Source organism: Musca vetustissima, unplaced genomic scaffold (assembly GCF_032173495.1).
Source record: "Musca vetustissima isolate MV318-11 ecotype Yass unplaced genomic scaffold, APGP_CSIRO_Mvet_v1 utg11182, whole genome shotgun sequence".
Lineage (NCBI taxonomy): Eukaryota > Metazoa > Arthropoda > Insecta > Diptera > Muscidae > Musca > Musca vetustissima.
Window position 1 is genome coordinate 242440 of NW_026882665.1, and position 144179 is coordinate 386618.

At 34.9% G+C, this 144179-nt stretch overlaps 1 protein-coding gene across 1 annotated transcript; it reads left to right on the forward strand.

The window, feature by feature from the left end:
- The first annotated feature begins 29774 nt into the window (after positions 1 to 29774).
- Positions 29775 to 93802, forward strand: LOC133329275 (homeobox protein araucan). Its single transcript, XM_061537765.1, has 8 exons — positions 29775 to 29825; positions 53387 to 53911; positions 70161 to 70276; positions 83626 to 83984; positions 84726 to 85857; positions 89940 to 90481; positions 91322 to 91525; positions 93753 to 93802. Exons 1-8 carry the CDS (start codon positions 29775 to 29777, stop codon positions 93800 to 93802), a joined length of 2979 nt encoding a protein of 992 aa, XP_061393749.1.
- Positions 93803 to 144179: the final 50377 nt, after the last annotated feature.

Sequence of the window (144179 nt, forward strand, 5' to 3'; positions counted from 1 at the left end):
TTCTCAATTCCTTTATGAGTTTGACCAGCTAGACGAACATGACGAAAACCCGAAACAAAACGACAACAAAAGATCACAACATGAAGTGGCGCCTGATATAGGAGCAAACCGATGCAGCAGCCTGGCTGCAATTTCCATTGCAATGTCTGCATCCCCTTGACCACAATTGAAGACATCAATTGTGTGGTACAATCACACACACACAGCTCATATTCACTCGCTTCGCTACAAGCTCTCCATTCACGAGGAGGAATGTCTTAAAATGGCGTTGTTGGCACTCGTTTTGATGCGCGCGATCAAATGATTTATTTTTGCAATTGCTCCATGTCTCCACGGCAATTGCCAGTTGCTGGCATGTTGTTGCATGTCGTCCGCTTGGCCGCTGCGACCGACCGATCGACCGACCAATAACAGTAACAACAGCATGTAGACTCCAACTCGCTTGATGTGGTTGTTGAAGTTGCTGCTGTTGATGATGAGATCGATGGTGAGAAATGGCAATTGTCCATGTCGCGCCCCGTAAGAAATGAACAGCATTTTTCGTCTGGCTTTCCATCAGTTAATGGGAGTTATTTTGTATCTGCCTTATTTTGTTGATTTGTAGCAACGTCCCGCCGTTCCGTTGTCGTATCAGCCAAAAGGGAGGTGTGCAAACACTTTTGCAATCACTCACTCACTCATTGGCGTGTCTGAAATGTGTTTCCTTCTGTTCCCGGTGTTCTTTCTTACCATCGGGTTATATCGCTGGAGAGTTGCATTCAGCAAATGGGAGTGAATGTGAAGTGATCGACGTCGTCGATGTTGTTGTTGCTGCTGATGTTTTTAAAAGGCGTCAATTATGTTATCTTTAACACCATATTAAGGACATGTTCGATGGTATGTTCGTGTTGAAGATCGTTCTATTCGATTGTTTTTTCTATTTAATTTTTTAAATAAAAAAATTGTATATGTATATAAAAAAGTTATTAATCGAAATAAACACATTTTGAAACTTATTATGACATAGATTTGAAAATTTAAGAACAAAACGTTAAGTTTGGTGGCCCGAACATTGGATACTCTTCCGTACGTGATTAATTAAAGCCCCAATCCCACGTGGAACTATAACGCAGCGGGTGACCTTGAGGAAGTTTGGTAAAACCTATGATGTAATAAAATGTTTTCCAAATTAAAATTACCGCCATTTCTGGTATTGACATTTTTTGCAATAAAGTTTCAAACCACACGAGGAACTCCTATACCATATGGCTTACAATGAAGGAAACTACAAACCTATTTTATATCTAGCGCCGCATTTGGAATGCTAGGCGAACATTTAAACAAAGTAGTACTTATACAGACATTCTTAAAACTGTACATGTCTTAAAAAATTAAAAAAAAAAACAGGCCTATAAGAAATTCCTTCCTTTGTGATCTAATTTTTTGCATATCTTGAGAAGCCTACACATATTATGAAATGTGTTTTGGAATTCTATAGTGGAGTCTTATGATAGAGCTTGTACCAATATCTGAAATTGCCAATTCTATGAAGAAATAGTAATGGCCAAAATGTCAAGAAAGTAAATGAAAAACAATCTTTTAATTGCACCAAATTGCCAGCCACGAGGAAGTATATTACATCGTCCGGAATTCAGATGCAATGAATAATGGGCGGGATCGTAATGTATGGGATACATTTATAGACAAATTATTTCCAAACGAATGTTGAAAACCTCAATGCACAAGAAATACTATATATCAGCAATCTCAAAACGTTGTTCGATATTGATATCGAATGGTTGGGAGGAGCACATGTCTATAATTCTCAAAATACCCCAAGTCTATATATAATGGGCGATAATTATTGATTACCTTAGGTATGAATATTTGGAAGTAAAAATGGGATATGATACCCTACACATCTACCACGGAATTTTCTGAATCTCGTTTTCTCCAGGTGAACATTTACGGCTTAGCATCCAAATTTTGTAATTTTACATAGAAAGGTCTTGGTTGATTTGACCGGCTGAATATTGGCCCATCATTATCAAAACAGCCCTTCCAATTAATTAGCCAAAATTGGATGTGATGTTCGGCTTATAATTGTGGCCTCTAGAGCTATTACAAAACAAGACAAAAATACCAAATATCATCCAATCACTACCAAAAAGTATAGCTGTCGTGCTTGACCACAACTGTAACTGCATGTAAAATTTCATAGCGATCAGCACGATATATACGCTCTCTAGTGTGGTAATGGGAATACTAAACAATATCAGATACGAAGATCCCCCTAAATATTTGCATACAACTATCCTATCCGAGTACATGCAGTCATATAATTGGTATAAATTTAAAGGTCAACCACTCCTCTTGGATATACTGTCAACCAGAATGTAAATTTGGCAATTTTCACATAAAAGCCGGGGTATATTTGACCCACAAAATATTGACCAATATTTATCCTTCTCCATGTAAAATTTTTTGATGTTCGGATCATAATTGTAGACTATAGAGCGATCAGAAACCTGAAAGAAATAATGTTTTTTGGTACACTTCATCACAATAGGGTTCTTCTTTGGCTAGAACCGATCCTATATTAAAAAAATTGACCTGCGTTTAGAATTTATAATAGACAGACCGACGGATGGGCGGACACGCGTGTCCACATCGACTCAGCTAGTCGAGTTATGACGATTGACATACTAAAATGTGGATCTAGGACAAACTCTTGGGGCCACACAAATCCCTGACAACATAGATGTGTAAGGTATAAAAAGGGAATAATATTAATAATTTTTGGTAGGGAGATTTGCTACCAAATAAGAATCCAAAATACCAAATTAAAGGCCCATCGGTTGGAAACCGTGGCAAAACTCCCCAAAATACCGAAATATTAGATATACCGTTATATAACAAAAACTATTGTATCTTTAGTGGGGAAATTTAGAACAAAATTAGAACCCAAAATATCAAATTACCGTAAATCCGTTTGAAACCCGTATTCAAAATGCTCAAAATACCGAAAATGGGATAGTACCGGAAAACGTATCAAAACTTTCCAAAATACCGAAATTTTGGGAGTTGGGCTAACCGAAAAAGTCGACAAATATTGTTAATATTTAGTAAGAAGATTTGGTACTCAATGACAATACAAAATACCATATTACAATTAATTCGGCAAAAAAAAAACAGTCTAATATCCCGCAAATTTGAGGGTGCCGTTATATTGGGACTACCCCAAAGTTTGAACCAATATAACCCATCTCCGAACTTGACCTGCCTGCAGACAAAAATTAAACAAAATTCCAGCTCTTAACTCCTTCGTAAGATAGCGTGATTAAAACAGACCGAAGGACATAGGTAAGTTCAGGTATAACAGTGTCATCAGTTGTTAAATCCACATCGAGCAAGCTCATTTGCTGCCTCATTTCCTTTATAACAGTGTCATCAGTTGTTAAATCCACATCGAGCAAGCTCATTTGCTGCCTCATTTCCTTTAATATCACTAAGACCTGGTACCAACTAAGTCTAACAAAATTTCGTAAATCCCGCAGATCTAATTTTCAATCATGAACTATTCTAGAGGTTATGGCCAAGGACATGATTGCTTTAAGAGCCGCTTGACTATCGACAAATATTGTCACCGATACTGAGTAACTAGTACATAGTTTATTGATTAACTTCGCTGCTTTCAAGATTGCTAAAATACCAGCTTGAAAAAAAAACGCTACGATTATTATTTATTATATTTTATTATAAGGGGTTATCATGTGCATTCTTTCATTTTTCAACCGACCCTATATATTGAAAGACAGTTAATAGGAGGAAGCTCACCCGCCCACAACTCCCTGTTTGGTATTGCTATTTAAAATTCCTCAATTGAGGGGAAATATAGTCACTTGAGTTTCTATTGTGACATTTGCGTGCCCTAAATTTCGCCAAGTGCCTATATTTTTGATCATAAATGCGCTCATGGTTGGCTGAAAACGAGTTAATAAATCAATTGGCTAAAAATTATCGCATTCAGAAGATTGCTTCTCCGGATAAAAGGATTGCTGCCGATCTTTGCACACTACTTATTTTGGACAGCAGTTTCGTTCTCAGTGCACCCCACCAAACAAGACATCCATAAGTAAGAATGGGAAGTACGATGAGCGGTGACAGTCCCCAGCTCTATTGAGTATATGTAAAAATACTTTGCTATTAGAACTTTCTTTGTACGCTCTTCTACGTTCCTTTTCTACGATAAATATTGGTCCAGGATGGTGCCAAAAAGAGTTCCGGAGCTACCCCATCTATTTTAGGTTGAGAGAACGTTGGAATTGTGCGCATTTTTGTGAATATTACCAATTCGGTTTTCGTGGAGTTGACTCCAAAGCCATTTCGTAGCACCTACCCTGACAATCTTAATAGTTCACCCTGCATAATGTCTGAGAGCTAAGTGAATAGATTCCAGTTTCACATTGTTGAAAACCCACTCGATATCCAGGAATGCCTTCAACGTGAAGTTGGAATTCTCCAAATTTCTCCCAATATGCCCAACTATTTCATGTAAAGCAGTGTCTACAGACTTATCTTTGATGTGACATAGGGCAGTTAGTTTTCATATAGCCCCATATAAAGAGCCCGTTCCATATGGGGCGTTTTAGCCTATATTTCCACCAAAGAGGCTGTAATTTGACATTCTGTGATCTACAAGTTTTAAAAAATATCTTCTATGGATCCTTGTTTGAAGGTTTAACACACATTTTCCCACCGAAGTGAATGTAATTTTATATTCCGAGGCTGATATACGTCTATGCAGATAAATATAGGTCAAAGTTTGGACATAGCTCTCATATAACGGGAGTTTTAGTCGGTATTTTAATTATACCCTGCACCATAACTACACCTTATAGCAAGTTTCCGTAGTAATAATTTTTAATATGTGGGGTTCCATAATATGGTATCCCATAATATGGGAATTTTTGACTTAATTTGTGTTTTCACAACGGTACCACCACATTTCCGCACTAAAAAATTTTTGATATTTATCGAAGTCTGTATTTTGGGAATTTTGGAAATATTTTCAATCAAATTGGCTGTAATTTGGATTCTCATTGTCTGCCAAATTTCACTACCAACAATTTTCAATATTGATATCCGTTTTATTATAGCCTCATATATCGCCAGCAAACTATTAGATATTTTGAGAATTTTAATAATCTTTTCTCACGTATTTTTCTGTATCTTAATTTCAGATATTTTGATTGCCATCCTCATGGTGGAGGGTATAAAAAGTTCGGCAGGGCTGATCTTAATCGTTTTTACTTTTTTCCGAGTTTCCGAGTTTATTAAGGGCAAAACATTTTTTTGCGAAAAGAGAGCCATGTTTTGACTGAGGCCATTTTCAAACTTAATGAGTCAAGAATTTTCCCATCGAAGTGACTTTAATTTGGAATTCTGGGTTCCTGGTGTATACAATTTTCAATACAGGTCCATACAAATGTCTGTCATTATTTTCGGTTTATTGAAGTAATTTGATATTCATTTTTTCTAATCTTGTCTATAAGCAGACTATTTCTTCCGACGACGTTTTCCCTACATAAAAGTCTCGGCCAATTTCAGGTCCTTTGGATTTTTCAGCTTGTTGTGGCTGCGTTCTTACTTGGTCTATATTCCATTTTTAATTTAGATTTGTGTAAAAATAGTACTTTTTATTGACCCCTGTTGTAATCTTCAATTATTAGTTAAAATGTATGCGCTACGGTGTAGTGCAACCTTGGGTTAGCGCTTTTGACGTTTTAACTAATAATTATTTGCCACTTGCTTTTGCCGCCTCCTTTAAGCATCAAGGACTACCATACTGTCAGTCGGACAGACAACTTCGCATATCGTTGCGCACCGACATATCGTTGCCAAAAGGTAATATCGTTTACCACCAAATAAACCATTGAATTACTTACTAAGAAAACTATTGTGTTTTTCTTTTATTTCTTTTACTTTCACGGTACACAGTTTACGTACCCCCCTACGGTCCACTGCTCCACGCATTCGGCGTTCTGACTCCCATCGGCGGAGCCCCTCTGAGCTAAACATTCCATTTGGTTTTCTATTAAAAACGTTGGAATAGTCCAACAGACGTTTAGTCTGTGGGGCACCATACCAACAAATGAAGTTATATATGGGTTCTGTGTATATGGTGATATCTATCGGGTTTTTTGAGTAAAAATTACAAACTTTTAATTTTGGAAGTCGTATACATTTCCTCACACATGAAAAATGATAAATTTTCTTTAAATTGTTATTAGATATGCGGGATTATTGCAAATAGTTAGCGGCGGAAATATGAGACAATTTCTAATTTGATTCCCCATGCAACTATAGTCGTTTCCTTGATACATTATTTCATACCTAAGTCGGAGGAAATGTAATTAAATAAATATTATAATAAATCTAAAACCGCGTTATAAAAACTCTATAAATAGAAAAAAGTAAGTAACTTTTTTTATTAAACTCTTAAGACACATTAAAGACTCGCATTAAAAATCATGCTGCTAAACATATTAAATTCATGGGTAAACAGAAAAACTATTATAACCTATAATGTATCTGCGTCATTTGCCCCCCTCCCATCTAGGCAATGGAAAATGTCAAGTTTCCACATATGTCAGAGGGCATTGGGCGCAGACCAATCCACCCACCGAACTAGACGCTGCTTCTTTTCTACCGGCAGTTTTTATGAGATCCGTAATAAAAACGAATTAACCTATAAAAAAGCAACAAAAAGAAAAAAAACAAACACCATTGCAACTCACCATCATCATCACCATGCGTAAAGGTGACAATGAGAATGATGACTATGGCGATAAACGCAGGAAAAAAACAAAAATAATAAAAAATGCTGATACACCATCAGGTCTAAACAGGCGGACCATTAGAAACAACCTCCGCAAAAAATAACATAAAACAACTGATATAGCCATGGCCAGAGTAGAAGAAGAAGAAAAAAAATACCCCAACTACTTATGGGGTGAGAATTTATGTGTTACATTGTGTGTGTGAGTGTGTTTGTGAAACCGGAACTTGTATATGTTGTTGTTATTGCTGCTTTCAATGTTTTATTTCGTTTTTTTTTCTTCACTGCAAATGCGAAAACATGTTTAACAAAATAAATAACAAAATTTTCAACAAAACCACAAAATGGCACATTCACCAAAGCCGCCGCCACAATACATACAAATTGGTATATATGTATGTGTGTAAGCAGTTTTTTACATACACATAGCCATTTACACATATATACAGATGTAATATGTACAGACTGTAAGTGTAAAACATGCTACAAATGACCACAACAACAAAAAATGAAAACAAAAACGAATTATGCCGTCTATCCGCAAGGACATTTCCCAGCCAGGTCTGAGTGTTTTTTTTTACATTTTAATTAAATCGAGTTAAAGGGTACTGTGGTGTTTGAAATAAATTAAATATGAAATGAAAAGAATGCTGATAAGATATTCTAGGATCCACGGATTTCAAAACTTTATCTATAGCAAAATTATAAGCAACCTTATTCGCGGCAACGCAACCATTTGAACTATACCTTTTGAATTTTTTAGCCATGCGGAAATGACTATAATATAAGATTCCGTGTTCTTAGATGGTAAATAACATACAAGCAGACCATTTTTATACCCTTCACCACACTGTGGCACAGGGTATTATGTCTTTGGGCATATGTTTGTAACAGGCAAAAATAATCAAGATAGACCCATGATTCCTTTTGAGAATATGTATAGAATCACTTTCTAAGTCGATTTACGCATGTCTGTCCGTCCGTCTGTCCATGTTAAATTGTAAACAAAGTACAGGTCGCATTTATTATCCGAATTGGATGAAATTTGGCATAGGTCACTTATTTGGCCCAAGGACGAACCCTATTGAAATTGAGAAAAATCGGTTCAGATTTAGATATAGCTCCCATATATATATTTAACCGATTTAATGTAAACGGTCCCTATATATCTTTCGATTTGCACGAAAATTGGTACAGCCTAACCATTTAGGTCTAGAATGATGTCTGCAAGATTTAGATATAGCTCCCATATATATTTTCGTCCGATTTAAGGTAAATGGTGCTCCAAAGTCCCTAAATATCTTTCGATTTGCACGAAATTTGACACAGCGTACTGAATAAAGCCTAGAATGGTGTGTGCTAAGTTTCGTGAAAATCGGTTTAGATTTAGATATAGCTCCCATATATATTTTCGTCCGATTTAAGGTAAATGGTGCACCAAAGTTCCTAAATATCTTTCGATTTGCACGAAATTTGGCACAGCGTACTGAATAAAGCCTAGAATGATGTGTGCTAAGTTTCGTAAAAATCTGTTTAGATTCAGATATAGCTCCCGTATATATTTTTGTCCGATTTAAGGTAAATGATGCACCAAAGTCCCTAAATACATTTCTATTTGCACGAAATTTCGCACAGTGTATTGAGTTAGGCCTAGAATGATGTGTGCTAAGTTTCGTGAAAATCGGTTCAGATTAAGATATAGCTCTTATATATAGTTTCGTCCGATTTTATGTAAATGGTGCACCGAAGTCTGTATATATCTTTTGATTACTGAACTGAGTCTTGAATGACGCGTGTTAAGTTTCGAGTAAATCGGTTCAGATTTAAATATAGCTCTATATATAGTTTCGTCCGATTTTATGTAAATGGCACAGCGTTATGAATTCGGTGGTATATGTTTCGTGAAATCGTTGAAATCGGTTCAGATTTAGATATAGCTTCTATTTAGTATAGGTTGCAGAATGACATGTTTATGGATCCAATTTCATTTTAATAGTGACGTCTGTTAGGTTTCATCTGTTGAATATACCCTAAGTGGTGAAGGGTATCATATAATCGGCTTAGACCGACTTTACTACTTTCCTTACTGGTTATACATAAACCAGAGGCGAAGATCCCGCCATATTTTCGGTATTTTATTTTTTGTGTTTTTGGCATTCTGGATCTTCTACCTCCATGGTCCATGCTTTTAAATAGCCCCCATAAGAATATCATGGCTAATTTTCGGCATTTTGAAGTCCCATGCCCAGTTCTGAATCCGATTATAGGTAATTTGATATTTTAATTTTCTCAGAGCAATAAAAACCTATTATCATTATTTCTATAAAAGAAATCTCAGTAGATGAGCATTTTTGACTGTCGGAAAAATCACTGATCACTAACTGTGGCCTGGCTCTTGATTAGAAACTACAATGGACAGACGATGGCTAGATTGATGCAACTGACTTTAGTTATACTGCAAGGTGGTTCAAGGGCCAATATTTCATTTTCTTTCAAACACTTAAGGTCATACAACTTATCGTTCACGGATATAATCAGCGGTAATGTTGCTGCTGCGTTCGGAGCAGGAATTTTTTTTTGACTCACACATTGCGTTCATCATAGATAATTTGAAAATAATATAACTTATAACTATATCGGTCTAAATTTTCCGATCAATTGGATTTGAAGGCCTAGAATGGAGTATTATCAAGGTACTAACACAGACAAAAATAATTTGTATATTATATGAATAGTTCTGCATTTTATGAATGCAATTCATAAAAATTTAAATACCGGTTTCTTGTGTATGTATGAGAGAGAGAGCGAAAAATAACTTTGGGGTTGCGTTTGGTGGTGGTGACGGGTTTTCTATGGCACTGAAGCTAATTCAGTTTTGATTTTATGTTTTCTTTCTATTCTGATTTAATGTTTTCTTCTTTGTTTTGTCTTGTCGCGATTCTTTTACTAACATACATGTTTTTTTTCTTCGTCATTATAAATTTTGGTTGAGCTTGTTGCTCGTATCAATACTTATTTTTATACCCTACACAACTATGTTGTCAGGGTATTATAGCTTTGTGCAGCCCAAGAGTTTGTAACGCCGCGAAATATTGGTCCCAGACCCACCTTTAAATATACCGATCGTCATATCTCGACTAGCTGAGCCGATCCAGACATGTGTGTCATTATAATTTGTAAACACGATACAGGCCACAGTTATGGACCAATCTTCACGAAATTTTGCATGTATGATGGGTTCTGGCCAAATAAGACCCCTATTGTTTTTGGGAAAGATCGGTTAATATTTAGGGGATGAAATGGACCAAATACTAAATTTTTGTCGGTTTTTCTGGTCGCTCCAGAGGCCGCAATAATGACCCGAACATCGTGAAATTTTGAATGGAGAAGGGGATCGGGCCAAAGAATAAGCATGCCTGTTTTGATAAAGATCGGTCAATATTTAGCGGGTCAAATGGACCCTGACTTTTGTGTGAAAAATTACAAAATTTGTATTCTATAGCGTATATATTTACCCCTGAAGGACATAGACCCGAAAATATTTACAGGTATCTCCGTATTCGTTTATTATTTAGTAACCCATTATCACTCTAGAGAGCGGAACTATAGCGCTGATCGCTTTGAAATGTTGCATGAGGTACCAGTAATGGTCAAGGACAACGCCTATAATTTTCGGTGATGATCAGATAATAATTATGGAATGAAGTGGACCTAAAACTTAATTTTTTGTGTTATTTTCGAGTCGATCGATAGACTACAAATGAAAGCCAAACATCACAACACAACCCACGGTGAAAGGAATCTGGACAATAGCTGTACTGAATACTCGTAATATTCGGAAAATATGTCAGTGTGAGGAAGAGGTGCTGTTTACCTCTAATCGGGCAAGAGGGTGCAAATATCACGAAATATTGCCCAGGCCCGGAATAAACATCCGCAGAAAATTTGAGTTTCGTGGTAGTTGTGAAGGGTATCATATGGTCGGCCCCGTCCGACTATACTGCTCCGCTCACTGGTTTATAATGTATTTTGCATTTATATCGAAATAATGTGGAAAATACATATCCATCTTGAAACTGCCTGTTTATAAAGACAGATAAGTCGATCGGCTAGGAATCTCAGTTGAGAATAACTATATTAAAATTCTCGATTGCTGTGCCATCCGAAGCATCATATGGTGATGGCCGAACCACACCCGCGATGCATCCGGCAGTATCAAATACGTCATATAAGTAGTAGTGGCATATAAATAGTGTGAAGTTGCTAACAAATTCGGAAAGTTTTTTTTCGGAAAAAAACGGAAGGAACATTCGAGTTTCTTTACGAATTAAAAAAAAAACTCTGGTGAAAAAGGAACTTTTTGGAGGTATTTTCGATTTTCTGCAGATTTTCGGCAAAAATCGAAAAAAAAACGTTAGAGAATCTCGGAAAAAAAATCTGATATTAGAGCCCTCTGCAAAAATTGTTAGCTGGGTAGGCCCAGCTCACATAAAGGAACCGGATTGTTTTTTGGTTTTAGCAGAATTTTTCCGCAGAATTTTTGAAATGGAATCCTATGTTGACATAGGATCCATATAAAGGTTCCCGTATTTTGAAGATTACCCAAATTTTCCACTTAATGAAAGAGTCCGCATTCGCATTTTTATATCCCCAGCATTAGTTATAATGAGGGTGTATAAATTTTGAAACGACACAAATGTGCCTCATCGAAATATTGATTTTAGACCCCATGTGTCTTTGGACCAATTCGGTTTCAGACAATTTGGAATAACGGACCTATATTCTGGTACCTTCCCCGCATAGTGTCAACATTTAAAAAAATTGTTAATCCAATATCAAGATAATGGAATGTCTGACTTTATCCAAAGTTTGAAAATCGTACTATTTTTACAAACCTATATTAAATTCTATGATGAGGTCCATAGGGCAACCTCATCTGGTGTGTCGATAACACTGACTAGCATTTTCAGCATTTTTAGGTTCTAAAGGAATTTTCTTGTCGATTTTTTTTCTATAATATGGCATATCGGATTCTAGAAATTATTCAATATAGATTAATGTTTTAAGATAGATCCCACGTTGAATTTCCGTAATGTTGAAGTCCTAACTTAGTTTTCTAACACGACTCTCTGTAATTAAGAAAGAACATAATGTTTTTAGAGCATGAACAACCTACTACCCAATAATAAAATAATATAGACTCCATAAAAAGCTTTCGGCTGATTCAATTTATTTTGAATGGTTGAGGGTTTTAAAAGTTCGGCGCGGATATCTTGGCGTGTTTATGTAATTCAAATTTACATTAATTCTAGTATTTACTACCTATATACCCTGATTGTCACATGCGAAAGGAAATAATCATCTATTGAGTCCATTTAAGCATGTCCGCCCATCCGCCCATCTGTCCGTCTGTCTGTTTCTGTACAGGTCGCATTTATGATCCGAATGAGAGGGCACAGCCCAAGGACGAAAGCTATTAAAATTGGTGACTTTTATATAACTCTTACATATCCGATTCCAAGATGGTGAATCAAAGACCACCTCCTTAAATCCGATTGACACAAATTTTTTACAAAATGCGTAGCAAACTGAACCCATAATCAATCGCTTTCTGAATTGAGTTATGCAATTCTGTCGGCCTCTCTCTCTGTGAATGGTGCACCAAAAACTCAAATAATGTCCGATTGAAATGAAATTGCATAGGGTATCGAATTAAATCTGGAATGGCTTGTGTTATGTTTTGTTCAAATCGGTTCCAATTTAGATTTAGTCCTATATAAATTGTGTTAAGGTTGGTTCAAATCGACTCGACAAGTTGTTCAAATCGATTCCCATTTATAATTAAGTCCCATATATATTGCGTTAAGGTTTGTTTAAATCGCCTCTATAAGTTATAAGACGACTTATAGTCAACCATTTATAAATACCCAAAGTGGTTCAGATTATCATCGAGCGGCCCGATCGACTTAGATCCTTTCCCCACTTGTTTTTATAGCTATATTTTAATTAAATTCAATTGACTTTAGATCCACTACAAATTTGGTCATTGCTAACTACAGTAACTAATAAATAAATAAAAAATAAGATTAAACTAGATGTCCTCACCCCGTTTTAGCAGCGCCCATCACACACATACACACATGAGAGACCACCTCAAGCTGTGAAGTTCAAGTGTTGGCTTTGTTATGATTTTATGGAGTTTTATTTTTTTCTCTCCTTGTGTCATGACCCTGGCGTTAGAATTGGCGTAATAGAAATGGAAAAATATTTAACGTAGCAATGGCAACGATGATGATGTTGACGATGATAATTCTATTTTGTTTGGTTTTTTCGCTTCCTCTTAGTATTTTGTTGCCCGTTTGTAGTATGAAATGAAAACATTTTTGTGGTCTGTTGCCATTGATATCCTGGTGGGATGTTGTAATGATTGTGTGGAAAAAACTAGGAACACAATGGGGTGGTAAAGGTTTTTTTGCATTCACTTTTTTTGCTGTTTTACTAACATATGGCTGATTAGTTGACTTAACATTAAACAAACGTTTTTATTTTTGTTTTTTGCTTGATGACGGCGGCAAAGTGTGTGGTGGCCGCCTTAACTAATTCAATATGAAAACATTAATCACAGCTAAATGTATGTATGGTAAAATGTATTGGGGCCACCTATTGGGCGCTGAATTTGCGTTGAAGTGATGAAGTGTGATATATGTATGGATGTATGTATGTATGAGTGTGCAGCTTTTTTTTTTTTGTATTATTGAAGTGAAAGTAGAAGAGGGGCAATAAAATGGTCAGAAATGAAATATTAAGAATATTCTAATATTTTGAAAAGAAAACTAAACTGAACTACAACGGCGGTCATATTTATACCCTTCACCACACTGTGGTACAGGGTATTATGTCTTTGTGCATATGTTTGTAACAGGCAAAAGGAAACGAGATAGGACCCATGGTTCCTTTTGAGAATATGTGTACGTTCTCGGGAGTAGGCCAAATAAGTGGACTGTATATTTACTCGAGAATTGCGGTTGTAACTCCGTTGAAAGTAAATCTTTGTTTTTGGTTAGAATGAAAGACGGTATGCTTTTGTATTAGAATGTTTTAAATGAACAGCTAAGGTTTTATTCGTTCTTATTTCAGTTACTGTTGAAAACCAAGTGAGTTCAAAATGGCTATGCATATTTCTCTCGCAGACATTTTCTTCATAAAGATGTAGGAACAATTGGTATTAAAAAACCTTTCCTCCGTTGAGTGGAAACTCAATGGATTTAAGGTTGCCATATTTGTAAGTTAATATCAGTTAATAAATTCAAATGTAAATTATGAAATAAGAAAAATTCAGTTTGTAGGTAATTCATTATGTTCTTAACTCTAAGTTGTTGAACGCGGTTCAACAATATGCATAGAATCACTTTTTAAGTCGATTTAAGCATGTCCGTCCGTGCATCCGTCTGTCCGTCTGTCTGTCCATGTATTTTTGTGAGCAAAGTACAGATCGCATTTATGATTCGAATTGGATGAAATTTGGCACAGCTCATTTGTTTGGCTCAAGCACGAACCCCATTGAAATTGGGAAAAATCGGTTCAGATTTAGATATAGCTCCCAATGGAGCTATATGGAATGGAGTACCAAAGTCCCTATATATTTCGATTTGCACGAAATTTGGTATAACGTACTGAATTGGGCCTAGAGTGATGTCTGCCAAGTTTCGTGAAAATCGGTCCAGATTTAGATATAGCTCCCATATATAGTTTCGTCCGATGTCATGTAAATTGAGCACCAAAGTCCCTATATATATTTCGATTTGCATGATAATAGTCCTTTTTAATATACCCATAGTGGTGAAGGGTATCATATAGTCGGCCCCGTCCGACTTTACTACTTTCCTTACTGGTTTTAATTCAATTTATGGTAGTGGGAAAATAAATAAGAATGGTTAACCAACATTAAGGAATATTTACTATAGATTAAAACAAAATTAGAGAGGGTCAGAATTAAATTATTAAATACGGTTTCCTTAAAAAGAGTTCGACGCTAGTTTGCAGTAATAAGATTTTGTAAAAACTTAGTTTTATACCCTCCACCCAGTGGAGTGCATTTAAAACTCCTTAAATCGGTCGGGACATTTATATGGAGACTATGTTATTACATTATGTGCTAGTAGATTTTTGTGATCTGAAAAAAAAAAATAAATGGAAATAAAAACTTGTTTACCCTCCAATATTTCGGAATGCCAAATTACCGTCACTACAATCTGAAACTGTGGCTAAAACCTTCAAAATACCGCCAATGGAGCTCTGTGGACTCAATGTGAAAATATGGACCTAGATTTATTATTTTCTGTACACTTTATTTTAAATTATGCCCAGATCGGTGGGAAAATGCAGCTAAAGCCTTCAAAATATCAGAAATTGGTACCGTTATATGGGAGCTACACCAATACCTACACCGATATTGGTTTTTTTTGGTAGCAAGATTTCATTTCATTATATGGAGGCTACTCACATGCTTTGGGTGATATGGACAATTTTGGGTATGGATATTTTCTGCTCAATAAAAATGCTAAATAAAAACCAGTGAGCGGATCAGTATAGTCGGACGGGGCTGACCATGTGATACCTCTACACAACTTCCACGAAAATTTAAAAATTCTATATTCTGAGCTTGGGCTTTATTTCGCGATATTTGCAGCCTCTTGGCCGACTAGAGGTCAACAAATATTACTAATATTCAGTACAACCCTTCTAATCAGATTCTCTTTACCGTGGGTTGTATTGTTATGTTCGGCTTTCAATTGTGGGCTATACATCGACTCCAGAAACACAACAAATTAAGTTTCCGGTCTACTTCATCCCAAAATTATTATTTGATCATCACCGAATATCATAGGCGTTGTCTCTGACCATACCTGGATCCTCATGGAAAATTTTAAAGCGATCAGCGCTATATTTCCGACCTCTTGCGTAGTAATAGTTTACTAAATAATATATGAATACGTAAGCACCTGTAAATATGTAAGTGTAACTCCCACATCCGAGTACATACGACAATTGGTATCAATTTAAAGGTCACCCACTCCTCTTGGATATACTATCAACTTCTCGGGTCTATGTCTTTCGGGGGTAAATATATACGGTATAGAATACAATTTTTTTTTTTTGTCATTTTTCACACAAAAGTCAGGGTACATTTGACCCGCCAAATTTTGACCGATTTTTATCAAAACATACATGCTTATTTTTTGGCTTGATCCCCTTCTCCATGTAAAAATTTGAGATGCTTGGGCCATAATTGCGGCCTCTGTAGCCGCGAAGACAAGAAAAAGTTGTTGGTCCATTTCAGCCCCTAAATATTAACCGATCTTTACCAAAAACAATCGGGGTTTTCATGAGCCAGAACCCATCCTACATGCAAAATTTCGTGAAGATTTAAGATCGTGTTTAAAAATTATAATGTACAGACGGACGGACACACATGTTTAGATCTATTAAGCTAGTCGAGATATGACGATCGGTATACTTAATGGTGAGTCTTGGGTCAATATTTCAGGCGTTACAAACTCATGGACTGTACAAAGCTATAATACCCTGACAACATAGTTGTGTAGGGTATAATTGCAGTCAATCTGAACGAAACACGTGTCCAAACTCCTCAACTAAAAAGTGGACCATTATTGATAATGTTTATACCCTCAGCCTGATGAGGGCATATACACTTTGACTACACAAAAGTGTGCCTCATCGAAATATTGGTTTTAGACTCCATGTTTCTTTGGATCAAATCAGTTTCAGGTAATTTGGAGTAGATTTACAAATGTACGTGTGTCTGTCTGTCGGTCTGGCCGGCGGGTTTCGAATGGAGTAACCGATTTCATCCAAACTTTGGACATCGTCATATTTCTTCCAAACTTAAACCAATTTCGAAGATGGTCAACATTTTGCTGAAAATTAGTTTTATAATATCATGCAAACGGAATATCCGATTCGAACCAAACTTAGTACAACCCAAATAGTTTAACAATGCTTGTATAATGTTCTAAGATGGTTTCCCAACTTATCGGTCCACTGCTCCTAGTACCCCCACAAAGGGTCAACGTTTTGAAAATGTGTTAATCCAATGGAATGTTCGATTTCGATCTTATCCGAAGATGGGAATATGTCGAAATTTTGAACATTCTCGAATTGATCCAAACATTGCAAATCACAATCCTTTTACCATACCTAGATCATGTCCGAAGATGGGACCCATCGTACCTCTCCTACAACAAAAGGGTAAAAATCTTAATATAAATAAAATATGAAGCGGATAGGATGCCGCTTTGATCCAAACTTTGCACATTATAACATTTATTTTTATCTTGGCTATATTATATCCGAAGTTTGAAACCGTCGGTCCACTCCACTTCTTGATTGATGATTTCCCATGAAATTCTGAATCATGTTTATGCCTTTGAAAGACCCAATCAGTAAAGACACGACGTTGTTGATGATAGGCCGGCCGGCTTGGATTCTGGTCTTAACTGAACTTTATATACCTTAAGACCCATGTCATTTTGCAGAATACGGAGTTAGGACGTTTGTGAAAGACGTCGACATGGAAGGGACAAACGTGGATTTTCTTCAGTACTTGGGCTCGAGTTTTATTCCTCATGTCACCAACCTGTCCCAACTGCTCAAATTTTCCCGCTGTGAACTGTGACAACGAGGTTTTCATCATTTTTCTTGAGAATTTTGACGGGACGTCTAATCACTTTTCTAATCACCAAGAATCCTGACTGCCAACTTACAGCATTGGATAGGACCAGCAAAATATCTGAAATAGGACGGGCCCTCAATAAGGTGTCATCTTAAAATATGAGCCTGTATTGAACAATTTTCAGCAATTTTTTTTTATCCAACCAAGAATCCGAAGTGCAAAGTTAAGGTAACTTTGGTTGGAAACGAAGCTAAAATAACCAAATACTCAAAATGGTGCAGAACCCTCAAATATTATACGAAGGCCAAAAAGTGGACCAATTTATCCTATGTCACATAAAAATCTGCATATATTTGCAAAGATCGCCCACAACAAATTAGCTATGTGTATGTGACATTTTATTTCTCTTCACTCATTTTTTTCTATTCTCAAAATATTTATCAAGCTAATAAAGAGACCATAACAACATTACAACAACAAAATTGTAACAATAATAATAACTATTTTGACAATTATGTCATGTGTCACTACAAGGAGAATACCACTTTCCCTTTTTCGAAATCATAACATACACACACACACTACTTTCAAATATGTAATATGGGGTGACATGATTTCAAAAATAAAACAAAAATGCACATCAACAGAAGATTGACATCCTTTTAAATAGATGAATATAAGCATTATCCTTAGCATTAGAATATTTCATATATTATAAGCGTGAAATAAATGTTGTCATTCGTCCTTCGCCTAGCCTACCATAACGCAAAAATACAATTACACACACACTAACACATACATCAATTGAAGCGAGTGCTAAATGCATTTGTTTCCAAACAATAGTTTGGTTACAACAGCAGTGATCATTTTTTTGGCCGCCAAGAAAAGTGTCAAAATATGAATGACATTTGCTGCTGGATCAACCCTCTTTTAGTCGGGCAAAAAGTAAAAGCCGAGATTTTTCACTGCTCTTAATTGATTCGTATACCGCATTGTGGATGGACGGACAGACAGGCAGTCAGACAGCCAGCCAGCCATCCAGTCACGGAGAAAATGGTTAGATGTGCGTTTGGGAATTGAGTCATTTTTATTCGCTTTTAATTGCAACATCTGTCACTGTGGTTTTCGTTACAATCTTCGTAAAATTACCTTTTAAATGAAATGTGATTTTTTTTTGGGTTTGGTTCGCCACGGATTTTCGTATCGGGAACAAAAAGAGCAAAAAGGGAGATGGAGCGAAAGAGAGTGAAAAAACAAATCCATGCCGTAATAAATAACAACATTTTTATAATATCCAATTGTTGCCTTGTCAAAATATAGCATTTAAATTATTTCCTTTTAGGGGATGCCTGCATTGAAATGTGAAGTGTCCCATTTTAATTTTTTTGTACAGGGATTTAAGGATTTATTAGCAATTATCAAAAGGTTTCAGTCATAACAATTGAGATGTAATTGACTTTTTGCATAAGTAAATAAAATAATAATATTTTTTTTTATGATCGCAATAGAAGAAAACATTTTTATTTATATATTAGAGCGAAATGCATATAGGTATGTTCCAATGAATGTTGGAATCATACCAACTAAATAAATAAATGATAAGTTTTAAATTTGACGTATTTATTACGTATGGTGTCTGAATTACAGATGCTTTTCATAAAAGGAATAGGTCAAAGAATATGTCATCAAAGCGTAATTAAGGGGACCTCCCCCATTATCGCGGTCAAATTTTTTTTGATTTAATTCGAATCTACACTAATTCAAGAATGTCCTTACAAAATTTCAAGAGAAAATCTCAAGAACTCTTGAAGATATAGCCGATTTATTGTGTCAGCATCAAGTGACGGCTAAAGGGCTTCTCAAACTTAAAACGCGTTTTTCTCTTTTGTGAATGGCGGGCACGATAACTCAAAAACTAATAACCCAATCGATTCCAAATTTTTACACGTTTCTCTGTGAGTGTATATCTATTGTATGAACTAGGATAAAGCCAATCGAATTTTTTGTAAATTATTTTTCTTCTCTGGTAAATCAAGCATTGGTATTGATTTACCAGCCCAATGAAAATCTTGACAAATTAAAATCGAGAATGGGGGGTGGTTCCCTTAAATAATAAATTAGTAATAAATTAGGAGTTTCTGACTCTTCATCTGCGGTACAAAAAAATCTCAGGGGGATGAAAGCCGAGTGTGGAGTATATTAAGAACCTAGAAGAATCCAACTTCGTCATAGGTCATGTTTTTATACCCTTCACCACACTGTGGTACAGGGTATTATGTCTTTCTGCATATGTTTGTATCAGACAAAAGGAATCGAGATAGACCTATGCATGACATCACTTTCTGAGTCGATTTACCAACCGTCTGTCTGTTGGTGTTTAAAACAAAGTACAGGTCGCATTTATAATCCGATTTGGATAAAATATGGCACAGTTCATTTGTTTGGCCCATGGACGAAGCCTATTGAAATTGGGGAAAATCGGTTCAGATTTAAATATAGCCCCATATATATTTTCGTCCGATTTTATGTAAATGAAGCACCAAAGTCCCTATATATCTTTCGATTTGCACGAAATTTGGCACAGCTCACTTAATTGAGTCTAGAATGATCTGTGCTAAATTTCGTAAAAATCGGTTCAGATTAGAGATAACTCCCATAAATATTTTCGTCCGATTTTATGTAAATAGTGTACGAAAGCCCCTACATTTCCTTCGATTTGCACTAAATTTGGCATAGCGCACTTTATTGAGTCGAGAATGATGTGTGCTAGGTTTCGTAAAAATCGGTTCAGATTAGATATATATATATATATATATGTTCGTCCGATTTTATGTAAATAATTCACCGAAGCCCCTATATATTTCCGATTGGCACGAAATTCGGCATAACGTACTGAATTAAGTCCAGAGTTAAGTTTTGAAAAATCAGTTCAGATTTAGATGTAGCTTCCACATACATTTTTTGTCAGATTTTATGTTAATGGTGCACCAAAGCCCCAATATTTCTTTTGATTTGCACGAAGTTGGATATAGCGTACTGAATTGAGTCTAGATGGATACGTGTTAAATTTCGTGAAAATAGGTTTAGATATAGATATATCTCTCATATATATTTTCGTCTTATTTTACGTTCTCCGAGGACGGCGCAGAAGCATGCCGAATATGCCAACGTTGCTTAACACTTTCAGTGAAAAAAAAAAAATTGTCGGAATAAAAATCTAAAATTTTGTATTTAAAATCGTATAAAGGCACAGAGTTAAAAAAAAGCAATTTTTAATTTAACCCTCGGACACCAAAGAATCCAATATGGGGTTTTGTAATAGGTTCAAACATCTAGGTTAATCAACATTTACTTTCGCCCGATTCCATTTCCAAGGTCCTGTAAAGATGGTATTTCTGTTCTATCTACAGGATATTGTATGTATTGGCGCATCTTGTATGTACTCATAGTGGTGAAGGGTATCATATAGTCGGCTCCGTCCGACTTTTGAACTTTCCTTACTGGTTTTATTTATATATTTCTTTGTTTGCTCCTATTGCAGGTAATTTTTGAGAACACGTGTTTTAAGTCTAAACATATCGTCCTTATATCTGGAGTCCATGTGGGCATTTTTCGTCCTGGTATCACAATTTTCTTGTTTGATTTTTGAGTTAATGATTTCGAACAAGTTCCGATTGAGTTTATATCAGGGAATTGGACAGTGGTGTAGCTTTGGTCATAAGGCAGAATCCCTTTTTTAAAATAGCACGACACAGGAAACAATCCACAATTCTATAAATATTAGAAATTGGACCAATCCCTTGCCACGAGAAAAAAACCCGAACATCATGTTGTCCATTTGGTCTACAAACTCGCCATATGTTATCTAAATCCTTTAAATTAGTCTTTGATTCGTCAGTCCCCATATTGGGATAGTCCACTTGAGATGGACTTTGGCGAATTGAATGATGTTTTAAATATATACGGTTTCGAATTTACTATAGGATGCAGTAGAATCATTTTTAATTGGCTATTTAATTTAAAACTACTCACTACTCACTGAGGGCAGTTCCAAGTCCCAAAATTACTTCTGTTGCACACAAGAAACGGAATACCACAAAGACGCTATAATGAGGATGCAGGAGAATGAAAGATGTTTCAAAACATATGGAACATGTTACGGACAAACAAACTTCCGATGTATGGAAAGAATAAAAGTATAAAGTAAAAGTGGTCATTGAGACAATTTTATTGTCTCGATGACCGGAGGCCGGAATCGTGTCGTTAGATGAATTATGAAGGACATTTGAAAGCGCTGTTGCGATATACTCGTAGAGCGGATAGGAATGAATAATTAGAAAACATTTGGAGAGTACATCAAATATGCAACATACCTCAGTCCCAGAATACAGAATGAGTTAATATAAATAATTGGAAAATACTTCTTTTCGATTTTAGCGAATGAAACTACGGATATTTCCGGCAACTATCATATGGTCTGTTACCATACTACAAAAATCTACAAATTTTCCTTTATAATATTCAAAGAAAATAATAAAATGTAGTAGATTCTTGAAGTACGGAAACAGACCAAATATGTATTAGATTTTTCGACAAGATATCTAAAAAGTCAAAAAATGTTTCCTTTGCTACTTGGAATTAGAAGTACTAACAGCAAAATAACTATCGACCGTCGTAATAAACACAATAAACCGTTTGGGTTTGGATCCAAAATTTTGATGAGGTCAAGGATATGACGGCACGTCTATCATGTCTTGCAATTATAATGAAGTGCAGGCCATTATTAAATCAAAATTTCTCTCACATTTTGAATTTTACTTTAAATGCAGCTTTGAAGATTCGAGAAATTCAAAGTATATTTTCTACAATTTCAAAAATTTCCTCTTTCCTCCGAAAATCTTCAAAAATGTCGACTGCTTTATGTAGAATACTTCGAGAAGCAAATAACTCTTTCAAACTACTACATTCATATTGTGAAACACGATGGGTTGAGCAGCATGATTGCATACAAATTTTTCATGAATATATAGAATAAATAATATAACCGTTAAAAGAAATAGGGGAAATTTTAAAATTAAATTTGGATTTATATCTACTAAATAATGCATGTTATATCAAACACTTATTATTAAATACAGCTGTAGTATTAATCGTATCTCAACACTTATACAAATATTAGGTATTTTTGGAATCAATATTAAAATTATATATAAAAATTCTATATACAACATTAAAGACGCCGTTGAAATGAAAAGAAAAATTAAAGATATAAATATTGACGAAGACGAAGTTCTACTATCATTTGACGTTATCTCGCTATTTCCTAGTATACCTATAAATTTAGCATTGAGGACAATCACGGAAAAATGGGACATAATTAAGGAATACACAAAAATACCACAGGACCTCTTCATCGAAATATTGACTCTTTGTATAAAAGACCCAAGATATTTCATATATGAGGACAAGGTATACGAACAGCGAAAAGGACTTCCAATGGGCTCTCCAGCGTCACCGATTTTTGCAGATATAGTATTGGAGGAGTTATTGGACGCTTCAATGGAGAAATTGACAAATAAACCAATATTAGTCAAGAAGTACATACTTTGCATAGTGAAAAGAACAATACATTAAATACCCTGAACTCCTTTGACAAACATGTGCAATTTACGCACGAATTGGAAGAAAACCAAAAATTACATTATTTTGACGCAATAATAATCCGACAAGGCCAAACACTAACAATAGATTGGTACCAAAAGCCCACCGCATCTGGATGATTAATAAACTTTTACTCTAAGCATCCTAGACGAATAAAAATAAATACGGCCACAAACTTCATCAACAGAGTACTTGATATTAGCGACCAAAAGAACAAAGAAAGGATACGCAATATACTGAGGAAAAATGATTTCTCACAGAGAACTATTGACGAATTACTAAAAACATCCAATCACAAGAACGAAAAGAAGAAAGAAGAGGAAAAAGCATACAAAAGATTGTCTTATATACCTGGACTGTCCAACGTATGACAAAACTAACAAAACTAAACTTAAGACTGGACATAAGTCAGATCAAAACGCAGACAAACCTTTAGAGCAATAAACGGCGCTTGCTGCACATTGCACAAAAACTGGACATACCCGAATTTTAAAGACGTGGACATATTGACACAAGAAAATAATTATAAACGACAATTCACCCTAGAAATATTAAACATATTTAATGTACCTAACGATAAGAGAATGAATTATAAGACTGACACGGACCACTGTTCACATATTTACAGAAACATAGTTCATAAGCACAGACGAGAACCAGTGAGCGGAGCAGTATAGTCGGACACACGATAAGATAATGAATTATAAGACTGACACGGACCACTGTTCACATATTTACAGAAACATAGTTCATAAGCACAGACGAGAACCAGTGAGCGAAGCAGTATAGTCGGACGGGGCGGCCATATGATACCCTACACAACTACCACGGAACTCTAACTTTTGCGTATGTTTATATCGAGCCTGGTCAATATTTCGGGATATTCGCACCCTCTTGACCGATTAGATATCAACAGCACATCTTCCTTACACTGACATTTTTTCCGAATATCCCAATATTCAGTACAGCCCTTCCTTCTAATTGTTGTGATTTTTGGCTTGTGGCCTATATATTGACTCGAAAAAAACACACACAAAAAATAGTTTTCGGTCCTCTTCATCCCAAATTTTTAATCTGATCATTACCGAAAATTATAGGCGTTGTCCTTGACCATACCTGGATCCTCAAGGAAAATTTCAGTGTAACTTCCACTCACTCAGTCGGATTCCAATCAATATGAGCATTTGCGAAAGGCATTATGGTTTTCCGATTCTTTTCAGAAATAATTGAACTTTCTGGATAGTTTCCTGTTCCTGAGGTTATATCCAACAATTCCGTTGAACCCATCAATGGATAACATTTACTGCTATGACAATTTGTTGATCAATAGGAACTGATGTTATTTTTTAGCCTGCCTTCTTCTTATATAATTGAATAAAATCAACTTATAATTCCAGATATCATTTATTTATTTATGGAATACTAGCAGGACCCGTGGCGCTTCGCTGCCCCTGAATCTTGAATTTTTATATGCTCGTATTAACAATACAGAAATGTGTGAAATATCTATGCGTTCTCTTGAATTCCTATTGGTAACTGACATATATTTGTATAGAAGTTATTGAATTTTTCGCTGTTTTCTGTAATGGTGGTAATTCTTGTTTCCTTTGAAACTAAGAAAAAGATATTTTTCATATACTAAAAAAATTCAAAATTGGTACCTTTTATAAATTTTACACAAATTTTATTTCGTTATAAGTATGTATGTATGTGCATGAAAATGAAGAGAAGAGGGTTAGTATAATTAATGAACTGGTCGTTATTGTCAGTACAGATAAGTACACTTAATAGGGTAAATAACTATTTTGCACATCTTAATATTCCTCTATCCGGGCCGCCCCCTTGCGTACGTCCCTGATCTTCAACTTTCCAAAATCTTCGGATGATGCGCAATTGCAGTGGTTCTTAAGTCCACAAACAATATGCTTTCGATTTCGATATGTATAGATAGAAATGCAATGAGGAGTGCATTTTCCCTTGGCAGCCCGCGATCCTGTTAAATGGATTATGCGTACTTACGCCCACGTTACTCAGACATATTTTGAAGTCGGTATATGTAACCTTTCTTAAGATATACACATATTACATGTTCATAATTTCTGAGGCATGAGTACGTTCGATGCTATAACTCCGCATACACGCCGAATCTTAGAGGTTTATATAACCTATGTTATTACCAGGACATGTCATGACGTTCTGTGAAAGTCTCAGTAAAATCTGTCCAGCGATTTTCGAGTCTACAAACGAAATGTTTTCTGTTTTCAATATTCAGATTTTGAAAATGCAGCAGAAATTGTATTTTCCATTGATCGTACCAAGCTCGTTTTTGTATGGATGGTGTGTATTTACACCTACGTTATTCACACAAATTTTGAAGACGGTATCTGTAACCGTTCTTAAGATATACGCATATTACATGTTCAGAAATTTTGAGGTATGTTTACTATTGATGCTATAACTCCGCATCCACGCGGAATTTTAGAAGTTTAGCTAGCCTATGTTACTTTCAGGGCATGTCATGACATACAGGGTAAATATCATTAACATCTGTTCAAACAAACAATTTTTTTTCTATTTTATATACATATGTATATAGATTTTTCCGAAATCAATGGTACTTACAGGTAATTAGTAAAATATCTAGTTCATCACCAGTTACTCGAACTACTGGGTTCTGTGATAAATTATTTTCTAGCCATTTTTATATCAAGGTGTATACACCTTGTTTTATAATTTTTTTTGACAGTAAGTCAAAATTAAAATCCAGAAACGCCTTCTTGTAATGAAATCCGTTTAAAAATTTTATAAAAGAATTGAAATAGGTGTAGAAGCCAAAACGTACTAACTATATCGGTAAAAATAACTACATGTATTTATTTCATAATGAATTTTGCATAAATGCAACCGCGGGCCCTAAAATGCTAATTTTTTTTTTTGAATAAATGAAATTTGCCACAGAGTAAAAACTCTAATAGTCGATGTTCACAATCCTCTTTAGATACCAATTTTTTATCATTAAAGAGATTTTGCAATGCAAAAAAATATGATAATCGCTTGGTGCCAAGTCTGGACTGTATGGCGGATGTATTAAAACTGGCCGTTTCTGGTCAGCTGTAAATGGCTTAAAACAGTTTGATGGTCGATTTTTTGCTCCTGGACGATTTTACGACTGTAGAGATCAGAATTTAGCGTTTGGCCATATGGAAGCAACTCATAATAAATAATCCCCTTCCAGTTCCACCAAATGCATAGCAGAACCTTCCTGGCCGTTAGTTCTGGTTTGGCCAACGTTTTAGGTGCTTCGCCGCTCTTTGATGCACAGGGTTATCGTATATGTTCCATTTCTCATCTCCAATCACATACGTTTAAGTCACCATATCGTCGACCGGCCTAATGGATTTCTTTAACCCCAACCTTATATATACTGTACACTAGTCTTTGCTAAAAAAAGGAAAATTCAAAAATTGTTATCATAATTTACAATTCAATTGTTACAGATTTATTTCATATTTTATTCGATTCTATACTGATATACTTCTATACTATACTCAAGTTTGTGTCTTAAATCTTTCATTCAATGATAAATTACAACTTTAATTGAACCAAATACATACATGAGATGATATCTATCAAATACTTGTTATATTTAATATAATAATAATTATTTTATGATAATTTTTGTTGTTGTCGTTTGTTAACAATAAAAAATATTTCCATTATACAAACATTCATCAAAACAAACAAAAAAGCCACATATACCCACCTACCTACCTATATTTGGCTGACACAAAAAGTAAACACCCACAATGATTCGTGCATCATCACAATCAATTAATCATTTGCTCATTACAACGGTGGCCAACAGCCATGTGTGGAAAATGAGGACACAGCGCACAAAAAAAAAAAAAAAAAAACGAACAAACGAATAATGAAAATTTGCAAAACAAATATATTCATTTGTTTTTAAATGAATATGAAATTGTTGAATTTTTTCACATACATATTGGGAAAATTAGTTGGCAAAAAAAAAAACGCACAGAATAAATAACCACAAAATAAATTAACAAAACCGCCAACAAAAAGTGGGATGTCATGCATCTGGTATACATAGGCGGAAAATAGCCAGACAAATGAACAAATCCCCCATAGTATGACCAGCAAAAAGGGCTATAGGAAAAAAACTTTACAAAATGAATTAAACCAACGTTTTGATAAAACAAAACTTTTATGATCGTTGAAAATGAGAATGAAAAAGCTGAAAAATAAAATTTCATTCAAAATGCTCAAATAGGGGTAACACACACAAAAAAGAAAACCAACAGTCATGGAAGGCGTGTCCACGAAAAGTTAAATAAACAACAATAAAGTTTAAAAAAAAGAAACAGCCACAAATAGGCACACTCGATGATTAACCCTTCTTTAAATGTGGTTAAGGCCTCCCAAAACTCACATGCATACACACGTATAAGAAAAAGAAACACAAACCCCCCAAAAGAAAATTAATGGTTGCCGTCATTGCTGGAAAAGGTGAATACCAACAACAACAATATACAACAAAACCATTCGCAAGTAGCAACAAAAATAGTAAACAACACCTGTATGTAGTTCTCATACAGTCTTTTTCATAGTGGACGAGCACAGAACTACCCAACCCAACCAAACAACAACACAATAAAAAACAAAATAGCAACGGTGAAATAAACCATTCTCATTGGCTGAGAAATATGACAAACAAAAACAAGTCCACAAATGAAAAAAAACAAACCCAAGCAAGAAAACTAAAGAAAAACAACTTTGTTATTCCAGTCCTCAAGAGAGGGGAAATATACAGTCTATCATACCACACAATAAGTGTAAATGAGACAGAGTGAGAGAGTGTAATATGATGGCCAAAGAGAACATGCGAGAGCAATAAGCTGCAATTCGTTATTTTTTGAAAGCAACGAGTAGTATTTTACTCTCATTTGTTCCACTGGGGGGAGGAGCTACGTTAGTAGACAAAAGAGAGCAGAAATGAATTCTTATAAGAATTTCATCTCAACAATAATGCCAATTCATTTGCCCCTCCATGGTTGGATTGGAAAAATAAAAGAGATAGCTTTATTGTGGCTTTATAAGATGTTGTTGCGCCAATTTTCTTTTTGTTTAGGTTGTTGTTTTTGTTACGTACACGAAACGTCATCTTTTTGGGGAATTGTTGGCCATCAAGCAGTGGCTGGGGCCATGCAACCAGTTCAGGTTGGACAGTCTATTGATAAACATCGTTAGTGCGCAGAAGCTGTCCTATGAAAGTTTTAAACGACACAAAATTGCGTGTACAAAAGTAAAACGTGAGTGTGTGTGTGGTTGTGTGTCTTAAGGAATGTTTTGCCCTTCCAAACGTCTTTGGGGGAATTTGAGAGACTTAACTACGTGAAACGTAAAATTCTTGACACGAAGTTGGTTTGTGTGTGTGTATGCGTGCGTGCGTGAACGTGTCCGTGGCCAAGGCAACGAGTACGGACATTTAATTTAGCTACAAAAACAAAAGCCACCCACCCGTCCGTCCAACCATACACCCACCCATCCACAACAACAAATGTTTGTTATGAAATTGACCTACCAACTTTCAAACATATTGTGTTCGTTCGATGTCAAACCATGGTTGTTGTAAGCTAGCACACGATGCGATTGTGTGGCCGATGATTGCATGTTTGACCTGTTAGCAATGAGCACTGGCAAATCTTAACGGATAATATCCCATCGCATTTACCTCATCGGCAACGTGCATCAGTTACGTAGAGATACAACGACTACTTGAAGTTCCAGCTGTCGGCAACTGTTTTGTGTGTTGTATTGTGTTGCATGAACTTAATATTTGTGTTGTTGTTTTTTTTTTGTGACAAACAGTATTTCTTTACGTTTTTGTTTTTTGTTATTAAAATGAGCATTGCGGCCAGTGAATAAACAACAAAAACCAACATGGTCTATTTTTTTGTGGCAACTTCCAAATAAAATACTGTCTCATTGGCTCTCTTTCTCTTATGTAAAGGCCACTGAATGTGAGTGTTAAAAATATAAAACAAAAACAAAAAACTCTCTCATTTGCATAACAATGCCATGCAATTGAGTATTTTTTGTAATGTTTTGCTCGGTTAAAAAAACAAATTCCAATTCCAAGTTAAGCTAATCTCCAACTCACCTCTTGTGTCTATGATTTGTTTTCGTGAATTCAGCAGATGCCAAACAAAAGGATTAAATTACACATTTGTTATGTTGACATTATGGATCAGTTACCATCGCCAACAACAACAGCAACAACCACACATCTAATGTGAACAACAATAAACGAAAACTACCTATCAATGCAAAAATAAATTGTAACAAATGTCGTTACACACTGAACACGACATTTCAACAAGTTTGTGACAATTTGTCTTATTTTGTTTTGTTTTCGAAGAGAAAAATACAATACAAAAAAATAAATTAAATAAAACACTAAAAAGCAAAAATAAAAAAAAGAATTATTAAAGAAACAAAAAAATATCAAGTGCAATACAAACCGAACAAATTAAAAAAAAAAATTTATTTGTAAATTAATTACTAAAAAATATATAGGCAATGGCTGCTTATACACAATTTGGATATGGCGGTTATCCGTCGGCATCACAGGTGAGTGTTGTGTGGAAATTTAATTTGTTTTATATACATAGTTATTGTAAATGGATTTATCATCATTAATAACAAGATATGTATACTCATAAGCTAGATAGTGTACCAGAAGTCGGCATATTGAAGATTTTTTTTTTTTTTGCAATTGCATTGCAATCCCAATTTCAAAAAATAGATATTTTGTTTTATTACTTAAATCGAACAAATTTGAACACATGAAGATTTAGCTGATTTGAGATGTCAGCAACAGGCGGCGCCAATCGATTCCAATGAACTGGATGAAATCCAATCTGAGAAAAAATTTCATTTATAATTACACTAATGATAAATTCAGATGAGCAAGGCTATGGGATTCAATCCTATTTTCCGAGAGCAACACAAATGTTGCCAGACCTCTTCACGTTCTAACCAATTAAGAAAATTTTGAAGGCTGCACAAAAAGTGCGAATACCGTGGAAGGAAACAAAATCCTTTGAAAATAACTGCGTTTGAAGTGATGGCAAATGTCGGACCTTGATATGTTCGAAATAGATAGCAAATCTTCTTGAAAATATTATCACTGGTACCGAATTTGAGTTTGAGTCCCCGCCTGTCTCGTATGGTTGTGTCGATATTACTCTTCCCCAATGTTTCTTCAACTCCGATCCATTTACGGCCATGGACTGGGTGCTTGTAGCGATACCCTTTTTAAAGTTTTATACTATATATATATATGTCTACCCTATTCTCCTTTCAATTCGCTTCCAATGGTTCCGTGAATGATTATGCATATCATACCATACAATTGGTTACAGAGACCGACTTTGTCTTGGTGAAAAAAACTATATCACTATGTCATTAAAGAGTTCCCTGAAAATTTTTAACATACTTCCAAATTAAGAATAGTATTGCAATGGAATATACCATAACATTTTTAATAGCTTGCGTATTTTCTTCAGTTTGTGTTCTCCAAAAAATTATGAAGAAACCCACTCAATAGATTTGAAGATGACTACCGAAAATACAAAAAAGAAGTGAAAACCAATATTTTACGACAACATGTGGTCGTAGGACTGATGAAACCAATGTAAGCTGTGGTTGCGGCAAATTAATAATTCATGAAAGTCTGCAACTGACTACAAGAATATTGTGAATGTAATTAGGACTACACTGTATAAAAGAATAGAAAACTAATAAAAAAACGTCAAAGGAATGCACACATTTCCTTATAAACAGGAATGCATATTGTATATAAGGCGTAAAATTAAAAAAAAAGTAAAAGTACTTAAATAACTTTTTTCTAAAATAAATAATTCATCATTAAAGGAAATAAACCCATTGAATGTCCAATTTGAGAAGGAATTATATATAAGATAAAAAAAAACTAATAACTAGCCGTTAACCCTCCACTACGAGATGTACATTTAAAATACCTAAACATAACTGGTCTTTCAGGAGGAAATTAAATGCACTCAGATTAGGATAGTACCTTGAACATTCCAAAATTGACGCGTGATGTTTTAAAAAGATTTTAACATTCCTCAAAATAACGAATAGTGGGGTTTCTTTTATATGTGGGCTACCTCTCGAAGAGGTGATCATTTCCATCACGATCCATAGTCGATTTAACGCCTCAGGTATATAATTCAAGGAACTGTAGAGGACTTATTCTCTTATTCGTCACTTTGCGATTGTTGCATACCTTTCTTTTTATTGTGAAATAAACAGCCGACCATATATCCCAATAAATGAAAGAACTCTTATTGGGAACCTTCTAATATACACAACTGATGATGTATTCGTATCTTTGTAAAGATCACACATTTCACATTCATATTCTGTACCCTTTAGAATAAAGAATCGCAATATCATGGTTGACATTCAAAATATCTAAAATTAATTGGGCTCCTAGGAAAAAATCTCATATTATGATTGAATCTTGAAAATACTGAATAGTTGAGCTACTGTTATATGTGGCTATACCAAAACGGGGATCTATATTGATAATTTTTGGCAGTGAGATTTTACACCCAATGTTTTCTCCATAGTTCCATATATAACATCGGGATCTAGGGAATTGGCACAAAGAAATAATCAATGATTTTTATTTCTGGCATATTTAGGCTAGGTATGTTAACAATACTAAGCGCCTTCATTCAGAAAAAAGAACCGTGAAAGCCAACTACCCAATTATTATCTAGTGCCGGCAATTTGTTCTCCGTAATGCTGACATGTATTTTCCCAGATAATCTTAGCATTTAATGTCAATTGATTAACCCTTTCAGTGTTTTTGTCGAATATATTCGACATTTAAAATTACTCTCCTCCTTTGCAGTTTTTCGGTTATCCTATGTACCGTTACAGTTGATGTCTTTATTTTTGCTGAAAGATAGACAAAACTGTCCGAGGGTTAAAATAAGAATTGATTTTTTTCTTAACTCTGGGCCTTCATATGATTTTAAGTACAACATTTTAGATTTTTATTCCGACAAAAAATTCTTTGACACTGAAAGGGTTAAATATCAATTGAGAGATGATATATCCTCTAATGCTAGGAAAAAGGCAGTGAGAATTGACAAGTTTATTACAAATTATTGAGAGTTAGAATCATTTGGTATTGTGGCTATGTAAAAACATATTTTACGAAAATGTTTTGTGGAATGCTAAACTGGGCAACTGCGACTAAAACTAACTAAAACTATTGGTCGATTAGCTTCATGAAATATATATAAATTATCCGAAACTACATCGAAAAATTATCATGACGTAGTTTTGGTTGGATTGATTATCCAGCGATAGACTGTGTCAACATTTTCCTTGAACGGATTGCGCTACCTAGAAATGATTAATGATGTTTTATGGTCAAGTATGGTTGATATTGATCTGAGGAATTCTTACTTCAACAAGATGTTGATATGTGTCGCTAATGCAAAAAAACTATATTTTTTTAATTCCCATGGCATAATTACACAAGGTAGTCTAATGCAGACATATGAATCCATAATTTTACTTCTGACAATATTCAGCGAAATGTACGCACAACATCTGTTTAGTGGCAATAATTACAAAATGGGTATTATCTTGAAGTTCTCAGCCTCTATAATCTATAAATATGTTTTGTAACATCTATAATTATAGCAATACTAGCGGGCCCGGCAAACGTTGTCTTGCCTAGCAATATAGTTGATGTATAATTTTCGATATTTTAGGTTGGTTTTTATACCCTCCACAGATTTTTGTAATTCCTTGGTATTTGTCCGAACACACAGAAAATAACATTACAGTACTGAATATCTAAAATTTTATGTTTACGAGCTATTTGCTATTTTTGTCTTCTAAAGTTTCGTTGATAAATAATTGAATTCGTGGAAAATAAATTTAAATTAAAAACATTTAAATGCACATACAAGTTTGACTTCCGCATTTAATTACATTTTCCCCAATATATTTATTAGACTTCCATATAACGGTAGCGTAATATTAAATTAGCTTTTTATACCCTCCACGATTTAATATAGAACTTTGAAATTTGATACATTATATACATACATTTCTACTACTCATAAGATATTTGGTATTGAAAATTTTAAATTTTCGTTCACTTTTTATGGTAGCCCCCAATATTCAACAGAATTACTTCTAATTTAATAATAGAAGTAATACTGCCTAATGATCAATATTGGTCCAAGAATTCGAATATCCCCCATATAACGAATATCCCCCATATACCTTAAATTCGTCATTTGGCTGTAATTTTATATTAGCCCAAGCTTCCAAATATCGCCTATATAATAGTACCCCACATTTTCGATGCTATGGTGGATTTGGGCACGTTTTTAAATATAATCGGCTGTAATTTGGCATATATCCATTCTCATTGTATTCTATTTAGTACCAAGATTTCGTATTGTAAAGACGTTGACCGAATTGGGTTGGTCTAACGTATTAAAAAGGTGCCATAAATATAAATTTATTAATTATCGGTATGTCTGTAATTTTGAACATTATTTTTTCAGAGCATGGACAACTTACTACCACATAATGCTGAAACACTGTCCCTACCGATTGAGGTAATCTACATAGTGCGAAGTGTTTTGTATATAAGTTCAAAGACATTATCCAACGATTAGGAGAAGATTTTATATTTCTCGTGACATTGCAACATTTTAGGTACTATAAGGATAACATGTCCCTATTATTATTATTATTTTCAAGAAAATAATCCAGGGCATGAATCTTAGAATCAGAACACAAAATTAACGTGGATTTTATTGAAAACCGTGTACATTCAATGATATACTTCTCAATTATTTTTTGTATTCTCACAAAAAAGTTTAAATACAATGTCAATCCAATTGAAATTGAAAATTTTCAATAATTGACAAATCAAGGCTTATAGGATTGGTCGCTACAAATTCTAGCCCAAAATATCTCAAAAGCAACTACGACGTGGTGCATTCAAATAGCTTGATACAAAATTCGTGGAAATGCAAATATGCTTCATAATATTTATTTGCAAATTTTCCGCGGTTTTCAAGACTTAGATCAGATAATTTTTGGTGTAATTTGACCTAATTCGTGGATAATTCATATATCTCCTTTGCAGATATTGTATTGACATTATTGTATTGACTTTAGATAATTGGATAATATTTTGTTTTCTACTTCGACTCTTTTTGCGGGATACAGATCCGGATCTCTAAATTTGTGTACCTTAAGCATTTTCAACGGGCATCCTAAACTCTTATAAGTTATATGTAATGACTAATCCAACCCAAGACTTTTATGTTTACTATACTTCTATTAAGATTTTCATCAGATCTGAGAGTCAAAAATTACAGGGAATATTCCTTGTATGAATCACATGCTTCTATGAGGTATGGCCTATCCGTTTGACCCAATTTTACCCGCACCAATTAATATATGAATTGCTCAAGGTCGTTTTAGATAATGTCCAACACCATTATACATTTGTGACGTACCAATTAAATTTAATTGACATTTTTAAATAATTTATCATTTATTCGTTTCGAAATTTATTTACTCAATAGCATTTTCCATCCCTGTATACCACACATAAATTCTAAAAATATGTCATACCTGATTTTTGTTTGTTTGTGTGTGTGTGTTTTTTTTAATGGTGGCGCTGTCAACTTAACGCTTATGAATTTTATGATTTATGATATTTTCATTCTTGTTTTTTTCACGACTGTCTCGAACTTATCTGATTGTAGATGTATATTTTTTGTTATGGTTTTTATTTATTGGTATGTTGTATTCCGATCAAAGTATGATATTGATGGTGATTGGAACTTCGAGAAGAATATATATATATATATATTTTTTTTTTTAATTTAACGTTATATATATATATATTCTCTGTCAATTCTATTTTTGTCAATTAGAAAAATTAAATTTGTATTAATTATACATACATATATGCATATTATTAACGATGACTCACATATGTATGTTAAAAATAAAATGAATTATTTGTGTGGAGTATAAAGTGTATCACGGCTGGGTATTACGTACTTATATTCAAAAAGTTAACTGACGATTGGTTATCCCATTTAAACAAATCTGTAGAAAGAGGTTTCCAATATAAACTGCGTATTCAAAATTTAATACTTGGCAAAAAAAAAAAACTTTAATTTACCGAATAAAGGGCGGGACTTGTATATGCAGGATATGCCAATACAATTACCTATATATATACGATACAATTAGCTACATATACAATTGGTCTGGAATGTCAAATTGTTCGGTACCAAGAAAATAGAATTGGGTAGTTCCGGAACGAAATAGTTCATCAATTTATTATTGTGTAAGTCCTGATTTATATTAGGCGAGTTTACTTGCGGCAATTATTATCGTTCCCTTTTGAACTTACTCCATGCGTCTATACAAGGCAATTCGGTTTCGAAAATATTTCTTTTTTCATTTGATGTCAATAGTTTTTTCACATTTAAATAAATATAAAATGTCAACAAATACGAAATACGCAAAACGAATTGCCAGAAAATTGTCGGTACGAGCAATTTTTTTCCATTTCTATTCCCCTTGCCCCTCTCTCCTACAGTCAAAGACTTGCCGCAAGTAAACTCGCCTAATATAAATTGGGACTAAAGAGTTTAATTTTATTTATATTTCTATTAACTTAAAAACAAATAATTTATGCTTATCTTCTGCAATTTCAGAAATTTATTTAAAATTTATTTATAATGGATAATTATACCCTCAGCATTATGGCTAATGAGGGTGTATACACTTTAACACGGTGAACATGTGGCCCATGTTTTTTTTATTGGACCAAATCCGTTTCAGAAAATTTAGATTTCATCCAAACTTTGCCCATCTTATTATTTCTGGGGAAAATCGGTCCACTCCTTCTGGAACCTCCACACAGAGACTAGGTCTAAATGCGGCTATAGTTCATTATGGAACCTTACACTCTAATTTTTTATCTCGCTATCCTCCGCAGGTGAAATGATTACAACAGAATCTTAGAACCAAACTCAAAACGAGGAACAAATCAGATAACTATTTTAATATAAAAAAAGGGGGTTATATGGGGACTACCCCAAAAAGGGGGCGAATATTAAAAATTTTTGGTATGGAGATTTGTTACCATATACGACTACAAAATACCAAATAGCTGCAAATTCGATTGAAAAACGCGCTCAAGAATCCCAAAATACCGAAAATTGGGGGTACCCTTATATGGGGGCTATCCGAAAAATGGACCTATATTTATAATTTTTTGTGGAGATATTTGCTACGCAATAAGAACTCAAAGAACCAAATTTCAGCGAATTCGGTTGAAAAACGCGCTCAAGAACCCCAAAATAATGAAAATCGGGTGTACCCTTATATGAGGGCTGCCCGAAAAAATGGACCTATATTTATAATTTTTTGTGGAGAGATTTGTACTAAATTAAGCCAATTCGGTGAAAAAATGCGGTCAAAACCCCCCCAAAACTGAAAATTGGGAGGTACCGTTACCGAAAATCGGGGGTATATGAGGGCTGCCCGAAAAAATGGACCTATATTTATAATTTTTTGTGGAGAGATTTGATACCCAATAAGAACTCAATGTACTAAATTACAGCCAATTCGGTGAAAAAATGCGGTCAAAACCCCCCCAAAACTGAAAATTGGGAGGTACCGTTATATGGGGGCTACCAGAAAAAGTGGACCTAAAGTTATAATTTTTAGTTGAGAAATTTGGTATGCAAAATGAGCCCATTTTACCAAATTTCAGCGAATTTGGTTGAAAAACACGCTCAAGAGCGTTTTATCTCAATTCGTTTAGACGCTAGAGTGATTACAACAGACAAACGGACAGACGGACATGCTTAGATCGTCATAGAATTTTACGCTGATCAAGAATATATATATACTTTATAGGGTCGGAAATGATTATTTCGATGAGTTACAAACGGAAAAACAAAATTAATATACCCTCCATACTATGGTGGAGGGTATAAAAAGCAACGGAACTTTATGGAGTAAAGGATCTATATGGAGCAATGTAACTACATTAAGGGGATCCCCCATTCCCGGGGATGATTTAATTCGATTCTACACTAATTCAAGAATGTTCCTCAAAAATTTCAAGTGAAAATCTCAAGAATTCTTGAAGATATGGATATATATAGATTTATTGTGTCAGCATCAAGTGAAGGCTGTAGGGCTTCTCAAACTTTAAACGCGTGTTTCTCTTTTGGGAATGGCGCTCAACGTTTATCTGTAAGTGTATAGCTATCGTAAGAACTAGGATAAAGCCAATCGGTGAAGATCTTCCTTATTTTTTAACTTGGGTTTTGGTCAAAAATCGGCGATTTTCCAAAAATATATTTTCAAAGGTCCGCCATTTTGTTATTTTTTAGAGCGAAGTCAATAATCCTAGTTCATACGAGAGCCAGACATGTACTCTTGTTAACACCGTTGGCATTTTCAGATTCTGATGTTCCAGCGAGGAGTTATCATGCCCGCAAACAAAAATAAGGACTTCTCTTTAATTACAAAAAACAACAACAAAATAATTACATAATTTTTTTGTAAATTATTTTTCTTCTCTGTTAAATCTTCAAATATATATGTGCAAAGTTATAAACCTTAACAAGCATTGATATTGATTTACCAGCCCATTGAAAATCTTGAAAAATCCCTTAAGGAACTAGTTCCTTTTTAAAAAGGGAACGAGAAATATCGATCCGCTAAGTGAACTAGCATCCCCAACTCTACAAGAAAATACCTAAATTGCGGTGGACATTTTATAATGAGTCTAGATCGGAACATAAACTTCCATTGACTTTTTTTGAAAATTACATTTTACCCTTCAAAACCTCAAATTTAAATTATATACTTCATATCGTTTTGAAAATGAGGTTAGAACCATTAAAACAGGCATCTTTATGTGGAGGCTATGTGACAATCGGGATTAATTGAAAATTGTTTACGAAGATTTAGAGATTTACTCTCCAAGAACTCGGAATGTCAAATTACAGTCCATTCGGCTGGAAAATACCCATAAGGTCAAAAAATATCGAAACTTTTCCAGGATATCAAAACAAGAACTTATATTGACAATTTTTGCGCCTAAAAACTGAACAATTTCGAAAATGGAAAAATGGACCGATATTTATAATTTTTAGTGTAGCACCGCAACTCAATAAAAACTCGAAGTACTAAATAACAGTCAATTCGGTCGAAAAATGCGATAAAACCCAAAATTAATTGATTTTTGATGGAGAAATTTGGTATCCAATAAGAACGCAATGAACCGAATTTCAGCAAATTAGGTTGAAAAACGCGCTCAAGAACCCCAGCCGATATAGCCCATCTTCGAACTGCAAGCAGACAAAAGAAGACTCTGTGCAAAAATTCGTTTAGACGCTAGAGTGATTACAACAGACGGACGGACATGCCTATATATAGGGTCAGAACTGATTATTTCGGTGAGTTACAAATGGAAAGCATAATTAATATAAGCTCCATACTATGGTAGAGGGTATAAAACAATGGATTTATTTTTCCCCAACCTAATATGTGGACTTAAGGGGACTATCTAAAAATGTTGTCCGATATATCCTTTTTCAAATCTATGCCACATCGACAAGAAAGGCAATAAAACCTTAAATATTGAAGACCATGTAAAAAAAGAACCTGTGTTTATAATTATCCGCCAAAAAAAAAAAACTATTTCTTATCTTCTAAGAATTCGGAATTCGAAATTATGACTCCTTCGGTTGGAAAATGAAGCTAAAGTCTTCAAAGTACATAAAGTTGGGCGTAACATTTTATATGTAACATGGACCTATATCGAAATTTTGTTTCAGTATAGAATAATAAACTTTTTGGGCTCGGTTCCTTTATATGGTGGATTATATATGGGATATATGTGGTCCGATGTATCCTCTGTACAAAATTGTTCCACTTCGGTTAGAAAATGTGTCTAAACCATTAATATTTCGAAAATAGTGCGGATCCATTATTCTGGGGGTATTTCAAGTCCTACATTTATAATTTTTATTAATATGTATTTCAAATTATCATCCATTCGTTTACAAAATGCAGCTACAACCTTTAGAATATTAAAGATGGAGTAAATTTTCTGGAAAGATATTTTTCATCCTGTATGAACCAGGAATGTTAAATTACAGTTTCATTCGTTTTGAAAATTCGGTATCCTTTTTCAGTACTAAATTCATTTTTAATACCTTACCTTTTAGCAGTATCTACCAATGTATGTGGAAAGTTTAAAAGCTCTATCTATCATGATTTCAACAAAGATATGTTCAGGTACGTCTCGACATAGAATTTTATTTTTATTATACCCTACACAACTATGTTGTCAGGGTATTATAGCCTTGTGCAGCCCCAAGAGTTTGTAACGCCGCGAAATATTGGTCCTAGACCCACCTTTAAGTATACCGATTTTCATATCTCGACTAGCTGAGTCGATCTAGACATGTGTGTCCGTCCGTCCGTCTGTCCATTATAATTTGTAAACTCGATACAGGCCACAGTTATGGACCAATCTTCACGAAATTTTGCATGTAGGATGGGTTCATCCCAATGATGACCCCTATTGTTTTTGGTAAAGATCGCTTAATGTTTAGGGGATGAAATGGTCCAAATACTAAATTTTTGTCGGGTTTTCTGGTCGCTCTAGAGGCCGCAATTATGACCCAAACATAGAGAAGGGGATCGGGCCAAAGAATAAGCATGCCTCTTTTGATAAGGATCCGTCAATATTTAGCGGGTCAAATGGACCCTGACTTTTGTGTGAAAAATTACAAAATGTGTGTTCTTTAGCGTATAGATTTACCCCTGAAGGACATAGATCCGAAAAGTTGTTGGTATATCCAAAGACAGTGGTTGACCTTTAAATTGATACCAATTATAAGGTTATATGTACTCAGATGTGGGAGTTACACTCAAATATTTACATGTGCTTATGTATTCAGTCGTTATTTATAACCCTTTACCACACTAGAGGCGGAAATATAGCGCTGATCTCTTTAAAATGTTCCATGAAGTTCCAGTTATGGCCAAGGATAACACCTATAATTTTCGGTGACGATCTAATAATAATAATGTGATGAAATCGACCGAAAACATAATTTTTTGTGTGTTTTCGAGTCGATCTATAGGCTCCAATGGGAATAAGAAGATCACAACACATGGGAAGGGAAAAAAATTAGAAGGGCTGTACTGAACATTAGTAATAATTCGCGGCCTCTAGTTAGTCCAGATGGTTCAACTATCGCGAAATATTGCCCAAGCTCAGAATATAGATCCATAGAAAGTTAGTTTTTCATGGAAGTTGTGTAGGGTATCATATGGTCGGCCCCGTCCGACTATACTGCTCCGCTCACTGGTTAAACAAATATTTCAAGGTGTTATACATTATGATGGTGTTTTCCAAATATGTGTACATATATATTAAACTATAAAATAATTTATAATCACAATAATATAATTATTTTCATTTCATGATTTTATTTTTCATTTCCCCTTAAAAATTAAAGTACAAAAACTTTCCAAAAAAAAATCGAATTTTAGTAACATGGCTTGCTGTCATCATTGCCCCAAACTACTGCCGCGAAGTTACAAATTGTACAAAGTTTTTGCATTAATAAAGCTTAATTAGTTTCGAGATTATCTCAGTGTTTTTTTTCGCAATTTTTCGCCATTGAAGACTCAGTGGGGTTGTAATCCACATGTGGTTGAATAATCAGATGTATATTCCGCACAAAGACATATAGAATTGAAGGTTCTTCTCAGCATTTTATTACAAAAAAAAAAAAAAAAAAAAAACAGAACAGAACATCATTTTTATTAAAAAAAAAACACACACACACATTACATATATCATTATCATGAAAGTCGCCACATATTTGAGGTGGAATCATGGAGTTATTTATTTTTTTAATTTGTTTTAAGCCCTCGAACAAACATACAGAGAGATGTATGTACACTTTTTGAAGAGTTAAGTAGCAAATATTGTTTTAATAGCTGCCGTTGTGTGTGTGTGTGTTGTTTTAGCATAAACATTAAACTAATTGCCGTAAAACACAACAAATTATAATGTTAATGAAAATGTGCATACAAATAAAAAACAAAAATAAACTATGGTACAGATATGTTTATGGCTTTTAAACAGCCAATATATGACGGCAAAATATGTGGAATACAGCAGCAACAGCTGTTATTTCCAGTTAATAAAAAACAATGAGATATGATACAGATTTACCGATATATACAGTTGTGTGTTAACTTGTGTTGATGGTATAGCTTCAAATATTACGAACATTATACTAACGATTATTTTCATGCGCGTGTGTGTATATAACATATACAGGTAATAATATATTATTTGGCATTGCTTCTGTATTCCGCGCTAATAGCAGTAATAACAAAAATATTAAACTTGAAATCTATTGAGTTGTGGCACCAGTGATGAAGAAACAACTTGAAATATTCCCATTTTTCTAAATATTTTTTTCTGGGTTTGATTCACGGCGTAGATTTTTTAAATAATTTTTTCTGCGTTCTATTCAAGACGTAGATTTTCTACGTACTTTTTTCTGGGGTCGATTCAAGACGTAGATTTTATAAGTACTTTTTTCTGAGTTCCATTCAAGGCGTCGATACTTAAATGTTTTTATACCCTTCACCACACTGTGGTACAGGGTATTATGTCTTTGTGCATATGTTTATAATACGGAAAAATAATCGGGATAGACCCATGGTTCCTTTTGAGAATATGCATAGAATAACATTCTGAGTCGATTTATGCATGTCCGTCCGTCCGTTTGTCCGCCTGTCCATGTTAAATTGTACATGTCGCATTTATGATCCGAATTGAATGAAATTTGGCACTGCTCTTTTGTTTGGACAAAGGACGAACCCTATTGAAATTGGGAAAAATCGGTTCAGATTTAGATATAGGAATTAAGATTTAGATATAGCTCCCATAGATAGCTTCGCCCGATTTTAGGTAAATAGTCCCCTAAAGTCCCTGGAAAAAATTTTATTTGTACGAATTATGGCATAGCGTATTGAATTAAGTCTAGAATGATGTGTGCAAAGTTTCGTGAAAATCAGATTTAGATATAGCTCCCATATATATTTCGCCCGATTTAATATAAATTGTGTACCAAAGTCCCTATATATCTTTCGATTTGCACGAAATTTGGCACAGCGTACTAAATTAGGTCTTGAATGATGTGTGCAAAGTTTTGTGAAAATCGGTTAAGATTTAGATATAGCTCCCATATATAGCTTCGGTAAATAGTCTACTAAAGTCCCTGGAAATCTTTTGATTTGCACGAATTTTGGCATAGCGTACTGTATTAAGTCTAGAATGATGTGTGAAAAGTTTCATGAAAATTAGTTCAGATTTAGATATAGCTCCCATTTATATTTTCATCCGATTTTAGGTAATTGGTAACCCAAAGTCTCTGAAAATCATTCGATTTGCACGAAATTTGTTTTAGCGTACTGAATTAAGGCTAGAATGACGTGTGCTGAGTTTCGTCAAAATCGGTTCAGATTTAGCTCCCATATATATATATATATATATATATATATATATATATTTTCGTCCGATTTTATGTAATTAGTGCACCAAAGTCCCTATATATCTTTCGATTTGCACGAATTTTGGTATTAAGTATAGAATGATTTTGCTACGCTTCGTGAAAAGATTCATTGCTAGGCCGATTGAAACAACTTTCTTATGTAATATAAATTAGTCTTTGGCAAGTTTCACCGCGTCCTCTGTTAGGATACATATGTAGAATATACCCAAAGTGGTGAAGGGTATCATATAGTCGGCCCAGTCCGACTTTACTACTTTCCTTACTGTTTTTTTCTGAGTTCGATTCAAGGCGTAGCTTTTTAAAATAAATAATTTTTTGCCTTCGATTTAAGGTGTAGATTTTTTAAATAATTTTTTTTTCTGGGTTGCACTGAAGGCGTAGATTTTTTAAATATTTTTTTGGGTTGCATTGAAGGATTTTTTAAATATTTTTTTCTGAGTTCCATACAAGGCGTAGATTTTTTAAATATTTTTTTTGGGTTGCATTGAAGGTGTAGATTTTTTAAATATTTTTTTCTGAGTTACATTCAAGGCGTAGATTTTTTAAATATTTTTTTCTGAGTTACATTCAAGGCGTAGATTTTTTAAATATTTTTTTCTGAGTTACATTCAAGGCGTAGATTTTTTAAATATTTTTTTTCTGAGTTACATAGAAGGCGTAGATTTTTTAAATAGTTTTTTTATGTGTTCGATTAATAAGGTATCTAAGTAGAGAGACGAACTATTACCTTAGAGGTTTACACCCAACCGAAATTAATAGAGTAAATATTAAATTCAGTAACTAAATTTTTTTCTCATCAAATACCCCTTTTTCTACACATCATTTTGAATAAATACATTATTGATGTGTTTTACTACTTCGTTTTACAGTAGTAAACAACAACCACAACAGCAACAATATTGACGTTGACTGACAACCAAACATGACGAGAACTTTGCAACCGGTAGCATTATGCGTTACATGTTCTACTTGAAGGCATTACTGCAAAAAAAAAGGGAAAAACAACGATGGAAATTAAATCCAAAATATTTAAGGTGGAAATGCGGAAGCTCCATTGCGTACTACATTCATGTCTCGTACAGCCTTAAGGTTTGACAGAGTAGGCTATATAGGTATGAAGACATTCCAAAGAAGGGCAACAGAATGTGAAGCACCTCTGATGTGACCAGTCATATCTATATAATCATTTGCTATAAACAAGAAAGGCTGACAGCAGAGACGAATTCAGGCCGTAAGAAGTAAATAAAATAAGAAAAAAAAGACAACAAGAGCAAGTATTCATCAAAACCTACAATTAGACGCCATTGAAGAAATTTCAACTAACTAAACCGTTAAGTATTCACTATATGGCATCAGTCAGATGAGTGCAATACCACCAAGTTTTATACGCATGTATGTAAAGGAGACATCGATTGCTTTTGCATGCAATAGCTGCAAGTTTAAAAGAAGGAATTGTTACCAATGCTCCCAGTGATCAGCATAGCAGCCAATCATCGTGTGCGTAACATTTGACTGAGGTGGTAAAACGTGAATACAAGGAAGACCCACAAAATGGGGGGCTATACCTATAATTAAAGCAATGTGGAAAAAGTAGTTAGAGTGATTTTGTTTTCAATAGTTATAAACTGTGTCTACATTCCTGAAACCCTGAATATCCTGGAGATGTCATTATATGGTGGCAACTATATATATTTCTGGCATTGGCAACACTAAGTGCTGCTATGGAAACTTTGCTATATTTTAGCACAAACGTACTCAGTACTAATTAATCGTACAATCATGTGTTGTGTTGTTTACAGTTTCATGAAAAATAATTTATGCGAAAAAATGGCAGACGCTCGCTCATGTGACATACCGTGAGATACAGGTATCATTGGACATTTTGTTATTGTATGAATGACCATATCTTGCTTCTTGCTCCCAAAAAATTTACAATTGCTGAAAAAAGTCTCGTATCGTAAATATAGTGACGAAATAATCCACGCATTGTGGAGCCTTGGAAAACAAATCCATGAAATGATGAAATGTGGAACCTTGTAAAAAATATCCTTAAATAACCCACGTCTTGTGGAGCCTTGAAAAAACACCATTAAATAACCTAAACCTTTTTGAAATAATCCACTTCTTTGGAAACTTTGGAAAATTTCCTTAAAAACACACGCCTTGTGGAGCTTTAGAAAAAAATAAATAATCCTCACCTTGTGGAGTCTTGGAAAAGCATACTTAAATAACCCACGCCTTGTCGAGCCATTGAAAATAATCCTTAAATAATCCAAGCCTTATAGAGCCTTGAAATAAACCAGTAAGGAAAGTTCCAAAGTCGGACGGAGCCGACTATATGATAGCCTTCACCACTATGGGTACATACAACAAGCGCCAATATATACAGTATCGTGTAGATAGAAATACCATCTTTAGAGGACCTTCGAAATGGAATCGGGCGAACCTATTACAAAACCACATATTGGATTCTAGGTGTACCATTTCTATAAAACCGAGCAAAATTATGTATGTATGTAAATCGGGTCCTAATTAACCAACGGTGGCATATTTGCTATGCTGCAGCACAGTCCTCGGAGAACGTAAAATAAGACGAAAATATATATGGGAGATATATCTATATATAAACCGATTTTCACGAAATTTAACACGTATCCATCTAGACTCAATTCAGTACGCTATACCCAATTTCGTGCAAATCAAAAGAAATATTGGGGCTTTGGTGCACCATTAACATAAAATATGACGAAAATATATATGGAAGCTATATCTAAATCTGAACTGATTTTTCAAAACTCAACACACATCATTCTAGACTTCAGTACGTTATGCCGAATTTCGTGCCAATCGAAAATATATAGGGGCTTCGGTGAATTATTTACATAAAATCGGACGAACATATGTATGGGAGCTATATTTAAATCTGAACCGATTTTCACGAAACCTAGCACACCTCATTCTCGACTCAATAAAGTGCGCTATGCCAGATTTAGTGCAAATCGAAGGAAATGTAGTGGCTTTCGTACACTATTTACATAAAATCGGACGAAATTATTATTTTACGAAACTTAGCACACATCATTCTAGACTCAATTAAGTGAGCTGTGCCAAATTTCGTTCAAATCGAAAGATATATAGGGACTTTGGTGCATCATTTACATAAAATCGGACGAAAATATATATGGGAGCTATATCTAAATTTGAACCGATTTTTACGAAACTTAGCACACATCATTCTAGACTCAATTAAGGGAGCTGTGTCAAATTTCGTGCAAATCAAAAGATATATTGGGTCTTTGGTGCATCATTTACATAAAATCGGACGAAAATATATGTGGGGGCTATATCTAAATCTGAACCGATCTTCCCCAATTTCAATAGGGTTCGTCCTTGGGCCAAACAAATGAGCTGTGCCATATTTTATCCAAATCGGATTACCTGTACTTGCACTTTGTTTACAATTTAACAACAACAGACGGGCAGTATCTGGAAGTGTTTTATGCGAGTACCTGCCCATAGGCCTACATCGCAGTGGCTGAGCCACAGGCGGATACCAACAGACGGACAGACGGACGAACATGCGTAAATCGACTCAGAAAGTGATTCTATGCACATTCTCAAAAGGAACCATGTGTTTCAGTGCGGTGATGGATATACAAATAATTAAATAAACCACGGCTTGTGGAGTCTTGGAAAAATTTCCTTAAAAAATCACGATTTTTCAAACCTTGGAAAAAATCATAAAATATTCCAAGACATATGGAGCCTTCATCAAAAAAAAAAAAAAAAAAAAAAAAACCCCGGACCATGACCTCTGTTTTGTCGGGGGAAAATTTTCACGCCATATATCCGAACTTTGACCTATGGCGAATTTTTCCTTCTGAAGCTTTCATATAATGTAACCCACATCGTCTATAGGCATTCGAAAACAATTTTTGCTACATTATTTACTTGAATCAGTAAGAAAATCTGTAGGTTAGCTATATTTAAATCAGAATCGATTTTCATCAATTTCAGTTGAGACTGTTCTTCATAATTCCTTGATATGAAGAAATAAATCGTTGATGTATTAACATTTTTATAAGTTTTATGATCTGATTAAAATAAAAATATATCTTCCCAAACATTTCATGTTGGTCATCCCAGATAAGAATGACTTAAAATTTCGCTGCATAATTAATATGCAAAATAAGAATATCAAACTGAGCAACAAAACGACTAACAGCAGCAGATGACGATGACCAGACCAGACGGTGAACGCCTTAAATTTAATAATCGCATCAAGATATTGTGGCGATACATTTTCATCCTTTGCAAAGTATTTTCAGAAATTTAGGCCAATCTCAAAAGCGACGAACGTGCTGAAGTACGAACTACTTGAAAACATTTCTACTGAAAAAGCTTCTGAAAATGGCCGTAAGGTGGCTGGGATGATGGCCGGCATTTGTGGTGATGTTATCGCCCATATTCATATCGACCGACAACTAACGCAAGAACAATATAACCTCTTATGAAAGCTACCAAAAAGTGCCATCGATACGACAGAAGCCAAGTGTTGTATAATTTGCCTTTGTTGTTGTTATTATTATAAAAATAGCCCTGAAAACAAAAGAAAATGCATATCAAAGGAGAATTAAAACAAAATACACCTAAGCATTTAGCTCAGGAACGTTGAAACCTGTAATTAAGATAATTTCGTTCATTTACGGATATTATGACCAAACGACCAAAGAGTGAAAAATAAAATAAAAAAGTGATGACTTGTAGTTTATTTCATTGATCGAAGTTTTATTTTGACTGATTTGTGTCAGCGCACAAGAGCCTCACTTACGACAAATATTATGGCCATGGTAAGCCTTAGAATAATTCTCAGAGCTGAAAATCAAAAAATATTTGCCTAAGGCCTCATTTCGGATACCTGAAATATCGACATGGTCCTACTACTAGCATTGGAATACCTGACATTAGATTCCGTATAATTTAGTTAGAAATCGAAGGAAGAAACATAAAATTTTAAATTATTTTAATTATAATGTTTCACATCTGTTGAAAAATTGTAGCATAGATTTTCATAATTAGTATTCTATGTGCATATATATACGGAATTTTTAATTTCTTGCATTATGTGGAATAGCTTTTTGTTCGCCATACAGTGTTTCATAGAATCAATTAGATTTGCTGTGCTGATCTGAAAATAAAAAAAATCAGAGATTGAATTAAGAGGAAAATACCAAAGACGGGCCGGTCCAATTATATCGTACCCTACACCACTTTGTGTATATACTCATTTTCATTGGTTATTTGTTTATCGGCTATTTATTTAACCAGTAAGGAAAGCAGTAAAGTCGGACGGGGCCAACTATATGATGATTGCAATTTGAACATTGACAATCAGGAACATTGACAAGAAATTGGACGAAATTAAATTTGTGATCTTTATCTATATGTGAACCGTCTAACATCAAGTCATTTGAAATCTATGCTATATTTCATTTCATTTCGGGCGGTCGAAAGTATATATCGAAGCAATGTCTGAATCTGCACCAATTTTTACAAAACGCAATAACGCCATTCTTGTCTAAATTTGAAATGTTGTGCAAAATTTCGTGTCAATCTGACAAACATGAGAAGTTTAGAGCAACATTTTCCTGAAATCGGACAAAAATATGTATGGGAGCTATATCTAAATCTGAACCGAATTCCACATATCATTCTACATTCAATTCAATACGCTATACAAGATTTGTTGATAATCCTTGGGTTTGGTGTAGCATTTACTAGAAATCGGACGAAAATATATATGGGAGCAATATCTAAACCTAAACCGATTTCAACTAAATATCCCATACATCAATCTGGACCTAATTCAGTAAGCTGTGCAAAATTTGGTCTCAATTGCACAAAAATTGGGTGTTTGGTGCACCATTTATATAAAATCGGTCAAAACTATATATGGGAAATATATATATATGTATATATATATGTATATATATATGTATATATATATATATATATATATCTGTACCGATTTCAACAAAACTTTGGATACATTTATCTGGACAAAATTCCGTACGCTGTGCAAATTTTTGTCACAATTGGACAAATATTTAGAGTTTTGTGCTCCATTCCCATAAAATCGGACGAAACTATATATGGGAGCAATATCTAAATCTGAATCGATTTTAATACAACTTCGCATACATCAAACTAGTCTTATTGGGAGCTTTGTTCACCGATTATATACAATTGGACTAAACTACATCCAAATCTGAATCGATTTCAACAAAACTGTACCTAATTCCATACGATGTCTAAAATTTTGTCCCAATCGGACAAACATTGAAAGTTTGGTGTACCATTTACACAAAATCAAAAGAAAATATATATGAGAGATATATCTAAATCTGAACCGACTTCCAATCTCTACCTAATTTAATACGCGGTGCAAAATTTTATCTCAAATGGACAAACATTGGTAGTTTGGTGCACCATTTACTTAAAATTGGACAAAATATAGAATCTATATCTAAATCTGAAACTCTTTTCTCCAATTTCAATAGGGTTCATCCAAGTGCCAAATAAGTGAGATTTGAGATTTCATCTTATTCGGATCATAAATGCGACCTGTACTTTTTTTACGGACATGCAATAATAGACTCAGAAAGTGTTTCTATGCATATTCTCAAAAGGAACCATGGGTCTATCTCGTTTCCTTTTGCCTGGTACAAGCATATGTATGCATAAAGACATAATACCCTGCACTACAGTGTATTGAAGGGTACAGAAATAAGGATGAATGTGCCGAGTGGTCGTCCAGTACTGAGGGATAACATGGTCCGGAAAATTTTCCTGTCAAAGAACAGTGGTGATGAAAGCATTGTCCAGCCAATACAATCCAACGAAGATAAAAAAGATAATCATCTCTCGATAGCGTAAGGTCCAATCATGACCATATTGGTTTTCAGTTTTTAACGGCAAACCTTTACTTTTACTCTTTTTACCACTGTGCTCCAACGAATTCATATTAAATGTTTAGCTAATTTTAATTATTATTTACGAAGCATAATTATAGTCATTAGCAATGTTAAAACTAATTACAGGAAGAAGATAATAACTATTTTGAAATTTAACATCGAAACCTGATGTTGTTCCCATAAAATAAAAGACATAAATAAAATACAAGTTAGAAAATAAAATATACTTTTAATTTAAAATTATTTTTTTTTTAATAAATAACATTTCCCAGCTGAATCACACAGTAAATATAGCCTTGCACAGGTTTTCAATCAAAATCTCCCACAATCAATACTCCAGCTCGATAATTAATTCAACAAACAAACTCCGGATCGATGTAATAATTCTTAAATTTGGTGACATTTAACAACACGACACGATTAACAAAATTAACTATTCAAATCAGGCGATTATAAATGATGACCTGCGTTCGAAGATACCGCTTATAATTGTTAAATAAAAAAATACAAAAGAAACATTGAATCAAATTCATAGCACCATCTGAACAAAAGACCATAGCTTTGATGACACTTTAAGAAACAAAAAATTGGATATTTATATTCTCTATGCCTAACTATAGCAAACCTCCACCTCCTCCTCATTTTCCATATGTAAGCTTTGCTTTCAATGCTGTCTTGTGGGTCTGCCATGTTTTGCTGCCTCACTGATGCTTATCACAGTTTAAAAATTTCACACAATATCAAGCTACCGAATCAGATAAAAGGGGAAACTATTCAAGTATTGATCGATTTTTACAGATAGATTTCCATAGATATGTTGAGTAGACACGTTTAACTGTTATATTTAATAGCTTGGGAATGATATTTTAACAGTAGGCGGTGAATATGTGCCAAATACAAAGGGAGTATTATTTATGTAACTATTTTTTTTTTGGGGAATGTGTGGAACTTAGTTGGAGAACCAAAAACAAATCGAATTTTGTGTGTATAAGTCGTATTTAGTTAAAAGTAAGATAGAAATATTGATCATATAAACTTCGGTCTTATGACTTAGAAAGTTCAGTTCACACAAGAACTCAAGATAGTCAGTTGAAAAACACTAACAAGACCAATTTCTACTTCAGCATGAAAAGTTATTACACCTGAAAAGCCACTCCATTACCAACGGAATAGTTTTTTTTGAAAAGTCATTGGAACTTAGAAGAAGTGTAAAAGAGTGCAAAACTAAGTTATTTTGCCAACTGCCCAATTGTCATAACCTTGGATTTAGCTTTTGGCAAGTCAGCTGTGGGCAGATTGTCAGTGTAGATTGACTGCTAGAAGGGTGGTTGCGCCTTATCAGCCTTTCTGGAGGCCTTTTACGGGTCTATTCCGGTTAAAAACACTTCGTATTCGCCAACATTGGTTTATCCATCAACAACTGTCCAATTGTCATAACCTTGGAATTAAGTTTTGTCAATTCAGCATCGGTCCTGGTTGTCTTGAGGTTGTGCCTTATCAGCTTCTCCTCCTTTGGAGGGGCTACCGTGGTAGACTTCGCACGTGACGTTGGATTTCTATCTATTAAGAAGTCTTTCACAATGTCTCTCGAATGAATTTGAGGTTCCCCTTAATTAGAAGGAATTTTTTGTCCGTTGTAGAGTTCCTGTACCGTCCGATAAACCGTTTGCAGAAAAATAATTGCTCTCCTGTATATCTTCTTGCCAAAGGTCTTTTGACCTGTTTAGCGGTTCCTGGTTCTGGCGATTCATCCATATGTACGATGGGAAGGTCATCAGCACTATTATACTCTACAACGGCCAACTGCCTCAGAAGTCTCGAGACTTCACTACAAGCTGTGGAGATGAAATAGGGATCTTCTCGTTCGAAAGGGGTTACATCCTTTCTTATCATCTGAGAAGACTGACCTTGATTTGGAGAAGTCACTAGAATAGCTATCGTGTTAGTCACCACAGTGCTAATTACAGTGGTATCCGTAGCGTCGTCCTTGTCTGTCAAGGGTGAGTCATCCAGAGTTGCGTCGGGATGCCCGTAAGGCTATGTCTATTCCGGTTTGCATTGACGTAATCGAGAGTAATAGGGGTTGATTGATATAGAAATTGGTCCGGTACGATAGCATTGACCGTAGTCATTCGTAGGGGTTGATTGGATTCTGACATTGTAGAGTTCGAGATTGAGTAGGCGCCCACGTAACAACAATGCTCCGTTGAAATACAGTCGGGGCTCTGATTGCAAACCGTAAAACACTGATAGGCACGATGTCGCCTAACACCCCAGTATTAGGGAGACCACTTAGGAATGTAGTGATAATACTAATTGATAAGGCGCCATTGTCGCCTCCTCAGACCTGGGATCATATACATTCGGTCATTTCCTCCGAGACTCTCCCCCAGGACCCGCTGAGAATCCGTGACTGTTTATTTATATTCACAGTTTCCCAAGAATTTTATTGGTCTTTCCACCATTCGCAATCTGTGGACGCGTCCGTTAGCATTCAGCTCTGCTGCCCGAAGGCGGAACAGAGTTCATTGGAACTTACTTTTTCTAATGCGAGGTTCGGTCAACAGTCAATGCGGCTTTACGTGTTTTATAGGCGGGATAAGTTTTAGAACCGCGTTATCTTACGAAGAGGTACTCACAAATGGTCATCATAATCTTATGATTTAATATCTTGCAACTCCTACCATGAGGCCACATATAAGATAAGATATCTACACCTATAGTCCACCTTCGATTCAAGACGTCATAGATAGAGTTCACACTGAAAATATGTCTGATGAAATTTTTCGATATAGATTTCTATTTTTTTTTAATCAAAAAAACAGAAATTAAAAAAATTAAGATCATGCTGCTTGGGCTAGACCTTTTAAAATCGATCGGAATCTTTATATGAGGTCTATATCAAAACTCAAACCTGGAAATTTTCATCGCAGGTTAGTGAAGGCCCTTCAGGAAAATGGAATATCTACAGCAAATGCCGCTAAAGCATTCAATTCAATGGGAAGGGACCTGTATATTGGGGCTATGTTAAAACATGGAACTATATAGGAAATTGTCTGTAAATGTGCATTATGTCCTCGGATAGAGCCAGAGAAAACATGGGGACAATACTATGAACATATTCTGGGAAGAAGCATCTTCGATTTTAGAAATTTTGAAGGACTTAACGTCAAAATATCTAAGATATCGCGAGTCATGCAAATAGGGGCTAGTTGAAAACCCCTATTGAAAATTGTGTCACCATACAAGAGCCAGAAAGCCAAATTAGGGTCACTTCGAGTACACCTGTCAAAACACCGAAATATCGTTATATGGGGACCATACCGATATATCCCCTTTCAAATACCAAACATTACAGGAGCTGTTACAATGTGTGTGGGAATTTACAATCTTCCAATATTGTGAACTCCGTCATGATTTCAAAAGCAATGACATTCAACTAATTTCGAAATATTGAAATAGAAAAATATTAACCCTGTACTTTTCCTTTCAGTTACTCTCAGCCAGTGCCACACACTCACCACAAACTGGCGATACGGCAAGCGGTCCTGCAGCCATGACTAGTCCAAATGCTCCAGCTCAGAGTCCATCAGGCGAATGTCGTACAAATGTTTCAACAAATGTACCCCAGTCGAATAATCCCAGCGGTGCCAGTGGTGCACCTGAGGTATCAACTGGTGCTCTTAGTCCGGATGGATTGTCACAACATTCGAATAATGTTAGCGGCACACAAAATCCTGCAACAAATACCAACATGGAAAATACCCCACATGGTTCGAACAGTGCAGGATCGGCTGGCGGTGGTTCCTGTTGTGAAAATGGCCGACCAATAATGACTGATCCCGTTTCCGGTCAGACAGTGTGCTCCTGTCAATATGATTCGGCTCGTTTGGCTCTATCAAGTTACTCAAGATTGCCGGCGGCCAGTGTGGGTGTCTATGGTACACCATACCCATCGACGGAGCAGAATCCCTACCAAAGTATTGGAGTTGATAGTTCGGCCTTTTATTCGCCTTTGGTAAGTTTTTGGATTTTTACTATAATATCCGGGTATGGGTTAGTTTTTTTTTCGATTTCGTTCATACAAAAAGAAAAAAAATGTATGAAAACAAACGACCGGCAAATGTTTATGATCATCGTCATTCGAATGCCTTCATACATAATGCAAACAAACACATGCCCGTACAAATGAATGTTGATTATTGGCGGGCAGACACACTCTGAAAACAAAAGGCAACCATTACTCTTTATTGCTCCTCATGTCAACAGCAATAACGGCTTACGTTAAGGAAAAATGGTCATAACAAAAATATCAAATTTCAATTGATACCAATAATAATGACGATGACGACGACAACAACAACGACGACGATTACGATTATGACAACAATAGCAGCCGAGAAGCAACAACACTCCAAGCACTTTGCCCCAAAACGCATGGCCGCCCAATCGCCGGACCGGCCATTATTGTCATTTCGACATTAGAGCCAAACCATGGAGTACCTTCGTTATGGCCGACCGACAAACTGGCCGTCCGGCCGGCCGGGCGGCAAATAATAAGAAGACATGCCGAGAAAACCGAACAGACAGTTTCTTTTTGTTTGAGTGACTTTTGAGTGAGTTGCAATCGGCCATACTAATAATTCGATTTGCTTTAATAATAATGACATGCCAAGCAAATGGCTGCTATGTCATCCGACAGTCAATATCGAATGCAAACAATGCCAATAACGATGAATATCAATCGGAGGGCAATTACTCAAGTTTCATAATAAAAGCAATGCATAAATGGCATTGGCGGGAAATTTAGTCACATACTTGTTGTGGATTAAAAGGAATGAAAAATAGTTTATTATAAAGAATATCGCGCTGCAATATATAAAATCATAAAAAATATAAATCCGTGAATGGGTAAAATGTCGTTTTCTTAATATTTAAATTATTTATTATACCCTACACAACTATGTTGTCAGGGTATTATAGCTTTGTGCAGCCCCAAATGTTTGTAACGCCGCGAAATATTGGTCCTAGACCCACCTTTAAGTATACCGATCGTCATATCTCGACTAGCTGAGTCGATCTAGACATGTGTGTCCGTCCGTCCGTCCGTCCGTCTGTCCATTATAATTTGTAAACACGATACAGGCCACAGTTATGGACCAATCTTCACGAAATATTGCATGTAGGATGGGTTCTGGCCAATGAAGACCCCTATTGTTTTTGGAAAAGATCGGTTAATATTTAGGGGATGAAATGGACCAAATACTAAATTTTTGTCGGTTTTTCTGGTCGCTCCAGAGGCCGCAATTATGGCCCAAACACCGCGAATTTTTGCATGGAGAAGTGGATCGGGCCAGAGAATAAGCATGCATGTTTTGATAAAGATCGGTCAATATTTAGCGGGTCAAATGGACCCTGTGAAAAATGACAAAATTTGTATTCTATGGCATATATATTTACTCCTGGAGGATGTAGACCCCAGGAGTTAATAGCATATCCAAGAGGAGTGGTTGGCCTTTAAATTGATACCAAATATAGTGATGTGTCTACTCAGATGTGGGAGTTACAGTCAAATATTTACAGATGCTTACGTATTCAGATATTATTTAGTAACCCATTACCACATTAGAGGGAGAAATATCGCGCTGATGGCTTTGAAATTTTTCATGAAGTTCCAGTTATGGTCAAGAACAACGCCTACAATTTTCGGTGATGATCAGATTAAAATTTTGGGATGAAATGGACCGAAAACATAATTTTTTGTGTGTTTTCGAGTAGAGTATAATCCGAAAATCACAACACAACCCACCGTGAAGGTAATCTGGACAAGTAATTAGAAGGACTGTACTGAATATTCGAAAAAAGTAAGGAAGAGGTGTTGTTAACCTCTAATCGGACAAGAGGGGGCAAATATCACGAAATATTACTCAGACTCGGAATAAACATCCTCAGAAAGTTAGAGTTCGTGGTAGTTGTGTAGGGTATCGCATGGTCGGCCCCGTCCGACTATACTGCTCCGCTCACTGGTTTTTTTTTACTTTAGTGTTATATCAAGGATTTTTGATATATAACACTAAGGCCGAAATGGAAAAAGGTCGGTTGCCGACAGAAATATACTCTCAGCCTATGGTTGGCGGATGTCTAGGGTATTACTGTCTATTGTTGAGGTGGAGTATGTACTCAACTATATTGTAAGGGTAATATAGCTTTGTGTGGCCCTAAGAGTTTGAAACGTAGCGAAATTTTAAACACGATATAGGCCACAGTTATGGACAAATTGTCACAAAATTTTGCATGTCTGCCGTTAATATTAGTTTGGGGAAAAAGAAATCCATTATGAAAATGTCGATAAAATCAGAGAAATGATCGAAATTGACCGGCATGTTAGCAGTCGTAACATCGCCCTGGAGCTAACAGTCGACCGTAAAGCTGTTTTAATCCATTTACACAAAACTGGATTAAAAAAGCTCGATGTTTGGGTGCTACACCAATTAACAGAAAAATAGGATGGATCGAATTTCCATCTAAATTCTGATTTCTACTGTCAACAACTGGAGCTTTTGTAGATAGCAATTGACCAGAAACGACCAGAATTGGCCGAAAAGGAAAGGTGTCGTGTTCCACCAGAACATCTACAGTGACTCGACAGACACTTCGGGAGCATGGTTATGAAGTATTAATGTATCCGCCATACAGTCCCGACGTGGCACCAATCGATTATCATCTAAGTCTTGCATTGCAAAATTCCTTTAAAAATTCCTTGGTATCTAGGGAGGATTGTGAAAATCGACTACTAGAGTTTTTCCTGCAAATAGAGAGCAGGACTCCTATGAGAGAGGCATTATGAAGTTATCTTTAGAATGAACGGAACAAAGCGGTGCATGTTAAATAAAGTCCCTTAGTTCATATAAAAATAATGGATTTCTTTTCCCCAACCTAATGTTTAGGAAATGAAATGGACCAAAAACTTATTTTTTTGTCTGTTTTTGAGGTCGATTTGGAGGCCACAATAATGACCCGAACGTCATGAAATTGTACACAGGGCCATAGAATAAGCATGTCAGTTTTGATGAAGAACGGTGAATATTTAGCGGGCCAAATCCACCCAGATTTTTGTGTGAAAAATTAAAACAATTGTATTCATTTGCGAATATATTTCCTCCTGAAGGATAGAGACCCGAGAAGTTGATTTTGTATATTAGAGAGGTTGTTCATATTTAAATTGCTACCAATTATAATGTTGTATGTATTCTGATGTGGGAGTTATGGGTACATATTTACAAATATCTACCTATTCTGATTACCATTACCAACGCTACCATACTAGAGGGCCTATATTTCGCCGTGACCAATTTTAAATTTTACACGGAGTTCCAGTTATGGTCAAGGACGATGCCTGCAACTTTTGGAGACGATCACATAATATTTCTTGTATGAAATGGATCCAAAACTTAATTGTTGTATGTTTTTTCAAGGTCAGTAATAAGCCAAACATTACAGCACATTGGGAAGGGAATCTTGGCAACTAACAAGAATTGCTCCTTCGATCGGTTTTGATTCAGCGGGTTAAATCAACCAAGATATTTATGTATAAAATGAAAAACAAAATGCATCTTATATCCTAAATGTTGTAAGAAAGAGGGTGCAAATATCCCGTAATATTGCACAGGCTCGGAATATTGATCCACAGAGAGTTAGAGTCCCATGGTAGTTGTTTAGGTTTTCATATGGCCGGGTCCATCCGACTATACCGCTCCACTCACTGGTTTTTATTAACTTTATAACGTGTCAAAATTCTAACAATTTAAGGGGGGGGGGGGGGGGTACCAAAAGAAGTGGTCTGATAAATCCCATCATCGGACTTGATCTAGACTTGTTGAACATATTACCATTTACAAAGTTTGGGTGAAATGTCACAAATTTTCAAAATTTTGACCCTTTGTGTGCTTGATTAAAATATTAGATTGAGAACAGATTGGTTCAAATCGGATAGCCTATTCTCATCATATTACCAAAGTAATTTTCAGCAACATTTGGACCATTTGAAGAGATACCAGAAGGAATAGACTGATATGACACGTCTTCGAACTTGATTTAAGTTTTAAATAAATATTACGGCGCTCGCAGTTTGTGTGAAATAGAGCGTTCAGTTCTCTTGATATTTGATTAACAAATTTTCAAAATTTTGACACTTTGTGGGCCAGGTACATTATGAATGGTTCGATGGGTTTCATCTTCGGACTTGATCTAGGATTAATAAAAAATATTACAATGTGCAAAGTTTTGATGAAATTTAAATATTTCTTTCGCTTTAAATGAGATTTAAAAGTTTATAAAATACTAGCATATACCCGCTACTTCGTTAGTGAACGTAGCGAATGTGGGGTGTATTTAAAACCATATATCGACCATTATTAAAATTTTAGAACTATATAGTACGAATGTTCTGCCATAGCATGTTCTCAAATCTACCTCAGTATCTCAACCCTATACTAAATTCGGTGTAATTTTTTACCATTTGTACTCTTGTAATACTTATTTTGGAAAAAAATCTAATATAGCCCAAATCCAAATTGAGTTGCAGTTAGTGCACATTAATATAAATTTCCATAACTACCTTCTTTAGCAATCATAAGTACGAATTTTCAACACTTCCCACATACCCCAATCTGAATTCCAAATTTCAGGATTCTATCAGTTCACCTAAATCCAATTTTTATCACATTTAGTACCACTTAGAACACATAAGTAAAAATTTCCATTACTACCTACATCATGCAATCCAATTGAAATCATGAATTAGATAAAATCTTAATTATAATCCAAATAGTATCAAATTTAGTACACAGTAGTACAAATTTCCAAAACTTCCTAGTTAACCAAATCCGAGTTTCAGGATTCCAACTCTATTGGTTCACCCACAATTCAAATTGTAGTAAATTTAGTACCAATGTCCAAAAATTCCTACATACCTCAATCCTACACCCGCACAGTTATCCTAAATCCAAGTTTCCGGATTCCTTCACCCCCAGAGTGATACTAAATCCAAGTTTCAGGATTCCAACTCTATCGGTTCACCCACAATTTAAATTGTACCAAATTTAGTACACAGTAGTACGAATTTCTAAAACTTTCTACACACCCCAATCATACCCCCCACACTGACCATCGGTTCACCCACAATTCAAATTGTACTAAATTTAGTGCATAGTAGTACCAATTTCCAAAACTTCCTACATACCCTAATTCTACACCTATACGGTGATCCTAAATCAAAATTTCAGGATTCCAACTCTATCGGTTCACCAACAATTCAAATTGTACCAAATTTAGTACCCATAAGTATTATTTTCTTAAACTGAATCCTGACCCTAAACCTACATCCCTACAATGATCCTAACTACAAACTTCATTGTTCCAGCTCTATCGGTTCACCCAAACCCAAATTGTACCAATCATAGTACGATTTAGTACTTTTTGTACCCATAAGTAAAAATTTCCAAAACTACGTACATATCCCAATCCTACACTCCGACGGTAATGTTAATTTAAATTTTCAGGATTCCAGCTCGATTTGTACCTCCAAATCAAATTTGTACCAAATATAGTACAATATAGTACTATTCGTACACATGAGTACACGTTCTCCAAACTCTCCTCATATCGACCCTACTTCTCAACGTTATTTTACATTCCAAATTTCACGTTTTTAGCTCAATACATTCACATGCTACGAAATTGTACCAAATGTAGTACATTTTCGTACTTTTCGGATAGTTATAGTTCGAATTTCCAAAAACCCTTTAGTACATCTATCCTACATTCAATCAACGACCACCAACCCAAATTTCAGAGTTCTAGCTCCACCGGTTCGCCAAATACATTCAGTACTGTTGAGTACTTTTCGTACCGTTCTAGTACGAATTTCCAAAAACCCAGCCTTATCTGTCACCTTTGGACCAAGAGCGACACTCATCCAAAATTTCAAGATTCTAGCTTCAGCCGTTTCGTCTGGGCTTTGATGAATCGTTAAATCAGTCAGTCAGTCAATCACTTTACTCTTTTATTAGTATAGATTAGGGCCTTGTGGGGTAGGAACTAGTAGGAGTGGACCAATATGTCCTATCTTACAATATGATACAATCTTGGGTAAAATATTAGGGGTTGTAGAACAATATTTAGACGAAGAGCATTTTGTACATACCAATATTAGCCATAAACCTGAGTGTGTATAAAAATATGGATTTGGAAAAAATGGGTGTATTAATATAAAACCTAGATTCGGTATTTTGGGCACGTTTTTTAACCGAATTAGCTGTCATTTTGCATTTCGGGTTCTAATTGGGTACCAAAATTGCCTGCCATAAAATTATAAATTGTAACCAACACTTTTCTTTGATCGGTTGCTTCAGTTTTTGTGTAAAGTCCGGGGGGACCAAGTTTTATGAATATGGCCTTAACCACCGGTACGATAACGAATTTATTGTTGACGAAAAACTCTCGTACAAGTATCGATGTGTGAAAAGTATGATGGTGCAAAATCCATGATTGATTCTTACACAATTCTGACGAACTATGTACTTTCTTGTCTCAAGAATGAATCGTCCATCACGTCACACTTAGCCGAACTTTTCAGTATTGTACGTTTCAATTCGGACGAATGAACTTTGTTTTCAATGTCAGTACTGACCTTTATGAGATAATCTAGATAATAAAGTGCTAAAAATTAGAACGTAAATAACTATGTCGAAAAAAACGAGTTTTATGATGCTTACACCATAAATCGGATATACCATCAATAGATTTTGATGTTTAAAAAATGACCGGTCCTAATTAAAAATGGATTTCATGTTTTAAAAAGAGAACTACGGCCACAATAATTCTATAAATTCTGTGGTAAACAATATATGTGCACCGAAGCAATACAATAACAATACATTGCTGACAATTCCGAATTGCAAGAGCTGGTTGGCTGCCTAGCTTGTTTGTGCCTATGTTTAACATCTTCAATTGCTACAATGGATAGATAACGACATCAACATCAGCAGCAACTCTGATGACAACAACATAAACTTTAACAACCACCAACCAAAGAAAGCTCTTGCCACAAACGACTCATATTGCTACATTATGACATACATTGTGACTGTCGACAACGAATGGATACGCCGTCATCCACATTTGTATTAACTCAGTCCGTATTGGCTATAAAGGAGGAGTATTAGAAAATAGTATCAACTATCAGTAATATTTTTGTCTTACGGGACAAACATGTTTAGAACATGGCTACTAGTTGTATTCGCACACACAGACACACACATAGATATATATAAGGAACTGGATTAACAATTCTTGAACAGAATCAGTCTTTGTTGTTGGATTTTTATTTTATTTCACTAAATAAATATCTGATACTTTCCTCTTTGTCGTCGATTGTGATCGGCGGTGTGGATTTCATGTTAACGTTCAAAGCTTACTCCTATCAATTTTCTGTGTGCCCGTAATATTAGGTTTTGATATTGAAATTCAATTCTGCTATGTCTCATTTATAAGGAACCAATATAAAGCGATGGGCAACATTATAAGGTGGAGTGTGTATAAAATTTATATTTCAGTTTGCAACAACTTGAAATATTCGCTTGAGGCACCAAAAAGTATATATATATATATATTTATTTATATTTATATATATCAGAATAAAATTCTATGTCATTTGTCCGACAGTTTGTTGATATCACAATATTGAAGATAGATTGTTGTTATTGAACATGTTATATATTGACCATGCCCAATATTCAGTATTTTTGTTTTTTTTTTCAAGTTTTTTTTAACGAATTTGCTGGAAATTGGAATTTGGTTTCACACGGGGTAGAATATTTTGCTACTGAAAATTATGATTATTTGTCCCCATATGACCATAACCACTAATTTTCGGGCACGTTTTTCAATAGAATAGGTTATAATTTGATATTCGGAATTAGGCAAAATCAACTACCAAAAACTATCAATATTAGCCCATGTTTCGAGGTAACACAAATATAAAAGTATACACCACCCTTCCCCCCCCCCCCTTTCCGTATTTTGAAGCTTTTGGGCATATTTTTCAACCTAATCATCTATAATTTTGTATTTTCGGGTTTCACTGGGTAGACAAATGTCCTATTAAAAATTTTAAATATTGGTGCACATCCCACATTTCGGTCTTTTGGGGGATATGGGCACGTGTTTGAACCCAATTTTATATTTCTGAGTAGAAAGTCTTCCTACCAAAAATTATCAATATCGATTTAGGTTTCGGTATGTATGCGAAGTTTTGTTGAAATCGTTTCAGTTTTAGATATAGCTCCCATATATAGTTTCGTACGATTTCATGTGAATGATGCACAAACTCCCAATATTTGTCCTTTTGGGACAAAATTCTGCACAGAGTACTGAATTAAGTGCAGACTGATGTCTGCGAAGTTTTGTTAAAATCGGTTCATATTTAGACATAGCTCCCATATATAGTTTCGTCCGATTTTTTGTGAATGATACACCAAACTCTCAATATTTGTCTGATTGGGTAAAATTGTGCATAGCGAATGCTATTGAATGATGCGTGATAAGGTTTGTTGAAATCGGTTAAATTTTTCATGTAGGTCCTCTATTTATTTTCGTTCGATTTAATGTAAATGGTGGTTACACGAAATTTTGCAGAGGGCATTAAATTGGATATGGTGATTACAAAAAAAAATGGTGTATGCAACAGTTACTCAATTAGGTCCATGTGTTTATATATAGCTGCTATACATAATTTGACTCGATTTCATACAAATGGTACACCAAAGAATCCAAGTCTGTCCGTTTGACATGCAATTTTTCATTGATTTCAGAATGATATGTGTATGGGGTTTTTCAATTGGCTCAGATATTTAATTTCGCCCGATTCCATCCCAATGGTCCTCCAAAGATTCTATGACCGTTTTATCTACAGGATATCGTAGATATTAACATATCTTGCATGTACCCAAAGTGGTGAAGGGTACCATATATTCGGCCCCGTCCGACTTGTGAACTTTCCTTACTGGTTTACTTGTTTGTTTTGTTTGATAAATCGGTTAGTCTGTAGGGTATTTATAGGGTGCTGACCCTCCCGACTTTAATTTCTGCTTAATTGTTTTTTACGAATGCTATTTTATTACAAAATTATTATTGTTGTTGTTATTGTAAAAATAAATTTTGGGAAAGTTTTTATAAAGTTTGAGCATTTCAAATAATCTTACCAACCCACATAATCACATTCAAGAACGCCACAAAATGAGTTCAACTCTTGTAGAAATGTTGTAATTAAACAAAATGACTTCAATAAAAATAAACAGTCATAAAGTCAATGAAGAACAAATAACAAAGAAGACAACATATTCGGTGCCGGATAATAAGCAGGTAAACAAATTAAAATGCCACTTGCTAATAAAAACAAATTACTAAGTTTAGTGTTGGTAATCTCAAGTGCACATAAAATTTAAATGTTATGAGTAGATAATTTTTTTAGTGTGCTAAAAAGAAATACAAAGAAAAGAAAATCAATGTTTATAACACTGATGTGAATTTAGCATCTTAAAAATATAAAAAAATCTAACTATAGCCAATCATAACCCAATTATTAGCTGAAATCTATAAACATAATTTTCAATGCCAAACATCTTGGGATTAAGTAATTTAAAGGTTTTGCAAATAATTTATTTGACAAATTTATGGTAATGGGTATACAATTGGAACCACACATGCTTCGGACCGCATTACAAAAATTTTTGGATAATTCCGTACGCGGGATAAAAACCCTTGGAGAGTATATTAAGAACGCAGAAGGAACCAGTAAGGAAAGTAGTAAAGTCGGACGGAGCCGACTCTATGACACCCTTCACCACTTTGTGTATATTCAACAGACGAATCCTAGCAGACGTCGCATTTTTAAAGGACTAGTAAAAATAAATTGGATCCATAAACATGTTATTCTGCAATTCATTACGCTGTGCCAAATTTCGTGCAAACCGAAAGATATTATGGGACTTTGGTACAAAATTTACCTTAAATCGGACGAAAATATATATGGGATCTATATCTAAATCTGAGCCGATTTTCAGGAAACTTAACACATATCATTCTAGGCCTAATTCATTACGCACCATTTACATTTAATAGGACAAAAATATATATGGAAGCTTCATCTAAATCTGAACAGATTTTCAGGAAACTTAACACACATAATTCTAGCCTTTATTCAGTACGCTGTGGCAAATTAAGGGCAAATCGAAACATATATAGGGACTTTGGTACACCATTTACATTAAATCGGACGAAAATATATATGGGAGCTATATCTAAATCTGAACCGATTTTCTGGAAACTTAACACACATCATTCTATACCTAATTCATTACGCTGTGCCAAATTTCGTGCAAATCGAGAGATATATAGGGACTTTGATGCACCATTTACATTAAATCGGACGAAAATATATATGGAAGCTATATCTAAATCTGAATCGATTTTCAGGAAACTTAACACACATAACTATAGACTTTATTCAGTACGCTGTGGCAAATCGAAACATATATAGGGGCTGTGGTACACCATTTCTATTAAATCGGATGAAAATATATATTGGAGCTATATCTAAGCCTGGATCGATTTTCAGGAAACTTAACACACATCACTACTAACCTAATTCAGTATACTATGCCATATTTCGTGCAAATCGAAAGATATATAGGGGCTTAGGTGCACCATTTACATAAAATCGGACGAATATATATATATATATATATATATATGGGAGCTGTATTTAAATCTGAGCCGATTTTCAGGAAAGTTAGCACACATCATTCTATACCTAATTCATTACGCTGTGCCGAATTTCGTGCAAATCGAAACATATATAGGGACTTTGGTGCAACATTTACATAAAATCGGACGAATATATATATATATATATATATATGGGAGCTATATGTAAATCTGGACCGATTTTAAGGAAACTTTACACACAACATTCTAGACCTAATTCAGTACGCTGTGCCAAATTTCGTGCAAATCGAAAGATATATGGGGACTTTGGTTCACCATTTACATAAAATCGGACGAATATATATGGGAGCTATATCTAAATATAAATATATGTGAGCTATATCTAAATCTGAACCGATTTTTCCCAATTTCAATAGGGTTCGCCCTTGGGCCAAATAAGTGACCTGTGCCAAATTTCATCCAATTCGGATCATAAATGCGACCTGTACTTTGTTTACAATTTGACATGGATAGACAGACAGACGGACGGACGGACATGCATAAATCGACTTAGAAAGTGATTCTATGCATATTCTCAAAAGGAACCATGTGTCTATCTCGTTTCCTTTTGCCTGTTACAAACATACGCACAAAGACATAATACCCTGTACCACAGTGTGGTGAAGGGTATAAAAATTCAACATAGGTTTTTATGTTAAGACCAGATAATGTACGACTGGGCTACCTAGTATGGCAATTCCTTATTTTTTCTCCAAATTTTGGAAACATTTCAATTAAGACAAAACAAAGCATTTCGGCATGTCTTTTGTGATGCTAAACCAAATCGAAACATATATATTTTTGATAACAAAAAAAAAACATGATCAGTTTTGCTAAACAAGATTATTAAATTTTCATAAAAACCACATAAAAATTAAGAAATTATTTTTAAATGTCAAATATAAAAAAAAAACTTGATCTGTAAGCAATAACGTGAGAAAAAGAGTTCAAATATTCATAAGTGCCATAGTGCCATATTGAAATGTTTCACTGCAATGGCGTTTTGATTTGATAATCTCCCCCCCCAACACAAGAATCATAAATATAAACAAAAACAATAACGCAAAAAACAAAACTATATTTATTTCTACACCATTTTCAAGACAAAATAAGAAAAGGTGATTTTCGAAATTAATAAAACATTGATTTTTATATGAATTTTATGTGTATTGCGGCGTTCAGCCCGAGACACAATGTTCGAATAATTAAAAATGTTAATTATTCATAATAAATCAAATGATTGACGGGGAACACAACCAACCAGACGACCAACCAACCAATCGTAAAATATTTCACATCATGAATCCACAAATTGGAGGTAAGCATCAGGGTATCAGCGATATAAATGTCTTAGACATTATTTACTAGCAGCAGCAGCAACAGCAGAAATGGCTGTACCATAATTTATATGTTAAATACAAATTTCAATATTAGTTCCCATAAAGATGTAATTCGTAATTCAAATTCAAACAAGTGAATGCGGAGGAGGGCTGCTCTTGTATAAGCCCTTCAGCTTGAGGAAATTAAAAAAAAAATTACCCAATGCAAATGGTCGAAAATGTCAAATTGCATCCAAATCTGATAAAAGATACTTTTTATTTTGAAATTGCATTTAAATAATAACAATTCTAATATAATCTCCACCATATATTATATTAGTTATAAAAACGTTGAAGAGTACCAATGAACGAAACTTCCAATATCTTAAAGAGGTGGGTATTTAAAATACCAGCCATCGTTCGGGATATTTATATATGTCAAAATATGGATCTTCATAGTAAAGTGGCTTACCAGTATGTCTTTTATCCTCTGACAAAGTACAACACTTTAGACACTAAGTTTGGAAAAACTAAGAGTATGGAACCTTTAAATGGGATTATCACAAAGCATGAACCCCTTTTTCGAAGATGATTTTTTACCAGGTAATTATTCATATGGAAAATTACACCCATTTCGGTTAGAAAATTCGTAAAGGACATTCAAAAAACCTCAAGTGGAATGTGGCCTTTATACGAAGACTATGTTCAAAAAATTACATATGTATATTTGAAATTTTCTGTGAAGAATCCGGTGTTGGAAAACGGACCTGGGATTTTTTCACATATTTGCATTGGAGTTGGACTTATATATATGTAAACAGGAACCTATACTAAAATTTTTTTCTACGATTTTTTTACTCAAACCTAAACTCGGAGTACTAAACTACAGTTACTTCGGTTGAAAGGGTCATCAACATTTTGTAAAGCGGCGCAGGAGTTACATATAGGTGATTTTACTAAACAGTAGGAAAGGTAGTAAAGTCGGTCTATATTTGGAAGCCAATTAACACGATTTTCACGAAACTTAGCACATGTCATTCAAGGCTTTATACAGTACGCTGTGCCAAATTTCGTGTAAATCGAAAGATATATAGGGACTTTGGTGCAATATTTTCATAAAATCGGACGAAAATGTATATGAACAGATTTTCACGAAACTTACCACACATTATTCTAGGTCTGATTCAGTACCCCAAGCATATCTATATCAAAATCTGAACCGATTTTCACAAAACTTAAAACACATCATTCTAGACTCAATTTAGTACGCTATGTATGTATGTATATTTTGTCCAAATCGATAGATATATAGGGACTTTGGTGCACCATTTACATAAAATCGGACGAATATATATGCGAACTATATCTAAATCGGAACCGATTTTCATGAAACTTAACACACATCGTTCTGCAAATTGAAGGATATGTGGGGCTTTGGTACATCATTTCCATTAAATCGGTCGAACATATATATAGGAGCTATATCTAAATCTGAACCGATTTTCAAGAAAATTTACACACATCATTCTAGACTCAATTCAGTACGCTATGCCAAATTTCGTGTAAATCGGAAGATATATAGGGAATTTGTGCACACCATTTACATTAAATCAGACGAAAATATATATGGGAGCTCCATCCAATTTCAATTGGGTTCATCCTTGGGCCAAATTTCATCCAATTTGGATCATAAATGCGACCTGTACTCTGTTTACAATTTAACATGAACAGACAGACAGATGGACGGACGGACATGCATAAATCGACTTAGAAACTGATTCTATGCATATTCTCAAAAGGAGCCATGTATCTATCTCGTTTCCTTTTGCCTGTTACAAACATATGCACAAAAACGTAATACCCTGTACCACAGTGTGACCTCTACTTAAAATTTCTTAAGAATAAGTTTTTTTTTGCTCACCAAGAGTCAGGAATGCTGCATAGGTTAAAAATAGTGCAAACACCATTAAAATATTTAAAATATGTTGAGGCCTATGTTGATTTTTTTTGAAGATATTTTTATGAATGAATGACAAACTACATCCAAACTGCGCCCCGGGCCATCTATATAGCCAAAATAGTGTGGGACCTTTGGCCATGGCACATCTTATCCGTTTGCAACACATAAAAAATAATCATAGAAGACTTCGTCGATTTAGCCATTTAGGAATCACGACAGAGATCACAATAACTAAACTAGAGATCTGAAAATTTGCTCAGACATTCTAGGATGTTTGGCAAATGGTGTATATCCGCCACGTTTTGTTATTGCCTTCATACAACGCCACATTGTTCCACCGAATTAGCTATAATTCTTTACAAAAAAATTATTAATTTTGACCCAAGTTACACCGTGTTTTTCCAAAGAATTCGCTGAAATTTGGTACCTTGAGTTCTTATTGGGTACTAAATGTCTCCACAAAAAATTATGAGTATAGGTCCTCTGAATATAGATCAATTTTTACGGGTAGCCCCCATATAAGGGTACCCCCAATATTCGGTATTTTGGGGATCTTGAGCGCGTTTTCAACCAAATTCGCTGCAAGTTGGTATTTTGTAGTCGTATATGGTAACAAATCTCCCTACCAAAAATTATTTATATTCGCCCCCTTTTTGGGGTAGTCCCCATATAACCCCCTTTTTATATTAAAATAGTTAGCTAATTTGTTCCGCGTTTTGGGTTTGGTTCTAAGAGTCTGTCGTAATCATTTAACATGCGGAGGATATCGAGATAAAGCTCGAACGTAAGGTTCGATAATGAACTATACATTTAGGCCTAGCCCCTGTGTGGGAGATATCAGAAGGAGTGGACCGATAGTCCACATAATTGAACCTGAACTAACTTTGGAAGAAATAATAAGATAGGCACAGGTTGGATGAAATCAAAATTTTCTGGAACATGGTTCACATTATGGTTTACATAATCGCCTTGTAGAAATGTCGGTATAGGTCCACTTTTTGGTATTTTTCCTACATTTTCATTTCAAGTACCTGTCAGTATATCTATGGTGGATGGTATCCAAAGTTCGGCCCGGCCGAACTTAACGCTTTTCCACTTGTTTGTTTTAATATATTATTGTGATAATGATCTCCCTAAGTTTGTCCGATAGACATGAACATATGTTGGTTCATCCATATATATGTTATTCCGCTCATTTTCAAGTCCAAGGTCCACCAAATTCCGATCGATATTTTGCTTGTATGTGAACAATAAGATACAACAAAAATGAAACACAAATTTCGGTTTATATATGTAATTTCAATTTTACATCAATACAGTTTTAATTTCCCCCGGCCTATATTCAAACGTGGTAAAAAAATACTAGAGTTTTCTTACAACCAACAATTTGTTGGGACTAACCAAACTTCTTAAAATTCTAGACATGTCATTGTATTCGAAATAAAAAAAAAATAAAACATTAATCGAATCATTAAAGTGCACATACGTATATGTATGTCTACTAAATTAGATAAAAATCAATATATTTCGTTATAGATGTTCAAATCAAATAACAACATGATACTAACAATACTAAATACATATGTATGTATGTAGAAGTCTACATATTTATTAGCAGGTTGGATAATGTCTTCTAATTTGTTGGATGCTCCACGTTCGATTATGAGGCTATGTTGTTGAAGTTGTTATGTGTGGATGTGTGTGAGTGTGTAATTATGCGACAGGCGACATGTTTACAAAATAATCGGTGACAAATGTTATTGAACATTTTTACCACATTTTTGTCTCGGAATTTTTTTTGTGTTTTTAGCACAAACAACAACAATACCAAATGAATAAGTTTTTGTTATTATTAATATTTATGTATAGATGTGTTCGATGTGAAAAAAAATAAAATACAAAAAAAATGTTGTGGGAAAATTTCACAGATTCCATCTGCACCTATATGTCGTTATGTGTGTTTAACTTGAACTTACACATGTTCATATTGATACCATAAATAATGACATGAATTTTAAATTGAGGTGTTTTTTCATCTTCTTCTTTTTATATTTTATTTATATTGTTTATGTTTGTGGTCGGTCTATGATTAATTTATGATTATGTTTCGTTTTTTTATTATTATTTTATTTTCTTTATTGTGTTTTTATTTATATTTTCAGAGCAATCCTTATGGTTTGAAGGACACAACAACGGGTACTGATATGTCAGCATGGACATCGGCTGGATTGCAGTCAACTACCGGTTATTATTCATACGATCCAATGTCTGCGTATGGGTAAGTAATTTTTATAATACACATACATATATTTTTTATACCAATGAACGTCATTCAAATATTTCTAACGGTTATTTTTAGAACGGAGAAAATATATTTTAGAAATACACATTGAGTCAGAAATATATTCAAATTTTTAGGTGTTTTATTTGATTTTTTGAAAATATAAATAAACTAGATGAACTGTTTTATACCCTACACAACTATGTTGTCAGGGTATTATAGCTTTGTGCAGCCCCAACATTTTGTAACGCCGCGAAATATTGGTCCTAGACCCACCTTTAAGTATACCGATCGTCATATCTCAACTAGCTGAGTCGATCTAGACGTGTGTGTCCGTCCGTCGGTCCTTCCATTATAATTTGTAAACACGATACAGGCCCCAGTTATGGACTTCACGAAATTTTGCATCTAGGATGGATTCTGGCCAATGAAGACCCCTATTGTTTTTGGTAAAGATCAGTTAAAGATCGGTTAATATTTAGGGGATGAAATGGACCAAATACTAAATTTTTTCGGTTTTTCTGGTCGCTCCAGAAATATGGTCCGAACCGTGAAATTTTTGGAGAAGGGTATCGAGTCATATCTCAACTAGAATAAGCATGCCTGTTTTGATAAAGATACAGGCCCCAGTTATACTTCACGAAATTTTGCATCTAAATGGACCCTGACTATTGTTTTGTAAAAATTACAAAATTTTTATTTGGGGATGAAATATATAATTTTTTCGGATGGACATATACTCCAGAGGCCGCAGTTATATATCCGAACATCGTGAAACTTTACCTGGAAATTGATACCAATTATATGGCTGTTTGTAAAGACTCAATATGTGGGAGTTATACTCTGACTTTTGTGTGAAAAATGTGACAAAGTTTTATTTGCATTATATATACTTTTACTATAGACATTAGAGGACGAAATGTAGCGTGATCGCTTTGAAATTGTTGACCTTGAATTGATACCAATTATATGGTCTGGACTGATGTGGGAGTTAATTTTAGGTGAAGTTGAGATTTCATTCAGGTTGTGCAATGTAACCGAAAACTTTGAATTTTGTACATGAATTTCCGATTATGGTCTAGAGGCAATTATTATATGCAGAGCATCACAAATTTTACACGGTGAAGTTTTTCTGACCAAATACTTATAGCGGCTGTTTAGATGATGATCGGTCATTTTTCCGAGGGTCAACACAACCAAAACCTAAAGTGACCAATTTTTTATTTTATGTCGTAAAAATTCACTTCAAGAAAAAACATTTTGGAAAATATGCAAGACTTAGAAAGTGGAGTTATTGAGAAAAGGGTGCAAATATCACGAAATATTGCCCAGGCTCAGAATATAGAAGCGCCGAAAGTTTGCTTTTCGTGGTAGTTGTGTAGGGTATCATATGGTCGGCCCCGTCCGACTATACTGCTCCGCTCACTGGTTAAGAAATATAGATTGCGTCAGAAATATATTTGCATTTGTAGGTTTGAAAATATATAAATAAACTAGATGAAGCTTTTTTATACCCTCCACCATAGTATGGGGGGTATATTAATTTTGTCTGTCCGTTCGTCTGTTGTAATCATGCTATCTTCTGAAGGAATTGAGATTGGGTGCTGAAATTTTGCATAAGTTTGTCTTTTGTCTGCAGGCAGTACCTCCAAATTTTTGGGGGTTTTGATCGTAGTTTTAGAATTGGCTGTAATTTAGTATTTCCACATTTAGTATTTCCACAAAAAATTATAAATATAGGTAATTTTTTTCGGATAGCCTCCATATAAGGGAACCCCCAATTATCGGTATTTTGGGGTTCTTGAGCGCCCTTTTCAATTGAATTCGTTGCAATTTGGTATTTTGTAGTCGTATATGGTAACGAATCTCCCTACCAAAAATGTTTAATATTGGCCCCCTTTTTGGGGTCGTCCCCATTTTTATACCCTCCACCATAGTATGGATGGTATATTAATTTTGTTTTTCCGTTTGTAACAAATCTCTGTACTAGAAATTATAAATATAGGTCAATTTTTTCGGGTAGCCCCTGCAATTTTCGTTATTTTGAGGTTCTTGAGCGCGTTTTTTAACCGAATTCGCTCCCCAAAAATTATTAATATTCCCCCTTTTTAGGGGTAGTCCCCATATAACCCCATTTTTTATATTAAAATAGTTGTATGATTTGTTCCGTGTGTTGCGGTTGGGTAGTCGTTACGGGGAATAGTCAATTTTTACCCTACAAAGACTATTTAGCCATCTGTTGCAAGCATTCCGCCTTCTAAAGGTATTGTGATAAAAGAAACCTCAAACATGACGATAATGAAATATATCGGCAGACATTTAGGCATCTCCTTAATAAAGTGATACTTCCTGAAGGAAAGAATTGAGAAAAACAATTAAAATATTGGGATCAATATTGGCATATATAATTATATATATTGGCATTATAATTAATTAGGCATAGCCCTTATATAATGATATCCCCAAATATTCACCATTTTCCTTCACTATGTAATCAATATTAGTCCCCCTTTAGGCATAGCCTCATATAACTTTGTAATCTAAATTACAGTAGTTTGAGGATTTTATACTCTACCATGCGTTATCAGTATCAGTCCACTTTTTGGATCTTGCAGATTTTACGAAAAATCCCCATTAAATTTGTATTTGGTGTTCATAATGGTTTACATAAATCGGTTTGTAGAATTATCGGTATATACCCACTTTTTGGTATGGTCCCTATATTTTCATTACATGTATCTCTCAGTATGACTATGGTGGAGGGTATCCAAAGTTCGGCCCGGCCGAACTTAATGCTTTTTCACTTGTTTATATTAAAATGTTTATATGATTTGTTCCATGTTTGGGGTTGTTTCTAAGACCCTGTTGTAATCATTTCATCTGCAGAAGATACGAAAAAAAAAACTAGAACATAAGGTTCGATAACTAACCTTATATATATTTATATATATGAACTGTAACCCGCATTTACGCCTATCCCCTGTGTGGGAGGTACTATAAGGAGTGGACCGATATTCCGCATGTTCGAACTTGAACTAATTTTGAAGGAAATAATAAGATGGGCAAAGTTTGGATAAAATCAAAATTTTCTGAAACAAATTGGGTTCAAAGAAAAATTGGGTCTAGGACCAATATTTAGAATCATAATCTGTTTGTAGAAATGTAGGTATAGATACACTTTTTGGTATGTTCCCTATATTTTTATTTCAAGTACCTGTCAGTATATCTATGGTGGCGGGTAACCAAAGTTCTTAACACTTTTTCACTTGTTATATTTTGGATTCTCATTGGGTAGAAAATCTCTCTACCAAAACTTATCAATATTGGCACAATATAGGGCGCATTTATCAACTGAAATCGCTAAAATTTATTTCTTCAGGTTCTCATCTTCCTACCTATTTTTAAAAATAGTTTTTCAACGGTTTGCACAAAGCGTTGATTTTTAGAAATATTTTTTTCAAGGGCCTACACAAGGCGTGGATTTTTTTCCACGGTTTCGATTTTTCATTCGATTTTTCAGTATTTTGAAAGCTATGGCTGCATTTTCCCACCTTAGTGGCTGTTATTTGCTATAAAGAGTTCTTGAAGGCTGATGAATATATATATATATATATAGAATAGTATCACTCTTTTTCTTCGGGACTTAAATACCCACATATCAGTTATATTAGATAATTTGAAAATATAATTCCCCCATTTTTTTACTAAATTAAAAACTTTAGTTTTATGAAGTTGTGAAAATTTGTGTTTAAAAGCGCGAAATTATCTTTTTATGGCAACTAAAACACAAGGGGTTACTCTTCACATTATTTTAAAATAAAGCGAGTCATGAACCTGTTATAAAATTGTCATTATAAAGCACTTCAAATGAAACTATTTTGCATGTTTCGTTCACAGTGGAATAAATGGGAAGGAGAAATGTTTTTTTTTGTTTTTAATTTTTCTGTCGCAGATTGTATAGAGAATATTACACACAAAATGATTTTTGGCGAAATCGTTTTGAATATATGTGAAATGACCCCTTTTACCTCTGCCCTAGGGGGAATAAATAACGTCAATGACAATAGCATTAGCCAGTTAGCGTGTCCATTATTGTGTTGACCATGTTGGCTGTTCGTTGCTCGGTTGGTTTTGCTTGATAATTTAATTGTGGCAAAATATTGGCTTAACATCATTACGTGCACGCACTGGCTATCCGAAAAGTGTCAACAATAGAACATGCATATAGACAGTGTGACCTTTCGGCATATCAAAGACTTTTAATTTTTGTGTGCAATGTTTAGGTAAAATATCCGACCATGTCAATTTATTTTTAATATAATCTTTTAACAAGTAAAAACGTTGTTAATACGTAGTTTTTTAGCCTTCATTATGAGACGAAATATACAATTGCAAAAACCCAGGGGTCTACACAAGGCATGGATTTTTAAAAATATTTTTTTTTGGGTCTACACCAGGCGTGGATTTAAAAAAATATGTTTTTTGGGGTCTACAAAAGGCGTGGATTTTAAAATATTTTTTTAGGTGTCGACACAAGGCGTGGATTAAAAAAAAATGTTTTTTTGGGGTCTACACAAGGCGTGGATTAAAAAAAATATATTTTTTGGGGGCCTACACAAGGCGTGGATTAAAAAAATATATTTTTTGGGGTCTACACAAGGCGTGGATTAAAAAAAAATATATTTTTTGGGGGTCTACACAAGGCGTGGATTAAAAAAAATATATTTTTTGGGGTCTACACAAGGCTTGGATTTAAAAAAAATATTTTTTATAAAAATACATTTTTTCTGAGATCTACCAAGGCTTGGATTTAAAAAATATGTTGTTTTGGGGTCTACACAAGGCGTGGATTTAAAAAATATATATTTTGGGGTTTTTCTGGAGTCTACACAATGCGTGGATTTTCAAAAATCTTTGTTCTGGGGTCTACACAAGGCGTACATTTTTAAAAATATTTTCCTGAGGTATACATAAGGTGTGGATTTTTATACCCTACACAACTATGTTGTCAGGGTATTATAGCTTTGTGCAGCCCCAAAAGTTTGTAACGCCGCGAAATCTTGGTCCTAGACCCACCTTTAAGTATACCGATCGTTATATCTCAACTATCTGAGTCGATCTAGACATGTGTGTCCGTCCGTCCGTCTGTCCATTATAATTTGTAAACACGATACAGGCCACAGTTATGGACCAATCTTCACGATGGGCCAATCTGCATGTAGGATAGGTTCTGCCGAATGAAGACCCCTATTGTTTCTGGTAAAGATCGATTAATATTTAGGGGATGAAATGGACCAAAAACTAAATTTTTGTCTGATTTTCTGGTCGCTCCAGAGGCCGCAATTAAGGCACAAACATCGCGAAATTTTAAATGGAGAAGGGGATCTGGCCAAAGAATAAGCATGGCTGTTTTGATACAGATCCGTCAACATTTAGCGGGTCAAATGGACCCTGACTTTTGTGTGAAAAATTACAAATATTGTATTCTATGGCGTATATATTTGCCCCTTAAGGACCTAGACCCGAGGAGTTGATAGTATGTTTAAGATGAGTGTTTGACCTTTAAATTGATACCAATTATATGTGGTATGTCCTCAGATGTGGGAGTTACACTCAAATATTTACAGGTGCTTACGTATTCAGACATTATTTAGTAACCCATTACCACACTGGAGGGCGGAAATATAGCGCTGATCGCTTTAACATTTTCCATGAGGATCCAGGTATTGTCAAGGACAACGTCTATAATTTTCCGTGATGATCAGATAATAATTTTGGGATGAAGTAAACTTAACTTTCTGTGTTATTTCTAGTCAATATATAGGCCACAATTGAAATTCGAACATCATAACACAACCCACGGTGAAGGGAATCTGGACAAGTAATTAGAAGGGATTTACTGAATATTAGTAATATTTGTTGATCTCTAGTCGGTCAAGAGGGTGCAAATATAGCGAAATATTTCCATGCTCAGAATATATAACCACAGAAAGTTAGATTTTCGTGAAAGTTGTGTAGGGTATCATATGGTCGGCCTCGTCCGACTATACTGCTCTGCTCACTGGTTCAAAATATATTTTTTCAGTTTTTTACATTGGGCGTTGATTTTTCAAAGTATATTTTTCAGCGTTGTACATAAGGCGTGGATTTAAAATTATGTCTTACATAAGATTTCTAATGAGAGATACCAACTACAAAAACAACACATTTCTATTTATAGAGTAGACCACTGTATAAGTGCTGTTTGATACACATGTACATACACGCACTGCCGGCCAGATTAAATTTGACCAATGTAAATAAACAAACATTACTCTATTATGGCTTCATGGGTGTCTAACCTTTCAAAAGAGTAAGCAAACGACGTTCCAGATTCTAATAATTGCAATTGGTATTGCTGTTGTTAGATACTATTACGAATGTTACAAATAATGCGTACCTTTAGCATACACATGAAGAATAACTAAAAACAAACGCAAATAATTTAATTATAGTTCATATTTACACAAGTGAAGCATTTACGTTTGCTAATTATATCAGTCATGACTTTGGTTAAGCTTCGCTTTTGTCTTGGCCAACTATTTATAGTTGCAAAGGCTCAAAACTGAACTTAAACAGGTAGACTTGGCTGGTGCTACCTCTCGCTCTTTGTAGGCGAGTGAGTTGTGTGTGAACAAGTATTTGTGATTTGTTAACAAGATTGTGTTGCCCTATAACAATAACAAATGGAGAAAACAGATATGAAAAAAAACTTCAGTTGCAGTTGTTGCTATTATTATTTTTCTCCATTACACAATTGCCACCCACTTTATGAATTGTGGTTTTAACAACAGGCTGTTATTAATATTTATTTTTTGTTTATGTGCAATAATAGCAGTATCGACAAATTATAGTTCGGCATGTTAGCTATCTGAATTCGTGATGGGCACAAAGGCAACTATTAAAATGTTTCGCTTATGCATTGAGTTTAGGTAGCCCGTGAAGCAACAGTCAGCCAGTCAGTCGGCCAATCATTTCTTGAATAATGGTGATTCGCCCGTTTGCTGTTCACATTTTCTGACAAATGTTTGTGACACATGCAATGTGGCTCGTCAAATGCGTCCCTTATGGTCGATCATCATAATTGGCGTCAGGCAGGAGTGTAGCTCAGTTACACCGGTCAAACATTTCAGCACACAGAGAGAAAAACGAAAAATGAAAAACAAATCATTAGAGCCACAACAACATCATTCAACAATTTAGATTTCATATCTTAACTGGGGAGTTGTACGAGGCCACAATCACACACTCACACACACACACACCCAAACATGTTGATTATAGACTTGAAATTATTTTCTTGTTGTAGAAATTTAATTGTCACTGTCATGATTTTGCGAACAGAAGTGAACTTTTGTTAGCTTTTAGTTCGAACAAAAATGTAACATGAGTTTATTTTGTTTATTTATTTTGTTTTTTGTTTTAATTTTTTTTTCAAGCTCTTTGCTAACAAATGTTCTAATATCAAAATCAAGGGGAGTATCTTGGAACAAACTTTACAAGTTTATCGCATTATATTGATTTAGATAAACATACACACAGAAAATGTTTTGTGTATTTTGAAAAATAATAAAAACAATGTTCAAATTTATTGAAGCTTTAAATAAAAAAAACTGGAGAATATTAGGTAGGTTGTTAAAGAAACTTCATTGTGATGTGATATGGTGGCGTATACTTATTGTATACGTTGCTACGTTCATTATACGCAAATGAGCTTTTGAAATATGTTTTAAGGGAACCCCACCCATTCCCGATTTTCATTTTTCAAGATTTTCAATGGGCTGGTAAATCAATACTAATGCTTGTTAAGGTTTGTAACTTTGCACATATATATTTGAAGATTTAAAAGAGAAGAAAAATAATTTACAAAAAATATTTGTTATTGTTTTGTTGTTGTTTTTTGTAATTAAAGAAACGTCCTTATTTTTGATGGCGGAACTGGAACATCGGAATCCGAAAATTCCAACGGTGTTAGAAAAAGTACATGTCTGGCTCTCGTATGAACTAGGATTATTGACTTCGCTCTAAAAATAACAAAATGGTTGACCTTTGAAAAAATATTTTTGGAAAATCGCCGATTTTTGACCAAAAACCAAGTTAAAAATAAGGAAGATCTTCGCCGATTGGCTTTATCCTAGTTCATATGATAGCTATACACTCACAGAGGAACGTGTAAAAATCAGGGACCGTAACGGTTATAACTTATATCAAATCAGGTAAAAAATAACTGTTATTATGTGACCTAAATAAAAAAAATCCACTTTAATTATTTATTTTTTAACGGAAAAAATAAACGTTGATTTTTAACTGTTAAAAATGATTTTTATTTTTTCCGTCAAAAATAAAAGTCTTTTTGGGATTTTTATTTTTTCCGTCAAAAATAAAAGTCTTTTTGGGACTTTTATTTTTTCCGTCAAAAATAACAGTTTTTTTGGGACTTTTATTTTTTCCGTCAAAAATAAAAGTCTTTTTGGGACTTTTATTTTTTCCGTCAAAAATAAAAGTCTTTTTGTGATTTTTATTTTTTCGGTCAGGAAATAAAAGTCTTTTTACGTAAATAAACATATAGAGTTTGGTACCAGTTATATAACCTTTGACCTAATAGTCAGGGTAATGATTCTTTAATTTATATTCATGATTTGGTACACTAGACTATTTTTTAAAAATTTATAACAAATATTTTTTACCTTTGATCTTGATTACTTATGTGTACACTTATTGTAATAAGGACAGAGATTTATAAATTGTAATTTTATAACTGATTACAAGTTGTATAAACTTCTTTACATAAAAAGAGTTTTATTTCCTGACGGAAAAAATAAAAATCCCAAAAAGACTTTTATTTTCTGACGGAAAAAATAAAAGTTCCAAAAAGACTTTTATTTTTGACGGAAAAAATAAAAGTCCCAAAAAAACTGTTATTTTTGACGGAAAAAATAAAAATCCCAAAAAGACTTTTATTTTTGACGGAAAAAATAAAAATCATTTTTAACAGTTAAAAATCAACGTTTATTTTTTCCGTTAAAAAATAATCCTTAACATGGGAACTGAGAGTGTTTTCTCAAGATCACTCAATATCCTTAATGGGCTCCTCAACACGAATCTATTGGTATATGACACTATTGGTGTCCCATGTCTCTAACATGAAGATTTTTTTGTTCGCATTTTAAAAAATAACTGTTATTTTCGGTCCCTGGTAAAAATTTGGAAATGATTGGGTTATTAGCTTTTGAGTTATCGTGCCCGCCATTCGCAAAAGAGAAAAACGCGTTTAAAGTTTGAGAAGCCCTTTAGCCGTCACTTGATGCTGACACAATAAATCGGCAATATTTTCAAGAGTTCTTTAGATTTTCACTTGAAATTTTGTTGGGACATTCTTGAATTAGTGTAGGTTCGAATTAAATCAAAAAAAATTTGACCCCGAGGAAGGGGGGGGGTCCCCTTAAATGATAATGAATTATTCAAATCTTTGCATTAAAACGTAAAGACTTAAAAAAATTCCAGTGAACGGAAATTTTAGTAGGATCTGGTCGATCATGTGTAGGGTATCACATTTCGATTCGGAAAAAATTTTTGTGATAGTTAGTCCAAAGTTGTGCCTGCACTAATAATGAAAAATATTAGAATATTTAAAGCCCTGTAAATATTTTTGAATATACGATAACATACATTATGGTATTCGAATTTAATTGCTAAATATATTCTTTCAAATGTAGGCAATTTCTCTTGTACACCTTTGAATGCAATTTGTATAATTTTTCTATCATTATGCAGATGCTTACTCGTTCAGATCTTGTCCAATTATATAGACCATCATTAGGACAGTCATACTTCTACATTACCAAATTACTCTTCCCGGCGTACATTTTCGTTATGTTCGACCATAATTTCCAGATCATTTGGCCAGAACTGAAGCTACAAATAAATCAGCTAGTCATGATTTGACCATCGGTATATCAAAAGGGGTCTATAGGTTCAATATATCGTTCGTTTCAAACGCACGCAAAATGTGTGAATTTACATCGCCATTAATGTGGGAAATATTAGCCACACTGCGTACTGGGAATTATGTCTATGTGACCAAATATATTTTTGAGGAAATTTTGTCCGATTGTCCCAAATTAATTTAAAAATTTTAGTGTTTAGACGGTTTACTCCTATTTGTAAACCCAAGTGACCGTGATACGGAATTTCAGGTGTCATATAGTGAAGGAACATGTTTTCTGAAGAGGTATATTACTATACTGCACTATACCGATTTTAATATCTCGATTAACTGCATCAAAATGTTGGCCATAACTTCGGCATTACCTTTGAATTATATCTCACAATATTAGAGATAGAGCTTTCTATCAGTCATCGAATATTAGTTATTGCAAACGGGGTATAGCCCCCATATAACGGTACCCCCATATATTCAGGAATTTTTTACAAGTTTTTGGGGGATTTGGATAGGTTTTTTTAAAAGAATCAGCAGTAAATTGTATTTTGGATCCACTTTGGCCATCAGATCTGCTTACAAAAAATTATCAGTACCACGAAATTTTCGGTATTCTGATGGTTTTGGGCAAATGTTTCTATCTAATTGGTTGTAATTTCTAAAAATTATAAATATTGGTCCAGCTTTTAGGGAAGCCCCTATATGACGCTACACTCCAAAGACCAGTATTTGGGGATCAATTTTTATACCCTTCATATAGTGAAGGAACATGTTTTCTGAAGAGGTATATTACTATACTGCACTATACCGATTGTCATATCTCGATATTAAAATGTTGGCCATAACTTCGGCATTACCTTTGAATTCTATATCCCAATATTTCAGATAGAGCTTTCTATCAGTCATAGAATATTAGGTACTGCAAACGGTATTATTCGAAATATTCGGTATTCTGATGGTTTTGGGCAAATGTTTCTACCTCATTGGTTGTAATTTGTTATTTTGGGTTGTGGCATGGTATCTTCATACTAAAAATTATCAATATTGGTCCAGCTTTTAGGGAAGCCCCTATATAACGCGACACTCCAAAGATCAGTATTTGGGGATCAATTTTTATACCCTTCACCAAACAGGGTATTGTGGTACAGGGTATTGTGTCTTGTGCATATGTAACATGCAAAAGGTTCCTTTTGAGAATATGCATAGAATCACTTTATGAGTCAATTTATGCATGTCAGTCCGTCCGTCTTTCCGTATCTTGGTGTTAAATTGTAAACAAAGTACAGGTCGCATTTATAATTCGATTTTGATGAAATTTGGTACAGCTCATTTGTTTGGCCCAACGACGAATCCTATTGAAATTGGGGAAAATCGGTTCAGATTTAGATATAGTTCCCATATTTATTTTCGTCCGATTTTAAGTAAATGGTGCCTCAAAGCCCTTTATATCTTTCGATTTGCACGAAATTTGGCACAGCGCACTTAATTGAATATAGAATGAAGTGTGATATGTTTCATGAAAATCGGCTGAAATTTAGATATAGCACCCCTATACTTACTCTCGTCCGATTTAAGTAAAAGGTGCATCAAAGTCCCTATATATCTTTCGATTTGCACGAAATTTGGCACAGCGCACTTAAGTGAATCTAGAATGATGTGTGCTAAGTTTCACAAAAATCGGTTCGGATTTAGATATAGCTCCCCTATATATTTCCGTCCGATTTTAGGTAAATGGTACACCAACGGCCTTATATTTCTTTCGATTTGCACGAAATTTGGCATAACGTAATGAATTGAGACTAGAATATATATATATTTCAGATAGATATAGCTCCCATATATATTTGTCCGATTTCAATAAAGCAAAGTCCATATATAGAATGATAAGACTAGAATGATGTGTGTTAAGTTTTGTGAAAATCGGTTCTGATTTAGATATAGCTCCCATATATATATATTTACGTCCGATTTTAAGCAAATGGTGTACCAAAGTCCTTATATATCTTTCCATTTGCACGAAATTTAGCATAGCGTACTATAATATAATTAGACACATCGGATTCCTGGTGATGAAAAAAATAAATTTAATAATTAAAAATATCCGTTTGAGTTTTCCAACTAAAATCTCTGTAATGTTGACTACTATTTTTTGGAAGCGTCAACAACCATTTATCACGTAACACCATAACATTGTCCTTACATAAACGTTTCGATCGGCTTAAGGAATTTTGAATGCACCCACGTGGTGGAGGGTATAAAATATACGACCCGGTCCCTAGAATTTTATTATTTTTTATTTCTCTTGAGTTTCTATAATTTTTCAAGTTTCAATTTTTGGGTAACTTCCAACTATGCTACTTTGCTTATATAATACCCTCACCAATACGGCTAATGAGAATATATACACTTTGTTACCACAAGTTGAAATATTGATTTTAGACCTAATGTTTCTTTGGACCCAATTTGTAATAGATTTACAAATGGCGTAAATCTATTACAAACTCCACACTTAAATTCCAAGATGGCGAAAAATATGCCACAAATATCAATCCTGCACCTTTAATACACCTAGCAATCTGAACAGTTGTATTCATCTTAAATTACTGAATGTGTTCTCAATGAAAATATCAACTATCTATGTCTTTAATTTTTTGGGTAAATAATGATTAAAATGATTTTCTCAATTATAAAGACACACACATACAAAGATAATCTTTCCTGGGCAACAAAAAATCACAACTGAAATAAACTGCTGCTCCTGCAGCTGCTTACCATTCACAACACTGCTGGGAAAGTAACGCCAACAATATTGCAATGGACATCATGCAACGCATAATAAGTGGGCAAAGGAACCTTGCTAAGGTTTGGCGTTAACATGACCACATCATCGGCCATAAAAACAGTGCGAAAATAAAACGAACAAAACAAGGAACTCTAGGAAACAACATCTCCTCTGGTTTTACGAGATTGTTAAATTCCATGCACATACGTTGTGTGTGTGTGTGTGTGCGTGGTGGTTCTTAAAGTTGTTGCTCCAATGGGATATGTATGGCCAACAAAACGGAGGAGCGAAATAGCCATAAAAAAATCCCATGAAAAATGAAGTGTATAAAAACCGCTGGACAAAAACAAAAAAGGCAATGACAGCAAACGGCTAGAGGATAAGAAATAAACAGAAATGGTCTAGGAAAAAAACTCAAACTCTGGTTACAGCGGTGGAGTACATCCTTACTCAAAAGTAGGGATAAACCTGGTTGGAAATTAAATAGAATCCAAAATTAAATTTAAGCAGAATTTTTTTTTAAATTTCTTTCATATTTAAACAATTTAATATATAATTTAATTTAATTCAATTTAATTCTTACAGCTACGGAGCATCCTACGATTTGGCAGCTCGACGCAAAAATGCCACCAGGGAATCAACGGCCACTTTGAAAGCTTGGTTAAATGAACACAAGAAAAATCCCTATCCGACAAAGGGAGAAAAAATAATGTTAGCCATTATTACGAAAATGACATTGACTCAGGTATCCACCTGGTTTGCGAATGCTCGAAGACGACTGAAAAAGGAAAACAAAATGACATGGGAACCCAAGAATCGTACCGATGACGATGATGATGGCATCAATTCGGATGACGATAAAGATGACAAAGATGATGAGCCGGCTAAAGGGCAATCAATGCACTCGGGAAATTCTCAAATGGGTCAATTGGCTGGTAGAAAGGGTGAGTACACAGAAATTAATATTGTTCAATGGACTTTCTGAATTTGGGACAAGTAAGGTTGGTGCAAATCATGTGATACCCAAACCAGAAACTATAGGCTTTATATATTTTACAATACTAAATTTCGAGACTAGGCAAAGTTTTATGATAATATTAAATACGAAAAAGCCTTTTCTTCATCAATAATCTAAAAATGAGGTTGGACCTTATTTATATAAGGACTATGCCAAAAACTTATACAAACATTGTTTTTCGTGCTACGAGTATCCGGAATGCCAAATTACAGGTAGAATATTAGTTTAAAACCTTATAAATACGAACATTGTTGCTGGACCTTTATATGGGGGCTATATAAAAATGTCTCTCAACGTTCAGGAACCCGATGTACAAAATTACATTCACATCGGTAAGAAAATGAGGCTATGGCATCAAAATATCGTAAATGTACGGTATAATAATATAGACACTATGCCAAAACGTGGACCGATGTCCAAAAAATTTCTTTCTTATATGTGGAATCGGACAAAGGAAAGTATAAGCTCGGTGTTATTGACAATCTTTTCTTATATGAGATGTGCTTATATCCGATATATACTGTATATGAATATAGACTTTATGGGTTCTCCGACTCATTTTTTTCCTGGGCTAGAATATACTCCTTTATTAAAGAAAAATTCTCCTTTGTTTCTGGTATTTTATGGCTCTAATCTAATATTTGTGTTTATTTCTTTCGTGTCATAGATCTCGACAAACACGATTCCACAGATGAAGATCATCAAATGAAATCCCTCAATCATCCTGGCGATTTGCGTATGGGTTTAAATTTCCCCGGTTCTGGTTATCCTGGTTCCAGTCATCCGCATAGCTATCATCCCTATCATCAACATCCGGCCTACTATCAACACCAACAGTCAATGTTCTCTTCCAGCTATCCGCATGCAAGCGGTGAGAGTTTGATTGGCAAACATGATGTTAACGATCCAAAAAACCCCATGAGCCGGGACTGTGGCGTACCAATTCCAGCCAGCAAGCCGAAAATCTGGAGTTTAGCCGACACAGTCGCCAGCAAAACACCACCACTACACTCGGCAGCCTACATGAGTCATCTGCAACAGCAGCAGAGGCAAAATCTGCAGCAGCAACAACAACAACAAATGTCGCAGCAGCAGCAGTCGCATCCTATGCAGCAGTTGCAGCAAATGAGCAGTTTAATACCGGCAGTTTCACAAAGTACCAACAACAACAGCAGCAATATGATGAGTGGAAACTACAGCATAAATCCCTATACACGGGGGCCCTCTACAGCTTACGAGAATTTTCTAGGGGCTATGGCTACCAACAATATGCCTCCTTACAACAACAGCAGCAACAACATCAGCAATACAACCAACAATCACAACAGCAGCAGCAGCCAATCCATTTCCAACAACAATCACCACAGCAATCCACATCAGTCCAACTCTCAACAGCTTTCTCCCAACACCCCGCCTACTACAACGCAAGTCCCAAACGTTCATCATACCCAACAACAGCAGCAACAACAACGAACACCCTCCACGACTCACCAGCGGGGGATGGGGTTTCCCGAAGCCCAACCAGATACTCCACCCCAAACTCCACCGAATATGAAAATACCGAACGTTCAGTTGGCCACGAATCTCTTGCTTACCGCTACTCAAGCCCATATGACCGCTACCTGCCACAACATCAGCAGTAACCACCATCCTCAGGGTAATACCTATGGCAACGGTTCCAATCGTTCCTATGGCGACTATTCACCAAGAGATGAAAATTCTGTTGGCAGTTCATGCAGTTCCGGATCGGCGTCCTCACATGATCCAGAACAATTAGTATACAAATCGATATTTAAAAGGTAAGTTAATTCAAATTTGTCAACACGTGAAATGTGTAAGAACCGTAGGGTTCTGCTGACAGATGTATATCGTCTGACTAATATTTGGTGATTATTTCGATTATTTCAAAATCAGTGCATTATCGAAAGAGTGTATATTCTGTGTAAATTTGTTGAAGGTATTCGACTTTTCAAAATAATCACAGTTTCTATGTGTTATATACATAATTATGTCATTAAATGATATATAAACCTAAAAGCCATAATGTCTTTATAGTAAACATAGAACCTATTATTTCATTCGGCATTAAAACAACAAATTAAAATTAAAACAAAAAATTAAGTGCTGGACTATCAAAACTTCCTTAGAATCGTCTAACTGAAATTTTTAGGATTTTTTCTATTCTCAATAGACTATTTCTTTATTTTTAGTTTACGATATTTCGAAGCTATAAATTTTAATGTACCTTTTTGTAACTTTAATTTTTCTTTTTAGCCAACAACATAACACTTTTGTCCAGCCCGTTTAAAATAGCAGACTCAGTTATAAGATAGGTGTTTATATAAGAGATGCACCTAATAGGTACGTAAAATTAGAGTTTATTACAACCCATTTTATATTGCTGTGTTGTTTATAAAAAAATTGTTTTATGGAATTAATATATTAAAATTCAAAATTAAAAGCGAAATTCTTCGTCAATATCTATTCTGCTTCATCAGCTTATGGATGAGGCAGAATGCAATACCTCCTGATTATAATAAAATTCTATTCGAAGTGACTCTAATTAGGCATTTTTTGTTTCTTAGATGTTAAACAAATCTTCAAAAACAAATCATATATATAGCATTTTAGATTCTCCATGATGTTGATGTTGCCAATTTTGTATATCGCATAGGACCAACTTTACTAAATGTTTTTATGTTTTCAGTAGGTTTTCTATCCGCAGAGAAATGTAATTGCATGTATAGTCGTTACAAATTAAGATGATTGGTTGTAAACTTCAAAATACTTCATATATTGTCTATAACAAAATGACCCTACCAATAAAACATCAAGGAAAGGGCTTTCACCACTATCAGTATTTATGCAGGAAAAATTTAATGAATATCTTCATAATTTCATTCATCGTTTATTTTTCCCTCCTTTAAAAGTGAGAAAGCCACTATTTTATCCAAAAAATGTAAAAAATTCATGAATATCAAAACTATTTTCATACTTCGTTCTACTTCAATTAGGCCCATCAGTATACTTAAAAGTAGCTGCCTATTCACACACATTGTTATGCTCTTTCAGTCAGTCGTTGTTTGACAGGCAACGAATGAACACATGCTGGGGTGCGCGCACGTCGTCGTGTCCGCACAACTAAAAAATCAACGAAATAACACTTAGGGATAAAAGTGTTTCAGTATATTTGGATTTTTATTTTATTATTCAAAATGCGTTTTGTATGTTTAAAAAAATTTAAAAACAACAGAACAATTGCTGTTGTTAAAAGAATTAAATATTTGATTATTATCGTAGTATTTAATATTAATATTTAGTATTATAATATGATTATTATCTCGGTATATGCTACTTTGTAAACTTTATTAGATTTTTGTGACATTTACAATTTGTAATTCATATAAAAACATTTTTAATAATGCTTTTAATTTATATAATAACAAAAATTAAATTATTCAATAATTTTTCCGACCACCAAAATGTACACACAATTTTGTTCGGTACTGTTCTGTTTTCTCTTACACATACTAACGCATTTTAATTTTGGGCACCTATGTTCTACTTTAACACTAGTTGCTGTTGAAATATGTGTTTAACAAATTAATATATACTGTATTCTATATTGTGGATTTGTAACATAGTAGACTCTATTCATGTATGTACATGTATTTGGAAAATACTTTTATTTTTACACTTCAATAAAATATTTCAATCTAATAGGTTATGAGCCCAGCCAGCCCGATAAAAATAGATTGAATTTTATTAACATTTTTTGAAGTCTATAAAAAAAAAGAAAAATAAATATTAAAAGAAATTTTCTTAAGATTCTGTGAAAAATAAATATCAGAAAGGAGCAAACAATGGAATTTTGCAAAAACGTGAAGCCGTTATGTGGAGAGTCGGAATGGCCTATTTGGAAGCGAAAGGTCAAGGATCTTCTAGATTTTTACGAGGGAGCTTTGGATGTAATTGAGCGCAGAATTACAAAACCGGAACCCCTAGAAGAAGGAGCTACAGAATCCCAAATGAGGGACCACAAAAAGCGGTGTGATTTCTACAGAAAAGCTAACAGCTATGCCAAGAGCTTGATCACAAGCACTATTTCAGATGAAATTTTCATGAAAGTCATGGATAAAGAATCTGCATATGATGTCTGGCAGGCGTTACATCAGCAATTTGAAGCAACATCTAAAGATCAGTTATTCAAAATGTGCACGGAGCTTTTCTCGTTTGAATGGATACCAGAAAACGACGTTTCTACACATATATCCAAGCTTAAAAGCTTGTGGAATGAAATCAATTCTGGCTTGATAATAAAAGGAGAAAAGGAGCTGCCAGAATTACTTCTGATCTGCAAGATTCTACACATATTGCCTAAATCATTTGAAATGTTCAAATCAAGTTGGATGATGCTCACACGAGATGAAGACAAGTCCTTAGATGAACTACTTATGCAGCTCTGCTTGTTTGAAAGGAATTTTAAGAAATCTGAAGATGAAATTGTGGAAAAACAAGAAGCATTAGCTCTGAATGAGAAAAAAAGGAAAAATATGCAGAATTTTAGAAATAATACGAGAGATGGAACCTGTCACTACTGCAAGAAAAAGGGGCATTGGATTAAAGACTGCAGAAAGTGGATAGCTGATGGAAAACCATGTAAGTCAAAGCCATCAGTAAGCCAAGACCATCGTTCCAATGTTGCCCTTCATTCTGTAACGAAAGAAGTTAATTTGAGCATATCCGTCAATGATTGTTGGATTGACAATGGTGCAACAAGGCATGTAACAAATTCAAAAGAATTCTTTATCGACTACTAATCTTTCAAAGAATCTCATTCTATACAAGCTGCAGGCAAAGAGACTTTACATGCAATGGGAAAAGGTACAATTCAATTTTTGTCAAAAGTAAAGGATGTCGAGAAGACAGTAAAACTTTATGATGTATGGTATGTTCCTGGTATATCCAGAAACCTTTTTTCTGTGTTGGCCTCACATGATAGAAACCCATCAAGTAAGTTTTATTCTACAATAAATGAATGCAGGCTTGTAAATGAAGAAACGGTTTTATATGGACACAGAGAGGCAAATGGAACTTTATATAAAATAGATTTTCATCAGATATCTGTAAATCAATGTGCTTCAAGTTCAATAGAAAAGTCGAAGCTGCAATTATACCATGAAAGATGGGGACACCAAAATAAACAGTACGTTAAGAAGAAACTAGAACATGAGATGGGAATAAGGGTAAAGAAAAGCAATGAAATCTGTGAGCCTTGCATTTTTGGTAAGTTGTCAAGATTACCATTTGGTAAACGCGAAACTGCGAAATCCCCAGGAGAGTTAATATCGACCGATGTTTGCGGACCATTTCCATCATCATTTAGAGGATATAAGTATATAGTCGTTTATAAGGACAACTTCACAAAATTTAGATACGGTTATATTGTGAAGAACAAATCTGATGTAAAGGATACATTGGTAAAAATGCTTGCTCATGCCAGATGCCAAGGACACAACATAAAAACATTGCTCAGTGATAATGGTGGTGAATTTTCCAATGCAGATGTAAAGGATATTCTAGCGAAACATGGAGTGAGTCAAAGGTTTACCGCTCCATATACACCTCAACAGAATGGTGGTGCTGAGAGAGAAAATAGAACCATTGTAGAGATGGCGAGAACATTTATGAACTCAAACAAGGATATAGAATTTCCAAAATCACTATGGGCAGAATTTGTCAAATCAGCCATATACATATTAAATAGAACAGGAAAATCATCTAAAGAGAATAAAAGTCCATTCGAGTTATGGTATGGAAAGAAGCCGCGAATAAGACACCTTCGTATAATCGGATCAAAATGCTATATTCATATTCCCAGTCAACGTCGCAAGATGGATAGAAAGGCAATAATTGGATATCTTGTTGGATATGACGGCGATGAGAGATATCGTGTCTACATCAAAGAGCGAAATGCCGTAGAAATATCCAGAGATGTGATATTTTCAGAAAAAATTAAAGGTTATTCGGAAGCTGTTGAAAGTACAGAGAGAAATTATTGGATTCAAGCCATGAAATTAGAGATGAGTTCATTAATGGAAAACAATACCTGGGTACTCTCGAATCTTCCCAAAGGAGCGAAGGCACTCCCGTCAAAATGGGTTTATCGAATCAAAACAAGACCAGATGGCAGTATTGAGAAGTACAAGGCAAGATTGGTTATAAAAGGATTTAAGCAAAAAGAAGGAGTAGACTACGATCAAACATTCAGTCCAGTAGCAAGGATGTCTAGTATACGATCAGTCTTAAGTATTGCTGCAACTGAAGGATTACATTTGTCACAATTCGATGTAGCTACAGCATTTCTCTATGGTGAACTGAACGAGACAGTTTACATGGAACAACCAGATGGTTTTAATGATGGCACAAATAGAGTTTGCCTTTTAAAACGAAGTCTATACGGCTTGAAGCAAGCACCCAGATGCTGGAACCAACGAATGGAAATTTTTCTTAAAAATCTTGGGTTTAAAACCAGTTCCGCAGACAGTTGTTTATATACTAGGGAGAAATGTGGCAAAAAGCTAATCCTTGCTCTCTATGTTCGGACAAAATGGAATTGGATTATTTCCTTAAGAAATCGGAGTTCAAAATCGTTAGCAATGACGCATCATATTTTCTTGGTATCGAAATAGAAAACAGCGATGATCAAATCAAAATATCTCAGAAAGCCTATGCAAAGAAAATTCTGGAGAGATTTAATTTCTCAGAGTGCAGGCCAGTTTCAACGCCAATGGAAAACACAATCAAATGTGATACAAGAGCAGGGAAAGCAACAATTGAATTTCCATATAGACAAGCAGTAGGTGCTCTCATGTATCTAATGTTGGGAACAAGACTATAGCGTCGGTAACTTATCAAGGTATCTTGAAAACTACACTTCTGAAGATATTCAGAGACTTAAACGAGTCTTTAGATATATTGCTGGTTCCATAGATGTTGGAATAGCTTATAAGAAGCAAGGACCAAAGATATTAGAATGTTATAGTGACGCTGATTTCGGCGGATGCGTAACCACTGGACGATCCACAACAGGTGTTGTTGCCACTTTTGCAGGTGGAGCTATATCTTGGATAAGTCAAAGGCAACCAACTGTGTCAACTTCAACAACTGAAGCAGAAATTATTGCTGCAAGTGAAGCTTCAAAAGAAGTAATATGGCTTAAACGACTTTTTAAGGATATAATAAATTACAATGAAATTCCAGTGATAAAAATTGACAATACGGCTGCAATACGTCTGGCAAAGAATCCAGAATTTCATAAGCGTACAAAACACATTGACCTGAAACATTTCTTCATACGTGAAAAGGTTACGGAAGGTTTAATATCAACATTGCAAGTTTCTTCTGAGAATCAACTAGCTGATCTAATGACCAAACCCCTACCAAAGCCACGTTTACAATCCCTATGTAATCGCTTAAATATTAATAAATTAAACAAGGGAAAGTGTTGAAATATGTGTTTAACAAATTAATATATACTGTATTCTATATTGTGGATTTGTAACATAGTAGACTCTATTCATGTATGTACATGTATTTGGAAAATACTTTTATTTTTTCACTTCAATAAAATATTTCAATCTAATAGTTGCTCTCATTTTTCCTTTCTCTCTCTCTCTCTTTTGACGAAAACAAATGTATTCCTCCCACGAAAAAAAACCACCACCACTCCTTGTTCGACTGTGTTCTGTTTTGGTATTGTTCTCTGTATGTCTCCTCACTTGGTGGTTGTTATTTTTGTAACCGTTTATTTGTCTACTGTTTCTCTTTTTTATAATCTTTCCGCTAACTCAATTGTAGCAAGTTTTGCAATCCAGCACTTCAGACACTGTTAAGGACTTTGCATTGATGTTATAAAATTCGCATATGTATTATCCAAATTATTTCGAGCAATTGCGAGCAGCAAGCTGAACCGAAAATTTAATATTGTATATAATTGGTATAATGACGCAAAACAAGACACATTTAAGTAAGAACAAGTGGAAAAGGATACCCTCCACCATAGATATACTGACAGGTACTAGAAATGAAAATATACAATACAAATTTCAGAAATTTTTAATGGATAATTATACCATCAGCCTTATGGATAATGAGGGTGTATACAATTTACACCGTGAAAATTTGCCTCATCGAAATATTGGTTTCAGAAAATTTTAGATTTCATCCAAACTTTGCCCATCTTATTTCTTCCAAACTTAGTTCAAATTCAAAGATGGGGAATATCAATCCACTCCTTCTGGAACCTTCACACAGGGACTAGGTCTAAATGTGGGTATAGTTCGTTATCGAACCTTACGTTATAATTTTTTATCTCGCTATCCTCCGCAGGAGAAACGATTACAACAGAGTCTTAGAACCAAACTCAAAACGCGGCACAAATCAGATATCTATTTTAATATAAAAAGGGGTTATATGGGGACTACCCCAAAAAGGGTACGAATATTAACATTTTTTGGTAGGGAGATTTGTTACCATGTATGACTTCAAAATACCAAATTGCAGCAAATTAAAAAACGCACTCAAGAACCCCAAAATACCGAAAATTGGGGGTACCCTTTTATGGGGGCTACCCGAAAAAATGGACCTATTGTCATAATTTTTTGTGGAGAGATTTGGTACCTATTAAGAACTCAAAATACTAAATTACAGCCAATTCGGTGGAAAAATGCGACCAAAACCCCATAAATACTGAAAATTAGGAGGTACCTTTATATGGGGGCTACCAGAAAAAGTGGTCCCATACTTATATTTTTTTGTGAAGACACTTAGTACCCAATAAGAACCCAATGTACCAAATTTCAGCGAATTCGGTTGAAAACCGACCTCAAGAACCCCAAAATACCGAAAATTGGGAATACCCTTATATGGGGCTACCCGAAAAAATGGACCTATAGTCATAACTTTTTGTGGATAGATTTGGTACCTATTAAGAACTCAAAATACTAAATTACAGCCAATTTGGTGGAAAAATGCGACCAAAACCCCCAAAATACTTAAAATTAGGAGATACCTTTATATGGGGGCTACCTTGTACCCATACTTATAATTTTTTGTGGAGACACTTAGTACCCAATAAGAACCCAATGTACCAAATTTCAGCGAATTCGGCTGCCTGTAGACAAAAGACAACCCTATGCAAAATTTCAGCACCCTATCTCAATTCCTTCAGAAGATAGCGTGATTACAACAGACGGACGGACATGGCTAGATCGTCTTAGAATTTTACCCTGATCAAGAATATATATACTTTATAGTGTCGGAAATGAATATTTCGATGGGTTACAAACGGAATGACAAAATTAATATACCCTCCATAATATGGTGGAGGGTATAAAAATCAAGACTAGGCAAAACATAGAATATATGTAATCAAAACGACAAATAAATTCTGTACCATAGATAAAATTATATATATATATATATGTATATATATATATATATATATGGAGCTATTTCATAATTTAGACTTTTATTGTTAATCTAGATTTGTTTCAATGTCCCGTTCTGTTCTTTACAACCATGTTACTATATATATATATGTATTTTTTTTAATTGTTTACTATACCAACCTTGAGAATATGTACAATATAATCTAAATTACACATCTTCTATTTCCACATTCTCTTTTCAGTTAATTTGAATATCAGTTCTTACCAACAGCAAACCAGACCAATGGGTTAAGTGCAAATTTCTTTAACGGTTAAGCAGTCAAGTATATGTATGTATGTGTTTGTTTGTAACTTAAATATATTTTCTTAAGAATTAATGTCCACTACATATATATTTGAACGTAAATAAAAAATGGATACTATTTAAATAAAAATAAAATAAAACACTAAACAAATATGTTAACAGAACATAAATTATCGTTTTACGTTTTGTAATTAGCATTAGGTAAACATTTATTACTGTGATAAATTCCCTATTTAAGTGCGGTGTTGAATAACATATTTACTTGGAACTGTTGCCGTGTGGAGAATTTAATCAATCGATTCGCTACAGCTTATAGTCCTAAAGCGGTTACCATTTCCTAAAACAACTTGAATGAATTTTTCATTATAGAAAATTCTCTATTCGCATTGCCAAATGTGTTTGGTAGGTTATTCAATGAGGTCTGTCATTCGGACAGTCACACCTCTGTCTCTGTACATAATTAATTAGATTTTATTGTCAACTAAGATAAATGACCATTTTAAGCGTAAACAACAACAACAACACTTCATACAAATGTGCAAAAATAATATATATCTATCTGCAATATAATACAATTATTAATTTAATTTAATATATAATTTGAAATTTAATCGCATCGCATAATTGTAACAAGTTACAATTCATAACAAATTAAGCGAACATCTTAATAATGAAATTGAAAAAATAATTTATGTGTTAATAAAAAACATAAAAATAAAAATAAGTTTAATTTAATTTAATGCGAAAACCAACACAATATTATTACGAAATAAAATAGTATTTAATAAAAAAATTATGTATTTTTTAATTAATAATAATTAGTGGGCTGAAAAAAGGTTTGTATATTTATGCTTTACTTACATGACGCTGGTTTTACTTCTTTAATTATTCGTTTAGTGTGATATAAGCAATTTTTATTTATGTCAGGTGGTAAGTATATACATTTACGAAGTTTATGTATGACTAGCGGGCCCGGCAAACGTTGTCTTGGCTAGCAATATTGTTGATGTAAAACTATCGGCATTTTAGGTTTGTTTTTATACCCTCCACCAGAAGGAGTGTACAGATTTTCGTAATACCTGGTTGTTTATCAGAGCACACATAAATGAACATTTTAGTACTGAAAATCTAGAATTTGATGTGTATGAGCGAGTGCGGCTTCTATTTTTGCCTCATAAAGTTTCGTTGGATATACGTTTATTTATAATTGAATTCGTGGAAAATAAATTTAAATGCACATATAAGCTTGAATTTCGAATTTAATTACATTTATATTGGGAAACATTTCCCCATATATTTAGAAGACTTCCATATAACGTTAGCCAAATATTAAGTTAGATTTTTATAACCTCCACGATTTAAGATAAAACTTTGTAATTTGCACATAATTTCTACTACTCATAAGATATTTGGTATTGAAAATGTTCAATTTTGGTTCACATTTAATATTAACTATACTTATTGAGCAGAAAATCTCCCTAATTTCAATTATCATTGCTGTAATTTTATATTCCTCCAAGGGTCTAAAGAGTGCTCCACATTTTTCGATGCTGTGGGGTACGTATTTAAATGTAATCGGCTGTAATTTGGCGGTTGATTGTTTTATTTTGTAAAATGATTCCTATTAAATGATCAATATTGGTCCACTTTTTGCGATAGTTTCCATATAAGGGTATCCCCCCAGTTCGGTATTTTCTCATGTGGTGTTAAATCGTCCTACCAAAAATTAGAATATACAGGTCCCGCTCCATTTTCGGTATTCCAAAGACTTTAACCAAATTTTCTCATAGAGTTGGATTAACGTATTAAAAAATCCCATACATATTTCCCGTTTAATTTTCAGTGTCTGTAATTTTGAATTTATTTTTTTCAAAGCATGGATAACGATAATCTTGTAACATAGTCCCTATATAAATGACCCGACCGGCTTAAGAATTCTAGGTATTGGAAGGTTTAAAAGGGCATCTTAACAATGTTTTAAATGTTATTAGATTCGGTAGTTGAGAATACGAATAAGTAACAACATGGGACTCTTTGTTATAAGAAATGTTTTGATAGAGTTTTGATACAATGCCAATCCTATTGAAAAACCAGTGAGCGGAGCAGTATAGTCGGACGGGGCCGACCATATGATACTCAACACAACTTCCACGAAAATCTAACTTTCTGTGGTACTACATTCTGAGCTTGGGCAATACTTCGCGATATTTGCACCTTCTTGACTAGACTAGAGGTCAACAAATATCATTATTACTAATATTCAGTAATAATGATATTCAGTAATAAATATATTACTTGTCCAGATTTCCTTTACCGTGGGTTGTGTTGTAATGTTCGGCTTTCAATTGCGGCCTATAGGTCGACTCGAAAAAACACAAAAGATTAAGTTTTCGGTCCACTTCATCCCAAAATTATTATCTGATCATCACCGTCCTTGACCATACCTGGATCCTCATAGAAATTTTCAAAGCGATCCGCGTAATGGTTTACTAAATAATATATGAATACGTAAGCACCTGTAAATATTAAACTCCCATATCCGAGTACATACGGCAATGTAATTGTAATCTTGGATATACTATCAACTTCTCCTTTAGGGGAAAATATATACTCTATGGGATACAGTTTTTGTCATTTTTCACACAAAAGTCCGGGTCCATTTGACCCGCCAAATATTGACCGATCTTTATCAAAAGATCGGTCAATATTAGAGCGACCAGAAAACCCGATAAAAATTAAGTATTTGGTCCATTTCATCCCATAAATATTAACCGGTCTCTACCAAAAACAATAGGGGTCTTCATTGGCCAGAACCCATCCTACATGCAAAATATCGTGAAGATTGGTCCATAACTGTGGCCTGTATCGTGTTTACAAATTATAATGAACGGACACACCTGTCTAGATCGGCTCAGCTAGTCGAGATATGACGATTGGTATACTTAACACTAGAAAGACTGGAATTTTGTATATACCTATATTGCCTAAAATCGGTCAAAATGACTTCATTCTGAAAGAATTTTTATTTTGTAAAGAAATTTGTTTAAACTTATTTTTTAATATTTTTTACATTATTTACAATCATTCAAAACGTTATTATTTGTTTTTGGCGGAAGAGCTCCCGAGTTTCCCTTTTTGAAAAATAAGAACGCGGACAAAATGTTCAAAAAAGAGGAAGTATTTACTCTAAGAGTGAAATCGACTGGAAATATAAAAATTATTTTTCCTGATTTGTGTTTTCCTTTGTGTTTCTAGAGTAGCAAACGGGTTTCGATGTTGTTGTACTGATCTGGTCATATAAGAAATTTACTTTATATAATAAAAGTAGTTTGATTATTTAATATTTCACAAGAGGTCAAAATGACAGATTTTAGGGCATATAGGTACATCACATGTGAATACGGGGAATGAAAGAGGGGTGGAAGCAGCTACTATGATTAATAAACGTAGTTCTATGTGGTACAAAAAGTCACCAAATTTTAAAAAGCTGTGTCATAATATACACAATTTTTTTTGTACTTGAAATTGAAAAACCGCCAAAATGACCGCTTTCGGCAATCTAGTGTTAAAGGTGGGTCTAGGACCAATATTTCGCGGCGTTACAAACTCTTGGGGCTGCACAAAGCTATAATACCCTGACAACATAGTTGTGTAGGGTGGTTCAATAAAAATGCCTCAATACTAAATTCGTGGAAATCCAAATATGCTTCATAATATTTTTTTGCAAATTTCTCGAACGATAAAGCGTCGTCGATTCATTCTTTCGCAGCATTTGTTGCTGAAGAACATTTATTTCAAAAATTAAAAAAAAAACAAATGTTCGCGAATGCTCGCGAGCACTGTTAAAAACAACAACAAACAAAAATATCATAAAAACACACACAAACAACTAAAGAATGTGTGTGTAACAGAGAGTGTGTGGAATAACAAAACACATGTCCAACAACTATTGAGTTCACGAACGTTTGTTGTTATTGTTGTTGCCGTTTTGAGCATTCGCGAGAAATCGGCAATGTTTGTTTTCATTCGTGAGAGAATGTCAGAAAGAATTTCAACCACGAAACGAACATTCTTTGGCAAATGCTCGTTTGGTAAAGAATTTACGCCATAGATTCATTCATGCAGCCTCAAGAGTTTGTAACGCCTCAAAATATTGATACTGACCCACCTTTAAGTATACCGATCGTCATGTCTCGACTAGCTAGACATGTGTGTCCGTCCGTCTGTCCGTCGTCCATTATAATTTGTAAACACGATACAGGCCACAGTTATGAATCAATCGTCACGAAATTTTGCATGGAGAAGGGAATCGGGACAAAAAATAAGCAGGCCTTGATAACGATGGGTCAATATTTAGCGGGTCAAATGGACTTTGACTTTTGTATGAATAATTACAAAATTTGTATTCTATGGCGTTAATATTTACTACTGAAGAACATAGACCCAAGAAGTTTTTATCCAAGAGGAGTTGTTGATCTTTAAATTGATACCAATTATATTGTTGTATGTACTCGGATGTGGGAGTTACACTTAAAGATTTACAGCTGCTTACGTATTTAGATATTATTTAATAAACCATTAACACACTAGAGGGCGGAAATATAGCGCTGATCGCTTTGAAATTTTCCTTGAGGATCCAGGTATGGTCCAGGACAACGCCTATAATTTTCGGTGATGATCAGATTAAAATTTTGGGATGAAATGGACCGAAAACTAATTTGTTATGTTTTTTCGAGTCAATATATAGGCCACATGCCGAAAATCACAACACAACCCACGGTGAAGGGAATCTGGACAAGATGATGCAAATATCACGAAATATTAACCAGACTCGAAATAAACATACGCAAAAGTTAGAGTTCCGTTGTAGTTGTGTAGGGTATCATATGGTCGGCCCCGTCCAACTATACTGCTCCGCTCACTAGTTTTAATGATGTAGTGTTTCATACATAATATCTAAATCTATAATAAAATAATAAAAAAAGTTCTAAAAACTATTTTAAGACAAGAAATGGATAACCCTGTAATTTAGTTTGTCTATCGTTAATATTGCGTCCATAGGATTTTTTTAACAATTTCACCAAAAACCAAACAAACTGCCTTAAAAATAACATTTAAAATCTTTCTTGTGGTAGTTTTCATAGTATTCTATCCATCTTTTTTCCTCCTCATTCCTCGAAATTTATTTGTGCATTCGTAATTAATTAAGTTGGTATTTACATTTCAAAAGTTTTCCGAATAATGTAGCTTCTTTTCAGGGGAAACAATATACATATTTTTGTATTCTTGTTTTCGTCTTGTATCTGTAGGCTGTCTTGACTTTCATGTTTTACAATTTTCAAAACCAAAACCATTTCGGTATTTAACGATATTTCCTTTGTACTGTTCTTTGTAGATGTTGTTTTTTTTTGTTTTATTTTTTACAACAACATCCTCAAAATAATATTGCCGTGCTGTGGGTTTCTCTTAACTGTGGCTAATTACTGTTGATTCAGATGCTTGGAAAAGTCACTTTTTGGATAATTGACACGACCATAAGAACAGAGCAGCAGAACAAGAGACAGAAGAAGCAGACGAAGTTTGGCGAAAATCTTTGGCGTTGTTGCTATTCGTGTGCTTAGCAAGTTCGTTATTTATTGCTTGTCCTACGGTATTAGAAACAATGAAGGCTAACATAAAATATGTACATTTAATTTAGTTTTTATTCTCTAATAAAACAGACTCAGACACAAACACACTGATATGCTAAAATTCCATTCTATTGAGATTTGTTGGCTTTTTTTGAAGAGATATAACATGACACTTGCCTCAAGGAATACAAATTGCAATTTAAATTTATTATTGAAATGAAATGTGTAGATTTGCAGTGGTTATATGAAATGTTTTATTATGTATAGATGCATGTAAAAGTAATGGATTTTGCATTAATAAAAGGTAATGGATATATATTAGAGATGTCGTAACTGAAACCGGTTATACGGAATTTTAAGACAAAATAAAGAATCGGTTTATAGAAATCGTGTATATTTGTAATAATCAATCCTGCGTATGTACCAAAACATGTTTGGCCAAGAGGACCAATTGATAAACATGTTCTAAAATCTCAAAATTCCGAAATTTGGGGAGTAGCGTACAATATACATAATTTGAGGCAAAAATGTAATCGGTTAAAAAATTTTTCCAATATTTTGTAAATACCGAAAATCGGAACGGGCTATACCTTCCAACTTCAGTAGTGTTGGCGGATCACGCCACTGATCCTCATCAGTTCCCTTAGTTTTTTGTTGGGATATACTCCCCAGAATCTATTGCTTGTATACAAAAAACCTTTCATACCCAAATCCATCGTTTCCTCTTTTCATTAAAAATACAGTTATGGTGATTTAACATAACTCTAAAACTAAACGGTTCCAAATTTTAGCAGGTTATTCTGGACCTACATAATTATAGTATGAACTAGAATAAATCAAATCGTAGAAAATATTCCCTATTTTCCAACTTGGATTTTTGTCGAAAATATACAAATTTCCAAAAAAATAACTAGTGAGTGGAGCAGTATAGTCGGACGGGGCCGACCATATTATACCCTACACAACTTCCACGAAATTTTGTATTCTATGGTGTATATTGCCCCTGAAGGACATAGACCGAGAAGTTGATAGTATATCCAAGAGGAGTGGTGTCGTATGTACTCGGATGTGGGAGTTACACTTAAATATTTAGAGGTGCTTACGTATTCATATATTATTTAGTAACCCATTACCACATATAAGGGCGGATATATATATATATTGAAATCTTCCATGAGCATCCAGGTATGGTAAATGGCAACGCCCATAATTTCCGGTGATGATCAGATAATAATTTTGGGATGAAGTGGACCGAAAACTTAATTTTTGTGTTTTTTCGAATCGATCTATAGGCCACAATTAAAAGCCGAACATTACAACACAGCCCACGGTGAAGGGAATCTGGACAACCAGAAAAACGGACAAAAATTAAGCCCTTCCAATTACTTGTCCAGACGGCCGGACGGACAAATGTCTAGATCGACTCAGCTTGTCGAGACATGACGATCGGTATACATAAAGGTGGGTCTAAGACCAATATTTCGCGGCGTTACAAACTCTTGGGGCTGCACAAAGCTATAATACCCTGACAACATAGTTGTGTAGGGTATAATAAAGGTTCCCTTAAATTGAGAACTCGTACAATGTGCACAAATTAAAATTCCGATGCATTTCCACCATTAGTTAAGCAGCTTATAAGGCATTTTCAGCAAGGTCAAATTTACTACTCAACTATGATGATATGTAGAATAGTTCTTCACCTAAAAAAACCATATCGCCATATGCTCCATTGCAAAATAAGTAGCCACAACTAACTAAATTATTCATTTTAAGCGATTTAATATAAGTTCTTCGATTGTATCGACACAAAAAGGTTGGGTTGGTTTTGTTTTATCACAAGTTCGTTTGCATGCTATTTAGATTTCGATTGGAGAACTAAAAGAACGAAAATTTATTACATTGCGTGGGTACTTAATGTTCATTCAAAATGGACAAATACTTCACGCCTGTTATCGTAACCATTTGTTTGTCGAAGTCGAAACTATTGTACGATAGAAAATCGGCCAGCTTACGTAGCCATCACATCACATTGTGGCCAAACCCAAAATATCCATGTTAGAGTTGTTGTATCCGAGGCGAAAATATCAACCACATACGTAATGTAAAAATGTACAGTAAGGTACAAAACATTTTTATACCCTTCACCACACTGTGGTACAGGGTATTATGTCTTTGTGTATATCTTGTAACAGGCAAAAGAAAACGAGATAGACACATGGTTCCTTTTGAGAATATGCATAGAATCACTTTTTAAATCGATTTATACATGTCCGTTCGTCTGTCAATGTTAAATTGTAAACAAAGTACAGGTCGCATTTATAATCCGAATTGGATGAAATTTGGCACAGGTCACTTATTCGGCCCAAGGACGAACCCTATTGGGAAAAATTGGATCGTATTTGGATATAGATCCCATATATAGTTTCCTCCGATTTGAGATAAATATTGCACCAAAGAACATATGTATCCTTCGATTTGCACAAAATTTGGCATATCATACTGAATTATGTCTAGAACGATGTGTGTAAAATTTCGTGAAAATCGGTTCAGATTTAGATATAGCCCCCATATATATTTTCGTCCGATTTTATATAAATAGTGCACCAAAGTCCCTATTTATCTTTCGAATTGCACGAAATTTGGCACATCGTACTGAATTAAGTCTATAGTAATGTGTGTTCAGTTTCGTGAAAATCGGTTTAGATTTTGATATAGATCCCATATATAGTTTTGTCCGATTTGAGGTAAGTAGTGCACCAAAGTCTCTATATATCCTTAGATTTGCACGAAATTTGGTATAGCGTACTGAATTTAGTCTAGAACGACGTGTGTTAAATTTCGTGAAAATCGATTCAGATTTGGATACAGCTTCCATATATATTTTCGTCCGATTTTATTTAAATGGTACACCAAAGTCCCTACATATTCTTGGACTTGCACGAAATTTGTCGTAGCGTACTGAATTATGTTTTGAATGATGTGTGGTAAGTTTTGGATCGGTTCAGATTTCTATATAGCTCTCATATATTCATATATATTTGTCCGATTTTACATAAATGGCTCTCCAAACGCCTAATGTTTGTCCGATTAACACAAAATTTTGAACAATGTATCAAATTGAGACTTGAATGACGTTATTGCGTTTTTTTGAAATTGGTGCAGATCCAGCCATATCCATATATATTTCGAACGGGTGTCTGATTGAAATTAAATTTTTAACAGTGCGGCGTACCGAAAAGCGTGTATCAATTTTGCTATAAAACGTTTTCCATTTGTCCCATGGACGTTGGAACATCGACATGCAAATGTAAGGATATACCCAAAGTGGTGAAGAGTATCATATAGTCGGTGCCGTCCGACTTTACTACTTTCCTTACTGGTTTATTTCAAAAATATCTCTCTCCTGATTTATCCTTTGGGACAATTATCCAAAAATAACCGTTATGATATGAAATGGGTCTCCTGGTATAGCCAACAGCTCCGGCCCCGATTTTTCATTTCTTTCCTCAACAGTAACAAAATAAAGGGAAGGGTAACAAATGAAGGGATGAAGGGTATCTTCAGTTTTTGCAGAAGAAAAAAATGGGGGCCATGTCCTGGGAACATGACAATACAGGCATTATTTCTGGCTTGTGCTTTTTTGGTCTTATCATTAGGATGATTATTTTGGTCTCAATGTCATAGCCATACTTACATGATTCGTCACCAGTTATGACATTTTTGAGGTAATCTGAGTGTTCATACGTTTTCTCAAATTTGCGTAGGTTATCTATATGTAATCATGTAATGAGCCCACATTATCAGTGTATGATTATAGCGACTTTTTTCCATAATACAGCATAATTTTTATCCCTACTGTATTTATCCGCAAAAAACTATTTTCCTTTTCGTACTTTATCTTTGAAAAGTTTTTTGTTTGTTTTGTAGCTATTCTCATAGGCACTATCGAAAAAAATGGGCAGAAATGGCAAAAGTGTTAGAACGAACAAATCGTTGTCATGTCCAAATGTTCAATTTAAAACAAATTATTCAATACACAGCCGATATAGATACGAATGCCAATGCGAATGAACACTCAAACGCACACATACAGATCTCCCAGAACCCAGACACATGCTTCCCATTGCAAAACTTTTGATAAATTAGAAAGAATTATATGTGCAATGCAACAACGCTAGAGTAGCAGCAACATCGGCAGCCTCAGCAGCACACAAAAATTGGCTATTGCCACACAGTAAGCAGGCAGGCAAGCAAACACACAGCAGAATGATAAACGAGAACTAAAACTTGCGCGGCACTCACTATTGATGTCGATATTGAATGCAGCCGCATTCAAATAAATATTGGCGGTGGCAACATACATATTCCGATGTAGTATTTGCAACTAATGACGGTTGCTGTTGTTGCCGCCGTCATTTAAAAGTAAATTGTTTGCCAATTATAATTTGACACGCTATTGACGACCACGACGTCAGTGATTAGCGTAAACTTCAATTATTGATTAATTGTCTAATTGACATTTATGATTATGACTAGAAATTTGGCACAGCGAACAGGTTGGGCATTGCTGGTGATTTCAATTCGTTAAATAATAAATGAATCAATAAACAGTTTGTAATGCAATTTCAAATGTCAGCAGATGTTTAGAATTGGATTTAAAAAAGTACATAACTGTGTTATGGGAGTGTTATAAGTTTTTTTAGGATTTAATATTAGTAAAATTGAAGAAGAAGCTTTTTGAGGGTTTAAAAAAATTTAATAATTTTAGCTCCGGATTGCATTACTTTTCGCAAGGGTTCTACGTCCATTTCCACGTTATACTAATAAAAACAAATACAACAAAAGATCTAGAACAGCTAAACGCAACTCTGTATATGGTTAAGATAAAAACGTTTCTATTAAAAACCCACACTTACAGCTTGGACGATGAAAGTAAAAAAGTGCAGACAGCAAAAAAATAAAGCAGAAAATTCATCGATAATTGTTCGAACATCGGATATAAGATGTAGGAAGGCCACAATAACCTATGAATGATGACTCAATGGTTCGAGTTTAAGAGCTTTTCGCTTTTATATCAGGGCCAGACTTCTTCTTTTCAGTTTTATTATAAAGAGAAGAGGAATATTTATCGCCGCATTTTACTGTTCTTTTTAGGGCATTCTCTGGCAGTCTATTTTTTTTTTATATTGTCTGAATAAAAAATAAATTCTTTTAGTAACATAATAGAAGATAACGGTTGCTTCCCGCGAAAATGTTGTAAGCGACAATGTTTCGATTTTGGTTTTTTGATGTTATGTTATTTTGGGACTACAAGTATTCAGAAAGGTGAAAATATCACGCCATATCCATATCCGAACTTTGACATATTTTTCCTTCTGAAATTTCCATATACTCACCAAAGACTTTCATCTCCAATATTAATTTTCCACCCTCCAAAATTTTGTCGCACTGTGCAATTAAAGAAAAGTCCTACTTTTCGACGTCGGACATGATTGCTGATCTCTGGAAAATCCTAAACTCAAAATTCCAACCCAATTAAAAATCTGGCTCTCGTATGAACTAAAATTGTTAACTTCATTTAGTAATAACCTCCTACTTGTCGTTTACACAATAAATCGATTGTGTCTTCAAGAATATTTGGAATTTTCATTTTAAATTTTTAAGAGGCATTCTTGAGAAGTTGTGGGTTCAAATTAAATAAAAATAAAAAAAAATAATTTTTTGAAACCTAGAAAAATTCAAACTCATCGATTGTAATAAGAACTAAACGTATTTATATATCGGTTATACAAAATAACGGACCAGTTAAATTCTCTATATTTGAAAAAGTCAAATGTTCGAATAGTTTTCTTTTCATCGCATTTTCGTCAATAGAATCACGTTCGGTCTTATATAATTTCCAAACATATTAAAGGATTATTTTTAAAACACTTTCTGTGTATGTTCATGATCGCTAAACTCAAAAACTACTGCACCGATTTTGACAAAATTTTATGCACATGCTCTATGGGGCGTGAGGAGTGTTTCTGTGTAGTTCGAATTTCGTCCGACAGATGCCGCAATATTTAGTTTTTTGTGTTTATTCACCGTAACTCAAGAACCACTACACCGATTTTGACCAAACTTTATGTATATGCTCTATGGGGCGTGAGGAGTATTTCTGTTTAATTTTAAGTTCGTCTGACGGATGGCGCTCTATATAGTTTCTTTGGACTTTTCTGTAAATTGTCGGTATAGTATCACTTTAAGGTAGGCAAATCGGTCCAGTCGTTCCTTAAAAATGTGTCTTTCAAGATTTTCGTGTATTTTTCTCAAAATGTTCTTTCATAAAATCCTTCCCACTTCAATTAAAGATAACTTAAAGAAATTTTTAGTCAAATCGGTCCCTCCGTTCTCAATTTGATAAGTTATTTTTTTCGTTTGACTCCCACACGCTATTCCCGAAAATACGTTATGTATGAATTGATTAAGCACCCAATCTCTAATCGGACAAAACGCAAAGAAACTATATAGAGCGCTATCCGTCAGACGAACTTAAAATTAAACAGAAACACTCCTCACGCCCCATAGAGCATATACATAAAGTTTGGTCAAAATCGGTGCAGTGGTTCTTGAGTTACGGTGCAAAAACACAAAAAACTAAATATTGCGACATCTGTCGGACGAACTTCAAACTACACAGAAACACTCCTCACGCCCCATAGAGCCTGTACATAAAATTTTGTCAAAATCGGTGCAGTAGTTTTTGAGTTTAGCGATCACGAATATACACGTAATTTATATATATATAGAGATGCTTATTAGGTAGAGATTTCAAACTTTGTGACAGTTATTTATTTTGATATTCGATACATAGGGATCAAAGCTAGTGATGTATAATGCAGGCTTTATATCGTCATTGCCGAAGGTACCACAATGCCGAAGCTGCTTTTTCTGTCATATTATTTTTTTTTTTTAACAAATTGCGAAGGGTTCTGAAACTTATATGCTTCAACATGTCTATGAGCATTTTTGATCAACGTCAAATTCTGATGAACATCAAACCTGAGCTTCAACAATAAATTATTATTAGTCGAAAGTCCAATTTACTTATATGTACTAAAATATAGCCCAAATTTTTCTGAAGCCACAAATCAGACATAATTTTCTTTTATTTTCTCTGAAAATTTACATAAACATCAAAATTTTATATTTTTGACATGCATTTATTTAAATACATGCTGTGTTTATGTGTAGTTTTCCTAATTACGTTTATGATAGGTATTCTGTTATTCCAATAAAACAAATGGACTCAACAATGCCACAACATGGGAATTTCACTTGTTATCCGTCCAGCTTAGCTCTGGTGGATATGTGACAAGTACCTGGCGCGTTTCAACTTCAATCTTCGCACGCTGATCTCTGCCACCAAGCTCGGTCATTTACTGATGAGAATAAACATAAACATTTTATTGAATAAAAATCATCAAAATGATTAATTTGTATATTTGTTGTTTTGTCTGTTTTTGTTTTAGGCCATCGGTAGATGTCCCGGCCAAGATTTTATTTCCCAAAGAAAAACAATTGAATTGATTTATGACAACGAGACGTTAAGTAGACATAAGATTGTGTTCAATGTTTAGACCAAAATGTTAAGAGGATATTGTGACCGGCTGGCTGGCTGGCAAGTTCGCCGCAAATGCTCACTAGACGACACACACCACACCACACATGTTGTGTGCAGGCGACACCAGTGAAGACGACAGCTACCAAACCCCCCAAATCAATGCTGTTAAGGACGGCGGTCATTGCCTATGCACTTGCCACAAGGCAGAGTGGTTAGCGTGGGGAAAACATTTTCTTTGTTAACATTTATTTGTACCCTGTCAGTATTTAAGGAGGCATTAATGTTACTGTTTATGATCCGAACAAAAGGTGGCGGTAGTCTTTTGAGTGTGCGATGCTGTGAAGCTGCACAATTTAAACAGGGCCCTCCGGATGACCATACAGACCACCATCAACATCTAGTGATGTAGAATGAAAATTTGTATTTTAATGGGATACTTACAGTAGTATTTGTTAGACTATTTAGTGATGTATTTGTATATGTGCCGTATTCGATCACATACCTCAAAATAGACTTGATATTGATTTAAGGATCCCCCTATTTTTGATTTGAAATTGTGGGAATTTTCAAACGGCTAAAAAAATAAACATGCATTATATTGAAAAATTGTAACTTTTCATATATGTATTGAAGACCCAAGAGTTTGTAACGCTGACAAATATTGGTCCTAAACCCACGTTTAGGTATACCGATGGTCATATCTCGACTAGCTGAGTCTATATAGACATGTGTGTCCGTCTGTCCATTATAATTTGTAAACACGATACAGGCCACAGTTATGGACCAATCTTCACGAAATTTTGCATGTACGATGGGTTCTGGCCAATGAAGACCTCTATTGTTTTTGGTAAAGATCGGTTAATATTTAGAGGATGGAATGGACAAAATAATTAATTTTTGTCGATTTTCCTGGTCGCTCCAGATACGAATGGTCGAAACTTCACATGGAGAAGGGGATTGGGACAAAGAATAAGCATGCCTGTTTTGATAAAGATCGTTCAATATTTAACGGGTCAAATAGACCCACGTAACACTTTTCTGTCTGACTCATAGGACCATCGACTTTCACTCTTAACTCCTTTAATTCACAAATCTTCTCTCCCCTACAGATCTATCTCTTGTCTTTTCACTTCGCTGTATCTCTTCTTGTGGATGATCACAACGGACCTAACCGTTCTCAGAGTGTTGCAGTCATACACGTGACTGCACATCCCCAAACCTAATCTAACCTAAGTTTTTGTGTTTTCGAGTCGATCTATAGGACACAATTATAAGCCAAAATCACAGCATAACCCACGGCAAAGCGAATCTGGACAAGTAATTAGAAAGGCTATATTGAATATTAGTAATATTCGGAAAATATGTCAGTGTAAGGAAGATGTGCTGTTGACCTCTAATCGGGCAATAGGGTGCAAATATCACGAAATATTGCCAAGGCTCAGAATAAACATCAGCAGAAAGTTTGAGTTCTGTAGGTTATTCTATGATCCGTCCGACTATACTACTCCGCTCACTGGTTTTGTTGTTGGTTTTTTTTATATAAGGGTACCCCCCAATTTTCGGTATTTTGGGGTTCTTGAGCGCGTTTTTCAACCGAATTTGCTGTTAATTGGTATTTTGTAGTCGTATATGGTAACAAATCTCCCTACTAAAAATTATTAATATTCACCCCATTTTAGGGGCAGTCCCCATATTACCCCCTTTTTTATATTAAAATTCTATGATCCGTCCGACTATACTACTCCGCTCACTGGTTTTGTTGTTGGTTTTTTTTATATAAGGGTACCCCCCAATTTTCGGTATTTTGGGGTTCTTGAGCGCGTTTTTCAACCGAATTTGCTGTTAATTGGTATTTTGTAGTCGTATATGGTAACAAATCTCCCTACTAAAAATTATTAATATTCACCCCATTTTAGGGGCAGTCCCCATATTACCCCCTTTTTTATATTAAAATAGTTAGCCAATTTGTTCCCTGTGTTGGAGTTATCCCCATATAGCTGTATTTCACCATAGAATGGGGGATATTCTGTAGACGAAATTTTCAGTCATACCCTGCATAGTATGGAATTCTAAAGCGATTTTGTCGATTTGGCCATATGTTGTAATCATTTTTCTATCGGAGGGTATCGACATAAAAACTAGAACATGAGGTTTGAGAATGATCTATATCGACCCGCAATTTAGGTCCAGGTCCTATATAAAACATCATACATATTTAATATTTCACGTGATGCACGTTATTGGGATTCAAAACTATTTTATTAGCTTGGAACTTGAGCTGTATCGGCATAACCTCTTATATAATGAAAACACCAAGCATTCGCTAATTCCTACACAAAGTTGTCAATACTGGTCCCACCTTACTATGCCACATATAAAAAATTTGCCCTCTACGCATTTTTCAGGATTTTATACACACCCTACTATGTCAACATTTTGGGGTTTTGAGATTTTAGGGAAAACCCCCATTGAATTTGCTGAAATGTCTCTTTGGTTTACAACAATCGATTGGTAGAATTGTAGTTATATGTAGGTTCCCTATATTCTCATTTCAAAAAATTTTCAGTATTTCTATGGTGGAGGGTATCCAGCGTTAAGTTAACGCTTTTTTACTTGTTTTTTTTTTTTTAATTAGACAAAACCCCTTTTTTCGATGGCATGTCTGGCTCTGGTATGCACCATACTTAACTTGGTCCATCCGATCCAAACAAGTTAAATTTGCTTTCATCAGCAAAAATAACAGATTTCCAAAATGCAAAATCCTTTTTTTCGTGTTCCTGAACGAACTCCAATCGAATTTTCCGGTTTTTTGGGTTTATGAATGGCATTTTAAGTGCAACTGTACCATGAAGACATGTTTACGCAAAATTCTTCGAATTGTTTCTGGGTTACATTTCTTTTCCAGATATTTCTCTGCGATTGCTGCAAGTTTATGAGCACTTAGCTTTTGATTATCGGCCACTTGTCGGTAAAACTACTTTTCGTCTCCTACATTGAGTACTTTTTTCACTGGTTTTCGGCTTGTTCCAAATTCGATTCTCGGATCTATGCATCCATATAATTTTTTGGACAGCAGATCGAGTAATATTTAGTATTTCCGCTATTTTCCGTTGAGAATATCAGTTCTTGAGATACCATTATGAAATAACTTTACAAACACCTACCATGCAATTTTACAAAGCGTGATGCCCCTTATATTTGATAGACCTTTGCGCAAGGATTTACTCTACGTCGATTGTATTTTTTTTGGAAATAATGTTCCCCACTGCAACCGATGGGTTGTAGAAATTCACGCTAGTGTTCAAAGCATTAATGCATTTCACATTTGTTATTGTGGTCAAGTGTCTTAAATTTCAATAATTTGTTAAGTAACACTTGCACACTCGAATCAGATTTCCTCGACGCTAACTAACACCCCAAAATTGCAACAAACACAAAATGCAAGCGGGTTAACTGCAGACGGCGACATTCAGTTAATCGGAAAGAAAGGATGTGCGTGCCCCAAATATCCTCGTGTTACCATGCTCATGGCCATGTGCATAGCTGTGTGCACCGAATGCACACAAACATTATAAGTAATGATTATTAAAGTGCAGCACATATTTAAGTAGTGCGCGTGCATTTTATAGCCTAAAATTTTCATATTAAAACTCATATTTCATTATTTTTGTATTAAATTTGCTTGGGTGCAGTTTAAAGTGTGTGTGTGTGCGTGTAAGTCTGAATGGTTAGTCAGTCAGTTGTTGGGTGTATTCATTCATTATTGTTCTTATTAGTCCTTAGAATGAAAATGTGTTCGGCATTACTTTTCTTCTGGTGCAGCGGACAGTTTGTTTTCGGGTGTTTTTTTTCTCTGTCGCTGTTAATGGAATGAAAGGCAATTGTGACAATTGCAACCAAGTGGAAATACATGTTTAACATACCTATTTGCAAATGAAAACAAAAAATAAAACAACAACATCGGTGGCAACGACCATGGTCATCTGATATAACACGCAAACTGGGACAACGTTGCAATACGTAACAAAAACAACATCATAAAGTTTGGGAGCTTAAATACATGAAACGTTTAAGGAGTACAGTGTAACACAACAGTTTTAACAACAAATAAAAAACCAATGAGCGGAGCAGTATAGTCGGACGGGGCCGACCATATGATACCCTACACAACTACCAGGAAAAGCACACTTTCAGCGGCTCTATATTCTGAGCCTGGGCTCAGAATATTTGCACCCTTTTTACCGATTATAGATCTAAGTCTTGTTTTTTCTTGAAGTTAATTTTTACGCCATAAAATAAAAAATTGGTCACTTTAGGTTTTGGTTGATTTGACCCTCGGAAAATTGACCGATCATCATCTAAACAGCCGCTCTAAGTATTTGGTCAGATCCCTTTCACCTTGTAACATATGTGATGTTCTGCATATAATAATTGCCTCTAAAGCGACTAGAAAATCGGACAAAATTAAAGTTTTCGGTTCATTGCACCTCCTAAATGAAATCTCAGCTTCACCAAAAACTATAAGCGTCGTTCTTGACCATAATCGGAACTTCGTGTACCATTTCAAAGCGATCAGCGCGACATTTCCGTCCTCTAATGGAGTAATAATAATAATATGCGACATTTCCGTCCTCTAATGGAGTAATAATAATAATATGCACATAGTCACCTTTACTTAATTACATATAACTCCCGCATCGGAGTACATACAGCCATATAATTGGTATCAATTTGAAGGTCAACAACTCATCTTGGACATACTATGAACATCTCTAGTATATATCCTTCAGGAGCAAGTGTACATGCCCCAGAATAAAAATTTTGTAATTTTTCACACAAAAGTCAGGGTCCATTTGACCCGCTAAATATTGACCGATATTTATCAAAACAGGCATGCTTATTCTTAGGCCCGATCCCCTTCTCCATGTAAAATTTCACGATGTTCGGACCATAACTGCGGCCTCTGGAGCGACCAGAAAAACCGACAAAAATTTAGTATTTGGTCCATTTCATCCCCTAAATATTAACCGATCTTTACCAAAAATAGGGGCCTTCATTGGCCAGAACCCATCCTACATGCAAAATTTCGTGAAGATTGGTCCATAATTGTGGCCTGTATCGTGTTTACAAATTATAATGGACAGACGGACGGACACACATGTCTAGATCGACTCAGATAGTCGAGAGATGACGATCGGTATACTTAAAAAGTGGGTCTAGGACCAATATTTCGCGGCGTTACAAACTTTTGGGGCTGCATAAAGCTATAATACCCTGACAACATAGTTGTGTAGGGTATAATTATTTTATAAGAATAATTTCACCTCACATATTTTTCTTTACACCATAGATATTTCTCTAAAGTTATAGATATTGTTCCTATAATCTATTATGGGTTATGATATGTAAGGAGAAAACTGTGATTTTCATTTCCAAAGCTGGTAAACCTAACCACGTTTTGTCTAAGGTCTACAGACCGACTAGCCTCCCTTCCTGTGTACTGAAAGGTTATTGGACATTAAAATACAACCTAAACAAAATTAGGCTAAATCTAGGGAAATTCGTTCAATACTGTCCTACAAGAGTTGGTAAAGTGGCCCACACACGTCAAACATGTGCGTTCGATCGGTGTGAATCGAAGCAATGTTTGACGTGTGTGGTACGATGTTCACACCGATATGCCGGTGCGCACACCGATCGAAAGATATTAAAAATTTTTAATTTTTCGTTGTGCGACGCGCACATGTTTGACGTCTGTGGCCTGATGTGTGGATATTTTCTCATTTGTTGAGAAATCTCGTGGAGTGCGGATCAGCGGACAAATGCAATACATATGTTTTTGGAAGATTTTTTGATGTTTTTACACATATTATACTGTGTGGCAAATAAGAATGTTTTTTCCCGGAATAAAATAAGAGTATTTAATACATTTATATTAAATAAAAATATTTCGTCTTTTTTCCGTCATCACTATCGCGGTCCATCTTCACGATTCAAAAATAAATATGAAATGAAGTTTAATGGATCCGTTTGACGTGTGTGGGCTAGGAGCTTCACACCGATCGAATGCACATGTTTGAGGTGTGTGGCCCACTTAAGGAAAGATCAAAGTTGGGCATAGCCGACTATATGATACAAGAAGGGTTCCATCTTCGGACTTGATCTAGGCTTGGTTAATAGGTTGGCTCACAAAGGTCATTCCATTCGCCTGATATTGGATTCATAAATATTGAAAATGTTGGCCATTTGTGGGAAGGAGTGGACCATTGGGCCCCATCTTCGCTCTTGATCTAGGTTATAAAATGTTTGGTTAAAATCGGATAGTCCGATCGCATGATATTATAAACTTAATTTTTAACAAAATGTTAACCATTTTATGGGGAAGGCATCAGAAGGAGTGGGCCGACATTCCTCACCTTCGAACTTGAACTAGTTTTGGTAGTTTGGAAGTTACTCCCTTCGAGAGTTATCGTGTGCACCTGCTGGCCAGACAGATGGGCGGATATATGTAAATCGACTCCAAATTTTCTGAAGCGGATTTGATTCAAAGAAACATATTAATATCGGTCTAGTTTTTAGGGTAGCACCATTTAACGGTACTTCACAAATTTCGGTAAATTGAAGATTTGGAAACGTATATCGATCAAATTGGCTGCATTGCTACTCTTTTCAGGGTGGCGCAATGTAATGGCCTTGGGGTAAATACCAGAAGATAGAATTGCTAATATTGAATGTTGGATGGGTTAGCACTGTAGCTATCTCTGGAAGCAAAGAATATTGGAAATATTCTTGATTTGCCATTTGACATTGAATAGGAACTTCGCAGAGCAGAGTACAGAGAGAGGTCTTAATACGCTATTTTTTTCCAAGATATCCATAGGAAATAGTTTGGGATTGCAACCACATATTATACATGGCCTGTACGATACAGTTGTATTCCCCATACTATTCGGAGGATATTTCAGTACAAATTTAGCAATGTTCAAAAATCTGCATCGCTTCTTATGTATGACGTCTCCAGAAGCACTGATCTTTCTGTCTCCTCGAGAAAGCTGTAACTAGGTGGATTGAGAAAATTCCATCTGGTGGGATATTTACGGACACAGGTATATATTATTGATATATCCCGGTAAAAAGGAGATGGAGCTTAGTGATGGGATCATAAGAGGTCACTGAAGAATCAGACCTCTTACTTCCATGTGGAAAATCATTGAAATTGAATAATGTTGTCTATGTGAGGGTTCGCGATATATTATTTTGGGGAAAATAAATCCATTATTTTTAGCGCAGATGGCTGACTTATAGATTTCTCGTAAAGTATCGATGGAACAACTTCAGATTTATGCTCGTTGGAAGGGTGACATTTCGTTGTAATCGGAGAAATGATCGCCAAGGAGCTAAAAATGGACCACGACTTTTTTAAACCATTTGCAAAAATAATAAATAAATAATAATGGATTTCTTTTTACCAACCTAGTACATAGTATGACTGAAATTATTTTCACGCTACATAATTTTCCTTTTATTTTCTTATTGGATGAACAGAAGGGACCAGAAGCCAAGCGTCTTAGACCTCCAGCAGCCACGCGTCTTAGACCAACATAACCTAACCAGTTTATACATTCTTTGAACACCTCTTTTATATACCCAAAGTGGTGTAGGGTATCATATAGTCGCCCGTTTGGTCCTATCTTTTCTGTTATTACGTTCATTTTACCTAATTATACCCTACACAACTATGTTGTCAGGGTATTATAGCTTTGTGCAGCCCCAAATGTTTGTAACGCCGCGAAATATTGGTCCTGGACCCACCTTTAAGTATACCGATCGTCATATCTCGACTAGCTGAGTCGATCTAGACATGTGTGTCCGTCCGTCCGTCCGTCTGTCCATTATAATTTGTAAACACGATACAGGCCGCAGTTATGGACCAATCTTCACGAAATTTTGCATGTAGGAAGTGTTCTGGCCAATGAAGACCCCTATTGTTTTTGGAAAAGATCGGTTAATATTTAGGGGATGAAATGGACCAAAAACATTATTTTTGTCGGTTTTTCTGGTCGCTCCAGAGGCCGCAATTATGGCCCAAACACCGCGAATTTTTGCATGAAGAAGGGGATCGGGCCAGAGAATAAGCATGCATGTTTTGATAAAGATCGGTCAATATTTAGCGGGTCAAATGGACCCTGACTTTTGTGTGAAAAATGACAAAATTTGTATTCTATGGCATATATATTTACTCCTGGAGGATGTAGACCCCAGGAGTTGATAGCATATCCAAGAGGAGTGGTTGGCCTTTAAATTGATACCAAATATAGTGATGTATCTACTCAGATGTGGGAGTTACAGTCAAATATTTACAGGTGCTTACGTATTCAGATATTATTTAGTAACCCATTACCACATTAGAGGGTGAAATATCGCGCTGATGACTTTGGTATATTTCATGAAGTTCCAGTTATGGTCAAGAACAACGCCTACAATTTTCAGTGATGATCAGATTAAAATTTTGGGATGAAATGGACTGAAAACATAATTTTTGTATGTTTTCGAGTAGAGTATAATCCGAAAATCACAACACAACCCACCGTGAAGGTAATCTGGCCAAGTAATTATAAGGACTAGACTGAATATTCGAAAAAAAAGTAAGGAAGTGGTGTTTTTGGCCTCTAATCGGACAAGAGGGGGCAAATATCTCGAAATATTACTCAGACTCGGAATAAACATCCTCAGACAACATCCCCTACACAACTACCTCGTGGTAGTTGTGTAGGGTATCGTATGGTCGGCCCCGTCCGACTATACTGCTCCGCTCACTGGTTAACAATAAAAGGAAATACTCAGTGGTGTCCTACCGTGGACATTGAAACTGTTTTAATCTCTTCTCATTTGTCGTTAATTTTTTGTTTGCTTGCAAGGCAAGTCAAAAGGCACAGAAACAAAAACAAATTAAAACCAGCCAGCGGACCAGTATAGCCAGACGGGGCCGACCATATGATACCCTACACAACTTCCACGAAAGTCTAACTTTCTGTGGTTTTATGTTCTGAGGTTGGGCAATATTTCGCTATATTTGCAGTACAGCCTTTCTAATTACTTGTCTGGATTCCCTTCACCCTTTGTGTTGAGAAGTTCAGCTATCAATTGTGCGACTCCAAATTACACAAAAAAAAAATAAGTTTTGGGTCCACTTTATCCCAAAACTACTATCTGATCATCACCGAAAATTATGGGCGTTGTCCTTGACCATACCTGGATCCTCATGGAAAATTTCAAAGCGATCACGTCTATATTTCCGCCCTCTAGTGCGGTAATGGGTTACTAAATATTATATGAATACGTAACCACCTGTAAATATTTATGTGTAACTCCCACATCCGGGTACATACGACAATATATTTTGTATTGATTTAAAGGTCAACCACTTCTCTTTGATATACTATCAACATTTTGGGTTTATGTCCTTCAGGAGTAAATATATACGGTATAGAATACAAATTTTGTCATTTTTCGCACAACAGTCAGGGTCCATTTAACCCGCAAAATATTGACCGATCTTTATCAAAACAAGCACTCTTATTCTTTGGCGCTATCCCCTTCTCCCTGTAAAAATTCGCGATGTTTGGGCCATAATTGCGACCTCTGGAGCGACCAGAAAAACCGAAAAAAAATTAGTATTTGGTCCATTTCATCCCCTAAATATTAACCGATCTTTAACAAAAACATTGGGCCGAACCCATCCTTCATGCAAAATTTCGTGAAGATTGGTCCATAGCTGTGGCCTGTATCGTGTTTACAAATTATAATGGACAGACGGACGGCCACACATGTCTAGATCGACTCAGCTAGTTGAGATATGTCGATCGGTAGGACCAATATTTCGCGGTGTTACAAACTTTTGGGGCTGTACAAAGCTATGATACCCTGACAACATAGTTGTGTAGGGTATAAAAAAAAAAAATTAAAACAAACTAAACAGCATGTTCGAGTGTATTACAATGTTGTTATGTCCTCTTAAATATTTTGAAGGTTTCTTCAAAATATTTAATTCCAATATATTCCAATCGAATAAAATGTTGTTTAATTTTAACAAAATTTAAAGATTTTTTTGAAAATACCAATCGTCCGTCGAGCTTTACCGATATGAGAACGATGAACTTCTACCCAAGGATAATTCATAATATAAAACAGTAGCCAATTTCGGGAATGTATTGTTATATTGGGGTTTAAATTCCTTCATATGCCAATAGTATTTACTATATGGTGTACAAAGTGATTACTTCGTTTAGTTACATCTGCTAAAAACAAACCTAATATACCCTCCATTGTCCAAAATAATTTTTAAGAATATTAATCTACCCATGTTAAATGTTCACAATTCATTTAGCTAAGAATATAAACATTTTTAGAAAATGTCAAACTTACCAAAATTTCCCCTTAACCTATACATCATCCACTAAAACTTAACGCCTTAAGATTTATTTCCTGTCACACAGATTTAGTTAACTTTCAAATGAGTTAATCTCCTTTTCAAAGTTCAAATTTGCATCGATTCTCCACACGCGTTTCAAAGGACAAAAGGGTAAAATATTTTAAGAATTTTAGCAAATTCTATAGATGCTATCATTGTTATGTGCCTTAGTGAATGGTTTGATGTATGTTCAATAAAGGATGATTATTATGTAGAGAATGTGGAAATGGTATATTTCACTACGCAAATGAATTATAGTTCTCACTGCTTTTACCAAAATGTTCATAAATTTGGCGTTAGCTTTTTTTTTCTATATACAAAAAACAAACTTTAATAAATAAAATATTTGAATGACAAATATTATAATAAAATTTGAATATATATCCTTCAATAACATGAGGACTTCTAAGATATTACGTTGGGAAAAAGGAAACCATTATTTTATCGGCAGATGGCTGTACTGATAGATTTTTCGTATCGATCAAACAATTTCAGATTTATGCTCGTTGGAAGGGTGACATTTCACAGTAAAAATATTTTGATGTCTTTGGTTTGTTGGATTCATTTGTGAGATACAGGGTGTTAAAATGAAAGTGAACAAAGAGAAACAAGTGAAAAAGCGTTAAGTTCGGCCGGGCCGAACTTTGGATACCCTCCACCATAGTTATACTCACAGATACTTGCAATGAAAATATATAATGATCATACCAAAGAGTGGGCATATACCGATAATTCTACAAACCGATTTATGTAAACCATTATGTACACCATATACAAACTTCAGCAAATTTTAATGGGGATTTTTCCTAAAATCTGTAAGATCCAAAAAGTGGACTAATAACGCATGGTAGAGTATAAAATCCTCAAATTACTGTAATTTAGATTACAAACGGTATGCCTAAAGGGGGACCAATATTGATTCCATAGTGTAGGAAATAGTGAATATTTGGGGATATCATTATATGAGGGCTAGACCTAATTAATGACCGGTATATACCAATTTTGAACCCAACATTTCAATTGTTTATCTCAATTCTTTCCTTCAGGAGGTATCACTATATTGAGGAGATGCCTAAATGTCTACCGATATATTTCATTATCGTCATATTTAAGTTTTTTTATCACAACATCTTTAGAAGGCGGAATGCTTACAACAGATGGCTAAATAGTCATCTTTTGTAAAAATTGACTATTCCCCGTAACGACTACCCAGCCGCAACACACGGATCAAATCAGAGTAGATAAGAACTCAAATTACTAAATTACAGCCAATTCGGTGAAAAAATCCGATCAAAACCCCGCAAAAACTGGAAATTGAGAGGTACCCTTATATGGGGGCTACAAGAAAATGTGGACCTATATTTATAATTTTTAGTGGGGACATTTGGTACCCAATAAAAACACAATGTATGAAATTTCAACGAATTCGGTTGAAAGCCGCACTCAAGAGCCCTAAAATACCGAAAATTAGGGGGTACCCTTATAGGGGGCTACCCGAAAAAAATTGACCTATATTTATAATTTTTAGTATAGAGATTTGCTACCCAATAAGAACTCAAAGTACCGAGAAATGCGATCAAACCCCCCAAAATACCGCAAAATTGGGGGTACCCTTATATGGGGGCTATCCCAAAATATAGACCTATATTTATAATTTTTTGTGGAGACATTTAGTACCCAATACGAACCCAATGTAGCAAATTTCAGCGAATTCGGTTGAAAAACGCGCTCAAGAACCCTAAAATTCCGAAAATTGGGGGGTACCCTTATATGGCAGCTTTGCCTAAACGTGGACCGATATAGCCCACCTTCGAACTTGACCTGCCTGCAGACAAAAGACGACTCTATGCAAAATTTTGGCGATCTATCTCAATTCGTGTAGACGCTAGAGTGATTACAACAGACAGACGGACACACGAACATGGCTATATCGTCATAGAATTTTACGCTGATCAAGAATATATATACTTTACAGGGTCGGAAAAGACTATGCCGATGAGTTACAAACGGAAAAACATAATTAATATACCCTCCATACTATGGTGGAGGGTATAAAAAGAAATGTCTTTAAAATTGCAACAAATCATGCAAACTGCAGATATGTATATATACCGATTTTAATCAAGCTTTACGAGGACGAAGTTTCGTTTGTACGAGGACGAATCCTGTCGATCGGCCAGAGGTAGAATCTTTGTGAACTTTTGCCATGAAATCAGGCGACATTTTATATGCGATCTATATATAAACGATTTTAATCGATTCAAAAACTTGCCATTCGGAAATATATGGAAAATTTAACGTCAATCGTACAATCAGACAAATTTATATATGAGAGCTATTTGAACCGATTTGACACGTCTGAACTGATTAAAGGGGACCCCCCTATACTCGGTGTAATTTTTTTTTATTTAACTCGAACCTACTCTAATTCTAGAATGTCTACACAAAATTTCAAGTGAAGATCTCAAGAACTCTTGAAGATATAGCCGATTTACTGTGTCAGCATCAATTGACGGCAAGGGTGACTCTCAAACTTTAAACGCATTTTTCTCGAAGCAGTGTTTTACGCATGGCGGGCACGATAACCCAAAAACTAATAATCCAATGGGTTCCAAATTTTGACACCTTTCTCTGAGAGTGTATAGCTCTCGTATGAACTAGGATAAAGCCAATCGGTGGAGATCTTCCTTATTTTTTAACTTAGTTTGTGGTCAAAAATAGGCGATTTTCCAAAAAAAAAATTCAATGTTCCGCCATTTTGTTAATTTTTGTGCGTAGTATTTTGTTAGTTTCACAGTCACAACATGACAAGTTTTCCGAAGAAACAGGCTACTATTTTCTTCGAAGCACCCTTTCCACAAACAACGTTAGAATAATACATAAGTCGTCTTCGAAGATCCATACTATTGTTTGCTGTTCGGTTTCGGGCCATCCATAGTCCATGATTCGTAAACTGTGAATATCTTGTCTTTGCACAAATCGAAATTAAAATTATTTTGAGAGATTGTTGTGCGGGATCCAACAATCCGGATGCAATATCGAATGTGATGGAAGAAATAGCCAAAGAATGCAGCTTTATCAAAATATATCACTTGACAATCTTGTATTATCAGCTCACGCACGGCATCAATATTCTGTGCCACAACGACCATTTTTGAACGACATTCAAGGTGATCGTGTTTGAGGGTGCATTGATGTACTCTTGTCATAATAGGCCCCATTGAAATTTGTTGAACACATCTTCGTACTTTCAATATAAATATTTTGGAACTTTCCAATGAGAGACGATTACGAAAAATATTTATAGAAATTTGACTTTACTTCCCGGTATTACCTTAAGCCAATTTTAAGTATTTTGAGAAATTACAACAACTTTGTATCCCCATTGTCTGCAATTACAACTTGCAACAATGTATTAATGAAACACAGTGTTGTTGCTTATTTCTAAATATATCGTGACAGTTGGATTTTCGTTAGACAATCAAGTAACATGACATGGCAGAAGCAATATATTATAATAAACGCACATACATCTACGAATTTTAATCTGGAGACACATTGTGTACAACACATATCTGTTGGTGGATGATATGCTCTTACAGGCAATTAATTAGGTGTACATGCAGAAAAAAATTTCTATTAAATATAATATTGTTTTATAAATTTCACATTTTCAAAAAAATTTCAAGGTGGTAAGAATTTTATACTCTTACATTTATAACTCCCCCCCATTTATTCCATCAAATCATAACTTGTAAACCAACATATAATAAATTTATTTGTGTATGTGCATATCCTTCGAATAGCATTCTTCTCATCTGCTATCTTTATTATATACCGTTTCATTGTATTAGTAAATTTAAATATTCACCAATGCATGAACATTTTACAACAACTTAAGAAATATTTATATCCTTTCCTTCACACACAAAAAGAAGTTTTGAATAAAATTCTTAAATGATAGTTTCTTGTATGGTTGGCTTAAGACAATTAGTTTTTGCCATGAATGGAGCTTATGTCGTCTCAAGTGAATGGTGACAGTTTTCGGATGCTAAATTGTCGTAGTTGTGTGTGTGTATGTGTACATGTATCTTAAGGAATTTCCTTTTTAATTATTTTCAACAAATTTGGTATTTATTCCAATGGAATTTTATAATTGAGTGTGAATATTTATCAAACAATAGTGTCATTTTATTGTTAGGGTTACGCCTGACTTTGTTGTATGGGTTGCGGTGAATGTTTGACTAGCGTAAATGGAATTAGTTAGCGGAGCAGTCGAACGGGGTAGACTATATGGTACTATATTGGTTGTATTGGTTGCGGTGATTGTTTGACTAGCATAAATGGAATTACAACCACCACTGGACTTAAATGGATTTGGATATGTACACATTTTCGTGACAGTTGTTTCAAATTTGGTGGCCAGTATGATACACATTACGCGCCCAGGACAGTTGTTTAAAATTTGGTGGGCAGTTGATATCCACAACCACATATCCTTCAAGTCTATTTCTTCAATAGCAGGCATGAAAGTTGGTTAAGATATGCTCCGAATTGAATTGTTTCCGCACCAAACAGTGACTTTATCTGGATGTAATGACCTCTTTTCAATTTCCTGAACATTTTCAGAACTCCGAATACAAAAATTTTGTTAATTAACATACCCACCGAGTGAGACTGTGCTTCGTTGCTGAAGATTTACAGCAGATATATTTAAAGCGAAACGATGATGCACAGAACATAAAATATTTGTAACCGTTCCAGTTCCTTCAAATTTAATCACAATTTTGCAAGTTGGATTAAAGATTTTTTAAACCATAATATTTTTATGTGAAAATTTAAGTCCTGTGGTAGGGCTTCCGACTACAATGCTCCGCTCACTTATAAATATTTTATGTGATGAATGCTCCGCTCACTAATAAATATTTTATGGGACCCTTATCAAAATTTGGTACCATTTAATACACATTAGTATGAATTTCCTAACTTCAAATTTCAATATTCTTGCTGTATTGGTCCACCAAAAATTTAATTGTACCAAATACACATGAATCGTCCTACACCCCAACAGTGGTAGTCAGTCAGTCAGTGAATTAGTCAGTCAGATAATGCTGTAGGTCATTCTAGAAAAAATGTTTTGTCAACTATCTTACACAAAAATTCTAAAAAAGAATTATTTAATAATTAAATATAAAATTTGAATATTACTTTATATTAATGAAATACTTCAATACACATACTTTGTTTATTAGTAAATACCACCAGACATACACATATGTCAATGTCCAAAAAAATTAACAAATCGTCCAAATGGATTGGATGGATTTTCTTATCATTTAATTGCTCATTTTTCAAATTCTTTATTCAGATTTTTCATATCGTTGCTGGGGAAATTTACCACCAACATTGACGTTTGATTTGTCCATTTCCATTTACCACCACAAATTATCATCTAATATGACCACATTTGTCCAAATTCTAAGCATCATTGTCTGGATTTCTTACGATTTTCTTTCTTAAAGTGTTCATCATAATGACCAGCATTGTATTGTGGTGGCGCACCGCACCGCACCGCACCGTCCACCGACCATTCACTGTGTGACCATGAAAAATTACCCATCATGTAAAGTGGTGGCTGTCCTATGCTGCGAGAACAAGTGAGAGTCTCTGGTCAATAGATTCCCGGTGTGTTTTTTCACTATTCACATTTTCCCCACATCATTTAGCTACTGACCTTTAACTATTTGAACATTTACAAAAATATGAAGAGACTGTTGAGTTTGTGTTGTCGTTGTAATGCTGTGTCACAGCTATTATAGAACTGCTGGATGCACAATGGGTAGAAGATGATTGGCAGACCAACTCTCCACTTCAGAGATCTTAAAAAAGAAAATTTTATTAACAACAACCCACAGTGGTCATACGCACAAGCTAACACTTTTACATGTATTGTTGATGTTTCTATATATTGTTCTTCATTTTTTTTAATACTAATGGCTGCAATTATTTTTATTCAATGTTATCAAACATTCAACGTCGGATGAAATTTACCTAAAAAATGTTTAATGTTATTAACAGTGTGTGGCATTTGTTCGTACGCACATTACGGATTTGTGTTGTTTTCTTGCGGTTTCCAACGGAGCCTCGACCATGGTGGCCTTAACTGAAATCGGTAGGCGTTTGTCACCATCTTCTAATGATTTCTATTTTTTTCCTGTGGAACTCTCACGCCATTATTTGAATTTCATTGAGTGACCCAGAGTAATGTGTGTCTCTATGTGAAGTGTTGGTTTCTGAGGTAAAATGATTAATGTCACATGATGTTTAATCATTTTAGACATTATTCAATGATAACACAAAAAAATATTTTTCAAATTAAAGGTAACTATACATAGTTGTTTGAGAGCAAGATAAATTGAATTTGACGGAAGTATTATTTTGTGGGGCCACATATTTTACTATTTTAATATAACCAATATTAATTGAAGTCTCAAGCAGCTGGTTATTTTACAATGCAATCTTACTTTTTTGGCAGATTTTTGAGATTGACTTTACAACTCCTACTGCAAACCATTGAGGGGGTCAGTATAGTCGGTCGTGGCCGACCATATGATACACTGCACAAATTCCACGAAAATATAACTTTCTGTGGCTGTATATTCTGAGCTTGAGAAATATTTTTACCCTCTTCACCGACTTCAGGTCAACAAATATTAATAATATTCAGTAAAGCCGTTATAATTGCTTTTCCAGATTCGCTTCACCGTGGGTTGTGTTTTGATGTTCGTGTTTCAATTGTGACCAATATATCAACTTCACTGTCTACTGATCATCTCCGAAAATTATAGGAGCTGTCCTTGACCATACCTGGATCCTCATGAAAAATTTCAAAGCGATCAAAGCTATATTTCCGCCCTCTAGTGTGGTAATGGGTTACTAAATAATATATAAATACGTAAGCACCTGTAAATCTTTAAGTGTAACTCCAAATCCGATTACATACGACAATAAAATTGATATCAATTTAAAGATCAACCATTCCTATTGGATATACAGTAAAATCCCGATAATTGGTAATGTCAAGGGATCGACCGTTTTATACCCATTAGCGGGGTTTTCAAAATTAACGGGATTTCGAATTAGCGGGGGAAGAAAGTAAAATATGAATGAACGAGGATTTTATTAATTTTTTTTTCAAAATACCTTAAAACCTATTCATTTTTAACAAAAAAAAACTTAATTCATAAAGTAGACAAAAATTAAAAACCTATTACATATGTGATATATTAAAAATAATTACGAAAAAATCAGTTTTTTTTTGTGCTGCAGCGAGTTTTGACGCTTCTTGTCGATTACGTTGTCTAGTGTCACAATTGCTGAAAACACATCGTCGTCAACATCTGCACCCAAAAGATAACGGCGTAAATTGTCAATGACATTTTTTGCCTCTTTGCAAGAAATCGGGGGGATATCAACTTCGTCGTCCTCTTGCGAAAATCCCAAGATCTCATCATCCGTTTGTATGCCTGCAAAAGCCACATTGTCGTCAAAGTAAACGTATTCATCGAAGCTGATTGGATTTTCTAGATCTTGAAGAACGCGATTTCATTCGGCTATGTTGGGTTCAATGCATGGTTCTTCACTTACTGACGAGTATGGTCCTTTGTCGAAACCACAATTTCGAAAACAGTTCTGAATCGTGGACTGGCTAATATTTTTCCAGGCTTTGTCAGCAATGTTCATCGCGTGCAAGATTGTAATTTTGTGTTACTTTTCATCATCAATGCAGTCTAGGAGTTGCATTACGACTTCATTGCGATAGAAAGATTTAACATTTTTATGATTCCCTTATCTAGTGGCTGAAGCTGAGAAGTTGTGTTTGTGGGGAAGAACTCTACCTTCACGTGACTCAAATCTGGACGTCCGTTGTGAGCCGTACAATTGTCAACGAACAATAAAATCTTGCGATTTTGGCTGACCATTTTGTTATTTACCAAATTAAGCCATTCATCAAACAAAATGCTCGTCATCCAGGTCTTTTTTTTTTTTTGGAGCGATAGTCCATAGGAAATCACTTAATATTTTTGAAGCATCTTGGGTTCGCTGTCTTTCCAATCCAATTAGCAGCAAACAATAATGTTATTCTGTCCTTGCTAATTTTACCACCATGGCATGTATCACCCTTGAAACACATTGTTCGGTCAGGACGGCATTTAAAAAAATCCCCGTTTCATCGGCATTAAAAATATTTTTGGGCTCATAGTTTTTAATCAAGTCCTGAAACTTTTGTTTCCACTCCGTGCAAACATTGTCATTGACGCTAGCGCTTTCTCCACAAATTTTCCTGAAAGTTATGTTGTGCCTTTTCTTAAAGCGATCGAGTCATCCTTCGCTGGCTTTGAAATTGTGTAACCCCAATCTAGCCGCAAAGTCTCATAAGCACTCCTCCAAGTGACACATTCAATTGACGGCTTTGCCGAAACCATGCGATTCACCTGCTTTTTTGCGTTTTACGGTACTGCTGCTGGGCATTCCCATGATGACCTCACTCTTTTGAAGAATAGATGTGAGGGTAGACGGAGAGATGTGGTAGCGATTCGCTACATCAATTTTTTTTCACCATTGTTCACTGCATTAATGATATCAAGCTTTTTACGAATAGAAAGAGTCTTGTAGTGCGACCGTTTTTGTGACATTGCGTTAAATTCACTGAGCTGCAGAAAAATGTGAGTAGCCCGATCGATCAACGTAAGAACAATGAGAGTTAGAGAAAATCACACACAAAAACAAATGTTTTGCCACTTCAGAGTAGGAAATCACTTGTGGTGATTTTTTGTCCATTTCATCCCCTAAATATTAACCAATCTTTAACAAAAAAATGGGGGTCTTTATTGGCCAGAACCCATCCCACATGCAAAATTTAGTGAAGATTGGTCCATAATTGTGGCCTGCATCGTGTTTACAAATTATAACGGACAGACGGACGGACACCCATGTCTAGATCGACTCATATTTTATATGTGTTTCATTTACTTTTAAATCTACGAAATGGATAACCCTGTATATTACACGTCAAGTGCCAGATTTAATATTAATGCATTTGTATGTATTTTGTACGCAAAATCCGAGGTGAAGTGAGTGGTATATGAGACATAAAGGGTCGGCAAAATTCGATATGAATGTTTTCTGTCTACTGCAAACTCATATGCTGGAAGGAGGGAAAACACAGGTAGGACTAAAAACTAAAATTTAACTTCTAAATAAGAGATAATGTCAAGTAACTAATTTCAGAGTGGCATAGCTCTCATCATATTTCCTTTTTTCATAATATAGAAAAAATCTACATTTTCATAAATTCACTTACCACATCAAATATTCACCACACCAATATTTCCAATTCCAAATGAAACTGCCAGACATTTTGGAACCACAGACAGTTACACTATCGATGGGAATCATTTTTGATTTGAATACATTACAATTAACATAGACGATTTTATAGCCATTAGATTTGAGATTTTATCTTTTTGATTTTTCTCCCATGTCATTTATTTCTAAATCAAAAAATTTAACTGAGACACTCTCAGACCTTTACTAAACAAGTGGATGGCCATTGTCACAAACGGAATCGGAAACTTTTCTTTTGTATCATTAAAAATTTAAATGAAATGAATATCGTCGTCTCGGGAGTGTCTTCGTTTTGTGGTCTTCCTCTAAAATGTATTGGTTGTTAATTAAATAAAATTCTTTATTTTATTTTTTATTTATTTATTTATTTTATTCTTTTAAAATTCCAACATTAAGAAACGCATTTATGTCTCCGGTCAGTCTGCCCTTTTCATGGCATTGGGAATACCGAAAGTGCAGCGATCACGTTGGCCCTCAACCAACCAGCAACACCTAGCATCACAAGCAAACCAATCATCATGGCACTAAAAGTTGACTTCATCTAATTAACTTAAGATTTTATGAGCCCTGTTACCAAAAAACCCAAAACAACAACAACGACGATAACGATGACTTTCTTCCTTTTGGCTAAACAAATACGAATAGAACGTCAATGCAACAGACCAGAGACCCTTGCTGACACATGAATGTGCTGGAGATATTTATGGACCCTGGCCAAGTAACCTGAATGTCGGATATTAGAGTTGGATTGACTTAGAAGCACGATCGAATTTCCTTACCCAAAGGAGAACGAAATGAGCTGAAATGGAAAATAGCATGCCGAAGGGACGGACTATGAAATGTGGAAAAACAACAACAGCATCAATTGTGGTGGCAACCAGACGAACAAATGCCACAGCATTGAAGAGCAAGCGGTGCAATTAACATAACAAAGAAATGTCAAATTGAAAATTTATTAAGCACACAAGTGACCGTTCGGTAAAGGGTGATCTGATCTGGTGCACACTCAAACGGTTCGGTTGAAGCTATGTTTCAAAAACAAAAACTCAGGAGGCTGAAGCAATCAACACAGCCAACATTGGCCTGGTGACAATATTTACGACCTTTATTTGTTGCAGTTTACATGGTCAATCGTGTTGGACACCCGACTATTGGCCACGTACATAACAATAGATTTTCAATTTTATTACGGAAAAATCAATAAGTTTCCCGTTTGGACTATTTCGAGGGCTTTAATGACAACATCAAGCAAGGCCAGCCGTTGCCGTTGTTCTGGCCCGGTAATTAGGACGGTGGAATGATTTTTGTTTTTTGGATTGGATCACCGCTGTATCAACACCATCACCAAAAAGACCGCTGCTAATTTTATGAATTTTTAGTGACATTTTATGGTTATGAGGAGAAAAGGGAATGCTGGGAACCCTAATCACGTCCACCATCTAAACAATCCGTATCGGTAAATTGTTTCGCTATAAAGATTTGTAGTTTGAGATTTAAGAAGATTTGTTTTTGATTATCCATTTAGCAATGTCTAACCAGTTCATTGTCGTACCTTTACTTTTTATTTTATATCTTTCATTCATTTTATGGAGAGCAAAGGAGACATCTCAAGCCCGCATATTAGAATAGTTTGATGATATGCCTCCCATAAAGATTTCTCTTATCTCCGTGTAGACTATTTATCTTTCGTTTTTATTGTTTTTTTGTGGGTTTTATTTATATTTAACGATGAATTTAAAATAGATTGAATTATTGGTTCGGTACGTAATAATATTGTATTATAGCCATTGATTAAGATAGTTGATAAATTATATCATAAAAAATAAAAATTGATGAATCCTTATTAGAAAAGTAAACCGAAAACTCCACTATATAGCCAAATACACGAAGTCTACTTAGCCTTTATTTGTATACCCTACACAACTATGTTGTCCAGCGTTGCCAATTTTGTGAAGTGATGTGGCAGCTAGCGCATTTTTAGCCTTTTTATCTTTTTCTAGAATTAGTTCAAATGTTGAGTATTATTTAAAATTCACATTGACGAATTAAAAGTTTTCTATGTTTCATGCTGTGATTTAGATTTTCGCGCCAGTGTCAGTATATCGATAAAGAAGTAAAAAAGTCTCAATGCTCGGCCGGTCATAATTTTTTGTACCCTGCACCAGAATTTTCTCAAAAAATGTTCGGGTACTTCATATGGTTACTATAGCATTACCTGATAGTAGGTGGTTTATTTGGTAAAATTACCAAATTAAGCGGGACTTTGTATTTTAGAGTACCGAATATGGGTCGCGTTCCAGTGAGCGGAGCAGTAAAGTCGGATTGGGCCGACCATACGATACCCTATACAACTACCACGGAACTCTAACTTTCTGTGGATGTTTATTCCGAGCCTGGGCAATATTTCCTGATATTTGCACCCTCTTGACCGACTATAGGTCAACAAATATTTCTAATATTCAGTACAGACCTTCTAATTACTTGTCCAGATTCCCTTCACCGGGGCTTGTGTTGTGATGTTCGGGTTTCAATTGTGGCCTATATATCAACTCGAAAAAAAACACAAAAAAAATTAATTTTCGGTTTAATAATCCCAAAATTATTATCTGGTCATCAAAGATAATTATAGGCGTTATCATTGACCATACCTGGATCCTCATGGAACATTTCAAAGCTATCAGCGTTATATTTCCGACCTCTAGTGTGATAATGGTTTACTAAATAATATTTAAATACGTAAGCGCCTGTAAATATTTAAGTGTAACTTCCACATCCGAGTACATACGACAATATAATTGATATCAATTTGAAGGTCAACCACTCCTCTTGAATATGCTGCCAACTTCTCGGGTCTATGTCCTTCAGGGGTAAATCTATACGCAATAGAAAACAAATTTTTAATATTGCACACCAAAGTCGTGATTCATTGACCGATATTTATCAAAACAGACATGTTTGCAATGTTTGGGCCATAATTGCGGTCTCTGGAGCGACCAGAAAAACTGACAAAAATTTAGTATGTTGTCCATTTCATTCCCTAAATATTAACCGATCTTTACTGTGGCCTGTGTCGACTAAGCTAGTCTTGGGGCTGCACAAAGCTATAATACCCTGACAACATAGTTGTGTAGAGTTTAATTACAGACACATCGTCGGGGAAAGGTTGTAAAAGGTTTTTCTTAAAACTACCAAATATGAACTTTTATATGGGGGATATGTCCAAATATAGACCTATGTAGAAAATTGTCCGCATAAATATATCCTACCCAGCAAGAACCCAGAGAATCCGTCTAAATATAATATGAGGGCTATGCGCACCTATTTTCATAATGTTCTGCATATATGACATTCTTCAAAACCACACAAAAACATGGACCGATATAAAAAATTTTAGCGGAAGATTTGACACACCATTAGAATCAAAAGTATTTAATTATAGTTAATTCGATTGAAAAAGTGCCCGACGTTCCCAAAATGCCACTCTCTAGGGCCTAACCCTACCCGCATTGATATTTTTGATTACCTTTAAATTGATAACAAATATTGGAAATATAACACTGAACGCTATGGAATTTTACATGATGTTCCGGTAAAGGTCGAAGATGACACCTATTTTTTCGGTAGTGATTTTATTTTGGGGATAAAATGGACCAAAAAATGTATTTTTGTCAGGTTTTCTTGTCTGTCTATAGAGGACATAATTATAAACCGAACATCACAGAATTTCTATTGGGAAGCAATCGGATAAACCAATCGGAATGGTTCTCTTCATGTCAAATGATGCCGCAGAGGAGCTGTTAACATCTAATCGGCCAAAATAGTACAAATATCGCGAAATATTAAATGGGTTCGGAATATAGAAGGGGAAGGCCACGAATCAGATGGAAAGACCAAGTAGAAAACAACATCTTGGAACGTGGTCTTCCAAATTGGTGGATTTGCGCACAAGACCGACGCGCTTGGAAATCTTTTTTAAGCTCGGCTTATGGAACAACCGTTCTGTAACAAGCCAGCTAAGTAAGTAAGTAAGAATATAGATACGCAAAAACTAAACGCTCAGTGGTAATTGTGTAGGGTATCATATAGTCGGCAACGTCCGACTATACTGCTCCGCTCACTGGTTTAAAAAGTATTTATTTACTCATCAAAAACTATCTTGCCACATTCAAATAACTTTCTTCCTTAGATGCAATTCACTTGCCAGAGTTTTCTGAAACGTGATTATTGATCTGCAATCTTAAAAAATAACTTTTCCTTTCGCAGTCTTCAGTTTGGGATTAGGAAAAAGTCAACGGGGGTTAAGTCTGCAGAGCTATGATCCATAATTGGGTTTTTCACGATTCTGTTAGTTTTTGATAAAGTGATTCGCGCAATGACGCATAACTTCAAGAATTCATGAAACCTTCACACTTCACCAAAATTGACATCCATTTTTTTGGTTTTTTGAACATTTCCTATAGCATGATTGGTCTTTGGTTTCAATTTTTATGATTTCTTGGTGGTAACATGGCACGAAACCTAGACTGTGAATGGATAGGTGTAAATCTAAATGAAAGACACACTATAATGTGCCGTAAGGCAGTCCTAAATCCTGAGAACGCAGCACTATTACTAAGTTTGTACTCATATAAGAAAATGACGCGAATGTCGGCAGAATTCATATCGGCAATAACCACAAAATAAATAACAAAACGGAAAACCTTCTAGAAAACATATTTTGCTGAAATGAGTATCTGGTAATGGACAATGCGACTATGAATGAGATTATGCCAAAGACAAAAGTATATCGAAAATAGGGAGATAAACGTCCGCATATAAAGAGAATCCGACATTTCATACGCACCAACCTAATAGAAGTTCAATTCTTTGTTGTAATATTTCTATGTTTAGACTGGGAGTAACATTCGGGATCTTCAATGCTACGAAGTTCTTCGATTCTTTGGTTATCGTTTCGGTACGATGGGCTGATGGAGGTATAGGGGGCTGTAATCGGTTTTTAGTTATAGCTAGTATGCTGAGATTGTGACACGCGGCTGCAGTTGTATAGTCGACTTCGGTTGTATAGTCTGCCGTAGTTGTAGTAGATCTGGTTGACGTAGTTAGATTGTGTAGTGACAACTACAGTCGGTTCGGGCTTTAGGATTCCGCTCGGATTGAAATGGTCGGCTCGGGTTGTAGCAATCGGTGCGGGTTATATCAGTCGACTCGACTTTTAGGAGTCGGCGCGGATTGAAGTAGTAGGCTCGGGTAGTAAGAGTCGGCTCGGATTTAAGTATTCAGCTCGGATTGTAGCAATCGGTGTGAACTATAGTAGTCGGCTCGGGTTGTAGTAATCGGTGCGGCACTTGGGTCAAATTCTTTGTGAAACGAGAAGAGTTATACAGAAGCGAACGAGTTGCGAAAGTGAACGAATCGCAGGCTCAATGGTCGCTTCCTGCGATTCGAAGAGAACACATTGCTTCCTGCGATGCAAATGTCGACCGTCTGGTTAAAACCACATGTCAATATAAATATTTTAATTGTAAACTATGTACAGGCCAAGCGTCACGAAATTTTGCATGTAGGCTCTGTTTAGGGAATCAAATAGACCAATAAATTTATTTTTGTCTTTTTTTCTAGTCTCTCTAGAGGTTATACTTATGATAATCAGAGTCCCAGACTTTTGTGTGAAAATTGCACCGGAAAATTTAATAGTATATCCAGGAGCAGTGGTTGACCTCTAAACTGAAGAAAATGTTTGAACCTAGTAATTCTTTACATTTTTCACGAAATTATTTCCAAAAGTTCAACAACTTCGCTTAATTGAAAAAATAAATGCCTTGCGTTTTGGCAACAACAGTTTTACGAGAAGACTAATTTCTGGAACATTGGCTGATAAATCACAAACAAATTCTGACTATATATAGACCTAAATAAAATGACGGAACTTGACTCAAAGTTAAAATTACACCTAACTTCATTTTCAGACATTCTGCAATTTTGAATTGAACATTTAATTGAGAAAGGGATTATTTCTGAAACCGAACGTGGATTTTGTATTTATATCTTCAGCTAATTCGATGCCGATTTTGCAGAGAAATGAAAGGTAACATTATGTATTGTCAGGTATGTTCATTCACTAACTTAGAGTTACACACACAATACTCAAATCCACATTCTCATCATTGCCGCTCACCCAATCGATCTGCTACAACAACGATCCCCTATTATGTGTTTGGATGACTATGTGACAAACAATGATTAGGGGTTGTTACGACAAAACGAAAATAATTCCAAGAATTGGAAGGCATTTCCTTATCAGTTTTCAATTAAAACCGATGTCTTTGAGATAAGCGATGCTGGGTAATTAATTCAGATCACCAATCGGCTATCAAAGTATCCACGAAGATAATTATTGATTACATCCACTCCTTGATGGGGATGGGCATAGAACGATCGGAACATTATTGAGTAAAATTATTTGTTTTTTGGTTGTCCAACTCGAATTTAATTATTCAAAATCGTTGAGAAAATGAAAAAAAAAAACTAAAAACCTGAAAATAAATTTTATTTGTTTAATTTCATACAAATGTGGGGATGTGCTTGGTCCCGAAGATTGCTGTGTTATCTTGTAACAGATTTTTTATAACATTCTATAGAGATTATGCATTTTGTCAGTTGATTGAAGTTATCTTTACGGCTTTGTCGTTAACTTTGGGATTTCTCGCCTCCCCAACAGCCAGCCGTTGTCGCACAGCTCTGTTTTGTTTCTCACTCCCACAAATACCTTTATTTTGTGCATCGGATTTCATTTTGTGGCAATTTAGTTTTTTTGTTGTTGCTGTTGTTTGTTTTTATTTTAGTTTTGGAATACCTTAATGCAGCCATGACCACAGCTGAGACGTAGGTATTCTCTAGCTTGATCAGGCCGTGTCTGTGACCGAAAAAGGTGTAAGCCAGAAACTATCTTTGTAAGCGCTTGCATGCAGGCTCAATGGTCGGTCGTAAGTTATGTTTATTGTGGCCATTTAATGTGGAGACACCATGTCTACCGGGGTTCAAGACTATTTCTCATGCCTAATGGAATTTTCATGTTTTTTCGTTTTTGTATTTCTCCTCGCCCTCACACCCTCGGCCTATTGGTGTTTAAAATAAAATTAATATTGGTTTCGAATAAAGAAACAAAAAAACAAACGCTTTTGCTTAGTATGGGTATGTGGGTCTTTAAAGGTTCTAAAAAAATATGCTATCGCTGCAGTCCGGCACAATGGTGGTTAGCTTTCGTTATTTTTGAGTGTTTTCAAGCACATGTTTGATCATGCTGCTACAACGTTGAAATGATAATGAAATGTGTTAAATGATCAATTTTGATGTAATATTTGTTATAATGCTGTGTTGTAGTGTTCTGGGCTTCAGCGTGATGTTTTCGCCGCAACATAGCGGTCAAATATCGTTTCATACAGGTATTGTGGTTCATTCATGTCTTCTGTTGGTGAACGAAATTAAAAAAAAAGAAAAAATGTTGAAATGCTTGTGAATCGTTCATGGAATGTTTGTTAGTTTAAGTTGTAAACAATGTTTAGTTGTTTGGTCGTACTTACATTAATATCACAACAAAAATTGTATACGTTGTAATGGAAATGTGCATTTTTAAAGCGATATTTTTTAAGTGTTTGCCTTAAATCTGAAACTATGAAAGGAAGGAAGTTAAACCGGAACTATCACCCAATACTCGTGGACAATATGCGACCATAAAACATACATCTTAAGTTGCTTAATTAAATTTTAGATAATCTCCCTGCTTCTTCTAAATATTAGAGAAGTTCCAAAGGTAATTTCTAATTTCTGGTAGGGAGATTTGTTATCCAATGAGAATTCAACATATTAACTTATAGGCATTTCGGTTGAAAAACTTGCTCAAAACTTGCTATCGTTTGCCACACCTCGAAATATTCACCTGAGACCCCATGAAGTATATAAATTCTTGATGAGAATAAAATTCTATGTCGATTTAGCCATGCTCGCAGTGCATACAGTTCTACTATTCCTATGCTTGATATTGAAAATGGGATATATCGGCCAATTTTTTATTTATTTATTTTATTTTTTATTTATTTTCAAAATTCAATTTTTCTGAATTTTCAGAATAAAATTAAAAAACATGAATGAAAATCTTGCAAATTTAAAATTATATAGCGTCCAGATCTCTCCTCCAATTGAGTCATTGCCATATATAGAGGTAACTCTTATAAAAATGCTAAAAATAGCGTTGGAAAGATGAGTTTTTCTTTGCAAAGGAATTTGCTGCCCCACATATTACCATTAGGAAATTGAAGTAAATTGTAAACCAAAGGGCAACGAACGAACATCTGTGGCGATGTATTTGATTTGAAAATGTCAAATATTTCACAAAATGGTGTTGCATTTTTCAGGTTCCTATATATTCTAAAGCTCAATTTGTATTATCGTATTTATACCCTACACAACTATGTTGTCACGGTATTATAGCTTTGTGCAGCCCCAAGAGTTTGTAACGCGAAATATTGGTCCTAGACCCACTTTTAAGTATACCGATCGTCATATCTCGACCAGCTGAATCGATCTAGACATGTGTGTCCGTCCGTCCGTCTGTCCATTATAATTTGTTAACACGATACAGGCCACAGTTATGGACCAATCTTCACGAAATTTTGCATGGAGGATGGGTTCTGCCCAATGAAGACCCCTATTGTTTTTTGAAAAGATCGGTTAATATTTAGGGGATGAAATGGACAAAAACTTTATTTTTGTCTGATTTTCTGGTCGCTCCAGAGGCCACAATTATGGCCTAAACATCGCCAATTTTTGCATGGAGAAGGGGATCGGGCCAAAGAATAAGCATGCATGTTTTGATAAAGATCGGTCAATATTTAGCGGGTCAAATGGGTCCACACTTTTGTGTGAAAAATGACAAAATTTGTATTCCTTGACATATATATTTACTCCTGAAGGACATAGACCCGATAAATTGACAGTATATCCAAGAGGAGTTGTTGACCTTTAAATTTATACCAATATATTGTCGTATGTACTCGGATGTAGGATTTACACTTAAATATTTACAGCTGCTTACGTATTTAGATATTATTTAATAAAACATTACCACACTAGAGGGCGGTAATATAGCGCTGATCGCTTTGAACTTTTCCTTGAGAATCCAGGTATGGTCAAGGACAACGCCTGTAATTTTCGTTGATGATCACATTAAAATTTTGGGATGAGGTGGACCGAAAACTAATTTTTTGTGTGTGTGTTTTTTTTTCGAGTCAATATATAGGCCACAAGCCGAAAATCACAACACAACCCACGGTGTAGGGAATCTGGACAAGTAATAAGAAGGGATGTACTGAATATTGGGATATTCGGAAAATATGTCAGTGCTGTTGATCTCTAATCGGTCAAGAGGTGCAAATATCACGAAATATTGACCAGGCTCGAAATAAACATACGCAAAAGTTAGAGTTCCATGGTAGTTGTTAGGGTATCATATGGTCGGCCCCGTCCGACTATACTGCTCCGCTCACTGGTTTTTCACATATAATGTGTACAAAATTTTCCTGCTGGGTCGTTTTACATAAATCAAAAATGGCATATCGAACTTGTATTACACGGGTATTACGATACAATCAAATCAGCTGAGTATTGCAGTTACCTTGTATAATTATACCATGGACTATCCCCAATGTTTTTCAACCTAATCGGCTGTAATTTGGTACACTGGGTTTCGAATGAGTTTACAATCGGATTGGCTCCTATTTCATTCCCAATGGATAGAAAATCTTCGTACTAAAACTAATCTCTATGGGAACATGTTTCGCGGTAGCCCCCATAGGGCGGAACCTCCGATCATTCCACATTTTGGTTTCTTTTTAGTACATTTAGTACAATTTGGCTCCAATTTTATAGGTTAGGCATTTCTTTGTGTAGAAAATCTCCCTACCAAAAATTATCAATAGTTATCGGGGTAACGATCCCCATAATTCAGTAATTTCGGGACATTTATAAATTTTTAGACCGAATTTACTATAATTTAATATTTTGGGTTCCATAGGCCGATAAGTCATTCCACAAGAAATACGATTTGATGTAGCAACCACGTTACATTTTCGGTATTTTGAAGACTTTAATCACATTTTCCCACAAAGCCGATTTTAAAAGCAGCGATTGAGCTGATGAGTGAGCTTGTTCATTTTGCGAAGTTTACTGAAGAATGCAGATCCAGATTCGCTCAAGCGGAACAGTTGCTACATGACCAGGATTTGTTTTTGGCTAGCCTTCGAAAACGAGGGTCTATCGTTTTTTGTTTCATATAAATTTAGTTTCCATATATATAATTTCGGTCGATTTGTAGTAAACTATGCACTATGATACTACAATAGTCCATCTGTCCGATTTAATATAAATAGTTCACTAATCATGCAAAGTTTACCCGTTCAAAATTATATAGAGTCTATCTAGAATGACGGGTGTCAAGTTTGGTTAAAATGGGTTCAGATTTAGATATGGCTTCCATAAAGTTAAGAATCGATCGATTTGAAATGTTGTACATACCATCAGATTTAGTCCGTCTGTAAAGTCCGTTCAGATATAGAGATATTCACACACTAGGAATCATGCATTGCAATTTTCGTCTCATGAGATCAAAATTTTAATACCCTAAAATTCCTATTAAATTTTTTGAGGTGTATCCGACAAAGTAAGGGGCTTTGATACATCGGTTGCCATGGAATAATGTTCATACCGAGTATCATTTATGATTTCTATAATTAATATATTAACTTCCTCGCAAAGGTTTAAAATGTTAATACGTTTTATATAAAGCTAACTGGGAATTCTTATTTATCCAACCATTGGAAATAGTTTTTTTTTAAATGTTACTTTTGACTCTTCAGACGTGGAAGCAAAAAGAAAAAAAAAACATGCAAAGGTCATAATTAGTATATAATACAAGAATCATAGGCTGAGGTAACGCATACAATCATAAATAACAACTATGAATATTTAAATATATATATATAGATATATATGTTTACGCGTATATGTGCTGGATAATATTAAAAATCATTTTACAAAAATGTCAATATATGTTGGGACAAATTTTAATTAAATCAGCTTGACCAGTCTTGGCTGGCCTGGTCAACTGATTTTAATTGAAATAACTTTATCAAAAATGATGACACTGTTGTCCGTGACGTTAAACGCCATTCCCATGTAATTATGGCATTTTTCAATTTTAATTAGTCCAACAGTTTATGAATGCAAGCAATATCCATCTATCGTTATAACCAATCAGCCATGCATGCATGCCCTCGGCCCCGTAAACAGAAAATAAACACTGTCATTTTATATTCAATCATTACGTATGGTGGACAGGCCGTTTGGGTATACAGAATAGAGCTGTCTGTATATACGTGTGTACCATTATGGGCGGCAGACAATGTCATTGCAATAATATCGGCAGATAACAATGCAATGACTGCAGTTCATTCTTTTTTGTATTTGTTTTTTGTTTGTCTTATTTAAGCCATAATTTAATGTTAATACTCCATACCAATTTGCCATTTCAAATGTCAGCTAAATGACAATTAAACGCATGCCCACTTTTGTATTGGTTACGGATAGCATCCAACTCCTTGCAACTGCCACACATTGCCAAATTGCACAGAGCTATGCCATGCTGCAGACATTTGTTGTTTGGTATTTTTTAATTGTTGTTGTTGCTGCTGTTGCATCTGCATTTCCAACAAGAATTGAACAAAAAGGACTATCTGGTGTTGAACAACATTTTAAGTAGATTGCATTCAGACAACAACGACAACAACAATATCAGGTTATTCAAATGCATTTGTTTGAAGGGGCATGTGAATATATAGACTCTATGGACTCTTTGTAGGCAGGCTAGCCAACAGGGAAGCAGGAATGGATAGTCATTCCATACAAACACTGACTCACTTAAGCAGTGCAGGCCAGCAAAAAAAAGAGGACCATAAATTCAATAAATAATTATTCGCCTTTATTGGTGGCAAAATAAATGAGCATTACAACAACGATTGCATTCATCAACGGCAGCAGCTACGATAAATGTGGAACCTAAAGTATTCTATGTAAAGTATTCATACCACGAATATATCACAGGTGGGGCCACTACGGCACATTCAGCCAATATATTGTAATTTGCCATGGTTTTCATTCAGAAGTATTTTTGTTTTTTGAAAAAATATATAAAAAATAAATACTAAAATTACATTGGGTCCTTTTAATTGCAGTAATTTTCTGTTTATATACGAGAGGTGAAGGGTTGCCATTTCCCTCAACTCTCCCTCTCCTATAAAATATAGAAATGTGGCAATTAATCCGACATTTACATTAAAACTTTTTATCGGGTTAACCTACTTTATGAGGATTTATTTGACAGATATTCAAAGTAATTGACATTTGAAACTCACTGGGTTAACCAAATCCGGTACAATGTAAACATACTTTAAAATCCGGACTAATTTAAAACATTTTTTATCATGACATAATTATACAAGATAGTCTCATTTGACAAATTGATAATGGCAACCCCTCTTAATATGGAATTCATATAAATTCCACAAAATGTTACGCATGGCGATTGGAAAAATTTCAACAAATTAAAAACATACTTTTTTCTAAAGCTCCGCATTGTTCTCAAGATTTACCTAAGGCAGGGAAAAGTAAATTTATGAAAAAATTGGAAACATATGACTGCATGAGACTACTTTTTATAATTATGTCATGCTTTCCAATGAAAATATTTCATTGTTGTGTGAAAGTAAAAAATGTGGAACTCGCCACACAATAGTTACTCTTTTGTAGCCGATAATGAAAATGCGAATATTTATTATTACAAATGATTTTATCATTTTTTCCAGCATAATATAATTTTTTTTTATGGGGAAAAACAAAAAAAAAGGGAAAAGTCAATTGTTGAAGACGCACATTGTGACGATTTTTGAGAAAATAAAAATAAGTATCTTAATGCCAAAACGGATCGATCTTTCTCGTTCCTTTTTATATATAGTTCCTTTACTCCATACAGTTCCTATGCTCTTCATAGTTCCTTTGCTTTTTATAGTTCATTTGCTCCATATAGTTCTTTTACTCCATACAGTTCCTTTGTTTTTCATAGTTCCTTTTCTCCAAATAGTTCCTTTGCTCCATATAGTTCCTTTGCTTTTTATAGTTTCTTTGCTCCAAATAGCTCTTTTGCTTTTTATAGTTCCTTTGCTTCTAATAGTTCCTTTTAGTTCCAAATAGAACGAAATCAGAAAAAAGAACGAGAATAAAGATGATACCAAAAAGGAACTAGTTCCGATCGTTCCTTTCTCGGAATAGTTCCAATGAACTAGTTCGTTCTGGAACTGCCCAACTCTACAAATCAGGGCTGTAGAGCGGTTGACCCGTAAATTTCACATTTTGAGCTGTGAAATTGGACATGGCTTTATCCGATGTGTGAGAGGTCTCATTGTCATGGTACACAATGATTCATCTTCTCTTGTTCGTTTTCCATCATGAAGTGCCTAATAAGGCTTCTCATGGGGTAGAAAATCCTTCTACTAAAAATTATAAATATTGGTAAAATTTTTGGGTAGTCCCATCCTCATTGGCTGTATTTGTATATTTTTGGTTGTCATTGAGAAGAAAATCTCACTATCAAAATGTACCTACATTATTACGCATTTTGGGGATATGGACTCGCTTTTCAACGGAATTTGCTCTAATTTTATTTAACAGATTCAAATGTTCCTATCAAAAACTATCAATATCAGTTACATTTAGCTACAGCTTCCATAAAACGGTACTGATCTATTTTCCGTATTTGGAAGACATTAGCTGCTTGTTCTAACCGATGTGTCTGTAATTTGGTATACAGAAAAAGAATCAATATAGAAGTTTTAACATAACCCCCAAATAGGATAGCACCTTGTTAGTTTTTTGGAAGATTTTAACCGAATTTTCTATCGAAGTTCCCTATTTTATGATTCCATAGATTTTAGCTGATATAATTCGATGTTTTGACATACCTCGTCATTATTAAGGATTCAAGTGATGTTTTTAATCGACTTGATTAAAATTTGGCATATCGGATTCCTGGTTAATTTCTCCAGTACCCTAAATAAAATTTCATGTCGGTTGAACAGATGCAATATTTTTGATGTATCAATTACATGAAATCGGACGAAGTAATGTATGGGACGTTGTTGTACACAGAGAAAATGCTAATGAATATTTTCATAATTTCATTTATAGTTTAGTTTTTCCACATTGTACATGTATCTCGCTTAGAATAATAGTAATAATTCTTAAAATCATGAAAAATCCTCTATTTTTTTCAAAAAATGTAAAGTTTTCATTAATATCAAAATTATTTACCTATTTTGATCTGTATTCTTCCTACGAAAAAAAACATTACCACCATTTGTTGTTCGGCCGGGGTTTTTTGGTATAGTCCTCCGCCCCTCGCCTCACTTGGTGGTTGAAGCCGTTTGACTACAGTTTAATTTCATAACAGCCCTACTGCTTTTACAAAATGGGCCGCGGTCTCTCCATTCCCTTGATTGTGATGATTTCCATTGTTTCATTATTTAAGACACTGTTACCGACCTCTGCATTGTGTTATAGAATTCGCATATGTATTTTCCAAATTATTTTGAAATAAAGTTTAAATACAATGCATAAAAAAACGTTAATTCGAAACCGAATGTTTAACATTGTATATGATCGTTCAATGGCAAACAAAAATGAGACAAGATTTAGAGAAGAAGAAAAAATAAGACCAAAGTAAAAAAAATTGAAACGCCAAAGAGTTTTCTGTGCGATAGAAAACAAAAGTTTTTTTTACTCTCTCTTACAAGAGACCTGTATTTAAAGTTTTATGAATTGTATTCATAAAAAATGCAGAAATCCGGATATTGGCAAAACTTTCTGAACATTATTCGTGTAATATTCGTATATGGGGCAATGCCACAACAATGACCTTCATTGTAAATAGTTTTTTTTTCTCCTCTGAAAAATTCATTTTGCACTCTAAGAAACCGGAATATTCAGTTACAGCTACTTCGATTAGAAAATACAGAAAATGAGGCGGTACCACTATATATGGGTTATATTATTTTCAAGGGAAAACATAAAGCAGTGAAAATTAAAAAAAAAACCAGTAAGGAAAGTAGTAAAGTCGGACGGGGCCGACTATATGATACCCTTCACCACTATGGGTATATTAAGCAGGAAATTTAACATGAAATTGGATGAAATAAAATATGTGATATTTATCTAGATGTGAATCTACCTAGATCTATCCATAAAGTATGTAAATCGACTTCAAACAAATATAAATAGGCCATCCGTTGGGCTATGTCTGTACTTCTAGAAAACGCAACTACGTAATTCTATGCTCAATTTTGTACGTTGTGTAAAATTTGAAGTCAATCTGACTAACATGATGAGTTTGATGTCCAATTTACTTGAAATCGGGCGAAAATACATATGGAAGCTCTATCCAAATTTTAAGCGATTTCAAACAAACTTGTCACAGGTTAGGTTATACTAATATCAGAACGTTTTGTTCCTATTGGTTCCTTGGTGCGTCAATTACTTAAAATCAATCTATAATAAAAGGAAGCTATATCTAAATCTGTACCGAATTTCACGAAACAAGGCAGACATCACTGTAGGCTCAATTCAGTATGTTATGCCAAATGCCGAAGGATATATAGGGACTTTGGGGCACCATTTACATGAAATCGGACGAAACTATATATGGGAGCTATATCTAAATCTGGACCGATTTTCACGAAACTTGGCAGGCATCATTCTAGGTTCAATTCAGTACGTTATGCCAAATTTCGTGCAAATCGAAAGATATATAGGGACTTTGGGGCACCATTTACATGAAATCGGACGAAACTATATATGGGAGCTATATCTAAATCTGAACCGATTTTCTTGAAACTTGGCAGACATCACTTTAGGCTTCATTCAGTACCTTATGCAAAATTTCGTGCAAATCGAAGGATATATAGGGACTTTGGGGCACCATTTACATGAAATCGGACGAAACTATATATGGGAGCTATATCTAAATCTGGACAGATGTTCACGAAACTTGGCAGGCATAATTCTAGGCTCAATTCAGTACGTTATGCCAAATTTGGTGCAAATCGAAAGATATATAGGGACTTTGGTGCACCATTTACATGAAATCGGACGAAACTATATATGGAAGCTATATCTAAATCTGGACCGATTTTCTCAAAACTTGGCAGACATCACTCTAGGCTCAATTCAGTACGTTATGCCAAATTTCGTGCAAATCGAAATATATATAGGGACTTTGGGGCACTATTTACATGAAATCGGACGAAACTATATATGGGAGCTATATCTAAATATTTTCTCGAAACTTGGCACACATCACTCTAGGCTTAATTCAGTACGATATGCCAAATTTCGTGCAAATCACTTTGGGCACCATTTACATGAAATCGGACGAAACTATATATGGGAGCTATATCTAAATCTGGACCGATTTTCACGAAACTTGGCAGACATCATTCTAGACCTAATTGATTAGGCTGTACCAAATATATAAGGACCGTTTACATTAAATCGGTTAAATATATATATGGGAGCTATATCTAAATATGAACCGATTTTTCCCAATTTCAATAGGGTTCGTCCTTGGGCCGAATAAGTGACCTATGCCAAATTTCATCCAAATCTGATTATAAATGCGACCTGTACTTTGTTTACAATTTAACACCAACAGACGGACAGACGGACGGACATGCATAAATCGACTCAGGAAGTGATTTTATGCATATTCTCAAAACATATGCACAAAGACATAATACCCTGTACCACAGTGTGGTGAAGGGTATAAAAATTTGCAGTATTTTCTAACATTCGTAATTTATAAAAATTCTAATATCCAAAATTGTTAAATCGATCATTGAGAATGTCTTGGAATGTCCGAAGCTCTCAATATGTACTTCGTTTGGATATATACAACTTTAGGAGGTCGTACAAAACATAGCCTTCTATCGATCAGATCAGGCATCCATAAATGCTAGTAAAATAAATCTGAAAATTAACAACTATCTATTTATCTACTTTTGCAGGTTGGCCATTCCATCCAATTGCTATGTTGTTGTAGTCGCTGCTGATATTAAATGGTTCAAATGAAGGTTGTGTGAATTACGAGTATTT

What these genes read in the sequence shown, in the direction of transcription:
- LOC133329275 (XM_061537765.1), top strand. Translation starts at nt 29,775, where the DNA reads ATGGCTGCTTATACACAATTTGGATATGGCGGTTATCCGTCGGCATCA. An exon ending in GTTATCCGTCGGCATCACAG is followed by an intron (nt 29,826 to 53,386) that starts GTGAGTGTTGTG and finishes TTTTCCTTTCAG; the next exon opens with TTACTCTCAGCCAGTGCCAC. An exon ending in TCAATTGGCTGGTAGAAAGG is followed by an intron (nt 83,985 to 84,725) that starts GTGAGTACACAG and finishes TTCGTGTCATAG; the next exon opens with ATCTCGACAAACACGATTCC.